Here is a 101,530-nt window from a genome sequence, read left to right on the forward strand (position 1 = left end):
AGCAGCAGGGACAGAGGGGGCCGCAGATGTCCGAGCTCCTGCCTGGCAAAAACCCTGCCAGGAATCCCATCCCGAATGCCACCTCTGCCCTGGAAGCCGTTTGGAATTGCTGCTCCTGGCTGAACCCGGGGATTGGTTTGGGCTATCCCAAAGGAATGATGCCCAGGAAGGGAGATGCTCCGGTCCCAGCCCCGCTCCCCGGGCGGCCCCGCTGCTCCAGACGTGAACTGTTAACCACAGCCCGGGAGAATCCGTTTGATTCCTTGGATAATCTTCCAACAAAGCCCCGATTTGGCCGGGAGCGCTCTCACTTGGTAGCAGAGGCTCCTAATTTGTGGAGGCTAAACCACTTTGGGAGGGAGATTGATGGATATTCATCAGCGCCGGGATTATCCCTGCCTTCGTCCCTGCTCCATTGGCAGCTCCGCCTGGGCCCCCGGCAGGTCCCAGCGGTGGGAATGGATCCCTTGGAATTCTGAGGGTGAGCACAGATCCCTTGGAGTTCTGAGGGTGGGCACAGATCCCTTGGAGTTCTCAGGGTGGGCATGGATCCCTTGGAGTTCTGAGGGTGGGCACGGATCCCTTGGAATTCTGAGGGTGGGCATGGATCCCTTGGAGTTCTGAGTGTGGGCACAGATCGCTTGGAATTCTGAGGGTGAGAACGGATCCCTTGGAATTCTGAGAGCGGGAATGGATCCCTTGGAATTCTGAGGGTGGGAACGGAACCCTTGGAATTCTGAGGGCAGGATGCTCTCCAGATACCTTTCCCACTCCCGTCTTTCCCAAAAATGTGGGAGAAGATGGGCAATGTGTGCGGGAGGAGGGGATGAAACCTCCCCAGGAAAAGTAAGGAGCGGGATGGGATTATAAAAATAAAAATAAAAATGAAAACAAAAACAAAAACAAAAATAAAAATAAAATAAATATAAATATAAATATAAATAAAAATAAAAATAAAAATAAAAATAAAAATAAATAAAAATAAATAAAAATAGAAATAGAAATAGAAATAAAAATAAAAATAAATAAATAAAAAAAAATAAAAATAAAAATAAAAATAAATATAAATATAAATATAAATATAAACACTCCCTATTGGGTTGGGCTGCAGCTGCCACCAGTGAAGTTGTGGGACACCAGGGACAGATCAGTCCTAGGCACAGTTAGGATTCAGGAATATTCCCGAATTCCTGGATCAGCCAGAGCCATTCCAGATAGACATTAACGCTCCCTCATTAACTCCCCCTCATTAACTCCCCCTCATTAACTCCTCCTCATTAACTCCCCCTCATTAACTCCTCCTCATTAACGCCCCCTCATTAACGCCCCCTCATTAACGCCCCCTCATTAACGCCCCCTCATTAAGGCGGCTGACGAAGCCCCATTCCCAGCCCGGCGGCACCGCGCAATTCCCGGTCCGTTCCGTGGGCAGCAGCGGCAGATCCGAGGATCCCGAACTCCGACGTCGCGGGATGCAGGCGGTGACGTCACTGCTGGCACCCCCTGGCACCGCCGTCTCCTTGTCCCCGCTCCTCTCCCCGCTCCCGTCCCTCATCCCCATGGAATCTTTTCCCCGGCCGTGCCCGTTGTGCATCCGAGGGCCGTGGGTGCCAGCGGTGGGGAGAACAGGGCTGGGCAGGGACAATCCGTGGGATCCATGGGATCGGAGTGACAGAGATGGCAAAGGTCACCCAGTGCCATCCGTGCCCGGCAGGGACACGTCCCACGGGCGGGGACAATCCGTGGGATCCGTGGGATCCATGGGATCGGAGCCACAGCAATGGCAAAGGTCACCCGGTGCCACCCATGCCCAGCAGGGACACGTCCCAAGGCAGGGACAATCCGCGGGATCCATGGGATCGGAGCCACAGCAATGGCAAAGGTCACCCGGTGCCACCCGTGCCCGGCAGGGACACGTCCCACGGGCAGGGACAATCCATAGGATTCATGGGATCAGAGTGACAGAGATGGCAAAGGTCACCCACTGCCACCCGTGCCCGGCAGGGACACGTCCCACGGGCAGGGACACATCCCACGGGCAGGGACAATCCATGGAATCCATGGGATCCATGGGATCGGAGCCACAGTGATGGCAAAGGTCACCCAGTGCCATCCGTGCCCGGCAGGGACACGTCCCACGGGCGGGGACAATCCATGGAATCCATGGGATTGGAGCCACAGCGATGGCGAAGGTCACCCGGTGTCACCCGTGCCCGGCAGGGACACGTCCCAAGGCAGGGACAATCCATGGGATCCATGGGATCCATGGGATCGGAGCCACAGCGATGGCAAAGGTCACCCACTGCCACCCGTGTCCGGCAGGGACACGTCCCAAGGCAGGGACAATCCGCGGGATCCATGGAATCCATGGGATCGGAGCCACAGCGATGGCAAATGTCACCCAGTGCCATCCGTGCCCAGCAGGGACATGTCCCACGGGCGGGAACAATCCATGGGATCCATGGAATCCATGGGATCGGAGCCACAGCGATGGCAAAGGTCACCCGCTGCCACCCGTGCCTGGCAGGGACACGTCCCAAGGCAGGGACTGTCACCGTGAAACACAAAGAAATCACACGCAGACAAGAGATTTCTGCGGAGGTTCCTCTGATCCAGCTTCCAGCTGAAAGGGCGGAGAGAGGAGACCTCTTTGTTTATTCTTTTACTTTTATACATTTGTGGGTCCAGCAGAAGATTGGCTTTTTGGGGTTTCCACCCCTCAGCCTCAGTGGCCAGACCAGCTGTCAGTTACAATTGTTTTCAGGTTAGAAATGTGCAAACAAAGGACAGAGAATGAAAAACAAAGGATTTGTTTATATTACATCTGTGGGAAAAGGTAGAAAACTGCTCTTAATATTGTACAGTAACTAAAAGATCTGACTCCATTTAAGAAAATCAAAAGGCTAATAAAGAAACTCAGAAAACCCAGGGTAACACAGGGACAATCCATGGAATCCATGGGATCCATGGGATTGGAGCCACAGCGATGGCAAATGTCACCCACTGCCACCCGTGCCCAGGAGGGACACGTCCCATGGGCGGGGACAATCCATGGAATCCGTGGGATCGGAGCCACAGCGATGGCAAAGGTCACCCGGTGCCACCCGTGCCCGGCAGGGACACGTCCCACCGCGTGTCACCCCGGTTTTCCTGAGTTTTTTTTAATCCTTCTACTTGTTCATAAGATGGAGTCAGTTTCTTTAGTTTCTGCACAATATTAGGAGCAGGTTTTGGCTTTTCTCACACATAGGAACATAAACAAACCTTTTGTTTTCCGTTCCCTGTCCTTTGTTTACATATTAGGATATTAGGAAAAAGTTTTTTGTTGAAAGAGCGATAAAGTACTGGCTTGCCCAGGGAGGTGGGGGAGTCACCACCCCTGGATGTGTTTAAAAACAGACTGGATGTGGCACTCGGTGTCATGGTCTGGGTGAGGTGTTAGAGATGGGTTGGACTCGATGATCTTGAAGGTCTCTTCCAACCTAAAAATTCTGTGACTCTGTGACTCTGTGACTCTGTGATTCTGTGATTCTGTGATTCTGTGACTCTGTGATTCTGTGACTCTGTGACTCTGTGATTCTGTGATTCTGTGATTCTGTGATTGATTCTGTGACTCTGTGACTCTGTGATTCTGTGATTCTGTGATTCTGTGACTCTGTGACTCTGTGACTCTGTGACTCTGTGATTCTGTGATTCTGTGATTGATTCTGCGATTCTGTGATTCTGTGACTCTGTGATTCTGTGACTCGGTGACTCGGTGATTCGGTGATTCGGTGATTTGGTGATTCTGTGATTGATTCTGTGACTCTGTGACTCTGTGACTCTGTGACTCTGTGATTCTGTGACTCTGTGACTCTGTGATTCTGTGGTTCTGTGATTCCGTGATTCTGTGACTCTGTGACTCTGTGATTCTGTGGTTCTGTGGTTCTGTGATTCTGTGATTCTGTGATTCTGTGATTCTGTGATTCTGTGATTCTGTGACTCTGTGACTCTGTGATTCTGTGATTCTGTGATTTCTAGCCCGAAAACCATTGTAACTGGCAGCTGGTCTGGCCACTGGGGCGAAAGGTGATAAAACCCCAGAAGCCAACCCACAGCCAGAGCCAGAAATGTATAAACATGTGAGATGACAAGCTGGCTGCTCTCTCTGGAGAGCACTGCACACCTCCCGTCCCCGTGTCATCGCTTTGCAATCTCACCCGTGCTGCTGCCAGGGCGCTTTCGACGCGCAGAGAAATTCAGAATTCTCTTTGTCCCGGCCCCGTGCTGTCCTTTGTACAGCTTTTACAGACCTCGAGGTTTGCACCTTCTGACTTTTTCGTTAATTATCCTGCTGGTTAGTAAAAGGTATGTTACGTGTTTGTCGAATCTATCCACCCTGGGGTTGTTTACGTATTTCCTCTACCGATTCCCAGGGGATCAAATCCCTCCTTGCTTCAGCTGTGCTCGTTTTTCCCCTTGGAATGGATCCTTGTGCCGGAGGAACTCCTCGTTCCTGAAATCGTTTCATGTAGGAGCTCACGGATTGCGTGTGAGCTGCGCTCAGAGAAAGGACAGCCCGGATTTTCCCCCATTCCTACATCCCAATCCCAGCCCAGCCTGGCCTGGGCACTGCCAGGGATCCAGGGGCAGCCACAGCTGCTCTGGGAATTCCATCCCAGGCAGGAATTCCCAATTCCCAATCTCCCACCCATCCCTGCCCTCTGGCAGTGGGAGCCATTCCCCGTGTCCTGTCCCTCCAGGCCCTTTTCCCAAAGTCTCTCTCCATCCCTCCTGCAGGCTCCCCCCGGGTCCTGGGAGGTCACAATTCCGTCCCCTGGAAGGTCACAATTCCATCCCCTGGAAGGTCACAATTCCGTCCCCTGGAAGGTCACAATTCCATCCCCTTGAAGGTCACAATTCCGTCCCCTGGAAGGTCACAATTCCATCCCCTGGAAGGTCACAATTCCATCCCCTGGAAGGTCACAATTCCGTCCCCTGGAAGGTCACAATTCCATCCCCTGGAAGGTCACAATTCCATCCCCTGGGAGGTCACAATTCCGTCCCCTGGAAGGTCACAATTCCGTCCCCTGGAAGGTCACAATTCCATCCCCTGGAAGGTCACAATTCCGTCCCCTGGAAGGTCACAATTCCGTCCCCCTGGATTTTCTCCCCTCCAGGCCGATGATCCCAAGATCCCACGTTTTTGGAGAGCTCCTCTGCCCGTTCCATTCGACCCTGTGACCGTAAATCTTGCAGGAGGGCTGGGATACTGGCCGGGATGTTTTTCCGGGAGCAGATTGTGAGGGATAGCTCTCCCCGCGCCCCCTGCCTCGATAAAGGCTGGGATTCATCACGGTGATGGAAGCGGATCCTCAGGGCCGCTCATCCCTGCGGAGAGCAATCAGGGCCCGGAATTATGATCCCGCAATTAGCTGCAGGGATAACTCCTGATGGAAATGAGGCATCCAGGGAGCCTCAAACTGTGCTTGGCGAGGCTTTTCCTGATGAATCTCCCGAGCTTTTGGGCACCGGCAGAGCTGGGGCTGTGCCGAGCTGCAGGATGTGGGGACTGAGCTGGGCTCTGTAAATCTGAGCTCGGGGGAGCTGGGCTTTGTAAATCCGAGCTCGGGGGAGCTGGGCTTTGTAAATCCGAGCTCGGGGGAGCTGGGCTTTGTAAATCCGAGCTCGGAGGAGCTGGGCTTTGTAAATCCGAGCTCGGAGGAGCTGGGCTTTGTAAATCCGAGCTCGGGGGAGCTGGGCTTTGTAAATCCGAGCTCGGAGGAGCTGGGCTTTGTAAATCTGAGCTCGGGGGAGCTGGGCTTTGTAAATCCGAGCTCGGGGGAGCTGGGCTTTGTAAATCCGAGCTCGGAGGAGCTGGGCTTTGTAAATCCGAGCTCGGAGGAGCTGGGCTTTGTAAATCCGAGCTCGGGGGAGCTGGGCTTTGTAAATCCGAGCTCGGAGGAGCTGGGCTTTGTAAATCTGAGCTCGGGGGAGCTGGGCTTTGTAAATCCGAGCTCGGAGGAGCTGGTTTTTGTAAATCCGAGCTCAGGGGAGCTGGGCTTTGTAAATCTGAGCTCAGGGGAGCTGGGCTTTGTAAATCCGAGCTCGGAGGAGCTGGGCTTTGTAAATCCGAGCTCAGGGGAGCTGGGCTTTGTAAATCCGAGCTCAGGGGAGCTGGGCTTTGTAAATCCGAGCTCGGAGGAGCTGGGCTTTGTAAATCCGAGCTCGGAGGAGCTGGGCTTTGTAAATCCGAGCTCAGGGGAGCTGGGCTTTGTAAATCCGAGCTCAGGGGAGCTGGGCTTTGTAAATCCGAGCTCGGGGGAGCTGGGCTTTGCTTATGCTGCGGCAGAGCAGGGTTAGGTGGGGTGTTGGGAAGGGATTCCTGGCCGGGATGGAATTCCCAGAGCAGCTGTGGATCCCTGGCAGTGTCCCAGGCCAGGCTGGAGCAGCCTGGGGTGGTGGGATTTTTGTAGGGCACCAGTGAGGACCAAAGAGAAATGAACCCAAACATTTCCCATTTGTTCTTTCCCGAGAAACTCTGGGAACACCATCCCTTGATTTTTGTTTTTTTTCCTCTCCCATCCAGGCTTTTCCAAACCCCTCCAACCCCTCAGGAGCAGCAGCCCCTGTGGTGGCCACTAATCCCACCTCATTCCCAGGGAGACATTCCCACGTGGAGAGCAGCTCCCAGGACATCCTCCACTCCCTACAAACCGTTCCCGCAGGGCGCGAAACATCGGGAGCCGGATTTATGGAACGCCCGCGGCCCCGGATGAATCACTCTGCGCATTAATTATGGAAATCCATGCAGATGGAAGGCCAGAACAAGAGAAGTTTCTATTTATCCGGACCAGAAGCACAAAGGGCTCGGCAAATTGCGTTTTAACCGGTGCGGAAAAGGGGTTTTCAGTAATTTCAGCCTCACAATGCGCCTCAGGCCGGGCTGGCAATAAAGAGATAAGAAAAAGGGCTCGGATGGGGGTTTTCCGATGCTTTTTGCTCGTTAGTTCCTTGAATCATCCCAGAATCCCGGATTTTTGGGTGGGGAGGGACCTTAAAGCTCGTCCACATCCACCCCCAACACCTTCTACTGTCCCAGGCTGCTCCAGCCCGGCCTTGGGCACTGCCAGGGATCCACAGCTGCTCTGGGAATTCCATCCCAGCCAGGAATTCCCAATCCCCAATCTCCCACCCATCCCTGCCCTCTGGCAGTGGGAGCCATTCCCTGTGTCCTGTCCCTCCATTCCTTGTCCCCAGCCCCTCTCCAGCTCTCCTGGAGCCCCTCCAGGAGCTCTGAGCTCTGCCTGGATCCTTCCCTGCTCCAGGGGAACATTCCCAGCTCTCTCTCCCAGCCTGGCTCCAGCCCTTGGACCATTGCACCAACTACAGCAATTCCATTTATTTTCTCCCAAAAGCCAAAGGTTTTCCTGCAGCTGGGGACCTGTATCCATCTGTTGGGAGAGGGATAAGATTTCCATCCATCCCCCAGCACGGCCTTTCCCAATTTCCTGCTTTTATTCAGGATTTTGCACTGGAATTTCCTGGCATTGCCTTTGCTGTCTTAAAAAAAACACGACTCAGTGAGTGCCTCTGAACAAACCCCCGCAGCATTTTGGGGCTGAGAGTGGGAACAGGGGCCACCCCTTGGAAAAGCTGAGGGAACGCGGAATTCCCAGCTCCTTTGCAGAGTTGTATGGATGAATAAATTTCCAGGACAATGTGTTTGTTCTCAGAAATTAACCCCCAAAAAATGGGAATTAAAACAGGCCACGGGTTCTGTATCCAAGAGAAAAAAGCAAAAAAACCCCCAACCCAGGTGAGTTTTAGGAATCCCAACAAAACCTAAAGGGATTGTACGTTCCAAATAACAGTGTAAGAGGAATATTTGCCTGGAAAATCCTGTGTTCTGCTCCCACACTTGGTTCTTCCCACAGGGTCCATCAGTGACCAACAACGAGGCACCAAGTTTGACCCCGGTCCATGGATTTATGGCAGAAGTTTTTATGGAATTTAGCTTTTAGGTTTTATGGAAACCTGCAGTAACTGATGGATTTCCCTTTTCCCGTCCTTCTTCTTCTATTCCTTCCCAGAACACCTTCCTTCCGAGATCCATTATAATCTGAGGAGAGAGCAGAAACTCTGTGTGCAGCAATGGAGCTGGGAAGGGGCTGGAGAATTCCTGAGGGAGCTGGCAAAGGGCTGGAAAATCCGGAGAGAGCTGGGAAGGGGCTGGAGAATTCCTGAGGGAGCTGGGAAAGGGCTGGAGAATTCCTGAGGGAGCTGGGAAGGGGCTGGAGAATTCCTGAGGGAGCTGGGAAGGGGCTGGAGAATTCCTGAGGGAGCTGGGAAGGGGCTGGAGAATTCCTGAGGGAGCTGGGAAGGGGCTCAGCCTGGAGAAAAGGAGGATGCAGAGGGATCTTTTCCCTCTCTGCAATTCCCTGACAGGAGGGGACAGCCGGGGGGATTTGGGATCTGCTCCAGGGAACAGGGACAGGAGGAGAGGGAACGGCCTCAGGCTGGGCCAGGGGAGCTCAGGGTGGATTTTGGGAACAATTCCTCCATGGAAAAGGTGCTCAGGTGGAATCCCCACCCCTGCAGGGATTTCCCAGCCCTGTGGAGGTGGCAGTGCTGGGAATGCTTGGACTCAAAGACCTCAGAGGACTTTTCCAGCTGAACCATTCCGTGATGTTACCCTTGGGAATCATTCCTCCCATCACTGTTCCACCCCTCTGTCCCTTCTCCTTCCCGTGGTTTCACTCCCACTCCCTTTCCCCAAAGGCAGCCGAGGCCAAGGCCAGAAGGGGAGGAAGGACGGGATCAAAGGCTCAGGATGGATTTCCAGAGCCTCTCCTGGATCTCCGGAGCGCGGGGGCAGCTGAATAATTCATCCTTGGGATATCATCGCCCGGCTTTTGTAGGTCACCAGCGACAGACGTCGGGCACAAACCAACGGCCTGAAATCGCTCCACGGAGGGAAATTTAATCCAAATCTGGGAATTATTTGGGAAAGCTAAAAATAAACTTTCAAAAATAAAATAAAAATAAAAATCCCCTGGGGATGCTGGGTGTGCTCCGGGGACTCACACACTGGGATAAAGAAATTGGGGATCAGCTCCACAGGGCGACGATTTTTGGGATCCATCCAGGGGGATGAAGCTGCAGGGAATGACGAGGGCCGGAAGGTCAGGTTTCAATCCACACAGGAGGAAAAAAGAAGGAGAAGGGATGAGGCCACCCGAGCACAACTGCGGCAACTCCCAACACTCCCTCCGTGACACGGAATTGGATCCCAGGCCCTGTCCCTGCCCTGTGCTTCCAGCCAGCCGGCGGTGAGAGAAATCGGGAAGCTCACGGGAAAATCTGATCCTGCCCGTGGAAAAGGGGGAAGTCTGGGTCAGGGATGGGTTTGTCCATCAGGCACTGGCCAGGATCTGACCCTCGGGAGGCTTCTCCAGGCCTGAGTCCAGTTCTGGAACCTTCAGGACAAGAGGGACCCTGAGGGGCTGGAGCGTGGCCAGGGAAGGGAAGGGAGCTGGGAAAAGGCTGGAGAATTCCTGAGGGAGCTGGGAAAAGGCTGGAGAATTCCTGAGGGAGCTGGGAAAGGGGCTGGAGAATTCCTGAGGGAGCTGGGAAGGGGCTGGAGAATTCCTGAGGGAGCTGGGAAGGGGCTCAGGCTGGAGAAAAGGAGGATGCAGAGGGATCTTTTCCCTCTCTGGAATTCCCTGACAGGAGGGGACAGCCGGGGGGATTTGGGATCTGCTCCAGGGAACAGGGACAGGAGGAGAGGGAACGGCCTCAGGCTGGGCCAGGGGAGCTCAGGGTGGGCAGCAGCAGGAATTTCCCCATGGAAAGGGAGGTCAGGGCTTGGAAGTGCCCAGGGAGGTTTGCAGTGCCCATCCCTGGAGGTGTCCCAGGAATTCCTGGAGGTGGCACTCAGGGCTCTGGCTGGGGACAAGGTGGGATCATGGGGCACAGCTGGGACTCCATGACCTTGGAATGCTTTTCCAGCCTCAGGGAGATCCTGGGATTCTCTGTTGGAAAGCTCCAGCTCTGCACTTCCAGACCTGCAGATGGAAAGATGCCGTGCAGAGCTGGAATCCCCATCCCAGCCCTGGCACACAGGGGCAAATTCCAGCTCCATCCCAGGTGGAGGAATTCCAGCTCCATCCCAGGTGGAGGAATTCCAGCTCCATCCCAGGTGGAGGAATTCCAGCTCCATCCCAGGTGGAGGAATTCCAGCTCCATCCCAGGTGGAGGAATTCCAGCTCCATCCTCACTCCCACCGGCTCTGCCCCGCTGGGTGGCAACAGCTGAGCTGCAAACCCGATTTTATTGGATTATTCCAACAACCAAACCAGGCTCTGCGGACTCACCTTGACTTTCACACGCATTTATTTGAAATTCCTCAAATCCTGGTGGGGAAGAGACTCGGAAGGAGAGCAGGGATTTGCTTTCCCGGCGTTTTGACTCCAGCAGATGGAGGAGGAAGGGGACAGGTGTGGTTGGAGTGGAAGGAGCACAGAAGCCGCCGAGCTCTCCCGCAGACAGCAGCAAAACTGGAACAAAAGGCATCTTTAGACCAATCAAAATGTGTTTTTATACATTTTTAATAGGGGCTGTCAGTCACAAAAACACCTGCTGCCACTGCAGCTGGGGTTTCCAAGAGAACAGCTCGCTCCCAGGCTTCCCTGGATGAATAATTCCTTAAAATCCTGCATTTCTCAGGGCTCCTCCACAATTTAATCCTGACACACAGCCGGTTTATACTCCTTAAAGCCACGTTTTTCTCCCTGGTGATTTATACGAAGGAAATTAAGTGAGGCAAACGCAATTTCACACACGGCTAGAGGCTTGATTTTCCTGGGAAAAAAAAATGCTGCAGGAAAAGTGGCTTTGTGTCATTTGTGAAGGCAAAACCTCCCCTAATAATTCCTTCTGCAATTGTTTATTCATTAAATCTGCAAGTAAATCCTAAACAATGCTAAAATATGTGAAATTTAAATGTACAATAACACAGCGGCAATTCTAGCCTTCGTCTGTTTGTCCAAACCCTTTCGTATCCTTGGTGCAATTAATTTTGGAATTTACTCCTGGCTGCAGATGTCTGGCATGGAGTTACAACTCCGGGATTTATAAAAGCCACAGGGAAGAGAAACTCCCAAAATCAGGCAGAAGAGCAATCCTGTTTTCACTGAATCCAATAAAAAAATTCTTAAATAACTCAGTCCCTGAAGGGTTATAAAATAAAACAGTGCTGCACGAACCTCAGCGAGCCCGAGGATTGGAATGTAGGAACCCAAAATTGCTGATTTGTATCAGGTGGAAGTTAAACAGAAGAAGTGAGGAAAAAAATTACTGGATTTCATCCCATTTTAATTGTAAATTGGTTTTGTCTGCTTTCCCCTGCATCTCCAATCCAGCATGAAAACAACAGCAAGAAAATCAGGGAATATCCCGGGGGGTTTGGAATTTTGCTGCGTGGAAGGTAAACATTCCAGTTTTGTGTTTAGGCACCTCCCACCATCCCGGGCTGCTCCAGCCTGGCCTTGGGCACTGCCAGGGATCCAGGGGCAGCCACAGCTGCTCTGGGAATTCCGTCCCAGGCAGGAATTCCCAATCTCCCACCCATCCCTGCCCTCTGGCAGTGGGAGCCATTCCCTGTGTCCTGTGCCTCCATCCCTTGTCCAAGGTCAGCTCACGGGCACAGGCAGCGCCAGGGTGGAAACACCACGGGCTGTAATTGCATTCTGCATCCAAATTAAAAAATCCAATTATATCCAATGCCTTTAAACACCGTTAATGAATAGAAAACTTCCTCGGGAGCTCGGCCCGGGGGAGAGGAGCTTGGAGGTGACCCGGGAGTGACCTGGCAGGGCCTGGAGGGGCTCCAGGAGAGCTGGAGAGGGGCTGGGGACAAGGAATGGAGGGACAGGACACAGGGAATGGCTCCCAGTGCCAGAGGGCAGGGATGGGTGGGAGACTGGGAACTGGGAATTCCTGGCTGGGATGGAATTCCCAGAGCAGCTGTGGCTGCCCCTGGATCCCTGGCAGTGCCCAAGGCCAGGCTGGAGCAGCCCGGGATATGGGAGGTGTCCCTGCCCATGGCAGGGGTGGGATTTAAGGAATCACCCAGCCCAAACCAGTCTGGGATTCTATGGAATGGACTCCAGGAGTGGAATAAGGTACACGAGATTTATTAGAAGAAAGGGGGGAAATATTTATAATCATCATCATCATCATCATCATTCCAGAGGATTATTCACTAAGAGTTTGTCTTCCTGAGGGAGAGGCCACACCTGGCTCTGGAGCAGCCGATGTCCACAGCTATTCCCAAATATCCCCTCTCTGGGTGTTTATCCTGACTCCTTCATCCCATTTGATATTCCCTGGAAAAGCAGCCTATGTTTTCCCCTCCTGCTGGGAGCAATCTATTCCCAGGAGCAGGGAATGGCTGTTATCCCACTCCTGATATTCCCTGGAAAAGCAGCCTATGTTTTCCCCTCCTGCTGGGAGCAATCTATTCCCAGGAGCAGGGAATGGCCGTTATCCCACTCCTGATATTCCCTGGAAAAGTCACCTTTGTTTTCCCTCCTGCTGGGGAAGATCCCATACCCAGGAGCAGGGAATGGCCGTTATCCCACTCCTGATATTCCCAGGAGTTGGGAATCAACTGCAGCCCGATTCCCTTTAAGCTTTATCCACACATTTTTTATCTTCAGCCTCCCGAGGCTCCTCGGGGCTCATCCCAGACAGCTCCAAACTGGGAAAAACAGCAATTCCAGCTCATCCAGAGCTGTTTGATCGGGATTTCTCCAGGCGCTGCTCCCCCGCCCCTTCCCTACTTTTAATTCCCGTATCCAAAGGCTCCCAGGTGCCGCTGGAGAGCCGGATTCTGGGAAGCAGCTGTCACCACTCTCCCGGCTTTTGAACATTTCTCTGGAGAGATTTCTTTTTTTTATATTTCCAATTTTAATCCTCTCTCACGACTCCGGGATTTGGTTTTTTTTCCGCCAATAGTCCCGAGCCCGTTTTTATTTCTAGCGCTTGCTGGTAATGAAATCGGGATTATTTGTCCTAAATCCACGAGTTCATCAGCGACGCAGCAGCGGGATCAAGGCAGAAATATTACTGATCTCTGCTCCGGGGCGTGATTTTTATGGAAAACAACAAGCAGATGGAAACAATGAGGTGGGAGCAGCAATTCCTGAGGATCAAATCCCTTGTTAACCACCGAAATCCGGGATAAGGGCACACGAGGTGCAGCAGGGTTTAACTGGGATTCTCCTGGAGGGAAAACCAGGCGGGAAAAGTCTGACATTCATTGTGCAAAGTCCGAACCGTCCCTCCTGGGGGGAGAATTCCTGTAAGCTGGAGGTATCCAAGGGGAACGTGTGTTTTTGGAATTCTCACATCTTTTCCTTTGCATTTTGCCCTGGCTTTGCTCCGGCTGCCTCCCACCCTTCTTCTGGATTTGGGATGTGCTGCTCCTCATGGAGCCCATCCCTCAAACTCTCACCTTCCCGAGCTGTTAAAAAACAGGAATCCCCCAGATCCCGAGTTTTTCCAGGCTCCCAAATTCCCTCAAATGGATCTCCTGGAATGGACACCTCCATGCTCAAGCTGCTCCAGGGACATTCCAGATCCCTCCAGAAGCGACGCCTCATTTCCAGAGGAATTCCCATCACATGAAACATTCCCTAGGGATCATTCACGAATCCTCAGATTCAGACTTTTTTCCCCAAGGAAAAAAAAAAGTTGGATTTAATGTTTTTACTTCTCCCTTCGTTGGGCTGGTGACGATCCAGCTGTGGCCTGATGTTTCCTGGGATGAAAAGTGGGAGCAGAACACGCCCAAAGTAACACATTCCCACGGGGAATACCGCAGCATCCAGAAAACCCAACCCCACGGGAAATTCATAAGGAGAATTCAGATTTAAAAGGGAAATTCAGGTTTATAAGGAAAATTCAGGTTTATAAGGAAAAGTCACTGCTGGAAAATTTGATTTTCACGGGCTGAAGAATGAAAAAGAATTTTATCAGAGGAAGAAACAACGGCAAAAGCCACTTGAGGAATACGGGGGAAAGCTCCCTGCAGCTGTTTTCCAAAGGGTGATGTGCTGAATCCATGGATTCAGACATCCTGACACTCCCTGGAAGGGAAACGGAGCCTCACCCTCCCCACAGAACCACTTCAGAGACCCGAATCACTGCAATTCTTAAATAAATTATGAGCTCTAATGGAAAAAAAAAACCCCAAAACCCCAACAACCCAACAGCTAAATCTGGAGGCGGAGCTGCCGGGAAAAGCCGTCCAAGGAAAAGCACACTTCCCGCTGCATCCCGTGGGATCGAATCCCGTTTTTTGGGATTGGGAATGCCCAGAGCGAGGTTTTGCCGGGCCGCGGCGGAGCAGCAGCTCCAGTTTTTCCCTGGAATGCACATTCCGTGTGCAAGCTCTCTCCCTGCTGGCAGCTCCAGGAATTCTCTCGGAATTCTCCGCGTTTCCCAAAGAAATCCATCCCTCGGAGCCTAGGAAACACCCGAGAGCGATTTTATATTGAGCTGATAGGAAATAAAGGAGTTTTTCTAAGAGAAAAATGAAGAGATCACCGGTTTAATCTATTCCAGCTACCAGATAAAATTCCGTGGAAAAGGAATTCCAGGGCTCACTGTCTGGAATATCTTGTATTCCAGAATTCCACATTTCAGAATTTGCGTTGCAGAATCTCTATTTCCAAATTTTTTATTTCAGACTTTGTATTTCAAGGTTTTTTTAATTTTTTTTTAATTTTTTTTTTTTTTTAATTTTTATTTCAGGGTTTTTATTTCGGAATTTGTATTTCAGATTTTTAAAAATATTTATTTATTTATTTATTTATTTATTTCAGGGGTTTTATTTCGGAATTTGTATTTCAGATTTATTTATTTATTTATTCATTTATTTACTTCAGGGGTTTTATTTCGGAATTTGTATTTCAGAATTATTTATTTATTTATTTATTTACTTCAGGGGTTTTATTTCGGAATTTGTATTCCTGAATTTTTATTTCAGGGTTTGCATTTCCAGATTTTTTTTTGTTTCCAAATTCTCTAATTTGGAATTCGCTGTCCAGAATTTATATTTCAAAATCCTCTATTTCAGAATTTTCAGCTCAGGCAGGGTTTGTGTTCCAGAATTTTTATTTCAAAATTCTCTATTCCAGAATTTGTATTTAATTTTTTTTTAAAATTTCGTTTTGGAATTCTGTATTTCCTACAAATCCTGTTTAAAAATCCAGATTAAACCCCAGGAATTTCCTCCAGGTTCAGGAAGAGGAGTGACGGATTGGATGCTCTATCAAAATTTCTGTAAAACCACAAAAACAGTTTAAAAAAAAAAATCAGAAAAGTTTAAATAAATTCACTTGATTTATCCCAATTTCAGGCAGCTGTGCTTAAAAATAAAGAAATAAAAGTGCTCAAAGTACTAAAGTTCCACCTCAGGCTGACAAAAGCAACTGTGCCCCACCGGAGCTCTGCTCACTGCACACTGGGAGAGATGGAAACGAGATTTCAAATTTAAATAAAAATCAACTTAAATTTTAATTTCGCTGCTTGGTCGTGGCAGAAAATTTCGATGAGTCGAGGGATTTTTGTGTGGATTTAGGGAATTCTTTAGGCTCAGCCAGAAGGGTCAGGGCTGGGGTTTATTCCAAGTGTCCAAGGCCAGGCTGGAAAACCCTGGGCTAGTGGGAGGTGTCCATGGATTGCAGGAGTTTTTGTCCCTTTTATCCCAACCATTCCGTATTTCCACGAGCCGAGCCAAAGCAGCTCCTGCCTCACTGCAGCCAAGGGATTTATTAAATATCTGTGCCCCCAAAGGGCAAAAGGGAGCGTTTGATAACGACGGAGGCGCGTGGAAATCCACAACTGCTATGGAAAAATAAAATCCACATCCCTGAAGATCCCCTCTCCTCAAGGACAACAACGGGACACGGGGCGTGCAATGTCAGGAACAGGAAAATATTCCCAGTTGTGCAATTCCAGGGACAGGGAGAGAAGCACGGCGTAAATAAACACGCCGAGGGAGCAGAGATCATTCCCTGGATCTCCCAAGCCCTTCCCCTTTGGAGTTCTCACTTAAATTCAGTTTATCCCACAAAATTCCCAGCCCTCTCCCACTGTGTGGGATGGGCTCCATCCCGGCTAAGCTTGGTGTGAGGTGGTACAAAACCAAATTATAAATTATTGGGAATTTTTAAACAACTTTCCCAGCCCTTCCCCCGCTTTATTCTGGTGGATTGTTGATATTAAACCAAGACTATCAAATAATATCAAACGCACCTCTCACACTGATTTGATTGACGAGCAGTAATTTTAGGTCACACACAATTTTACTTTGATTTAATCGATTAACTCCTTCCTCCATACTAAAATCTTGGCAGGAGAGCTTTGCGCGAGGAAAACACCGGGGTTCTAACCTTTCCTGGAAAACCAAGAGCTGCATTTTAGACAATTCCAGCTGAAGTTACATTGAGTTTTAACACTGTTTCTGGGTTCAGTTCACCTTTCCTGGCCTTTATTCCAAGGCCCTGGAGGGACAGGACACAGGGGATGGCCGGAGGACAGGGATGGGTGGGATTTTGGGAAGGAATTCCCGGCTGGAATAGAATTCCCGGAGAAGCTGTGGCTGCCCCCGGATCCCTGGAAGCGCCAAGGCCTCAAGGCTGCCACAGCTTCCGGAGCGCTTGGACGACGCCCTCAGGCACAGGGAGGGAGTGTCGGGGTGTGCAGGTGCAGGAGTGGGACGGGCTGATCCCTGTGGGTGCCCTCCCAGCGGGATATTCCCGGTCCCACGGGGATATTCCCGTATCCCACAGGGATATTCCCGTATCCCACAGGGATCTCCCCTCCCGCCATGGCGGCCGCTCCCCCTCAGCGGCACCAACCACGGCGCTCGGGCCGGGGGGGGAGCGGGCGCCTCCCCGGCCGCGCTCGGCCCGTACCACCCGCAGCCCCACGGGGAGGGGGGGCGCACGAACCCGGCGCGCACCACCCGCGCCACGGCTGAGGGGAGATCCGCCGCCACCTCCCGGCCGGCTCGAACGCCGAGGTGAAATGGTGGAGCGGGAAGTCCCCCCGCTCCTTCCGGCGCCGTTGGCACGGCCCGGCCCGTCGCGCACCGCCCCCGGTCCCACGTGAGCGGTTTCCCGGCGTGCCCCGCGCTCGGCCGCCGCAGCCGCCGCTTCGCTCCGCGCCCCGCGCTCCCGGGACCCGCCCGAGCGCTCCCCCGCGCGGCGGGGCCGGGCCGCCCGCCGCCGCCATGTCCGGCGGGGACTCCACGGCCGCGGCCGCCGCCGCCTCCCCGCAGCCGCTGCCGTTCTCGCTGCCGAAGCCGCCGCCCCTCATGCAGCTGACGCCGGGCGACGCCGTGCGGCCGGTGGGCTCGGGCGCCGACCAATCGCCGAAGAGCGCGCGGCTGGCGGCGCGCCCCGATTGGCCGGCGGGGAAGCCCGTCAGCCTGCTGGCGCCGCTGCTCCCGCCCCGCGGGGAGCCCGAGCCGCTGCTGCCCTTCGGGCCCGCGGCCCCGCGGCCGCCGCTGCGCGGGCGCCTCCTGGGCCGCTGCGGGAGCTCCCTGCTCAGCCCCGCCATGCGGCCCGGCGGCGTCGACCGCGGCTCTCTCATGGTGAGTGCGGGCACGGAGTCGCGGCGTGCGCGGCTGGCCCCGCCTCCCTGCTCCGGGGTCGTCCGGGGGTCGGGTGGGATGGGCGCGGGGTTGTGTGCGGGCGGTTCCGGGTATCCCCGCTGAGGGAAACGCCGAAGCCTCTCTGGGCACCTGTGGCCCGCGCCAGGAAGAAGTTCTTGCTTACGTACTGCTGGAACTTCCTGGGCATCAGTCTCTGCCCGTTCCTCTGGTGCCACTGCTGGGCCCTGCTCTGACCCTCCCTGAACACAGGGACACCCAGGGCTGAGGGCCCCTCTCCTCAGCCTTTCCCGGGCACGGAGATGCTCCAGGCCCTTCCTCAGCTCCAGGAGCTCCTGTCCCTGCTGTGCTGAGGATCCAGGGCTGGACACAGCACCCAGAGGTGCCTCCAGGGCTGGGCACAGGGACAGGATCACCTCTGCCCTGCTGGGGATGCTGATGCCCCCCAGGGCACACTGGATCACAGGCCTGGCTGTATCCGGAGCTGGGAAGGGGCTGGAGCACCGGGAGTGGCTGAGGGAGCTGGGAAAGGGGAAAAGGAGGCTCGGGGGGCATCTTCTCACTCTCCACAACTAGTGACAGCACCAGAGTGGCAGGTCCCTCTGAGAAGTAAAGAAAGCACTCCAAAAAGGGGCAGAGGAGACTTTTAGGAAACACTGTTCCACCTGGAATTACCTGGGACTTGGGAAACGGGAGCTGTCGCTGGATGTGCTGTGAGAGGATGTGATCAAGATAAGTCAAGTGTTCTGTCCAGAAAATTCAAACCTTTAGTTGCTTGTGGTTCGTTGTGTGAACCCCAGCCCCAGGGAGGCTTCTGGGATAAGAAAAATCATTGGAAAACTGGCTTTGGACTGCAAAGTGGTAGAGTTAAGGGAAATTTAGGGAGAAATCCTTCCCTGTGAGGCCTGGGGATGGAATTCCAGGCTGCCTCATCCCTGGAAGTGTCCAAGGTCAGGTTGGAGCACCCTGGATAGTGGAAGGTGTCCCAGAGGGTGGAACTGGAGGAACTTGAAGGTCCCTCCTAGCCAAGCAGTTCTGGGATTCTGTGATCAATAATTTGATTTTTTTTTTTTTTAATTCCTCCTGCTAAATGTGTTTTCCAAAGGGAAACTCTGCCCAGGCTTTGCCGTAATACTCCAAAAGTGTTGCATCTCTCTGGAACAGAAAGTTCTTCAAGTGTTTGAATAATTAAAAGAACCAAACCAGGAGAGGGATCTCCCTCCTTGCCTTTGGTGAGCGCGTTCGGGGGCTGATTTTCCCCGTCTGTCGGTGTTTTCCAGATGGGACACCCGGGAATGCCCCACTACCCCCCCATGGGGATGCACCCCATGGGGCAGAGACCTCCCAACATGCCCCCGGTTCCCCACGGGATGATGCCTCAGATGATGCCCCCCATGGGAGGACCCCCGATGGGGCAGGTAAGGCAATTCCAGCCCCCTTTCATTCCCTGCTTTCCCCTGGATGATCCCAGGGGATGCCTGGGGTGGGGAGATCTCCCTGGTCAGTGATTTCAGGGGGTTTTGTCCTGTCGGGGTTAAAGCTTTTCTCGTGGGGAGCAGGGAATACCTCTGTAACTTTAATTAGAGATTGTTATGAGAACAGGTGATTAATGCACGTTTAACTTCAATTATAAATCCAGAATTTGGGGTCTGTTAAAGTTTTTTTGGAAGTTTCCTGTAGATTTTGAAGGAGTCAGTTTGTCTTGGGAGTTGACGCTTCTTTAATTCTTGGCCACTTCCTACGTCCACACATCAGAGCAGGAGCAGAAATGAAGAAATGTGGAATTTTTGCAGAATTCCTAGGGATTGGTTTATAACCCCCGTATCCCGTTGTTGCTGATTCCATGGGATTGGAAAAAAACCCTGGCAGGTGACAGAGCCACGAGCACGGCCCTGCTTTTTTGGCAGCTTTTCTTCTCAGTTATCACATTCCCTGTGTGGTCTGTGATTAAACCCTGAACTCTTAAAGAAATAATTCTCCTTGTGGATAGAATAAATATCCCAGGAATGCTGAATATCCTCGGGATGCTCCTTGTGATGGTGGGTTATGGAAGAGAGGCAGGGAAGGATTAAACTTCTGGGAATGGCCCATGGTGACAGACAGCTCCTCTTCCTTTGCAATTCCTTGGACACAGCATCCGAATTTTCCTTAAACTGGTGTCTAAAGGCTTGGTAGGAGCTTTTCCAGTGGGGATTTGCAGCTTCTGGGGTGGAAATCAAGCAAGTTTTTCAAAAATGGGGAGGATTTGACTCATTAGCACCGTGTGCGTTCATTAGCAAGCGAAGGAGAAATTCTGGTTTATTTCTCTGCTTTTTTGTAACTCCTTTTCCACAATTCCCACTCTTAGCCAGGGAATATGTCAATATTTCATGTTTTAGGGAGCAGCTCAGGACTTTTTGGTAGATGGAGAGCAAAAGGCTTGAAGGTAAATGTCTGGGAGTTCACCTTTCCTTTGCTCATGTATTCCCTGTAGCCTTGGAATCCTGCGGGAATCATTCCCAACCTTTGCTTTTCCTGCTTTCACTCAGCATTTCAGTGGTGGAATCAGAGCCCACCTCATTTGATGTTGTTCCTTTGGAGTTTAACTGGGTTTTATTGTTATTTCCTGCCCAGCTTTGGAATCTGGACGTGTCATTCCTGCTAGGAATATCCCGGTTCAGTGGGAACGTGACAAAGGGAATCACAGTCCCACAAATCGGTTTTATTTTTCGTTACCTAAGAGGGATGTTTGGGTTGTTTGGTTGGGGTTTTTTTTAATTAAAAAGAAGGATCTGATAACGGAGTTGAAATGAAAATACTGTATTTTGTGTTTGGAATGTGATAAAATCTCTGGGAAATAACTCTTGAATTCCAGATGCCTGGAATGATGCAGTCGGTGATGCCGGGGATGATGATGTCCCACATGTCCCAGGCTGCCATGCAGCCCACGGTTCCTGTGAGTTTCATTTCTTGTTTTTTTAGTTTTTAAAAGCTATTTTTAGCGGTTGCTGCTGTTCACTCTTTGCTTTCTTTAATTAGAAAAGAAGAATTGAAATTTTAAACGGATTTTTCACTGCGATGGAATTTTATGTGGCTCTTGAATGATCATAAAAATAAGATTTTTTCTGATTTTCGTCAGTCTTTAAACTCCTTTTAGTTTTCCTTTCATTCCTTATCCTTCACTTCCTGGAGCTCGGCAGGAATCACTTGGATTGTTAAATTATCTGACCAAGAGATTCTTCCCTTTTAAATTGCAATTGTTTAAAGAGTTCTAATTCAATATCAAAGAGATTTGAATCCATTAGAAAGAGATTTTTTTAATTCAGAGTTCCTGAAATTCAGTTGAGTATAAGAATTGCTGGAATGCCTCAAGGAATGAGGAATTCTTGGGGTGGAAATGGAGAGGGGAAAGTTAAAATACAGGTGAGATCTCTGAGGGGAAAAAAATTAAATTAAATCTTGTTCTTAAGAAATAAATTTAGTCCAGGCCTAAGAGATTCACTTAAAACCAGTTCCAGCCATTTCAGGTTAGAAATATTTTTTTGTTTTTTGTTTCCATGCAGATTTAAATCCCTGAATTCCTCTGGAATTTCCCGTAGTGCTGAGCACAAACTTTTGCTGTGCCGATTAGAAGCAATGGAATTCCTAAAAATCAGTGTTTTGGTCAGATTAATGCTCTTAAAATACACTAAAAAATCCTAAAATTTACTGTTTGGGTCAAATTAATGCTCTTAAATTTCCTGCAAGAAATTCCTGAAAATTCCCCTGCTTTTTTCCTGGCGGATAACATCAAATCAAATTGATCCAGTGTGATTTATTTTCACTTTTTAACCAGTTTTTCTGTTTTCCTGAGGAGGATTTGAAGTTTGTAGCTGAGAACTGAAAATAAACCTTAAAGCACAGCTCAGTCCACAAGGAAAAATAAATGGGAAAAACTTGGAATTTTGTTGGGTTTTTTTCCCTTAATTTCAGAGGGAAGAGCTCAGAAATGCAACTTTAATATACCCACAGCCTTGTGCCACATAATTATCCCACCTAACGACGTCGTAATTACTTATTTAAGGAGCAGGAATAATGAAGAGGGAAGCGGGAATCCTTATTTAAGGAATTAGGGCCTTTTGTGGCAGAGAGGCCTTGTTTGGATAATGAATATTGGAATTTTTTTAGGATTTAATTCCTCAGTAATTAGTTATTTAAATTTAATTATTCAAATGTTTAATCGTTTTAATTTAATTGTTTTCACAGCCAGGGGTGAACAGCATGGATGCACAAGTAGGTGAGTAAACAACTCGATATAATTTCAAAATATTTGACCAAAATCAGCTGGAGCATTAAAAAATTCCACTTTTCCCCAAAAATGGAATGCAGCATTTCAGTCCTGGAATCTCCACTGACACCCAGAACTTTTTTTTTTTTTTCCTTGCACACGTTGAGGAATTTTCAGAAAAATGAAGCAACCAAACCTTTTATTAATTTTTAATTATCTATTTTGCAGGTGTGACCCCTCCTGGAACTCAGGTATGTGGAAAGCACAATTCCACAAGGTTGGAATTCCAATGTGCTTGTGGGGCAAACTTGGCTTTAGGGATTTAAAAGAAAAAAAAAATTAATTCTGGTTTTTTTCCCTCTCCTCTTTTCCCCTACTATTTTCCAAGTTTTTGGTTGGTTTTGTCCCAACTTAATTACTAAATATAGATGATAACCTCATTTTTTCCATGGGATTTCCACCCTGTGCCGTCGCACTGTAGGAAATGCAGTTTTCCTTGGCCGTATCCAGTCACTGATCAGGGGATTCACGGGGAAACTGGCCGTGGAAAGCAGCAGGAAGTGCTTCAGAATCCTCCTGAAGCCAGTTTTCCTCAGGTTTTGGGAACAGGGAGTGGAATTTTGACTTGGAGCTGTCGTAGTCTGACCCCTTCACTTGCACCTTCTGGTGGGAATTAGACCCTTTGGAACGTGGAATTGGACAGCTCCACTCCCAAATGGGGAGATTTTTGGGGAAAAAAAAAAAAAAACGGCTTAAGGTGTGATTTTTGACTTTTCCGCTTGGAAAACCCGGGCTATTGGTGCGAATCCCCCAGTTAACGGGGGTTTCCCGTGGGATTTTCCGTCTCCTCCGCAGACGACGCACCCCGTGGTCTCCGCGGTGCAGCAAAGCTCCACCAGCACCAGCTCTGCCAGCGAGGACCACTCCAAGCAGGTTTGCATCCCGCTGCCTTTGGGGACTTGGATCCCGGGGGTTTTTTTATCTTTTTTTTTCGTTAATTTGGCTCGGGATTCCCCCAGAAATCCACGTGGACGGAGCACAAATCCCCGGATGGGAGAACTTACTACTACAACACCGAGACCAAGCAGTCCACGTGGGAGAAGCCAGATGACCTCAAAACCCCCGCTGAGGTAACCAGACCCCAGATCCGTTCTGGGATCTTGTGGGAGCGCCGGGAGCGAACTCTTCCGATAAGAAACGTTCCTGAAACGTTTGGATCGTTCTCCTTATGTTGGGAGAAGCCGAGGGCGCAAAGCGGCCAAAATTCCTTCATTTTCCTCGTTTTTAGATAGGATTTCTTAACGCAAAATGTCTTTTTCTTAATTATTTAGAGAAGTAGTAGAGGAAATAATTTAGAGAAATGTTTAGAGAAGAAAAAAATGATTAAAAATTGTTTGTTTGGTCAAATTAGTGCTCTTAAAATACACAGCAAATTCCGGAGAATTCCCCTGGTTTATTCCTGTTGGATAGTATCAAATCAAATTGATCCAGTGTGATTTATTTTCAATTTTTTTAACCATTTTTTCTGATTTCCTGCGGAATATTTGAAGTTTGTAGCTGAGAACTGAAAATAAACCTTAGGCACAGCTCGGTCCACAAGGAAAATAAACGGGAAAACTTGGAATTTCGTTGTTTTTTTTTTTTTTTTCCTTAATTTCAAGAGGGAAGAGCTCAGAAATGCAACTTTAATACGCCCTAAATAATTTCATGCCACTTATCCCACCTAGTGATGTTCCGAATTGCTTATTTAAGGAGCAGGAATAATGAAGAGGGAAGCAGGAATCCTTATTTAAGGAATTACTGAAGGAGATTTTTTCCTTGGGAAATCTTTGTTTTCTCTCCATCAGCAATTGTTATCCAAGTGTCCCTGGAAGGAATATAAATCAGATTCTGGGAAGCCTTATTATTACAATTCCCAAACAAAGGAATCCCGCTGGGCAAAACCCAAAGAGCTGGAGGACCTGGAAGGTAAAAGCCTGCTGGACTTGTAATTTTATCAATATATTTTAATTAATTGCATTATTTATTTCCATAGCGACAAAATCAGCTGGGGGAAAAGAGTGTAAAAACAAAAGAGAGCAGGCAGCAGAACTATAAAATTCTGTTTAATAAGCCTGACTTTCTTTCTGAGTGCTTGAGCTATTTTTTTTTTTACGAATTTCAAAGCAAAAAGTAGTTTTTATATTCCCCAGTCTTCCCGTAGTGGCATTTCTAAACTTTATTTTAATCTCGATGGATTTCAGTCTTTGAAGGGCACAAACATTAAAATTTTCGATAGTTAAAAAAAATACTGAAAACTTTGCTTTTATTAAATCAAGAACTATTAGAACTCCCTGTGTATATGAGCTATTTTAAAGGTATATTTTAATTGTGTTTCTCCTTTTTCCCCTCTAGCAATGATTAAAGCTGAAGAAAACAGGTACATTTTTAATATTATGCTAATTTGTTCCTGAGGGCCTTTAAGCCTTTCCTGAGGTTCTTCAAACCCTTTTTTTTTTCTCTGAGGGCCTTCAACACCCTTTTTTCCTGAGGGTCTTAGAACCTTTCCTCGGATCCTTCAAACCCTTGGTTTTTTCCTGAGGTTCTTCAAACCCTTGGTTTTTTCCTGAGGTTCTTCAAACCCTGTTTTTTTTTTCCCCTGAGGTTCTTCAAACCCTGGGTTTTTTTCCCTGAGGTTCTTCAAACCCATTTTTTTTTCCCTGAGGTTCTTCAAACCCATTTTTTTTTTCCCTGAGGTTCTTCAAACCCATTTCTTTTCCCTGAGGTTCTTCAAACCTTTTTTTTTTCCTGAGGGCCTTCAAACCCTTTTTTTCCTGAGGTTCTTCAACCTGTTTTTCCCCTGAGGGCCTTCAGCTCTTTTTTTCCTGAGGGCCTACAAACCCTTTTTTTTTCCTGAGGGTTTTAGAACCTTTCCTAGGATCCTTCAAACCCTTCGTTCCTGAGGGCCTTTCAGCCTTTCCTGAGGTTTTTCAAACCCTTTTTTCCCTGAGGTTCTTCAAATCCTTTTTTTTCCTGAGGTTCTTCAAACCTTTTTTTTTTCACCCTGAGGGCCTTCAAACCTTTTTTTTTTTTTCTCCTGAGGGTCTTTGAACCTTTCCTAGGATCTTTCAAACCCTTTGTTCCTGAGGGCCTTTCAACTTCCCCTGAGGTTCTTCAAACTCTTTTTTTTTTTACCGTGAGGTTCTTCAAACCCTTGGTTTTACTGAAGTTCTTCAAACTCTTTTTTTTTCCTGAGGGCCTTCAAACCATTTTTGTTTCCTGAGTGTTTTAGAACCTTTCCTAGGATCCTGAGGGCCTTTCAACCTTACCTGGGAGCCTTCCAAACCCTTTCTTTTCCCTGAGGGCCTACAAACCCTTTTTTTTCCCTGAGGTTCTTAAAACCCTTTTTTTTTTCCTGAGGGTCTTTGAACCTTTCCTAGGATCCTTCAAACCCTTTGTTCCTGAGGGCCTTTCAGCCTTTCCTGAGGTTCTTCAAACTCTTTTTCCTGAGGTTCTTCAAACCCTTTTTTTTTACCATGAGGTTCTTCAAACCCTTTTTTTTTCCCTGAGGTTCTTCAAACCCTTGTATTTTTCCTGAGGGCCTTCAACCCCTTTTTGTTTCCTGAGTGTTTTAGAACCTTTCCTAGGATCCTGAGGGCCTTTCAACCTTTCCTGGGAGCCTTCCAAACCCTTTCTCCTGACACCTTTCAAACCCTTTTTCCTGAGGATCCTCAAACCTCTCCTAGGATCCTTCAATCCCTTTTTCCCCCGAGGGCCTTTCCAGCCTTTCCTGGGGCTCTTCCAGCCCCTTCTTTCCTGAGGAACTTCCAGCCTTTCCTAGGCTCCTCCATTTTCCCCGAGGGCCCGTAAACCTTTCCCGAGTCCTTAACTCCCCCCAAACCCCTCTCTCCTCGTTCTCCTCCCGTCTTTTCCGTCCCCCTTTGCCCTCTATCCCCGAGATCCGTGCCTCCGGGCGGCCGCTGCCGTGTCACCGCTGCCGTGTCACCGCTGCCGTTTTCCCGTCCCCAGCTCCAAGCCGGAGGACGCCGCCGCCGCCGCCTCGGCTCCGGCGGCCGCCGCCGATGCCGCCGGCGGAGCGGGCGCGGCCCCGGCCTCCGAGGGCGCCGCGGGAGGAGCCGCCGGAGCCGCTCCCGAGGGCGAGCCCGCCCCGGCCGCCGCCGCGGGGGACGCGGATACCGCTGGAGCGGCCGCCGCCGAGGAGCAGGGCCCGGCCGGGGCCGGCCCCGGAGCGCAGGACGGCGGCGCCGAGGCCGCGGCAGCGGCCGCCACGGAGGAGGGGGCCAAGCAGGAGGCACAGGGAGAGTGAGTGCTCGTGGGGATGAGGGGGAAATCGTTCCCTGGGATGGAATTCCCCGAGAAGCTGGAAGGTGTCGCAGGGCAGGGCAGGGAGTAGCCTGGGATAGAGTGGGAGGTGTCCCTGCCCATGGGTGGATTGGGGTGATCCTGAATGGCCGTTCCCAGCCACCCCATTCCGTGATTCCCATCCCAAACGCCAAGATCTTCCCACCCACCCCATTCCGTGATCCCATCCCAAACGCCGAGATCGTCCCACAAACCACCCCATTCCATGATTCCCATTGCATGATTCCCATCCCAGATGCCAGGATCTTCCCACCCACCCCATTCCATGATTCCCATCCCAAATGCCAGGATCTTCCCACAAACCACCCCATTCCGTGATTCCCATCCCAAACGCCAGGATCTTCCCACAAACCACCCCATTCCGTGATTCCCATCCCAAACGCCAGGATCTTCCCACAAACCACCCCATTCCGTGATTCCCATCCCAAACGCCAGGATCTTCCCACAAACCACCCCATTCCGTGATTCCCATCCCAAACGCCAGGATCTTCCCACAAACCACCCCATTCCATGATTCCCATTCCGTGATTCCCATCCCAAATGCCGAGATCTTCCCACAAACCACCCCATTCCGTGATTCCCATCCCAGACGCCAAGATCTTCCCACCCACCCCATTCCGTGATTCCCATCCCAAACGCCGAGATCTTCCCACAAACCACCCCATTCTGTGATTCCCATCCCAAACGCCAGGATCTTCCCACAAACCACCCCATTCCGTGATTCCCATCCCAAACGCCAGGATCTTCCCACAAACCACCCCATTCCGTGATTCCCATCCCAAACGCTGAGATCTTCCCACAAACCACCCCATTCCGTGATTCCCATCCCAAACGCCAGGATCTTCCCACAAACCTGCTTAAGGCACGTTCTCGAAGGAGATGAGCAATTCAGCACAGCACAGGAGGGAGTGGCTGTAAGACGGCAGGAAGCAGGCCTGGATCAGGGATTGGGAGGGAGTTGTTCCCTGGGAGGGTGCTGAGGCTCTGGCACAGCTTTCCCGGAGCAGCTGTGGCTGTCCCCGCATCCCTGGCCGTGTCCCAGGCCGGGCTGCAGCACCCTGGGGTGGGTGGAACTGGGTGGGTTTAGTGTCCCTCCTGCCCATCCAAACCATTCCGTGATAATTTATGGAGCCTCGTGGCTTTGCTGCACTTTCCCATTTCTCAGTGACAGGAACATCCCAGGAATTTTCCAGTATCCGTAAGGATTTCCCGGGGTGCCATTAAACAGTTCCCTGTTTACGCTCCTTTTCCAAGGATCTGTGCCGTTGGTTATCGCTGGAAAGAAAGTAAAAATACTAAAAACGGATTTTTATCTCTTCCAGCTGTAATTCCTTTTTTTTTTTTTTTTTAAATAATGAAAAATCTATTGTGTGGAAAATTGTAATTTAGGATTTTTATCATTAAAGAAATGCTGTGGGGGATTTTAGGCAGCAGGACGTAATCAAGGAGAAGAGGCCCATTTTTAGGCACTTCACTTTATATTTTTATATAAAATACTAATATTCCTGCTGAATTTCAACATTACATTTTTAGGATTAATTTCCAGATAACTCCAGCAAGCAGCCAATTGCAGGAGGGAAATATTCTCCCTAAATAATTCACTTTTTTTGATCTTTCTTTTTCATCGGTCGTGGTGCCTGTAAGGAAAAGCCTCGTATGAATTATTAGAATTATTTTTTTTTACTTTGCGTTGCTATTTAAAAAAACCTCATTTTGTGGTGGCTTTTGACTCTTCAGTGCCTCTAACTTAGAAAAAAATGCTGAAATAATAAAATCCTTTTCTCTTTAGCGCCGCTGCAAAGAAGGAGGACGAGGAAGCGCAGCCAGTTAAGAAAACCTACACCTGGAACACAAAGGAAGAGGCCAAACAAGCATTTAAAGAGCTGTTAAAAGAAAAGGTACTTGGGCCAATTATTAATGTTTTATTGAGCAATTGGCGATGTTTTATTGAAGTGCAAAACCTGGTTCTGTTTGCCAGGTTTTACTTGATTTTTTGGGGGGGAAGAATTCCTCACTCTTGAGGGAATGAAGGAAAAGAACATTGCAGTGAAGTGTTGTTTGAGCTTAAAAATGGAATTTATTTTTTTTTCTTTTCCCCATGGCTGTTTTTAAGGGATTATTTATTCCTTGCTGGATGTTGATCCCGGGTCTGATTAATGCACAATTTCCTGTTTCCACAGCGGGTTCCATCCAATGCTTCCTGGGAGCAGGCCATGAAAATGATCATTAACGACCCCAGATACAGGTACTGACTTCTCCTTTCATTCCAAACAAACTTTCTTTTGGTTTTTTTTTTTTAGGGAATTTACTTCCAAAAAATCTAAAATATCTGTCAGCAACAAATACTCCTGCACTTAGTGCCATTGGCAGGGAATTTTCTGCTTTTCCTCCATTAGGAAGTGCTTCCAACAGCTTAATTTTCATTGGGAACAAGTGTGGAAGTCGGTATTCCATGCTGTTTTGGGGACTAAAATATTCAGATTAATTTTATCTCAAATCTGGATTATTCAAACCTGTTGCCTTTTGCTTTCTGGTTTTGATTTTATTTATTTTTCTTATTTTCTTTTTTCGTTTTCTGATTTTCCTTCCTTTTTTGTGATTTTTTTTTTTTTCTGATTCTTTCTTCTGATTCTTCTAATTCTTTCCTGATTTTCTTTTTTTTCAGATTTTCTTTTTCTAATTTTCCTTTTTTGGGGGTTTTTGTTTTTTTTTCCCCCTGGTTTTCTGATTTTCTTTTCTTTGTTTTTTTTCTGGGTTTTTTTTTCCTTTCTTTGTTCGTTTTTAATTATTATTTCCTCTTCTTTTCCTTTTCTCCTTTTTTTTCTGATTTTCCTTTTATTTTTTCCCGATTTTCTTTTTTTTTTTTTTTTCTGATTTTCCTTTTCTGAATTTTCTGATTGTCTTCTGTTCCTGATTCTTTTTGTGCTCTCTTCCTGAATGTTTTTAATTTGTAAAAACCACTTTTTTTCCCTTTTCTTTTCCCGGGAAGTGCTTTGGCCAAACTGAGTGAGAAGAAGCAGGCCTTTAACGCTTACAAAGTTCAGACGGAGAAGGAGGAGAAGGAGGAAGCCAGATCCAAGTACAAGGAAGCCAAGGAATCCTTCCAACGTTTCCTGGAAAACCACGAGAAGATGACCTCCACCACCAGATACAAGTAAGAGACTTGGGAATCTGCGATAAAATTCCTGCTGGGATGCACTGCTTGGAGCGGCATCAGCTTCCATTTTTAGCTTTTTTTTTTTCCCCCTTCCTTTATAAAAATTAAAAAGTTGTCACCGAAAAAAAAAAAAAGCTTCCAATAGGGAAAATCAAGGAGAATTCCTATCAAAGCGTTCCTGCTCAAACAGAGATCTCCCTGATGTTGTGGGGAACTGATGGATGATTTATCACCAGTGAATAAATCAGTATTTGTGTGGTTTTTGATTTGCTTTGCCCAGGAAAGCTGAACAAATGTTTGGGGAGATGGAAGTGTGGAATGCCATATCCGAGCGGGACCGGCTGGAGATCTACGAGGATGTTTTGTTTTTCCTGTCCAAGAAGGAGAAGGTAAATTCCCTTCAGAGCTCTCCAACATCTCCTCACTTGTTCCTAAAACACCTTCAGCCTCTGCCCGAGGCTTTATGGCAGACGAGCAGCAGCTTTTAGGGAAGGGGTTGGGGTTCGTTGGGATTCATTCCTGATGATTTTACCACGTGTGTTGCATTTTCGGGTTATTTTAATCAATCACCTGATGGATTTTATCCTAAATCGGTGAATAATAATAACGAGATGGGAAAATTGTGTTGTTTTGTGTCCAAGGCCGGGGTGGATGGGGCTTGGAGCGACCTGATCCCTGTCCAGGGCAGGAGGTTGGAATGGCATGAGCTTCACGGCCCCTTCCAACCCAAACCGCCCCAGAATCCCATGATTTTCTCTAAATTAAAGATCACTTTCCTGTTTTCTTGGAGAACACGCTGGATATCCTCCATTTCTATCCAAACCACCTCGGATCGAGGCCAAAATAAAAACGACTTTTCCCCTCAGGAACAAGCCAAGCAACTGCGGAAGAGGAACTGGGAGGCTCTGAAGAACATCCTGGATAACATGGCCAACGTCACCTACTGCACCACCTGGTCAGAGGCCCAGCAGTACCTCATGGACAACCCCACCTTCGCCGAGGATGAGGAGCTCCAGAGTACGTCCGTGGGCTCTGCAATTCCTCGGGAAGGAGGATTCTTCCTGGGTTGGAAGGAACAACCTGATGGATTTTTTTTTCCCCCTCTTTCTCCCTGTTTTTTGTTTTTTTTTGTTGTTGTTTTTGCTAGACATGGATAAGGAGGATGCCCTGATCTGTTTTGAGGAGCACATCAGGGCCTTGGAAAAAGAGGAGGAGGAAGAGAAGCAGAAAAGTTTGCTGAGGGAAAGGAGGAGGCAGCGTAAAAACAGGGAATCTTTCCAGGTCGGTGGAATCTGGGGATCTGTCCTAAAAATGGAATGTCATGGGATATTCCATGTGGGCTTTTCTTTTATTCCTGAGGGTTGATTACGGGGAGGGGGGGTGGCATTTTCTCTGCTGTGTTATGCCAGAAAGCTGGAAAAGTTGGGAAAAATCACAGGGAATAGGCCTGGATGGGAAGGAGACGCAGCTGGAACGTTGTAGATGGTGGAGAAAAGCAGGAGGAGCCACATAAAAAGTGATTTTTCCATCCTGCTGGAACAAAAACGGAATTCCAGTTACCAAGCCAATCCATCCCAGCTGGTAGCGAGGAGAAGCTTGAGGAATGACTCCAAATCCCGTTTTCCTCGTTTTTTCCCAGCTGTTTCTGGATGAGCTGCACGAGCACGGGCAGTTACATTCCATGTCCTCCTGGATGGAGTTGTACCCGGCCATCAGCTCCGACATCAGATTCACCAGCATGCTGGGCCAGCCGGGTAAGGAGGCGAAATCCCGGGATTTGGGGCAGGCCCAGAGCAGTTATTCCTGGTTTTAAACACCTACAAGTGCAGCTCTGGGGTTAAACCTGACCCTTGGCTTAACTGAACCCTCCCTCAGGATCGACAGCGCTGGACCTGTTCAAGTTTTACGTGGAGGATCTCAAAGCTCGTTACCACGACGAGAAGAAGATAATTAAAGACATCCTAAAGGTGAGGATTGCCTGGCTCCTCCTCGAATTCCACGTTTCCAGGGAGCTGGGGTTTCCTTGGGCCTGAAGGAATTCCTGGCTTCCCTCGTGCCAAAGGAGCTGTTTTTTTTCCCAGGATAAAGGATTTGTGGTGGAAGTGAACACTTCCTTTGAGGATTTCGTCACTGTCATCAGCTCCACGAAAAGGGCCACCACGCTGGATGCAGGGAATATCAAGCTGGCTTTCAACAGTGTAAGTGTTAATTGATAAATACGCTAATTAAATGGAACAGCTGGATAATCAGGATGGGAAATCCCTTCTCCAAACAGGAATTGGGGTTTATTTTCTAACTAATTCCATAATACTTGAGGAATGTTCTGTTATTTAGAGTAACTTCACTGATTTCAGTTGCCAAACTAAAAATAATCCTTAATCCAAGCACAGTCAGCGTTCCCAAACGTGAGGGATTGAGGGACAGGAATTCAGTGATGCTGTACGTAAGATTGCTCCTGCTCTGTGTGCTTCTGTAATTCTGCATCATTGGATTTCCAGCAACAGCAATTCCGTGCTTGGAAAAGAAAAAACCAATTAAAGTTTGATAAAATAATTCAACAGAACAACTTCCATTTCTTCATTAAGTATGGGAAAAATAATTGTCCTTGTCATTTCCAAGTGCCTCAGGCCCGGCTCTGAGGGTGAAGTGTCCGTGAATCCCAATAAAGCGAATTCTTTTCCCCCCATTCCCGATCCCCCGTTCCTTCCGCCCCGCAGCTGCTGGAGAAGGCGGAAGCGCGGGAGCGGGAGCGGGAGAAGGAGGAAGCGCGGAAGATGAAGAGGAAGGAATCGGCCTTCAAGAGCATGTTGAAACAAGCCACCCCTCCCATCGAGCTGGACGCTGTCTGGGAGGATGTAAGGATGAGAATTCCCTGGGGAAAAAATGCCCAAATTCCCAGACAGGCCCCCGCGAATCCCTAAAAAAACCCCCCGCGTTCGCCGAGCCCTGCCTGGGTCTGCTGCTGGGACTTGAAAACCCCGACAAATCCCTTGAAAATCCCGTGGATGCTTCGGGAAAATTCGGAGTTGGATGGGAAAAGTTTCATCCTGATTGTTTAGAAATGAAAAAAAAAAATCCTAAAGGAAATGGGGGAAAAAAACCCAAAAATGCCCTTCCTAAAAAATCCCCCCACTCCCAGAGTTAATTTATTTAAAAGTATATAATTATTTAAAATAAGTTATATAAAAATATAAAAAATATAATTATTTTAAAGGAAAAACTTTGTCCTGGATGAAATACCCTGGAAAAGCTTTCCTTTCCAAGGGTAATCTGTGTAAATGTTTGGGGTTTTTAAGCTTTAATGGTGTGCAGGGAAAACAGGGATTCTCCATGTTTCCATGAGTTAGAGCTTCCCTGAAATTTGGGGTTTGCTTGCAAATCTGGGATTAAATGAATTTAGCCTTGTGCCAGTTCAGGGGCTTTTTCAACTGGTGAAAATTAATATGTTTTATTGTTTTTTCTTTAATTATTATATTTATTTTTTAGTTTTTCCTATTATTTTTGTTATCTTTATTATCTCTTTTTTTTTTTTTTTTTTACTTTTCATTTATATTATTTTTTCACATTTCTGGGGATTTTTTCCTTATTTTTATTTCTTCGTGGTTTTAGTTGTCTTATTTTTCTTATTTCTTATTTTTATTTTTTCTTATTTCTCATTTTTCTTATTTAATTATGCCTTATTGTTTTTTATTATTCCTTTTTATTTTTATTCTTTGTTACTATTTTTATTTTTTTAATTATTATTCCTTACTGGTTTCATTCTTTCTTACTGCCATTCTCATTACTATATAATCCTTTTATTATCTTCTTCTATTTATTCCATCCCAACATTTTAATAAGTTTTTAATTTAATTACTCTGAGTATCATTAACAGAATTAATTTGCCTGCCAGATCAGAGACAGATTTGTGAAGGAACCAGCATTTGAAGACATCACCCTGGAATCTGAAAGGAAAAGGATATTTAAGGATTTCCTTCACGTGCTTGAGGTAATTGTTCCTTTATTTGTGAAACTGTTGCACAACACACAAGAAAATTCCTTCTCAGTTGGGTGGGATAGAAGGGGAAGGGTTTAATGGAATTTTTTCCCCTAAACTGATAACAGGACCTGAATTTCTCTCCCACTTGGGGGTTTTGTTCCGTTTCCTGCAGTTTGGAAGGATTTGAACTGAAATTTTGACTTTTCATTCTGTAATTTCCAGTTAGGCACAGCAGGGGGTGGGTTTAGGCCAGGCTTAACTTGGCTCCAGGGAGCAGATCCTGTGAATCCAGGTGTTTTCCTTGCTCCTGACTGCCTTTATTGCAGCTCCAGCAGTGCCCAGGTATTTCGACATTAGATGCTGATTGTGGAGGTTCCAACCTTTCCCAGCTTCTGTGGATGAGGACAAACATCCCATCAGTATTTTGGGATGTCCTGCAGGCAGTGATGAGGTGGTTCTCCCATTTAATGCTGATTTTGTGGGATTTTGAACCTTTCCAGCTTTTGTAAATAAGGGCAAACATCCCATCAGTATTTTGGGATGTCCTTTATGCAGTGAAGAGGTGGTTCTCCCATTTAATGCTGATTTTGTGGGTTTTGAACCTTTCCCAGCTTTAGTGGATGAGGACAAACATCCCATCAGTTTTTTGGGATGTCCTGCAGGCAGTGATGAGGTTTTACTGCCCCATCCCTGGCATTGTCCAAGGCCAGCTTGGAGCACCCTGCTCCAGGGAAGTTGTCCTTACCCCTGCTGGAACAAGCTGGGATTTTAGGGCTTTCCCAAGGCCAATCCCTGCTGGAATTCCGAGCTCTCCCCTCCTTGCCTCGCCCACAGCACGAGTGTCAGCACCACCACTCCAAGACCAAGAAACATTCGAAGAAATCCAAAAAACATCACCGGAAGCGCTCCCGTTCCCGCTCCGTGAGTATTCCCGAAACCCCTCCCTCTGCAATTCCCGACTGAGTCCTGCTGGGATTCCCGCGATTCACTGGAATTCTCCCCTGGGCTGTGTGTGAAGGGCTCGGAGTCCGAGGATGACGACAGCCACTCCAAGAAGAAGCGGCAGCGCTCGGAATCGCGCTCGGTGTCGGAGCGTTCTTCCAGCGCCGAATCCGGTACGGGACGGGATGGGGTTGGCTTTAAACCAGCTGTGCTTTTATCCTTGGGGATTTATCCATTGATTCCCGATTTTTGTTTCTCCCTGTGGCTGCAGAGAGGAGTTACAAGAAGTCCAAAAAACACAAGAAGAAGAGCAAGAAGAGGAGGCACAAGTCTGTGAGTGAAGCTCGGTGTTAGGTTGGGTGGTGGACAGCCCGGCTCCTGCTGTCAGGAATCCCAGCTGGATTTCCCTGGGGAAACGCTGGGATCAAGCTGGAGGAGGGTGCTGCCCAAATAACAGCTTTGTGTCGTGTATTCCCAATATTAAACCACTCCAAGCTGCTAAATTCAGCTCCGTGGGAGTAACCTGGGATTTGCTGTTACCCTGGCAAATCCCGGGGTTGTCCGTCGCTGTGGGGAGCTGGGGAGGATCCCAGCCCCATTCCCTGTGCCTGCCTGGCCGTCAGGGTTGTGTTGGAAGCTCGCAGTTGTGAAAAGCAGCAAGAGGACCTAAAAAGCAGAAAGAGCTTCACACGGGTTTCCCAGGAAAACGGTGGCTGCTCCATCCCTGGAAGTGCCCAAGGCCAGGGTGGACAGCCTGGGATGGTGGAATGGGATGAGGTTTAATGTCTGAAATCATTCCATGATTCTACAGTTCTCTAAGTGGAAGTTGGACTTTAAAGCATTCAACATTAACATTGACTATTTCGTATTTTTTCCTGCAGGATTCACCAGAATCCGATGTGGAACGAGAGAAGGACAAGAAAGAGAGAGAGAGGGACAGTGAGAAGGAAAGAGCCAGACAGAGATCCGAGTCCAAGCATAAATCTCCCACTAAGAAACGGCCTGGGAAAGATTCCGTAAGCTCTGCTTCCTTTTCCCCCGCTGCTGTGGGCTCTGGCAGCAGAGATCTGCTGCCTGCAGCTCCATAGGGAAAGCTCAGAGGTCGGGTTTGATCACCCTGGGTGATCCCAGATTGGGATTTGGGGGTTCCCAGCCGTGGCTCTGTGTCCCCGCTGAGGCTCCCGGCGCGGAGCCTGCCCGCTCCGTGCCCTCCTGACCGCCGTCCCATCTCTGCGCAGGGAAACTGGGACACCTCCGGCAGCGAGCTCAGCGAGGGCGAGCTGGAGAAGCAGAGGAGGACTCTGTTGGAGCAGCTGGACGAAGATCAGTGAGAAGATCCTCGATACCAAAAATGTTTACAGGTGGCAAAATAAAACCGAGCCTCGTGCGGGCGAGGCCCTGGGGCCGGTGGCCGGTGGCCCGTGGCCACAACAACCGTGGCTTTTAGTTTTTTACCACTTCGATCCAGTCAAAAGTAGAAAAATCCATGGAATCCTGAGGGCAAAGCTGTGCCTGGCCTGGAGCTGCGGGGCGGGATGGGATCCCCCGGAGGGGACAGAGGTGGCAGCAGTGTCCCCGAGCGCTTTCCCGCTGTCCTTCCCAAGGCAGGGAACAACCCTGGGCTGCCTGGGCAGAGCCCAGCTCAGCTTCAGGAAAAAAAAAAAAACCAACTTCCTAATTTAATTCCTTGTGTTTTCATTCATGGATGGATTTGCTTGGGTGGGATTTTTTTTTTTTTTTGGGGAAGGCAGCGGGAGTAAGGAATCCGTGTCCTGAGATTCTGCAAACCCCTGGAATTCGGGGTTGTTTGGCACTGGAGCTTTTGTCCAAGACTGATTCATGTTCAAAGTCCCCACTCCCATCAATCCCAAATCCCTGGGAATGCGGCGGCTGGGAATTGCGCTGTGCCAGCAGAGGGAGCGTTTGGGACGCATCCACCTCGGCATTCCCCAAATCCCCAAATCCCGGCCCAGCCCTGGCTGTTACTCCAGCGTTCTCTCTCCGCCTTTCCTCTCCCCCATTCCGGAAATCTAGGAATAAAAATCCGCTGTTAAACGCAGTTCCATGTGTTGCCTTAAGAACCTGCTGCAGAGCGTCCCTGCACAGCCCGGAGGAGGGAGGAGGACGCAGCTCCGGCCCCGTTTTCCAGCACAGTCAGGAAGGTGCCCCCAGCCCTGCTCGGTGAGAAAATTGGGAAGCCGCTGTCCTTGGAATATTTTTGTACATTTTTATCGATGATTAAACCATGTCTTTTAGCATGTACTGGTATTTATTTCTCCTTAAATACTCTGTACAGCTCTGAGCCACGGCGTCACCCACAAAACCTGCTTGAGGACTGGGCAGATTTCCTTTTCAGGAATTTTTTTCCCTGGAATTTTGACCTCTTTTACCAGTGCATAAACACCCAAAGGATCCATTTATCCACGGAATTCTACGGCTGGGATGGTTACCAGGCTCAGAATCCCTAAAAACACCCCCAGATTGAAACGAGTTCTTTGAAATACAAAATGCAGGAGGCTGTAACCATTTTTGCTCCTGGGATGTTTTGGGATTTTTCTGGGATGGTTTGGGCTGGGAAAGCGCATCCCAGTCCTGCTGTTTCCCCCTGAAGGATTTGGTCAAACGGGGCTTGCGGGAATTCCTGGTTATCCATGGCGTGTTGGGTGTGGAAGTGCCGGTTGGAAGCGGCGGCAGGGAGGGTATTCCAGGTTTTTCCCTGCAGCAAGAGGCTCTCCCAAGGAAGGATGGGATAATTGCTGCTCCAGGACTGAACAATCAGCCTGGATTTATATCCCCAAATGGGAACGCTCCAAGTGGGAAGAGCCCAGCAGAGTTTGGGGAACAGGAGGGCAGCAGGTCCTGGAGTGGAGTTCCTTCTCCCATGGAGCTGCGAGAAGGATTTAGAGCCTGACAAGCTCTGAGGGTTTCTGCTTTTATTCCCTTGCTTCCACACAAATTCAGGGAAAAAGTTGTTCCTAAGAGAATGTCACTCTGCAAAGGTTTGCCTTTGTTTTTCCATTAAAAATAAAAAACTGGGAATGTCAATTATTGCAATGGTGGGGTTTTCTTAACATCTTAATTCAAGTTGCTGGAAGAAACTCAGCTTAAGCTGAGCCTGCTTTTAAACCAAGCAAGGCAGGATTGAGTTTTCCAGGGACTTGAGTTCAGGCTTATTTTTCCAGCTTTTTTGGGGGTTCTTTTGGTGTTTTCCTCCTCTTCCCTATTTCCCAGCCCCATTTTTTTTCCTGTGGCACCTCCAGCACAGCCAACAGCTCAATCTCTGCATTCCCACCTGGAAACTGGAAGGAGTTTTAGCCAAATAATTCTTTAATTAATTATTGGATTATTTTGGATGATTTTTTCACCGTGTCCATCAATGCTGAAACCTGGTTTATCCTTGCCCCACCCCTCAGAATAATATTATTAAACCCTTTTAAAAATTAAATTTTGGTATTCAATTTGTTTAGGCCATAAATATTTGGATTGTTTTGAGAGCGTTTCTGGCAAATATTAATCCCCATTTATTTCTCTCCTGGAGCTGCTCCAGGTGTCTCCCAGGAACATCCACATCCCAAATTTCTTCCCTCAGCCTCTTCCAGAGTAACAAAGAATAAACTGATGCTGCAAATTCTTTTCAGTCTTCATCCACACAAGCTGCAGGCGTTCGCCTATCAGATGCCAGCGTTTTTTTGGGGAACAAAACAGGTAAAAGTGACCCAAAAAACCCCTCTGGATTTCAGTGTAGTAGTGTAAATAGTTTATTGGGTTTTATGGCAGGAACAGACCGGGAAAGGAACGTGAACTGCTTTAGAAAACACTTCTAATCTTGCTAAGAAGCAGATCTATGGCTAGAAAAATATTAAAGAGAACATGCCAGCTTGGCTTTCATTTTGGGCTTTTATTACAAAAAATAACCTTTGAGCTGAAGAAAAGGAGATTTAGTGCGTTCACCCCAACAAGTGCTGAAACCTGCAATCCAAATTACCCGGTTTCCTTTGATCCAAACACTCGTTCCAGCAGCGGCATGTTCTCTTTAGCAGGTCAAGTACACAGTGCTGTAAATGCAAAACTTGGCAGTTTTTCAAGGAAAAATTCCTGGAAATTGGTCCAAGTGGGTAACTCTGGAGTCCCAAACTGTCCTTTTAGTTAAATATAAAAACAAAAACTATAAGTTAAAATAACATTCAGATTGTATCGCACAGGCTCGATGCATTTATTTCATTTTAAACAATATTTACAATATTACCCAGAGGCTAAAGTTGGGGGGGGGGGGGAAGTGTAAAAACCATAAAAAACTGCACCAATTTTGTAGCAAAATATCTGTACATTTAAAAACAGATTATCATATAACTACACGTTATCCAAGGGGGGGAAAAAAACAAAACAAAACAAAAAACAGGGACCTTCACCAGTGGTTAACGGGAGCACGATGGGAAAGGGCAAAGAAATTCAGTGGTTAAATACTATACAAGAAATTTTACAATTAACAGCTGGATGAGCCCAGGCGGGGAAGCTGGAAGCAAAACGGGATTTGGGAAGGACAAATTTCTCCTCAGTCCAGCTCTTCCCAGCTCCGGGGCACAGGGAGGGGCACCGTGGTCCTAAAGCAGCCTCCTGTCCCTTTTCAGGCTCGGAAAAATGCCATGGACAGCCTCAAACCTACCGGGAATTTTAGGCTGGGCTTTCCCTTCCCGAGGAGCCTCGGCAGGGAATCCGGGCGGGAACGTCTCGGAGCCGGAGCAGGGTTGGAATCCCCCTGCCTGAACTGGACTGCGGTGATCCTCAGAGCCTAACACTGATTACTGGGCGTTAATTGCTTAGTGCTAATTAATAAATAGGCCGTTATCCCACGCTGCCTTCCTCGGCCCCCCAGCCAGAGCCCGGGAACATCCCAAAGCTCCGTGCTGGGGGGAATCTCCCGTTCCGTTCCTGTCCCTGGCACTGCGGCCCCACATTCCGTGTGGAGGCTGCGTGGGCTGGGAAAAAGGGCTGGGTTCTTCCTTGGGATTATTTTAATTCCATGTACAGAAAGCCCTGAAGTGTCTTTGTAGTTTTAATTAAAAAAGAGCCGTTAAGTGCAGCTGAAGGCCGGGCCCACCCCTCGGCCCAGCAGTGGGAGCCAAGCACATCCCAGTATTCCCAGTATTCCCAGTTTCCAGCCAGCCAGGCCCACAGGAACCCTTTACTCTCGCCGCCCCAATCCCCCCTCCCCGAACCAACCCCCTATTTTACATTTTGGTTACAAATCCCGCCGAGCCCTCGGCGCCCGGAGAAAAACCCAACCAAACCCCGCGTCCCGTCGCTCGCCGTCCGTCGGAGCGGGGAACTTCCATTGCAGGCACTTGGCGCGGAGAGCCCGGCGCGGGGCCGGCCGGGAGCCCTCCGGAGGTCGGCGTTTCCCGGGAAGAGGCGTCGGCGTCGGCGCGTGGAGCCCGCGGCCGGCTCACATGGCCAGCTCGGCGCCGTTGGAGCGCAGCCCGTGCTCGTCGAAGCGGCGGCGCACGCTCCTCCTCAGCGCGTCGGCCCGGCGGTACGGCTGGTTCCGGAGATCTGCGGGAGCGGGGAGCCGGCCGTCAGCAGCGCCCGCCACGGACACGCGGACGCGGCACGGCAGGACAGACAGGGAGGGGAAAAAAAGCCCGCCGGAAGCCAACCAAAGCAGCTCGAGGAGGGCGGCGGAGGGGATCGGCCCCGGGAAGGAAGGACGGACGCGCCCCAGCTACGCGCCCCGGCGAGCGTTAATACTGGTGGGATCGGGGACGGGAATGGAACGGCGCCGTGGGAACGTTCCCCTCGTGCCACCTCCACCCCGGTCGGTGCTCTGAGGCGTTCCCACGCTCCCGGAAACGCCGGAGCCGCAGGATGTTCCTCGTGGCGTGTGAGCCGTGGGTTCAGCCACGCCGGGATGGATTTAGGATCCCTGTATCCCATTTAAAGCGTGGATTTGTGGAATGGTTCGGGTTGGCAAGGACCTCCAAGAGCTCAAAGAGGGGCCCTGGGAAAAGCAGCTGGTGCTGGGTTGGGATTCTCCAGCTGCTTTCCATGGCTGGAGTGATGCTTCCTCAGCCAGAGGAGGGAACACTGAGCATGGGATGGGATGGATGGATGGATGGATGGAAGAGGGAGAAAGCTGATGGATGTGAGGGTGGAAGCCCATTGGAGGTGTCACGTGTGCTGTCACCTGTGCACCTCCAACAGAACGAGCACTGAAGACAATTCCAGTTCAAATATCGGCGTCTTGGCCAACAAATTTGTGTTGGACTGGGCAAATCCCTCAGATTCCCTGGATAACTTGTGCTGGGAGTTACACAGAACTCCCACACTTCTCAGCTCTTCCCCTCTCCGCACCTGGAGCTGGGGATTGTCCACCTCATGCAGAACCCAACCGTGGGGCTGCCACACCTGGGGACAAAACTGTTTTGGGCTGAACTTGGAAGAGCAGTGGCCAAAGCAGAGCGTGACGGTGGTGGCCACCACCCAACACCTGGGATCACTGTGGGCTCAACTGGAATTCAAATGGCCAAAATGGAGCGTGAAGGTGGCCACCACCCAACACCTGGGATCACTGTGGGCTCAACTGGAATTCAAATGGCCAAAATGGCCAAAGTAGAGCATGATGGTGGCCACCACCCAACAACACCTGGGATCACTGTGGGCTCAACTGGAATTCAAATGGCCAAAATGGAGCGTGATGGTGGTCACCACCCAACAACACCTGGGATCATTGTGGGCTCAACTGGAATTCAAATGGCCAAAATGGCCAAAGTAGAGCATGAAGGTGGCCACCACCCAACACCTGGGATCACTGTGGGCTCAACTGGAATTCAAATGGCCAAAATGGAGCGTGGCAGTGGCCACCACCCAACAACACCTGGCATCATTGTGGGCTCAACTGGAATTCAAATGGCCAAAATGGAGTGTGATGGTGGTCACCGACCCAATAACACCTGGGATCACTGTGGGCTCAACTGGAATTCAAATGGCCAAAGTAGAGCATGATGGTGGCCACCACCCAACAACACCTGGGATTGTTTGGGGCTCAACTGGAATTCAAATGGCCAAAATGGAGCATGATGGTGGCCACCACCCAACACCTGGGATCGTTTTGGGCTCAACTGGAATTCAAATGGCCAAAATGGAGCGTGACGGTGGTCACCGACCAAAAGCGCTTGGGGACAGGACTGTTTTGGGCTTGGCTTGAGGAGAAGCGGCCAAAACAGTGTGATGATGGTCACCAGCCAACATCCTGTGGATCCCTGCACCTCCAGAGGTGAAAATCAAGGATCTGGGTCTCAACTGGGCCTCGAGGGCCTCACCAGTATTAGCTCAGCCGCATCTACCACCAGCTGCCTGGCACAGAGAGAGAGGAGGAAGCCAAGTAAAAAGTGATGCTTGCCAGCTCTGGGAATCCTCCACCACGGCTGTGCTAGAAGAAATCCTTACCCTCGAGTGAACATTGGGAAATTTAGTGATATTATTCTTCTTTAGGGCTAAACAGACAAAAAAACAAAAACAACAAACAAACAGAAAAACAAAACAAAAAAAAACAGAACACACAAAAAAAAATGATGGTTAAGTAAAAAAATGGGATGGCGAATGAAGAGCAAAGTCAAGTCAGTGTTCAAACCTCCCGGGCAGAGACCACGGAGCAAGAGGGGTTAGATGGGGCAGGAGCTCCCTACCCCAGCTCCAAGCTGCTTTGAAGGTTGGCTCCAGCAAGCGAAGACGGAGAGAACGCGGGAGAGCAGAGAACCGTGGAGCGGGTTAGTCGGTGGAATTATTGGCAGCGCGGATGGAATCCCACGGAGCGCTGCCGGCTCCTTAAGCCGAGTTCTTCCTTAAGGAGCACGACAGCGTCCGGGGCCGTGCTGGGTGAGGGACGCCGCGGTGGGAACCGCTCAGTTCCGTGCCAGCTTTGCCTCGGCACCGTTCCGGTGGTCCTGCCCTGTGTTCCCGCGATTCCCAGCCCTGCTCCCCCCGCTCCGTGCGCTCGGCACGGATTCCAGGCTCAGTGAGAACTCCTGGTCCCACGAACTAAAGCTGGCACGGAACTGACGTGGAACAAAGGAGTTAAACGCGGACGTGACGGAACAAGGAGAGATTTTACCCCGCCGTTCCACCCCATGCAGCTGAACGTGCAGGTGCTGGTTAGGAATCCTAAACCGCCCCGTGGGGGTTATTCCCGAGCCAGAAGCCAGCCCCGAGGCCATTCCCAAGGTGCATGCAGGCCGGAATTCCGCTCTGAGGTGCCACATGCACGGCACCCCGAGGAGACAGACGAGCCAAGTGAGCCGTCACTGCTTGGGCTCCTGAGTGCTTGCACTGCAGGAGACTCATCCCAGTGACCCCCACCTGGCTGTTCTGTGGGACACAAGGGACGGGACGGGACGGGATGAAGAGGACGTGCGACAGAGGGGACACCACTACATCAGGAGGACGCTGGACACCACTACACACTCAACAGTCACAGATTTCCTGGCTGAGATCCGCACAAACGTAAGTGGCAAAAAAGTCTACAGCGACCTTCCTGGTTTCTAAGAGCGTCAGGTGTGAAAGAGGGAGAGTTTAGTAATGGAATTCCTCAGGGACAACAGGGTCGCAGAAGAAGCGAGAGCCGCGCTTGGCGCTTCGGGCGGTGAAGGGCACCGTCTTCAGCACTGCATGGGAACAACAACAGCCACACACAAACCAGCGTCAGCACCGCCCCGGGACGCGGGGACGCGCTCCGGCCTGCTCCTCACCGCCCTTTGCACAAGGTGCTCCCCAGGCTGCGGGGGATTTTCATCCACTCGTGCAATCCCAGCCTGCGGTGGGTTGGAAGGGACCTTAAACTCATCCCAGCCCTGCTGTGGTGGGACACCTTCCACTGTGCCAGGCTGCTCCAAGCCCCCGTGTCCGACTTGGGCACTGCCAGGGATCCAGGGGCAGCCACAGCTTCTCTGGGCACCCACCCTGCCAGCCAGGAATTCCTTCCCAATCCCTGATCCTTCCTTCAGCTTAAAGCCATTCCCCCATGGGAATCCCCTCTGATAAAACTATTCCCTTGAAGAACTTGCTTTGAGGCGTGCTACAGGTTTGTGGGAAGACCTTGGGGTTTAGGATGGTCGGGGTGGGAAGGGACCTTAAATCCCACCCAGTGCCACCCCTGCCATGGGACACCTCCCATATCCCAGGCTGCTCCAAGCCCTGTCCAGCCTGGCCTGGAGTGCTCCCGGGGATGGGGAGGTGCAGGATTCACTGGGAGATCCCCAGGGATGGGGAGGTGCAGGATTCACTGGGAGATCCCCAGGGATGGGGAGGTGCAGGATTTAATGGGAGATCCCCAGGGATGAGGAGGTGCAGGATTCACTGGGAGATCCCCAGGGATGGGGAGGTGCAGGATTCACTGGGAGATCCCCAGGGATGAGGAGGTGCAGGATTCACTGGGAGATCCCCAGGGATGGGGAGGTGCAGGATTCACTGGGAGATCCCAGGGATGAGGAAGTGCAGGATTCACTGGGAGATCCCCAGGGATGGGGAGGTGCAGGATTTAATGGGAGATCCCCAGGGATGGGGAGGTGCAGGATTCACTGGGAGATCCCCAGGGATGGGGAGGTGCAGGATTCACTGGGAGATCCCCAGGGATGAGGAGGTGCAGGATTTAATGGGAGATCCCCAGGGATGGGGAGGTGCAGGATTCACTGGGAGATCCCCAGGGATGAGGAGGTGCAGGATTCACTGGGAGATCCCCAGGGATGAGGAGGTGACCTGGGTCCTACCTGACCTCCCCAGCCTGACCTTTCCTCGTCTGTGGATTGAGGTCCCAAAATGGGCAATTCCAGGCAGGAGAGCACAGGAAATGTTTAACTGGAGCCGGGCACCCGCTCCCCTGGATGGTTTTTTCCATAGGGGTGGGCGTCTGCCACACAACCCGTTCCTCCCACAGAGCAGGAGAAGCACTTTTCCAATTAAACAAAAGTCCCAGGAGTCCGGAGGAGCTGTGGGAGCGGTGCCAGGTTGGATATTATTGCCACCCTGCCCTATAAATGAGGAATGTTATCTCAGGGCCATTAACCGAGGTGAAAAGGAGCTGGGAAAGCTTCACAGGCTTCACCCAGGTGGGAAAAAATTCCCTGGCTCTCCTTAGTGAGGGGTCAAACAGCTCTCCTGCCCTTCTGCAGGAAAAACTCCTGTGGAAAACCTCCAGGAGCAGTCGGCAAAGACTTTTTTTGTGTGGTTCTGTGCAAGGAAATGGAGTTTGTGAAACTCCCGAGGTGTGGAATCATTTTCCTTCCACACCACAGGTGAAAACACGTGTGGAAAACTCCCAGCTCTGCAATCCCAGAAGCTGGAAGCGTTAAAAAGGATTTAACTCCTGGGAAGGAAGCAGTTCAGGTGGCTCTTTTAATCAGCATTGGCAGCCAAATCCTGGCAGTGCCAGGCTGCTCCAGGGGCTGCGTCCCTTCCCTCTGGGATCAGCAGGAAAACCTGGAGCAGGCACTGGGCACTGACAGGAGGATTTCTGGGATCAATCCTAATGAAAACAGAGGCTCTTCATCCTGACACTGATCCCATTTGTGGGCAGAAGAAAGGGACTGGGGCAGATCCTCACGGCACAGCCGGAGCAGCTGCTGGGATCAGGCACTCCCTGCCTGCTCCAAAACCCTGGGAATGTCCCCACCAGGGGCACGAGAAGGAGCAGAACCTCCTGGACTTGCTCCACACAAGCAATGCCCTCAGGATGGGACAAAGCCCTGGAGCAGACCAGATCTGATCCCCTCCATTGCTCCAGCGGCTGAATTCCCAGCTAACTGGCAGATCCCCTGTTCCAGAGGCTGGAATTCCCAGCTAAATGGCAGATCCCCTGTTCCAGAGGCTGGAATTCCCAGCTAACTGGCAGATCCCCTGTTCCAGAGGCTGGAATTCCCAGCTAAGTGGCAGATCCCCTGTTCCAGAGGCTGGAATTCCCAGCTAAGTGGCAGATCCCCTATTCCAGAGGCTGAATTCCCAGCTAAGTGGCAGATCCCCTATTCCAGAGGCTGAATTCCCAGCTAAGTGGCAAAACTCCCTATTCCAGAGGCAGAATTCCCAGCTAACTGGCAGATCCCCTGTTGTTCCAGAGGCTGAATTCCCAGCTTGGGGCAGATCCCCCATTCCAGAGGCTGGAATTCCCAGCTAACTGGCAGATCCCCTATTCCAGAGGCTGAATTCCCAGCGTGGGGTAGATTCTTCCATTGCTCCAGAGGCTGAATTCCCAGCTAGTGGCAGATCCCCTGTTCCAGAGGCGGAATTCCCAGCTAACTGGCAGATCCCCCGTTCCAGGGGCTGAATCCCCCGTTGTTCCAGAGGCTGAATTCCCAGCTAGTGGCAGATCTCCCTATTCCAGAGGTTAAATTCCCAGCTAAGTGGCAGATCCCCTGTTTCAGAGGCGGAATTCCCAGCTAAGTGGCAGATCCCCCGTTGTTCCAGAGGCGGAATTCCCAGCGGGACAGGAGTACCTGTGATGATGTCCTCGATGGCGCCGTCCTTGCCCTCGTAGACGTGCCGGTTGTCCTTCACCTGCCGGCGCCGCAGCTCCGCGATCAGCTCCTGCTGCTGCCGCTTGCTCTTGTGGGAAGGGGACTGGGAACAGCAGGGGACGGTCAGCATGGAGCTCCGGCCCTCCTGGGCCTCCTCCTGAACCTCACACCCCCGGGCACCCCCGCAATCCCCACAGCAGCTGCCGTTCCCAGCCCGGCTGTTCCCACTCCATGGAGAAGTCAGGGAAGGATCGAGTTCAGCTCGTGGAAATACGCAGGACAAGTTTTCCACTTATTTCGTTTTCCTTAATTCTGCAGATTTCCAAAGCAGCAGAGCACACATTGGAACTTTTCCAGCCTATCCCAGGGCCCTCCATAAAATCTTCCAGACCCTTTCCAGGCAGCCACAATTCCTCACTGGGAGCTGAGGTTTCTGAAAATCAGGAACGTGATCCCACTGGAAGCTATTATGTGTCCCGTACCTTTTGGTCCTGCTGCTCCATCAACGCTTCTTGCTCCATGAGTTTTTCCATCAAGGCCTGCTCCTGCTTTTTCCTCAGCTCGTTTTCTTCCTCTGCTTGCTGTTTGTGAAAAAATGCAGGGGTTAGAGACTCCAGGGGAGCCAGGGAGGAATGGGAACTGTGCCAACATGGGGCCTTCTGAGGAAGGGAGAGGAGGAGGAGGAGGAAAAAGGAAGAAAGGAGAAGGAGAAGGAGAAGGAAGAGAAGGAGAAGGAAGAGAAGGAGAAGGAAGAGAAGGAGAAGGAGAAGGAGAAGGAGAAGGAGAAGGAGAAGGAGAAGGAGAAGGAGAAGGAGAAGGAGAAGGAGAAGGAGAAGGAGAAGGAGAAGGAGAAGGAGAAGGAGAAGGAAGAGAAGGAGAAGGAAAAAGGAGGAGAAATGAGAAGAAAGGAGGAGAAATGAGGAGAAAGGAGGAAAAGAAGAGAAGGAGGAGGAGGAAAATAAAAGGACAAGAAAGAGGAGTATAGGAAGAGAAGTGGAAGGAAGACAAGGAGGATGAGGAGGAGAAAGAGGAGGAGGAGAAGAAGAAAGAAAGAAGAGGAAGAGGAGGACAAGGACAAGGACAAGGACAAAGAAGCTCTGGTTTACCTTGTAGGCCTTCACAAAGCGGACAAACACCGGGAAGAAGACCGAGGGCGGGGTTGTCTTTGGATTCTCCCCGAAATACTTCACAGCATCATCAAAGGCATCCTGCAACAGGCCCAGCTTCAGCGCCCTGCAGCCCCTCCCAGGGACCCTCCCACGCCCAGCATCCCATGGAAATGCAGCCCACCCCTGGGTCCCACGCCCCTCCCGCAGATCCCGCGGTCCCAGCCGCACCTGGGCTATTTTGGCGTCGTCCTGGAGCTTCTTGAGCTTGCCCTCGTTGCTCTGGATGAAGTCCTTGAGCATGGTGTTGTGGTCGTGCATGGTGTACTCGCGCTTGGTCAGCTCCAGGCCCCGCTGCAGCTCCTTCACGTCCAGCAGGACGTTCTCCAGGGACACTGGGGGACGGCACGGGGACGCTGAGCGTGCCAGCGGTGCCGGGAGGAACGTGCCACCCCGGCAGGGCTGGGCAGGGCAGGGGGCTGTACCTGCTGCTGCCTTCTCCACGTAGTGCAGCTCGTTGTAGAACAGGGCCACGTGCTGGTACTTCTCCTTCACCACGTTGGAGATGTAGTGCAGCAGCGTCTGCTTGCGGTCCGTCGACTTGGTCTCCAGCAGCTGCGGGGAGCGGGAGCAGAGCTGTGGGGAGCTGGGAGCAGGCTCCAGGAAAAGGGGCTCCGGGGTGTTCTCCACGCTGGGAAGCACCAAGGGAGGCCCCCAGCTGCCACCTGGGCCACCAGGACCCCCCTGGAGGGCCACAGGGTTGGGATGGAGAGGATGGAAAACTGGGAAAGGAGCTGGGAGTGATGGACACGAGCCCAGGGGTGCCCAGGTGGGCGAGAGGCCCCTGGGCTGTGCCAGCCCCGCTGTGACACAGCCCGGGGCAGGGCCCGTCCCTGTGCTGGCACTGCCGGGGCACCGCCAGCGCCGGGGACAGCTCTGCGACAAGGGGACACGGAGGGGCTGGAGCGTGGCCAGGGAGGGGAAGGGAGCTGGGAAAGGGCTGGAGAATTCCTGAGGGAGCTGGGAAAGGGCTGGAGAATTCCTGAGGGAGCTGGGAAAGGGCTGGAGAATTCCTGAGGGAGCTGGGAAAGGGCTGGAGAATTCCTGAGGGAGCTGGGAAGGGGCTGGAGAATTCCTGAGGGAGCTGGGAAGGGGCTGGAGAATTCCTGAGGGAGCTGGGAAGGGGCTGGAGAATTCCTGAGGGAGCTGGGAAGGGGCTCAGCCTGGAGAAAAGGAGGATGCAGAGGGATCTTTTCCCTCTCTGCAATTCCCTGACAGGAGGGGACAGCCGGGGGGATTTGGGATCTGCTCCCGGGAACAGGGACAGGAGGAGAGGGAACGGCCTCAGGCTGGGCCAGGGGAGCTCAGGGTGGATTTTGGGAACAATTTCTCCATGGAAAAGGTGCTCAGGTGAATCCCCACCCCTGCAGGGATTTCCCAGCCCTGTGGATGTGGCACTTGGGGACAGGGGTCAGTGCTGGCCTGGGCAGTGCTGGAGATGGTTTTGGACTCCAGGATCTTGGAAGGTTTTTCCAACCTCAGGAACTCCACAGCTCCAGTTCCCAGCTGGAGCCCACGACACATCCCTGCCTTTCTTACCAGGTCTAAGCTCTGCAGCTTAAATCCATACACAGCCCCTCGTTTGCTGCTGTTCATGTAATTCCCAAGAGCCAGGATGATCTGCCAGGACGAAAGAGAGCAGAGCACGAATTCTCAGGACTCATTCCTGGAGGTTTAGACACCCCTGGAAGGAGAGCTGAGATCAGACCTACCTCCAGGATTTTCTTAAGCTTTTGGGATGACTTTATGGAGACAGAGGCAGCGATTATGGCGTGGAGTTGCTGTGGGGAAACACAGGGAGAGCTTTGGTCAGTGCACATCCAGCCAGGAGGAAAACGAACATCCTGGGAAAAAAACCATTCCTGGTTTTCATCCGCACCGTGGGACAGGCCATGGATGTCCCTGTGCCATGGAGCCAGGCTGGGAGAGAGAGCTGGGAATGTTCCCCTGGAGAAGGGAAGGATCCAGACAGAGCTCAGAGCTCCTGGAGGGGCTCCGGGAGAGCTGGAGAGGGGCTGGGGACAAGGGATGGAGGGACAGGACACAGGGAATGGCTCCCACTGCCAGAGGGCAGGGATGGGTGGGAGATTGGGAACTGGGAATTCCTGGCTGGGATGGAATTCCCAGAGCAGCTGTGGCTGCCCCTGGATCCCTGGCAGTGCCCAAGGCCAGGCTGGAGCAGCCTGGGGTGGTGGAAACTGTCCCTGCTCATGGCAGGGGTTGGAATGAGCTCTTCCTTATTCTCCCTTCCCACCCAACTCTGTCTGGGATTCTGGCAATGTTCCCCTGCCCTGACACTCCAGGATTTCCACATTTTCCTGCCACATTCACCCCCTCCGATGTAAATGGGATTTACATTCCAACCCCTGCAGCTCTCCCTTTGTTTCAGGCTGGATGGAACAAGGGCCCAGCACCAGGAGTAACTTCCCAACAACATTCCTTTGAGGATGCTGGGGCTCCCCAGGGAATGGTGACATTCCCAAGGCTGCCAGAGCTCCAGGAGCGTTTGGACACTGCTCCAGGGATGCCCAGGAATGTTATCTCAGGGCCATTAACCGAGGTGAAAAGGAGCTGGGAAAGCTTCAGAGGCTTCACCCAGGTGGGAAAAAATTCCCTGGCTCTCCTTAGTGAGGGGTCAAACAGCTCTCCTGCCCTTCTGCAGGAAAAACTCCTGTGGAAAACCTCCAGGAGCAGCCGGCAAAGACTTTTTTTTGTGGTTCTGTGCAAAGAAAATGGAGTTTGTGAAGCTCCTGAGGTGTGAAATAATTCTCCTTCCACACCACAGGTGAAAACACGTGTGGAAAACTCCCAGCTCTGCAATCCCAGAAGCTGGAAGCGTTAAAAAGGATTTAATTCCTGGGAAGGAAGCAGTTCAGGTGGCTCTTTTAATCAGCATTGGCAGCCAAATCCTGGCGGTGCCAGGCTGCTCCAGGGGCCGTGTCCTGGTGCAGGGTCGGGGGTTGGATCCCTGATCCCGCGGCTCCCTCCAGCCCTGGCTGCTCCTGCCCCACGCACCGGGGTCAGCATCTGGATGCTCTCGGCGAAGTTCCCGATGAAGGCCATGATGGTCATTTTCTGCATCAGCCTCTCGATCTTGCTGAACTGCATCATGAACCTGTCCTCGTCCGAGAGGTTCTCCAGGGGCTTCCTCTCCCTCTCGTAGAGCCTCAGCACCTTCACCTCGTTCTCCGTGGGCAGGAAGCGCATCAGGCACTCCACGAAATCCACCGGCAGCGTCTTCAGGTCAAACCTGCGGGAGAACCCCGGGAAAAGGGCGTGGGACAGAGCTCAGCAGGGCATGGATGTCCCTGTGCCACGGAGCCAGGCTGGGAGAGCTGGGAATGTTCCCCTGGAGAAGGGAAGGATCCAGGCAGAGCTCAGAGCTCCTGGAGGGGCTCCAGGAGAGCTGGAGAGGGGCTGGGGACAAGGAATGGAGGGACAGGACACAGGGAATGGCTCCCACTGCCAGAGGGCAGGGCTGGGTGGGAGATTGGGAACTGGGAATTCCTGGCTGGGATGGAATTCCCAGAGCAGCTGTGGGTCCCTGGCAGTGTCCCAGGCCGGGCTGGAGCAGCCTGGGATGGTGGGAGGTGTCCCTGGATGAACTGGATGGGCTCCAGGGCCCTTCCCAGCCCAAAGCAGTCTGGGATTCAGCTCCACGTGGAGAAGAGCAAAGAAGGAGCTGTGAAGCTCCTCCTGCCCCGCCCAGCGGATGGGAACAGCATCCAGGGACAAGGGAATGACACTGCTTCCATCTCCAAACACGTGGCCGTTCCCTCACTCCTCCGGGATCACTGTTCCAGGGAAAAGAGCAAATGTTTGTATTTAACTGGCCCTAAAGCCCAGCTGCTGGATCTGCCAGGAGCCGGGGCAGGTTTGGGCACCCTCAGCCAGGGGCCAGGCTCCTGCCTCCGCGTTTTGGAGCTGTTCCCTGAGGGAGCAGTGGGAGATGTTTGCCACGGCCAGGAGGAGTCTGGGTGGATTTGGGATCAGCCCCACAGAGCAGCTGCAGCTGGCCCAGGAGCAGGGAAGGATCCAGTCAGTCCCCGAGGCCACTCCACAGACCTAATTAATAACGGAAGTGCTAATTTGTCCAGCCTCAACCGCCACTCAGCAACACAAAGCGGAGACGTTTCTGAGCTCCAGCCATTCTGATTTCTGGGAATTCACCACCATTCCATCCTTTCCTTGGAACTTTTTACAGCTGCCAACTCCAAACCATCTCCATCCATTCCCAACTCCAAACCATCTCCATCCATTCCCAACTCCAAACCATTTCCATCATTTCCCAACTCCAAACCATCTCCATCCATTCCCAACTCCAAACCATTTCCATCCATTCCCAACTCCAAACCATTTCCATCCATTCCCAACTCCAAACCATCTCCATCCATTCCCAACTCCAAACCATTTCCATCCATTCCCAACTCCAAACCATTTCCATCCATTCCCAACTCCAAACCATTTCCATCCATTCCCAACTCCAAACCATTTCCATCCATTCCCAACTCCAAACCATTTCCATCAGCTGCCAACTCCAAACCATTTCCATCCATTCCCAACTCCAAACCATTTCCATCCATTCCCAACTCCAAACCATTTCCATCCATTCCCAGCTCCAAACCATTTCCATCCATTCCCAGCTCCAAACCATTTCCATCCATTCCCAACTCCAAACCATTTCCATCCATTCCCAACTCCAAACCATTTCCATCAGCTGCCAACTCCAAACCATTTCCATCCATTCCCAACTCCAAACCATTTCCATCAGCTGCCAACTCCAAACCATTTCCATCCATTCCCAACTCCAAACCATCTCCATCCATTCCCAACTCCAAACCATTTCCATCAGCTGCCAACTCCAAACCATTTCCATCCATTCCCAACTCCAAACCATCTCCATCCATTCCCAACTCCAAACCATTTCCATCCATTCCCAACTCTAAACCATTTCCATCAGCTGCCAACTCCAAACCATTTCCATCCATTCCCAGCTCCAAACCATTTCCACCCATTCCCAGCTCCAAACCATCTCCATCCATTCCCAACTCCAGACCATTTCCCGGCTCTCCCATAAACCTCGGGCGGGATTCCTCTGCACTCACACGTGGATGGCTTTGCAGATCTCATCCGCCGTTTTCCCAGCTTTCCGCAGGGTGATGGCCAAATTCTTGGCTCTGTTGGCATCCAGCAGCGTGACTTTGTTGGATCCTTTCTGAGGGATCTTCTGCTTGCTGGAAGTCAGATCCATGGCCGGGCCCTGGGCTTTCGTTTTGAAGATTTCCTCAAATTCATCCACGTTTAGATCCTGGAAAGGAAAGGAAAGGAAAGGATTTATCCTGCGGGGAACACCAAATCCTAATCCAGAACTGCAGGAAAAGAGTTGTGGTGGCTGAGACTGGATCATGGGATCATGGAATGGTTTGGGTTGGAATCCTAAAGCTCATCCCAATGACACCTTCCACCAGCCCAGGTTTTCCCAACCCTGTCCAGCCTGGCTTTGGAATCCAGAGGGTTCTGTCAGAGGCTGAGGGCTGGAAGGAACACATTCCCGAGCTAGGATGAGGAAATGTGGCCAGATCCCAGAAATCCAGCCCCAAACACCTCTGCACGTGTCCAGAAATTCCGGAAAACATTCGTGAGCACTGGGGCTTTATCCAACCACGGATAAAACATCCATGGGAGCATCCAGGACCTGGAATGAGCCCTTTCCCAAGGTCACTGCTGGGCCCCATCCCTGTGGGGATCTTCCCACTCCCCGCAGTCCCCTGACAGGAGGGAACAGGGAACAGGGACAGCAGGACAGGACGCGGAACCAGGCTGCTCCAGCACAGGTTTGGTTGGATATCGGGAATATTTCCTCCAGGCAGGCGTGGTCAGGCGCTGGAAGGGGCTGGACCCCCCATTCCTGGAGGGGTTTAACCCCCATGGATGTGGCACTTGGGGACGTGGGGCTGGGCTGGGCTGGGCTTTTCCAAGCCAAGCGCTCCAGGATCCCTCCCATGTTTTCCCGGAGCAGGGGTACCTCGAGGATGCGCTCGTCGTCGATCTCGTTGAAGACGGTGCCGTTGATCTGGTTGGGCTTCAGCGCCACCCAGTTGAACACGGGCATGCGGAACTTGGTCTTGATGGGCTTCTTGATCTTCACAGCTGGGAACGGGACACGGAGAATCCCTGAGGAGGGCGGCGGCTCCTCCCCGGCGGGATCTCAGCCCTGGGGAAGAGCTGGGCCAGCCTCAAACCACCCCGCTGGAATCCCGGGAAGGCGTCGCTGCCTCCGGAGGCTGCTGCAGAGGGGAGCCCCAGCCCCGAGCAGGACAGCACCGACCCCCAGGGCTCTGCAAACCTCCCACAGGGAAATCTGGGATTGGTCTGAACTCCCAGGCTCTGTCCACATTCCACGGGGAAGGGGGGGAGTGTCACAAAGAGGTGACAAGGAGCGGGGAAAAAGCCCCGTTCCCGAGGTTTTGGGATTTGGGGAAACTGCCGTGGGGCACCTTCTCAGCAGGTCTGAGTTTCCAGGCCAAAGGGGCTGAGCTGCAGCAAAGCTGGGCTTTAACAGGGGTTAAAAACCGGGTTTTAATTCCCGTGCTGAGCAAATCCAGCAAATCCGAGTCATTTGGGAACTTTGGAATAATTTAGGAATTTAAACAGAGGAGCTGTGAAAATGAAACCTGGAAATGAGGCCTGATTTAGCAAGGGAACAACCCTATTCCTATTCCTATTCCTATTCCTATTCCTATTCCTATTCCTATTCCTATTCCTACTCCTATTCCTATTCCTATTCCTATTCCTATTCCTATTCCTATTCCTATTCCTATTCCTATTCCTATTCCCATTCCCATTCCCATTCCCATTCCCATCCCATTCCCATCCCTAATCCTATTCCACTCAATCTGGAAGCCACATGAACAACTTCCACAATCCAGTTCCAATTTCTTTTCCCTTACACGAGAACACAGATTTGTTCCTTGCTACGAAATCAATTAATTAAAGTCCAGCAATCAACCTTTTGCTCCGGAATGACTTCCCAAAAAAAACCTGGGGGGACATGGAACAGAAACCCCAGTCCTGCAGTGCTGGACACCGAGGGGATAACAGGGAATACACAGAATTTTCCAGTGGGTTCTTCGGGCATTGTATTTATCCACCTTGTGCTCATCTACACCAAACAGGGTTTTGCTCTCCGCCTCACTGAGGGGGGTTGCTAAAAATAATTCCTAAAATAAAAGGAGGAATAGCTTTGAACACCGGTGGAAAAAGGAATTTCCTGCTGGTGCCCACATCGGAATGGATAATTAACTGCTCCTGGGTTATTCCAGGACAGGGAAGGCAGGAATGCCTCGTGGGGAAGATGATGGAGCCCAGAATCCCTTCTGATTTCCCTTCCTCCTCCTCCTCCTCCTCCCTTCCCGAGCTCTGGGTGCCCAAACCCCGAGGGCTGGCTCCGACCTCCCCCTGCCCATCCCCTGGATGCCCCCAGGACACAGGGAATGCCGGGATAAGGAATACTTAGCAGGAAGGAACCTACAGAAGAGCTTGATGGGCCCATCTTAGCAGGAAGCAGAAGGAACAGAGAAAAAAGCGTTAGGAAAGGTCAGAAAAGCAGCATTTGTTATTTCCCAGCTCCCCACAGCCCTCCTGCCCCGGGAATGCCCCTTCCTCTGGAGCCACTGCATCCACAAAAGGCACTTCCAGTCCCATTCCCTCGGAATTCCCACTGAAAAACAGGATCTGCAGCCCCCTGGCACCCCCACGGCCACACCCTGAGGGACCAGCCCTCCCTCTGGGGCTTTGCTTTCCTACAAACCACCCTGGGACCCTCTGGAAGCAGGATGCTTTCTGCCTCCCAAGGAACCTTCAAAGGCTGGAATATTTCATTAGATCTTTTTTGGCTCTAACGAAGCTCTTAACGAGAGTCTCTTGCTTCGGGCTCGTAACGAGCTCCGGAGGTTTCTGGGACACCCCTGAGCCCTCGCTCACTCCCTGAGACACCCGGCAGGAGGCAGAGAACAAAACGTGGGTGAGGACGGGCAGCAGATTGTTCTTCCTTCCAGGATATTCCCATGTTTTGCCCTTCCTTCCCGAATTTCCACAAAAAAAAAAAAAACAAACCAAATTTTGCACGGGTATTTCTCCTCAGAAGAAATCAACCCCGTATTCTGTCAAAGTCCCGAACGGCCCTGTTTACAAAACGCTTTTGTGTGAGTTTTGCTCCCCTGGAGAATCCAGCCCTGGCAGAGCAAACCCCAACTCCAGAGCCTCAGGCCCTGGGCTGGCAGGGACACGCAGGATCATCCACTTCCCCCATCCCAGGCTGCGCCAGGGTGACCCTGGACAGCTTCCCTGGGCAACCTGGGAGAGCCCGGAGCGCCCCTTCCTCGCACCGATCCAACCGTGGCGAGGGACAACGGGGTTTGGGGGCAACGGGGATTAGGGGCAATGGGGATTAGGGACAACGGGGATTAGGGGCAACGGGGTTTAGGGACAACGGGGATTAGGGGCAACAGGGTTTAGGGACAACGGGGTTTAGGAACAACGGGATTTAGGAGCAACGGGTTAGGAACAACAGAACTTAGGAACAGCAGAATTTAGGAACAACGGGATTTAGGGACAACGGGGTTTAGAAGCAACGGGGTTTAGGAACAACGGGGTTTAGGAGCAACGGGGTTTAGGAACAACAGGATTTAGAAGCAACGGGGTTTAGGAACAACGGGGTTTAGGAGCAACGGGGTTTAGGAACAACAGGATTTAGGAGCAACGGGGTTTAGGAACAACAGGGTTTAGGAGCAATGGGGTTTAGGAACAACAGGGTTTAGGAACAACGGGGTTTAGGAGCAACGGGGTTTAGGAACAACGAGGTTTAGGAACAACGTGATTTAGGGACAACAGAATTTAGGAACAGCAGAATTTAGGAACAACAGGATTTAGGAACAACAGAATTTAGGAACAGCAGAATTTAGGAACAATGGGATTTAGGAACAACGGGATTTAGGAACAACGTGATTTAAGAGCAATGGGAATTAGGAGCAATGGAATTTAGGAACGACAGGATTTAGGAACAATGGGATTCAGGAACAACGGGGTTTAGGAGCAATGGGATCTTGGAGCAATGGGGTTTGTTCCCCAGCTCTGGGACGCCCTGCCCTGCCCTGCCCTGAGGGAGCTGTACCTGCGAGGCCGGAGTTGAAGACCACGGTGGGCGAGGCGGTGCCGGGCAGGGGGGGAGCCGAGGGCGGGGGCGGAGGGGGCAGCGGAGCCGCCGGAGCCGCGTCCGGAGCCGGGCCCGGCAGAGGAGGAGGAGGAGGAGGAGGAGGAGGAGGAGGTGGTGGAGGTGGCACAGGCACCGCCACGGGGCCGTTGGGCACTGTGGGATGGAAGGAAAATGGAGTTGGCACGGGGTGAAGGGGCACAGAGAAAGAGTCACAACATGGCCCCACGTCCCCTCCCCGCCCTGAGGAACCAGAGGCCTTCAGCACCTGGAACGCCTCAGGAAAGATGGGAATTGTTCCCCTGGAGGAGGCAGCCAAGTGGGGGCACACTCTGCTTCCAGGGACAGGAGAGGGAACAGCCTCAGCCTGGGCATCAGCAGGAATTTCCCCATGGAAAGGGTGGCTGGGCACTGGAACTGCCCAGGGAGGGTTGGAATGCCCATCCCAGCTGGGATCAGGCACAGGATTGCCCAGTGAGGGTTGGAATGCCCATCCCAGCTGGGATCAGGCACTGGATTGTCCATGGAGGGTTGGAATGCCCATCCCAGCTGGGATCAGGCACTGGATTGTCCACGGAGGGTTGGAATGCCCATCCGTGTGCCCATCCAGCTGGGATCAGGCACTGGATTGTCCACGGAGGGTTGGAATGCCCATCCCAGTGCCCACCCAGCTGGGATCAGGCACTGGATTGTCCATGGAGGTTTGGAATGCCCATCCCTGTGCCAATCCCAGCTGGGATCAGGCACTGGATTGTCCATGGAGGTTTGGAATGCCCATCCCAGTGCCCACCCAGCTGGGATCTCCCTCCCGCTCCTCACCTGGCTCGGGTGAGCCGGGCAGGGCGGGCAGGGGCGGCGGAGCCGGGGGCAGTGGCACCGAGGAGGCGGCTCCAGGAGTGGCACAGGGCCCTGGCACCGCCTCCGCTCCCGCCGGAGCCGCCCCGGAGCCCAGCGCCACCGGGAGGATGGAGATGTCCCCATCCCCTTTCTTCTGGATCTTGATGGTTCCCTGCTTCTCCAGCTCGTGGATCTTCTTCTCCAGCGTGGACTGGCGCTGGATGGCTTCCTCCTTCTCCTTCACCATCTTCCTCAGGGTGTGCACCTGGCTGTTTGCGTCCTTGTAGATCTCCTGGAACGACACGGGAACAGGGAATGTGCAGTCAGAACTGCAAGGGCAGGATCGGAACAGCCTGATCCAGAGAGGGGAGTGCACTGCACCATGCCCAGGGCAGCTCCCACTGAGAAATTCCGGGTTCTCCCACCCTCCGGGACCTCCACAGGTCCGGAACTCCCACTTGGAATGCTCCAGACTTCGGGAATGAGATGAGTCCATCTCACTCAGTGATCCCTGGCACATCCAGAGGGAATTCTGTCCATCCCCTGAGTGCACACACAAATAATTCCATCTGAAATCCGCCCCAGGCTCAGTACTGGGGAGCCAGGAGAATTCCCCTGCCCCAGATCCCTGCATCCTGAATCCATCCAGGCCCTCCCCACCCCGCTCACCCGGATCACGTCCAGTTCTTTGTTCCTTTGCATAAGTTGCTTTTCCAGTTCCACAATCTTGGCCATGGCTTCGTTCTCTGTATCCTGGAGTTTTTCAGATAACTACCCAGCAAAAGGGAAATGGATTAAACATAAATAACAGGAAAACTGGGGGGTTAGCCACCAAAATAAGAGATCACTCCTGGGATAAATTATTGGTATTCCAGGAAACCCTTGAAGCTTTTCCTTGGAAAGAGAACAGACTCCTGCCTGAGATGGGAGACATCAAGTTGGAATGGGCTTGGAGCACCCTGGGATAGTGGAAGGTGTCCGTGCCCGTGGAACTGGCTGGGTTTTATTGCCCCTTCCAGCCCAAACCGTTCCCTGACTCCTACAACACCTCGGAGGGGCAAACACTGCACACAGAGGTAAGAACACCATTTTCTCCAAGTGATGGGAATACAGGGATGGTGAGAGAAGGAAAAGCCTTTTCTCAGTTTTAAAGTAGGAAAATCCCCCTTTTTTTTTTTTTTAATTTTTTCCTGAAATCCATGCCAAGCCTTCCAGCCTAAAGGAACTGACACAAGGTTAGGGATGGCAAGCCCCGAGCATCCACACAAGAGGATCTTCCAGCCCCTTCCCTCCTGAGCCGCTGTTCAAAGCACAGCCAGGATGTTTTCTCCCCTACTTTGGGCCTGCTCTGCTGAGGAGTTGGAATTTTCCATATAAATCAGCTCTCCCTGTGCCAGGTGAACCCTCCTGGAAGCACAACCGGTGTCTGATTTTTTCCCCGGTTCAGAGTTTCTCCCACCAATCCCGAGGCTTTTCCCAAGGGAACCTGCCCCCAGACCCCCGGAGCCCCGGTGGCACCGTGGGCCACTCACGTGGGAGAGGTTTTCTTCCAGCTCCTCCACCCTCTCCAGGGCGGCGTTCTTGGTCTCCGCGTCCTCCAGCAGAGCCCCCACGTCGAAGACGTTGTCCAGGTAGGCCTGGATCTGCACCTGCAGCTTGTCACTCTCCGTGTGCTTCAGCTTCTGCAGAGCCCAGGGACACGGGGGGACAGGGACACAGGGGACATAGGGATACAGGGACACAGGGATACAGGGGACACAGGGACACGGGGACACAGGGATACAGGGATACAGGGACACGGGGACACAGGGACACAGGGACACAGGGATACAGGGATACAGGGACACAGGGATACAGGGATACAGGGATACAGGGATACAGGGATACAGGGATACAGGGACACAGGGATACAGGGATACAGGGATACAGGGACACAGAGATACAGGGATACAGGGACACAGGGACACAGGGACACAGGGATACAGGGACACAGGGATACAGGGACACAGGGATACAGGGACACGGGGACACAGGGACACAGGGATACAGGGATACAGGGATACAGGGATACAGGGACACAGGGATACAGGGATACAGGGATACAGGGACACGGGGACACAGGGACACAGGGATACAGGGATACAGGGATACAGGGACACAGGGACACAGGGATACAGGGACACAGGGATACAGGGATACAGGGACACAGGGATACAGGGACACAGGGATACAGGGACACAGGGACACAGGGACACAGGGACACAGGGATACAGGGATACAGGGACACAGGGGTACAGGGACACAGGGACACAGGGATACAGGGACCACAGAGATACAGGGATACAGGGATACAGGGACACGGGGACACAGGGACACAGGGATACAGGGAACACAGAGATACAGGGACACAGGGACACAGGGATACAGGGACACAGGGACACAGGGGACACAGGGATACACAGGGGACAGGGATACAGGGGATGCAGGGGATACAGGGACACAGGGATACAGGGACACATGGATACAGGGACACAGGGACACAGAGACACAGGGGACACACAGGGGACACAGGTGACACAAGTGACACCGGGCACTGGGGGAGCTCAGGGCGCCTCCCCCACCCAGGGAAACCCCCTGGACACCAAACATCCCCAGTTCCGTTCTGCAGGCTCTTATCCTCTGTCACTCCAGGGGACACCACAGCTTCCCTGCCCATGGAAGGGCTTGGAGGGAGAGCTTTAGGGCCCCTTCCAGCCCAAACCGTTCCATGATCTCCTCTGTGTTTGCTGGGAAAGGCTCTGCCTGGTTGGACTCCCCAGAGCCACCCCCAGACCCCCGTGGGCGGCGCAGCCGTGTCCAAACATCCCACAGACCCCAAATCCCTCTTCTGGGGGACACGGAGCAGGGACAAGTCACTCCCATGCCCACAGCAGCAGCGTTTCCACGGATGTGCTCCCAAGGAAAGGGAGAGAAACGCTGCCTGGAGAAGCTGTGGCTGCCCCAGCACCTGAAATGTCCCAGGCCAGGTTGGACAGGGCTCGGAGCAGCCTGGGATGGTGGAAATGTCCCTGCCATGGCAGGGGGGGATTGAGGAACTCCCGAAGGTCCCTTCAACCCAAACGATTCCGGGATCCCACGGGAAACCAGAAAGGGGAAACAAAGAAGCAGCTTCCCTCTGACAGGCACCAGGGGACTCCCGGCTGTCAGAGAATCCCCAAGGAGACTCCTCCAGCCCGGAGAAGGAGGGAGCCCCGTGGGGACGTGGCAGGGCGAGGACGGACGGCTGTGGTTCATCCTCCCTTTGTTATCAGGCTCCGGATTTAGCTCCGGGCTGTAATTCCAGCTGGCTGCAGCCCTTCCCTGCCCCGCTCCAGCCGCGGCACAGCCCAGGAGCCGTGGGGTGAGGGCTCCGGGGAGGGGCTGGGGGGATCCCCACACTCACATCCAGGTACTCGTCCAGGCCCAGCTTGGTGAACTCGTACTGGAGGTGCACTCGGAAGTTCATGTCCTCCACGGAGTGCACCACGATGTTGATGAACTGCATGCAGGCCACCTGCAAGGACAGCCCCGGGTGAGCCCAGCCCTGCCCAGAGCAGCTGGGACGGCAGCAGCCCCGGAACAGGAGCCCCAGGAGCGGGATGCGAGCACGCTCCCGGGGCTGGGAGCGCATCTCAGGAAAACTCAGCCCGTTTCCGGAAAACACCGCTCACCATGAAGTCGATGTTGTTGTCTTCGTTCCTGAAATGCTCCATGAGCTTCTCGAAGCGCTGCTTCTCCCCACACACCTGCAAGCAAGCACCGCAGCTGCCCTCAGCCCCACACTGAGGCTCCAGGGCCCTTCCTCTGCCCGTCCAGACCCTCTCCAGCCGCGTTCCCTCCTGCCAAAACATCCCTCGTCCTAAATAATTCCACGTGTGAGGCTGAGGAGCCTCGGGTGCCCAGTCTTGCACGTTTGTGATTACAGAAGGAATCTTTTTATAATTGCAAAAGGACTCTTTTTATCTCTTTCCTGCTTAAAAGCTGGATCTTATCCACGGGTGGAATTGCACCAAGGCCGTGCCACAGCTCAGAGCTGGCTCTTCTCTGTAATCAGGGAGAAACCCAAATGACAGGGAGGGGGAAAAAAGAGCAAATTATCCCTGGCTAAAGGAGGAGTGAAGATAAATCCTTGCAACCATCAGCAGCCTTCCCAAAAGTTGCCTGGATTTGCTGAATCCCAGTTTATTTTCCTGGCTTTTCTTCTTGCCTTGGAGCAAAACACGTCAGATTCTTCAAAGCTAAGGGATCACCTTCAGAAAAAGCTCCTCAGCTCTGGGTTTCCTTCCAAAGCACCCGAATCCTGGGTTTATTTGCAAATTCCAAATGATTTCCCACGCAGAGGTGCCATGAGTACATCCCAAAGCCGATTATTCTGGGATGTCTTTGTATAAAACAGCACGGCAGCTGTTGGGAAGTGTTCCCTGCACACAGCCAGGGTTATTCCTGGCTCTCTGTCCCACTCACATCCCAGTCTGGATCCCAGGGGAGCTCCCAGCACCTGGAGCATCCCAAAGCTGTCCCACAGCTCCCTCTGCTCCTCCTGCAACATGGATGAAACCACGGAGCTGCTTCTCCCAAAGGCACGGGAAGCAGGGAAGGGCTGGGAATGCTGCTGAGGGAGCTCCTGGCTGGGATATCCCATCCCAGCTGCCTTTGCCTGCCACGGGAGCAGCTGGGGAGAAGAACTGTTGGAATTACAGCTCCTTGGGATCACAGCACCGACAGGAAAACGACGGAGCGGACGCTGCGCTCCGGGGGAAACCTGCAGCTGGTGGAGAACCCTTCCTGGAGGGAACTGAGCCGGGTGAGGAGGCTCCAGGGAAGCGAGGACAGCCGGGTTTCGCTAAAGCAGCTCCACGAACCTCCTTGAAGTTGTCGAAGGCAGACAGGATGATCTCGTGGCCCCCTCGCACGAGGCAGACGGCCGCCAGGAGCTCCAGCACCAGGGCCTTCGTCCTGCGGGGAAAACAGAGGGACGCGCTCAGGGCCAGCACCTGCTCCAGCTGCTCCCTGCCCGAGGGGAGAGCTGGTGGCCGGAGCCTGGCCCCGTGTGCTTGCAGCCCCGGGGATGAACGCCCCTGCGAGGTGCACGGCGCCGCGCCGGGGGGTTCGCCTCTCCCGGGACCATGCAGCTCCAAAGCTCCTCAAACCATGCGGGGACTGAAATCCCGAGCTGGAAACTCAAGCCAGAAGGCGCTGGCAGGACTCTGGCAAAGGCAGCGCTCGCAGGGAATTCCCTGCAGGCAGCTGGAGGAGCAGCTTGGCACCCCCAGCTTCCCCTGGAGCAGGGTTTTTATAAGGGGAGAGCTGAGAAATTCCCATCTGCGGTTTCCCTGGCACAACTCTGGATTATCCTCCGTGGTGATTTGCGTTCCTAGCCCCTTCCCCACACACACACACAGCTCACTGCAGGAACACAGGCTGCTGGAGCTCATCCTTCTCCTCAAAAACCAGGGCTCTGAGCCGAAACAGAGAGAAAACGAGATCACCCAGGGAAAGGACATGCAGCAAACTCGGTGTAACCCTCGTGGAAGTAATCCATTTCCTTCCAGGGTTCCTGGAAAACCAAAGGCTTTCTGGGCAGCTGAGCTCTGAGCAGAGGCAAACCATGCACACACACAGGAAAAAAATTAGTCCCATGCTCAAGCAGCGACTCCAAGCAGATGTTACGGAACAAGAAATACCTTGTGGGCTCTCAAAGGGTCAAGGGTATCTTTGGAAACCAGAAAAAATGGTCCCTTCCCTAGGAAATTTTAAATGGAATGTTCAATTCTGCCTCCTCCAGGGTTTGGTCTGTTTTTTTGCTTTTGTTTTCCTCCTGCCACGAGAAGAACTTGCAGGGTTTTTCAGGCTCAAGGAGCTGTCGCGGGGATTTGCTGCAATATTCCCGTGGAGGGGATGGAGATCCCTGGGACTGGAGTCCCCAGTGCTGCCCACACCTCTGGGATGAGCAGAATTCCCTGGAGCTGCTGCTCCCCCTTGGCACATCCCGGCCAACCCTGAGCTCCCAAACCTCAGGGCTCTCCAGCAGCTCCCCTGGGCTAAACCAAACCCAGTCTGGGGTCTGAGCAGGGCTCAGCCCTCAGGTCACTCTGGTTTTAAAGCGTTTTTTTTTAATCCACCAAAACCGAAATAACCCACTTCTTCCTAGAGTGAAAACTTGGCTCCTCCCCTGATTTCCAGGAAAAATGATAAAAAATGATAAATGATAAAAAATGATGATAAAAATTATTTTAAAAAAAATCATAAAAACAACAAACTTCCCATTTATTCTTGGCTCGCTGACTTGGGGCTGAATAGAAGAAAGAAGGAAGAAGCTGCTCTTCCCTGAGGACAGGATTCCTGCTCGGCCCAGGCTGGGAAAACACATCCAGGGCTGGTGAGCAGCTCATCCCCCTGTTCCACCTTTCCCTGGAAACACCTCCGTGTCACAGCTGGATTGTTGGACCTGCCAAGGCTCAGAGCTCCGGGATCTGCTGGGGCTGGGCTCACAGGGATGTGTGGAACAGGAGGGACACCACCCAGGAGTTACAGCACCTGCCTCCTGGCCCAGGACAGGAATGAAACTCTCCCAGAGGAATCCCGAGCCAAGGATCTCGGATAACGGTTCCTGCAGAAGATTTCCCCTCTCCTCAGGAAAATCCCACAACAGGCTGCTCGTTGCCAGTGGGGTTTCCCTGCACTGCAGAAGGGCCCCAGCAGGCAAATTTCAGCTGAATCCCCAAAATTCCGGAACGGTTTGGGTGGGAAGGGGCTGAAAGATGATCCAGTGCCACCCCTGCCGTGGTCAGGGGCACCTCCCACTCTCCCAGGCTGCTCCAGCCTGGCCTTGGACGCTCCCAGAGATCCAGGGACAGCCGCAGCTTCTCTGGGAATCTGTGCCAGGGCCTCCCCACCCTCCCAGCCGGGAATTCCTTCCCAACATCGCACCTAAAGCCACCCTCCTTCAGCCTGAAGCCGTAATTAACGCTGGAGAAGCAGCGGCTCCCGAGGGCAGAATCCATCCGCACCGCTCCAGGCTCCAGCTGAGCCAGAGCAAAGCCCGGCTCTTCCCACCAATCCCCCTCTGGATACTTCCCAAGCCCTCTTTACTCACCTGCTCGCTAAAGCCTGCCAGCAGCAGGAGCCTACCTGGGGTTCTTGTTGTTCAAACTCAGCGCAATCTCGTTAACGGCGTGAGGGTGCGACATCACCATGTTGAATCCGTACTGGGAGGAGAAGGGAACAACCCTGCCTCAGCCCGGCAACGAAATCACACCGAAATCCCACCAGAATCCCACCAGAATCCTACCAGAATCCAACCAGAATCCAACCAGAATCCCACCAAAATCCTACCGAAATCCTGCCAAAATCCCACCAGAATCCCACCAAAATCCCACCAGCATCCCACTGAAATCCTACCGAAATCCCACCAAAATCCTACTGAAATCCCACCAGAATCCCACCAAAATCCCACCAGCATCCCACTGAAATCCCACCAGAATCCCAACAAAATCCCACCAGAATCCAACCAGAATCCCACCAAAATCCCACCAGCATCCCACCAAAATTCCACCAGAATCCCACCAGAATCCCAACAGAATCCCACCAAAATCCCACCGAAATCCCACCAGCATCCCACCAAAATCCCACCAGAATCCCACCAGAATCCCACCGAAATCCCACCAAAATTCCACCAGCATCCCACCAAATCCCACCAGAATCCCAACAAAATCCCACCAAAATCCCACCTTCCTGACCAGATCCCGTGGCAGCTTCTCCCCCCGCAAAAAAAAAAAAAAACCAAAAATATTTCATTCTCCCACCGCCCGTCACGACCTCCAAGCGTATTCCACGATTTTACGATTCCCTGCCGTGAGCGGCGTTGGAAGCGCTGGATTTGGCCACGGAGCAACCCACAGGCTCCAAGAGCTGCTCCTGCACCGCTCCCAGCCCTTGTGCCCCTTCCTTCCTCCCCCAATCCCTGTTTGAGCGTGCCCCATCCATTGTCCAAGTTGGAATCTGCACATGGAGCTCCCACAGACCCCTCCCGACTCCTCCTCCTGGCGTTATCCACGGCTTTTCCTGGTTCTAGCAGATTCCCCAAATTCCCGGCGCTGCCAGGGCGTGCTGCATGATCCCAGCACCCCACCGGAGAGAGAAAAAGCTCGGGAAAATAGGATGAGCTCAGTCTAGGGGGTTATTCCCAGTTATCCCAAGGGCTTTGCCGTAAGAGGGAAAACTTGGATTTTCCATCTCCTCTAAAAATCTCCTCTTTTGGAGTGTTACTACCGAGCTCCAGACTAATTATAACCTAATTAGCTGCAGGTCTAACGAACAGGAGCTGACCCAACACGTCCAGGCTCTCACTACCCTTCCCCTAAATCCCTAAATCCCAGGATTCCGTCTCCTTCCTTCCCATTTCGTGAGGATTTCGAGATTTCCATCGGTTTTACCTGAAAAAAAATCCCCCACCCAGCTCCCGCCTCCTCCCTCCCCGACGCCCAGAGGATTCCAGGGAATCACCTGGTAGTTCATTATGGCCCGCAAGCACATGATGCACACGTGCACATCGTCCTTTTTGCTCACTAATCGGGAATTTTTGAGGGTTCTTCGGCTTGGCAAGGTGTTGTACCTGCGGGGAAAAAACCAAAAATCCAAACGTTTCTCATCCAGCACGGGACTGTTTTTAGGGAGTGGAAGGAAAGGGAGGGGAAATGTCCCTCCACCGGGGGAGGATGCAGGAGTTTTCCAGAGGAGAAGCAGAAAATGTTGGTGGGAATAAAGGAGGAAAAGGTCCTGGCAAGGATAAAAATCCGGATGTTTGGCTCCAGCAGCGGCTGCACCTCAGCCCTTCCCGCCAGCACAGGCGACAGGGAATATTCCCAAGAAAACTGGGAATACCACACTGGTTTACTGTGACTCCCCGGCTCATCCCGGCAAATTCCCTGTTGAAATTCACTCTAAAAGCAGGAACAGGGAACACCACACCAGGTTTTGTGACTCCCTGATTCATCACTGCAAATTCCCTGTTTAAATCCATGATGAAGGCAGGAACAGGGAATACCACACCAGGTTTATTGTGCCTTTCTGGTTCATCCCTGCAAATTCCCTGCTTAAATCCACAAAAAAGGCAAGGACAGGGAATACCACACTTGTTTTTTGTGACTTTTTGGTTCATCCCTGCAAATTCCCTCTGTTTAAATCCATGATAAAGGCAGGAACATGGAATAATACCACAACAGTTTTTGTAACTTCCTGGTTCACCACTGCAAATTCCCTGTTGAAATTCACTCTAAAAGCAGGACCAGGGAATACCACACTGGTTTATTGTGACTGCCTGGTTCATCCCTGCAAATTCCCTGTTGAAATCCACTCTAAAAGCAGGAACAGGGAATATCACACCAGGTTTTGTGACTCCCTGGTTCATCCCTGCAAATTCCCTGCTTAAATCCACAAAAAAGGCAAGGACAGGGAATACCACACTTGTTTTTTGTGACTTTTTGGTTCATCCCTACAAATTCCCTCTGTTTAAATCCATGATAAAGGCAGGAACATGGAATAATACCACAACAGTTTTTGTAACTTCCTGGTTCACCACTGCAAATTCCCTGTTGAAATCCACTCTAAAAGCAGGAACAGGGAACACCACACTGGTTTATTGCGACTCCCCGGCTCATCCCTGCAAATTCCCCCTTTCTAAACGCACAAACCAAGAGGAACAAGGTCCCACACCAGGGCTGGCTGCTCCCTGTGCCCACAACTCCCAGCTTTCCACAATCCCTGCCCCGGGCTTCTCCTTCCCAGCCGTGGCAAGATGAAAGGAATCCCCAAATTCAAAGCAGGATTCCGTCAAAGGAGATTTTTTTCGGATTTTTTTTTTTTTTTTTTTTTTTTTCCTCCACCCATAAATATGAATGAATCCATCAGCTCGGGGCACTGCAGCATTTCGGGAAACGTGACCCAGTTTGGGATGAGCGCTTGGAGCTGAATTTTGGGAGCGGCACAGGAGGAGGCTGTGCTGGATATTTGGGATCAGCTCTGCGCCCACAGCGAGCTCAGGGATGGCTCCTGGCCCAGATTTCCCTCCCCCATTCCCACCAGGAGCTGAGAGACCTCAAACTGGGAACCTGGACAGCGCCCACCACCCCAGACCTGCCAGCTACACACATCCATCCCACCAAAATAGGAAAAACACGGCAAAAAAATAAAGAAAAAAAGAAAAAAAGAAAATGTTTTAAAGTGTTTTTAGTCCCACACTGGTGGTTCCGGCACTGGTTTAGCTCAGATTTAAATTATCCAGGGCTGCAGAAGGATTTTCCATACGTTCTAAATCAGATTAATGAGATTTTTATCACGCCGCTGTTGGAAGAAAAATAATTTCCTCAGCGGCTGGTGAAGCCCTGAATTTCAGAACTGAAGCATCCACCGGTTCTGTTAGCTCTAAGAAATGGGGAGAGGTCTCCTTAAACAATGAAAATGACCACAAATACAGATTTGGGTATTTCCAGGTGCTTGGAGAAACAGAACTGGGCAGCAAGGATACTCCAGGACTGGGTCTGACCTGCCTGGAATTTCACCTTGGATCCAACACTTGGATGGAATCTCCCCAAGCTGAGAGGATCCCTCCTAAACCTCTCCATAGCTCTGCAGGCCAAACTGGGAGAGCTGGGAATGTTCCCCTGGAGAAGGGAAGGATCCAGGCAGAGCTCAGAGCTCCTGGAGGGGCTCCAGGAGAGCTGGAGAGGGGCTGGGGACAAGGAATGGAGGGACAGGACACAGGGAATGGCTCCCACTGCCAGAGGGCAGGGATGGGTGGGAGACTGGGAATTGGGAATTCCCAGAGAAGCTGTGGCTGTCCCTGGATCCCTGGCAGTGTCCCAGGCCAGGCTGGAATACCCTGGGATGGTGGAAGGAAGGTTGGAATTGGATCCCAAACCCTTCCGGAATCCCAGGACCCAGTCCAGTGGTGCAGACCTTGAGCGGCCCAGCTCAATTCCAATCTCAGCTGATTCCTCCCATCACTTTCACCTTTCCTAGCAGTTAATAAATATCCTGCTCTCCCCTGGCTCCCAGCAGGGCAGCCCAGGGTGGGTCTCACAGAGAGGAGAAGCTGAAATCCCTCAGGGCTGGGGAGGTTTGGGTTCCATCCCCAGCGATTTTGGGGATGCTGGTGGTGGGCTGGAAACTCCGGGGTTGGCACCAGCTGACAGCAAAAAAATTCCTTCAGAAAGGGAAGGTTTTGGTCGATCCCAGCAGTTTGGGGTTTCTGCGATCTCCTGGGGCTGCTCACAGAGATGTTCTGGTAAATTAGGAGGCATCTGCCAAAACTATGAATTCCCCTGAGCCGGGCAAGTGTCAGCGGCAAAGCCCAGCTCCAGGAGTGCAGCGCCCAAAACCCTGCCGGATTTAAATCACTGAACACACTCAAAGCCCGCGGACGGACCTGCCTGGATCCTTCTCTGCTCACAGACTCGACAGATTCTGGAGGAAGAACTGAAGCTCCTCAGCTCGACCCACATGAAAACTCCGGTGTTTTTTTTCCCCCAGAAGAAAGGGAATTTCTAATGGGCTGGGACACTGCAAAGCCTGCATTAATATTTATCTGACGGCAGAGCCCGGCTCTCAGCAAAGCTCCCTCTCCCAAAAAAGCAGCAACGAAACCCCCAAAGGTTCTTCCCCCTTTTTCATCCTCCTGCCCTCATTTTGGTGTCGGTTTCCCAAATCCCTGAGGAAAAAAAAAACAACCCAAAACCCCTCTCAGTTGCCAGGGAAACGCAGGGAGCAGGGAACTGGCGGCTTCAGCAGGGCTAACAGGAGCTGGGATTGCTCCTGGATGGTCCTGGAGCACGGACAGAGCTCTGCCCATCCCAGGCCAGCTCCTGAATTTTCAATTATCCTGCCCAGGTTTGCTCAGCCTTCTCCTTTTTTCTTTTTTTTCCCTCCTCCAAGAGGGAGGAGCAAATCTTTCAGCCCAGCTCGGATGGGGGAGTGGGATGAGTTCAAACCCTTCCAACACAAACCGCTCTGGGATTCTGGGGTTCCTTCCCCCCACTGCGCAATTTCCACCACTCCAGGAATTTCCACGCGTCCCGAAAATCTCATTTACCACCCGGAACTGGGGCAGAACCCCCGGGTTTTGTCCAAAAAAAAACCCCACCCTGCACCCCGTCCTCAGCTGAGCACCTGCCTGGTTCTGAGGAGAAGATTCTCCTTCAGGTCACAAATATTTAATAAGGATAAAATTACAATTCAAACATTTTAATTCTAAAAAAAAAAAAAAAATCCCTCTCTTCTTAAAAATCTCTCACCTACCTCTAGCTTTCAGGGTTATTTTTTTAACCCACATAATCCCCAGCTATTGAAAGAATACAATTTTAAAAACGGACCTTTGAGAAAAAGCCGTGTTTTTTAAAAAATAAGCGTTTTTTTTAAAAACACCAGATTAGAAGAATATTAAAAATACAGATTTTAAAACGCGGGTTTAAGAGGGGGAAAAAAAAAAAACAACCAAAAAACCTCCAAAACCCAATCCAAAAATGCTGCCCCGGTTCTGGGACGGCTCTGGAGGCAGGAGGAAAATCCTGCCTGGAAAACTCCGTCAGGTCCCGTTCCCGCGGCGGTTCCGGGAATGAGCTGGGTCTTTATTTACAGCGGAAAGGGGAAACCAGAGGCACGAGGACTGGAAGCTCTAAGCTGAGGCACCAGACACGACACTTGCACCACCACAAGCAGAACTCAGCTCCCGCTTCCACGCTGGCCGTTCCCTTCTCCCGGCGAAAATCCCGCTCTACGGAAGCCGACTAACGCTGGGGGATTCCCAGGTGATAACCACACGTGCTGGAGCCTCCAGCCCTTCTCCTGGGGCTCTCCTGGGGCTCTCCTGGGGCTCTCCAGGAGCTCTCCAGATCCGTGTGGCCACCACGCGCTCCGTGGCACGGGCTCCGCGGGGACGCCTCGCGGCGGCACTTACGGGATTTTCCGGGCCGGAGCCCCGTGGGCAGAGCTCCAAGGGGCTCGGGGAAGTCCAGGGAAACAGCTGCTCCACAGGCAGTCGGCTGCCAAGCAGCTGTGGCAGCGTTTGAGCTCGGGGTGGTCGGGCAGAGGAAGGGGTCTGAGGGGGTGCGAGAGGAGATGAGAGCGCGGGGACGTGGGGGGAGAGCGTTCCAGCGGGAAAAGGGGATGGAGGTGTGGGAAGGGAGTACAGGGAGGTGTGAGGAGGGGGAAGGGGAGGAAGGAAATGAAGAGAAACAATGGGAGAGACACGTCAGGTACTCCTGGTTTAGGCATTCCTGGTCCCGAGCACTCCTCCCCGGGACACGGCGGAACGGGCAGCACCTGACAGCTCGGGCTCCGCCGCTTCTGGGAGAACAAGTGAGGAGAAAAGAGCACCAAAACCACTAAAAAAACACCCAAAATCGACTGGCCAAGCGATCCTGCTGGATTTCTTTGCCAGAGCTCTCCTCCTCTGCACTCCCGAGGGCTGGGAATTCGATCTCCCAGGTACAAGGTTTGGAGGAACCCAGCGTCGACCCCAGGGCCGAGGTCACGGCCTGGCAAACCAGAACCACCTCCGTGCAAGTGAGGCCTCACTGCCTCCATTCCTGGATTCTGCTGTGCTCAAAGGATCACAGAGCAAAATTCCGTAAAAACCAAAAAAAAAAAACCCCAAAGGATGCAGAGCTCTGAGCTGCATCCCGAGTTACAGCACCGGGAGCTGAGGGTGGTGCCTGGAGCGGGACACCCAAGGGATGGGAGAGAGGTCAGCCGACCCTGGGAAAGTGATCCTGCCTTTTCCATAAATAAAACTTTAAAAAAAAGGGAATATTGGGAAAGAGAGACTCGGTAGTGGAGCGTGGAATGGTGAGGGGTGGGGAGGGAAGTGGCCTTTCCAAGGAATCCAAGATCCCCCTCACGGCAGCACGGAAGGAATGTGCTGCTGGAAGAGTCACGGGATGGGAGCCCGGGCCTGGCCATGGAAATGCTGAGCTACATTCTGGAGAAGAGGAATGGATTCCAGAGCACAAGGAAATGCATCCTGAGCTCATCCTGCCCCTGGAAGTGATTCCTGAGCACAGGAATTCAATCAAGAAACACATCCTGAGCTCATCCTGCCCCTGGAAGTGATTCCAGAGCACAAGGAAACACATCCTGGGCACAAGGAAACGCATCCTGAGCTCATCCTGTCCCTGGAAGTGATTCCTGAGCACAAGGAAACGCATCCTGAGCTCATCCTGCCCCTGGAAGTGATTCCAGAGCACAAGGAAACGCATCCTGAGCCCATCCGGCCCCTGGAAGTGATTCCTGAGCACAGGAATTCAATCAAGAAACACATCCTGAGCTCATCCTGTCCTTGTAAGTGATTCCTGAGCACATGAAAACGGATCCTGAGCCCATCCTGCCCTGGGAAGTGATTCCTGAGCACAAGGAAATACATCCTGAGCACAAAGAAACGCATCCTGAGCCCATCCTGCCCTGGGAAGTGATTCCTGAGCACAAGGAAATACATCCTGAGCACAAGGAAACACATCCTGAGCCCATCCTGACCCTGGAAGTGATTCCTGAGCACGTGAATTCAATCACGGAAACGCATCCTGAGCCCATCCTGCCCTTGGAAGCGATTCCTGAGCACATGGAAACACATCCTGAACTCATCCTGCCCTGGGAAGCGATTCCTGAGCACATGGAAACACATCCTGAACTCATCCTGCCCTGGGAAGCGATTCCTGAGCACATGAATTCAATCATGGAAACACATCCTGAGCCCATCCTGCCCTTGGAAGTGATTCCTGAGCACATGGAAACACATCCTGAACTCATCCTGCCCTGGGAAGCGATTCCTGAGCACATGGAAACACATCCTGAACTCATCCTGCCCTGGGAAGCGATTCCTGAGCACATGGAAACACATCCTGAGCCCATCCTGCCCCTGGAAGCGATTCCTGAGCACATGAATTCAATCATGGAAACACATCCTGAGCCCATCCTGCCCCGGGAAGCGATTCCTGCCCAGCTGCCGCCCCTGAGCGGTTCCTTCCCGCTCGGACCACGAGCTCCTTGCCGTGGCACCCCCGTGCTGGGACCCAGGGCGGGCGAGGGCGATCCCAGCGGGAGGAGCAGTCCCCAGGCTCCCGTACCGCAGGGTGGAGTGTCTGCCGGAGCGGGAGATGCTGTTCCCAACGGGAGAGGGCAGATTGCTGCCCCGGTGCAGGTCCTCGATGGATCGGCTCCAGGGCTTGGACTTGTCCATGGAGCTCTCCACGCTGTTCTCCAGGCTCTCAAAGTCAAACCTGCGAGGGAACGGAAATTCCAAGGCCGGGTTAGGAGGAAGGGACGCGCGCCGAGCTCTCCTTCCCGCCACGGGTTTTGGTGGAGTCACAGAATTGTTGGACAAAGCCAAACAGGACAAAAGCGAAGGGAAAAAACTCTCCAAGACCATCAAATCCAACTGATCCCTTTGGGGGGATCAGTCAGATCATCAAATCCAACTGATCCCTCTGCGGGATCAGTCAGCTCATCAAATCCGACTGATCCCTCTGCGGGGATCAGTCAGATCATCAAATCCAACTGATCCCTCTGCGGGGATCAGTCAGATCATCAAATCCGACTGATCCCTTTGGGAGGATCAGTCAGATCATCAAATCCAACTGATCCCTCTCGGGGTATCAGTCAGATCATCAAATCCAACTGATCCCTCGGGGAGGATCAGTCAGATCATCAAATCCAACTGATACCTCTGGGAGGATCAGTCAGATCATCAAATCCAACAGATCCCTCTCGGGGTATCAGTCAGATCATCAAATCCAACTGATCCCTCTGGGGGGATCAGTCAGATCATCAAATCCAACTGATCCCTCTCGGGGTATCAGTCAGATCATCAAATCCAACAGATCCCTCTGGGGGGATCAGTCAGATCATCAAATCCAACTGATCCCTCTGGGGGATCATTCAGATCATCAAATCCAACTGATCCCTCTGGGGGATCATTCAGATCATCAAATCCAACAGATCCCTTTGAGGGGTCAGTCAGACCATCAAATCCAACTGATCACAGGAGTGGTTTGATCCGTTCCCGTGATCTCAACGGGTGGAATGATGATGGAAAAGGAGAGTTGTGGTGCTGGAGGAACGTGGAAAAGTCCTGACGAGCTTCCCATGGGGAAGGAAATTCCAGAACCACAGGTTCATTCAGGCTGGGAGAGCCCTCCAAGACCACGGATTCCACCCATTCCCAGCCTTGCCATGGCCTTTGAATCCCTCTGGGACACATCCAAACGGGATCAAACAGCTTCCCCAACATAAAATAAATCCAACACTGCCGGCTCCCTGAGGAATATCCCTGCCTGGAAGGAAGAAGTGGGAATTCTGGGAGCCCTCCCCAGCGAACCTCCAGAAATCAGCTGTGCAAGCACCACTTTGGTTTCCTCCACCCCAGTTCGGCCCCACAAACCTCCCAGCACACTCAAGGATCACCACAACCATCCCAGATTCCCCGATTTCTGACTCCTTGCCCGTTGCTCTGCTGCTCCAAGCGGGAATTGCTTGTTCCCCTTCCAGCTCCTGAGGTTATTACTCATGTTCCCCGTCCGAGAGGGGAAAAACCCAGCGAGCTCCTTGCGTACATTTGTATAAATTTAGGAAGAAAGGCTTTGTACAAACATTTCTCTTTGCTGCGCACGGTTTTTTCCAGTGGGTAACATTTGAAACCATAGGATTTTCCCTCATAAATTTCCCTGCAACCCCACCACAAATCTCTTTTCTGGGCAGAGACGGACGTAAATCTGATGGCAGCCTTGCTAAAAATAAATTATCAGCTCTCCCCAGCTTGAGTTTCTACTCTAAAATTATCTTTACCCTAAGGCTTGTTCTTTATTTTATATAAAAATATTTTTAATATAAAAAAATCTGCTGCGATATCCTGAACGAATGTGGATTAATTCCCCACGCCTGGAATTATCCACAGCCGGCTTGGAAGGGATTTGGAGCACCCTGGGATAGTCCATGGCAGGGATGGGCTTCAAGGTCCCTCCCACCCCAAACCAGTCTGGGCTGATTCCACGACAATAAAACAAAGTCTCAGCTGAGGATCTCCACTGAAAGCTGATTTTCCACACCGGTTTTTCAGAGCCCAAGTCAGGATTTATGACCCAAACAGCTCGACCTGATCCCAGCGGCCCAGATGTCAGAAAAAACCTCGTTTCCAGTCTTCCCAAGTTCCAAAGTGCCCCTGGAATTGCTCCTGAGTTGTGCCAGGACGCCAGCCCTGCCTGCCAGGGGCAGTGCCGGGAGGGTGGGAACCCCTCTGCACACAGCAGGAACACAAAGCCCTGGGCTCGGACACCAGGCGCAAACCTGTTTCCAAGGAATCCTGCCTCTTCCCACACGCTGTGGGATGGGGTTTCCACCCCTAAGATGCTCAGAGACCAAAGATAAAAACTATGAATAGAGATGAATAATCCCAAGATTTAAATTTAGGCTTTTTGGGTTTTGGGGGGGTTTTTTGGGTTTTTTTTTGTGTGTGTGATGTGATGAAATGATTCCAGGCTCACATCAAGATTTCCTCTGCTCTCAGGCCCCTGAGAATCATGGAATTACTGAGGCTGGAAAAGACCAGAACCACCAAACACTTCCGTGCCCACCAAAGCGCTTTTTGAACAATTACAGGGATTGTGACTCCACCACTGCCCTGTTCAGTGCTCTAACCCCTTTGGAATGAAGGAATATTCCCAAATTTCCATGGATTTCCCGGCAGGAAATCCCAGGAATGTCTCACTTACGTGACTGCATACTGGGCAAAGGACAGGTATTCCACCAGCACATCCAGGCCTTTGTTCTCTTCATTCAGGAACTCCCTGACCCATCTGCGGGAGAAATTCAGACATCAGAGCCTTTCTGGGGCTTTGGAATTCCCTGGAATGCTCAGAAGAGCTGGAGACAGAGCCGCTGCAGCACTTTGAGTCTCACTCACTCAGGGAAAAAAGGGTTTTTTCAAAATGGTTCAGAGGAATTTAAAGAGTCCGTTAGACGCCTTTCCAAATGTCCCGATATTCCTTGATATTCCTTTCTCGCAGCACTGTGAAGGTCGGCTCCTAACACCGGGACTCGGCTCAGTTTTTATCTCATCCTGATCTCCAGCAGGCTGTAAAAGCAGGAACAGAACCTCTGATGGATACCCGGGGCCTGCATTTATCAGTAATTTTGCCTCTTTTTTTCAAAAGGTGTTCACCTGTTAACAGCGAATTCCGGCCCCTGGGTTTTGCAAGATAATCCAGGGAAGTCTGTTACGTTCCAAAGCTTTGAAAATGCCAAGAAAAAAAATTTGGAAATCCATCCATTTAGGGGCAAAGCTGGGGGAAAAGGAACGGCCCCAGCTCTTCTCAGAACCCCAACTGCAAATCCCCTGGGAGTGGCTGGGTGCCGCTGGAATGAGGGAATCCAGGGAGGGAAGTGGAGCTCCGGGCTCCTGCAGTGGGAATTCGTCACCTCTGACACGCTCTGATCACCGGGATGGACATCTCCGGACGCTTCCCTGCCAAAATAACCAGCCTGCTGTTTTACAAAAGGTGTTTTGGGAAAAAAATCCCTCCAGCCAGGGGCACCAAGGAAGTGAGCACCGGCGCTGTCCCCTCCTTAACCGAGGTTCCTCCTGCTCATCCTAAATCCAAGAGCGTCCAGGGATGCCTCCAGCCTCTGGTGGGAATCCCTTGTGTTGGAAAAGGAGGGAAATCCTGGCAGGGGTGTGGGAGGAGTTCCTGGGATGGTGCAGCTCCAAGGAAGGTTCCCATCACCACACTGGGACCGCAATTCCTCCCGCAGCTTAAAATACCCCCAGTTCCCTCCAAATGGCAGCAGAATCCCGAAAAATCGACGGAATTGAGCTGGACACAGCGTGTGACGATGGAGAAAAACACTGGAAAAGCTCCCTGGCTGATGCTGGACCAGCTTCTGGTCCTGCCGGAAGGTGAAATTGTTGGGAATGCGGACGGGAAAGGGAATTCCGATAAAAACCCTCTGGCAATTCTAGCGCAGCACTGGGGATGGATTTGGTGCTCTGTGGATAAACCCTGGTGACGTTGTTGCCGGCCAGGCTCCAGGAACTGAGCTGCGGGGCGGCGGGGACGGGGGATCCGCAAATCCCTGACCGCAGCTTTACTTTTAGCGCGGACACCGCCTCGCTCCCCGCGCTCCGGCCGAGCAGGAGCCGACTCCGGCCTTTCCTCGGGCCTCAGGAAAACGCGGAGGGATCCATCAGGAAAGGATTAAAGCTGAGTTATCCTGCTGGGATGCCCAGCTCCCCTTAGCTAAGCCCATCGGGCTTTAATTATCAATCGCTTATTGCCGTGCAAAGGGGGTGCTCGCTCAAAGACAGGCACCTTCGGAAAACTTTTTTAAAAAGTTAAACAGTAAAGAATAAATAAGCAAATAAATAAAATTTAAAATTAAATAGAAATAATAAATTATAAAAATAATAAATAATAAAAATATCGAGATATTAAAATAAGTAATAAAATAGTCATAAAGTAATAAAAACAATATAATAACTATTATAATTATAATAAATATAATAAATATAATAAATATAATAAATATAATAAATATAATTAAATAATAAATACAATGGAATAATAAATAAATATTTTTAAAATATAATAAAAACTATAACATTTAAACGGAACCAGAGGCATCAAAAGTTCTCACCCAATGTGGTTTGTCCTCAAGGAAATTTCCAGTTCTCGGAGCACCTGCGTCGACTCCTGGACTCGTCTCCTGAATTTCTGCAATGGAATGAGCAGCAAAAAACCCAATTAGGGCTCTATTAAAAAAAGATCAACATCTCACCCAGCACAGAGGGAATGAAGAAAACAAGGAGGTGACTGAGAACTCCTCTAAATCCCCAGGAATGCAGCAACAACAGCCCAGCAGTCAGCGAAAACACGTGTGGAGAAACCCCTTCTGTTCCCAGGAACATCCTGGAGCTTCCAAGGATTAGGGAAATTAAAAGCCTGGAGATAAATAAACATCTCTTTATAAACCAAGCTTTGCTTTAAGGCCGAACTTTCCCTCGCAGAGCCCCTCTGCTTTAGAAAGCGAGGTGACAGAGAGCCAGGGGGGCACCTCAATCCCATCTGGAGCAGGACTGGAGCATCCTCTTCTCCCTGCCCATGGAAAAGCGCTACAACAGCCGGAGAAATCCCTCTGGAGCAGCTCTTTCGGCACATTCTCCGTTCTGAGCAAGGCCAACGAGAGCCGGGTGGGCGAAGAAGGGCAAGGGCAGGCTCAGGTGGGATATTGGGATGGAATTCCTGGATGTCACGGGCTGGAGGCCAGGTGGAGCAAAACCGGCGACACCGCCCCAATCCCAGCGAGAATCCCGGCGGGATGAGCTCTGCCGTCCCCGTGGAAATCTTTCCGTGTCGGCCGGGGCTGAGGAAAGGCTGCGGGTGATCCGGAATAAGCCAGGAACTCCGGGCGGTTATTTTTAGGCCCTTCTGGGTTTGTCGTTTGTCACGGGACCCTCGGATAAGAAAGGCTCCAATGTGAGCCCACGGAGCGAAGCCAAACACGGAACAACCTCCAAAACCCTCCGGAGGGAAAAACACAAAGACCCCGTTCACCGGGCTGGCAAAAAATCCACGCAGGGAAATGTCAGGGTTCCCTAGGGAATGGTTCCCTGCTCCTGCTCGGAGGCTCCAACAAGAGCAGCGCTGTCCCAGCGCTCCCCGTGCCCGAGGACACGAGCTGGGAGCACAGGGAGCCCGGCACCTTCCTCGTGTTTTCCACAGGGAACCCGCCTCGGGTGGGAACGGTGGGAAGGAGGCTGAGCCAGGCCAGGGCAGGACCTGCTGGGATCTGCTGCGTTTTTGGGTGGGGTTTAGAGGCTCTTGCTGCCCTCAGCATGGATGGAGCTGATCCCTGTGGATGGAGCTGATCCCTGTGGATGGCCATGGATGGAGCTGTCACCATGGATGGGAGTTGATTCCCATTGATGGATCTGATCCCCATGGATGGGAATCATCACCATGGATGGAGCTGATCCCCATGGATGGGAATTGTCACCATGGATGGAACTGATCACCATGGATGGAGCTGATCCCCATGGATGGGAGTTGTCACCATGGATGGGAATTGTCACCATGGATGGAGCTGATCCTCATGGATGGAGCTGATCCCCATGGATGGAGCTGATCCCCATGGATAGGAATTGTCACCATGGATGGGAATTGTCACAATGGATGGAACTGATCACCATGGATGGAGCTGACCACCATGGATGGAGCTGATCCTCATGGATGGAGTTGTTCCCCATGGATGGGAATTGTCATCACGGATGGAGCTGATCCTCATGCATGGAGTTGTTCCCCATGGATGGGAATTGTCACCATGGATGGGAACTGTCACCACGGATGGAGCTGATCCTCATGGATGGAGTTGATCCCCATGGATAGGAATTGTCACCATGGATGGGAATTGCCACCATGGATGGAGCTGATCCCCATGCATGGAGCTGATCCCCATGGATGGGAATTGTCACCACGGATGGGAATTGTCACCATGGATGGAGCTGATCCTCATGGATGGAGCTGATCCCCATGCATGGAGCTGACCCCCATGAAGAGTGGACTCAGCCGCCCTGAGCCTCTGCCAGGCAAATTCCCAGAGAAAAGGACTCCAAACCTGGACAGGGATGAGCCAAGGGCCATCAGACCAGGGTCCAGCCAAAGCCAGGCCTGGAGCCCAGCTCAGAGACAACGTGTCAGGTTATTTAACACGACGTTACTAAAACAAGCTGTGCTCCGGGTCAGATGGTCCTTGCCTTCCCAACATCTGCTCTGCTTCCCAAGCTGGAAATCTGCAGCAAATTCCCGATTTCTCTTGGCCTCTCCTTGCAAGTTTTCAGGGCGTTTGCACAAAGGCAGGAAGGAACCTGGGCCCCGGGAGCGTCCTGGCTGAGGAATGAGGGACAGGCAGGAGGAAACAGGATGCTCCTCACCTTCCTGGTCACTGCTGGGTCCAGATACCCCTTCAGCTTCTGGATGTACGTGTGTGGAGGATTCTTCACTTGGAATCTTTCCTGGAAAAGAGACAGGAATAAACATCAGCCGTTTGTATTTACTGTATTTACTGCAGAAAACTCGTGCGCCACGTTCATATTAAACAATGTATGTTTATAATACATTCCATTCCTAAGGGGATAATCTATGCATGCAAATAAAATAGATTTAAATGGATATCGATATTTATATCAACAGTACAAAAAGACACCTTAACCGTTCGGAGGGAATTCTGAATTTTAGTGCACATCCATCTGAAGTTCCAGGGTTTCTGCTCAGCAGGAGCGTGGAGAGGAAGGAGGAGGGTCGGGAGAGCAGATGCATGCACCAACACAAAATCCTTTTTAATCCTTGGGAAAAAACTTCCGCTGTCCCAAGGTGCTCCAATCCCCGTCCAACCTGGCCTTGGGCACTTCCAGGGATCCATTCCTCAAGTGGGAAGCCATTCCTCAAGGTCCCAGCACCTCGTGCAGGGATCACTCCATCTCCAATCCCCCCTCAGCCCCAGATCACAGATTCTGGTGACAGCTCTGTCTTCTGAGAGCTCCCCGATTTTCCCTTGCTTTCCCAGTGTCCAGCTGGAAGTTTATCCCTCTGAAGCTGCAGCGAAACACGAGCTGTTCCATGGGCAGTGTGCTGTGTGCAAACCTCCTCACGGCATTCCCAAAAATTCTGATCCTGTTTGGATCTTGGAAGAACTTCAAGTTCTTCTGCCCCTTTCCCTGGAGGAAAGATCTCATCCCAACCTCCTGAAATTCCCCATTTTGTTCGTGTTGTCTGAAACCTCCCCGCATTAGGTCAGGATGAGATTCTGACTGCATTATCCCAAAGTTATTCCAGAATGAACAGGACGCTGCTGCCCAGTAACCAGAACTGTCTGAGCACAAGTTCTTCCTGTTATTATCTTGCTGCTTGCTGGAAAAGAAGCAATCCATCATGGCCAGCAGGAGAAAAACGAAGGAAAACCTCTTCCCTGAGCTCCACCAGCCCTGGTGGGAGCTCTGGAAGTCACAGAGCACGCATGGCTTTCCTCTTTTACAGCTGGATTCTTTTCCCGTGCACCTCCACACGGCTCTGCAATTGGCATTTCCTATTTTATCCAAAAAACAGCTCAGAAAACGCAAAGTTCTTCACTGAGGGTTCTCCCCTGGACAAATCGACAGGGTCTGTCCTGCTCCAGCACCACCCTGGATTCTTCTTGGCTCTGTCTCAGGGGTTCTTGGAGCCAGGCTCACCTCAGTGCCCGCCGTGGGGCACTCAGAGATTTCCTGCAATCCCGGAGCGGTTTGGGTTGGAAGAGCCCCTTGGGTTGGAATTCCCGCAATCCCAACCCCTGCCAGCAGCACCCCACCCCAGCAATGCTCCACGTCCCCTCTCCATTTACTGCCCCCTTTTTGGGAGCTCCCTGCTGCTGACAGAGCTGTGCGCAGTCCAGTCCTCTTCTTGCTCCTGTGGAATCATTTCTCTTCCCAAGTAATCCACCCTCGTCTGCTGAAGTGACAGGAGCTTTTCCCAAACCGCCAGTTTTAACTGGAATCTTCAAAATGAAATGTTTAAAGACACTCGAGGAGCACATTTCACAGTCTGGGATGCAGCTACTGGATGCTTTTGTTTGTTTCCTGCAAACCTGGCTGTAATTATGCATTTATGTAATAATCTCTGCAGCAGCTTCGTTTAAGAAGATGCTGCACATTCCTGTGGAGTGGAATTATTTGGGTTACAGGACTTTCAACGCCTTATCCACGAACAGCGAACACCAGCAATGCTCTTACCTGAGGAGTGACCGAAAACCACTCGTGGTAAACATCTCCTGGGCATTTTTACAGCCCCTTCGAGTGTTTCTTTTCTGCTGGTTTGGAAAGCTACGAGGGATCAGCCTCTAAAACTGCCCCTTCCTGGCCACGACTGCTGTCTGGTTCATCCAGCTCCGAGTGTTTTATATTAGAGGCTGATTAAGAAGCTGCAAGGGCCAGGGCTGGGGCTGTGCAGTGAGGCCTCCAAGTCACCCTGGATGTGTGGTCACAGCCACCCTCTTCCCAAAAACCTGACTGGGAACGGAGCTGCGTGCAGGCCGATCTTCCTGGGATGCACTGGGATCCTCTCACGGTCCTCCTTGGGAGCATCCCGACACCCACACTTCCCCAGGCACTGCTGTGCCTCAGAAACCATAATTGAAGAGTTAAAAAATCCCCTGCTTTTTTTCCTGTCAGCTCCTCCCCTCCACTTCTGGCAATTCCCACCCACTCCCTGGCCAGCTCTGCTTCCAAACTCGGGATTTAACAGCATCTCAATGATGAGGTCGGGGAGTTTTACCACACACACAAAAAAAAAAAAAAAAAAAAAAAAGCAAAAACCTAAAATCCGGACTGGAGCGGCCAAACTTTGCTCAGCAAATACTCTGGGGTGACATCACGGCTGGGACGTGGTGGCTTCCCTGGATTGAGCCATTCAGACACAACAAAGTTCCTAAATCCTGGTGAAACCCTTTTTTATCTCCACTACGTGACCGCCGTGAGCCCCGGCATTACCCGCAGGCTGAAAGGACGCGGGCAGGGAGCAGCAATGACTCCACAGCGCCTTTGTCAGACACCTACAAAGCAAACGAGCTTAATTCCCAAGGACAAAGGGCCTTTCTGACTTGGACAATCCGTGCTGTAAGCCAGGATGGAACGGCACAGGGACACAAGGACGGCGGCAGCGGAGAGCGACGAGAGGAGCTGGGCACAGCGCTTCCCTGCGGGGGGATGAACGGGGAGAATTCACCGGGATTAAACCCTGAGAGGGATTTGGGACAGGGGATGGAGGCACAGGACACAGGGAATGGCTTCCCACTGCCAGAGGGCAGGGATGGGTGGGAGATTGGGAACTGGGAATTCCTGCCTGGGATGGAATTCCCAGAGCAGCTGTGGCTGCCCCTGGATCCCTGGCAGTGCCCAAGGCCAGGCTGGAATACTCTGGGATAGTGGGAGGTGTCCGTGCCCATGGCAGGGGTGGGACTGAATGGCTCTGAAGTCCTTCCCAACCCAGCCCACTCCGTGATTCCATAATTCAGGGAAAAGCTTGGCTGCAGGAGCACACCTCCTCTCCTGTGCCTCTCTCTCCCAGAATCAGCACTCTCTTTTCCGACGGATACAGAAAAAAAGGGAGGCTGGCGGGGGCTTTACTCCAGCAGCCAAGAGGAACTGCTGGACTTCTGCACTTCCTCCTCCACGTGATCCTACAGGGAACCTGACACATCTCCTGATCACCCAACTCTGGAAAACGTATTCATTCTGGAACCAGGAAATTGCGGCTTTTCCGACAGCCCCTGGCTCCCCAGACCATCCAGGGCATTTTTCTACGTTAGCACATATGTGGTTCTCGTTATCATCGTCATCCTCCCTAAGCCGTTCCATCCTCGGGATTCACAGGGATCCCGCTCGGGATCAGAATCCCACGGGCTGCGCAGAAACCCCAGGGAATGGGATCAGCGGGGAGGGAGATGGGTGAGGAGATGGGGAGCGGTGTCCCGAACACATCTCGAACGCGGCGCAGAATTGCCCGTCTCCCACAGATCCAGAGGGTGGCTCGGTCCCAGCAGGACCACGTGTCGCTTTGGGAAGCGTCCTTATGGAATGAGGGGACAGCAGCTGCTCATCCCGGCACTAATGAGGAGGCAGAATGATCCAGTCCCTGGGGATTAACGTCCCGCCAAAGCAGGTCACCCTCAGCTCCCTGCCGGACCCAGCTGCTGCCCGCTCCGACCCCAGGGGTGCCGAGCCCTTCCCGATCCCAAATCGCCGAGCCTGGGGCTCCCCATGCCTTTATCTCCAAGCTCTCCATCCCTCCCTGCCTGATCCCCCCCTGAGCCTCCTCTCCCAGGGTGACCCGGTCAGATGAATGAAGCCACGAGTGTCCCAAAGTCCAACTTGAGTAAATTCAGTAAATCACAGGATTTTCTGCCCTCTGTTTACCCCAGCAGGGCAGATTCCCTGGAACACACGATGTTTTTTAAGCGAAGGCTCTCAAACCAGAGCTGTAAATGGCTTCTGCAGCCCATAAAAAGTGATGGAAAATCCTTGTTTGGACACTGGCAAAAACCCCTGGATCTCTGCTGTGAAAGGGTCAACGGCACCATAAGGGCTCCCGGTCCCCTCAGCACATTCCTGAGCAGAAATCTGTGCTCCACCGAGGAATTTGCGACAAAACGTGGCACAGCACCCCCACAGCACGCTGCTACTCACCCAGGCCCTTCTCCATCAGCCATCCATGGATCCCCTGGGCAGGGAAATCCCCGGGAAGCAAAGCTGAGGGGTGGCCCAGGACCCCAGGAGCTCCACGCTGGCCACCAGCCCCCAAAACAGCCAGCACCTGCCTTCTGCTGGAGGTCCTTCAGGAAAGGAGGAGTTCTACAAACACCTCAGCAGGAGGTTTGGGGTGCCAAGCTCACCACCTTGCTGCGGATCCCTTCACCCCCTGTCCCCACACCTCAAGGCCGTGGTGACGCCCCTGCCACCATTTGCCATTAGAGGGCAATGAAGAACTTTGCAGGATGTCCCCAAGCCCTTCCCTCCACATCCACCTCCCTCTGCAGCACCTCCTGCCACCCAGCTGGACTGAGGCCTCCAGGACACCCAGAAAAGCCTTTGAGGATCCCATTCCCTGGATTTCCAGGCTGGGAAATGGCACCCGTGTCCCTGCCTGGACCATTCCCAAGGACAACCCCTCAGAGGGCCACCTTGACCCTTCCCAGAGTGGATAACAGGTTTCCTGGCTTCCCTCTTCTCCTCCTTGTACCTCACCCAGAGAGGTCGGAGCAAGCCCTGGGGACAATGCTGGGATGATTTGGAAGGTTCATAAACAAAGGAAGAGAAAATTCCGCACGGGAGGAGTCCTTCACAACCAGCCCAGCAGCCCTTACGATGATTCAAACAATGCACACAATCCTATTCACAGCAGATTAACATTAATTATTATTATTGTTATTGTTATTATTATTATTATCATCATCATGAAGCCGGTTCCCCACTTTTGTGAATCTCATTTTTGCAAAAGCCAGAGTTCCTTTTTGGGGATTAGCTCCTGATATTCTCCATCTACTCCACAGGTAAATATTCAGGATCTGCTGCACAGATTGTTTAGAAAATACCACTTCTGGGCACTTTTTCCTTTCAGATCTAAGTCGAAAGCCGGCACAGGAGAGAAAGGCTTCATCTCCTCATTGATTTAGAAGCAAAACCAGGTGAAAACGGCGTAGTGGGTGACACCAAGGGAAAACAGGAGTTAAAACCTGCATTTAGAAGGAAATCACCCTGCACAAGCCCTGCTCCTGGAGGTGCCCTCACCCCCACTACTCCAGGGACAGATATCAGTATTTCACACCCCATACGCTGCGTTTTGGTGCTTTGGGTGCCACCTGCTCCCGCTGCTCTGGTGGAGGGGTGGCAGGGGACATCAGGGAGCTGTGACAGACGCAGCCTGTCCTCCCCGGATGGACGGACACGGGAAAGGTGGCTCCTGCTCACCTCCTCCTGCTCCTGGCGCCGCTGGCTCCACAGCGCTGGTTACGTCAGCCCTGCGCTGCTTCCCTGCCTTTCCAAAGCATGGGAAGGGCCTCATCCCAGAAAAGGGACTCATCCCAGCCCCGGGGTGGACTCGGAGTTGTGCAAGGCGCTGTTAAGAGCAGCGATTACTCCAGACTGCGAATTTCCTTCCCATCTGCCGGTCCCTCCTACCCGAGCCCCGAGCTGGGCAGTGAATCAGCAGCAGCTGCGAAGGGTGGATCAGCTCCGAGGTGGGGATTCGCACATCCAGCCTGGGACCAGACGGCTCCTGCCTGCGCCGCTGCCAGCTCACACCTCTGCACAACACCCGTGACACAAACCACCTCAAATCCCACCCAGTGCCACCCCTGCCGCGGCACGGACACAACCCCAGGCTGCTCCGAGCCCTGTCCAACCGTGGACACCGCCGGGGATGAGGAATCCGCAATCCCGCTCGCAGCAGCTCCTGCAGTTTCCCAACGTCTCAGTAAACCGAATCTTTAAATAGCTCAAGCTTTACATCCTCTGCACGGGAAACTCATGGGAATAAAAGCAGCTCGTTATTAAGCTCTGCTTTAAGGTACCTGTGCAATGAATTTAAACCGCCGGAGGGCAGGATTAGAGGGGATATTAGGAAAGGAATTGTTCCCTGGGAGGGTGTTGAGGCCCTGGCACAGGGTGCCCAGAGCAGCTGTGGCTGCCCCTGGCTCCCTGGCAGTGTCCTAGGCCAGACTGGACACCGGGGTTTGGAGCAGTCTGGGATAGTGGAAGGCGTCCCTGGGGTTGGAACTGGATGGGCTGTAAGGTCCCTCCCCACCCAAACCAGTCTGGGATTCCATGGTTGTTTCAGACACCCCACCACTGTAACAGCAGGACAGGAAATGTCCCATAAATGAATTTATCCCAGTGTCCCTGACCTGCTGCCAAACTCTCACCCTGGTTCTGCCGAGTTAACATCCCAAGGGAACATCCCGGTGCTGGATCGATCATTCTCATCAGCCACTACTGCTGAACTTCACGGCACATCCCAATTTTGCTGCTGGCTCCCGGATTCAAGCCCCACCTTTGGCACATTTCCTTTTCCCCCTCAAAACGCCGCTTTCTTGTCTGTCCATCGCATCCTGTTCGCTGCTGCACAGCTCAGGGGGAGATGAGATGCCTCAGCAGCTGGCACTGCCTGATCCCAGGCTGTTCCCAGCCTCTGGAAGTGAACAGGGGGTCACAGTCCCTGGAGGTGACAGCTCCAGCCGTCAGCACGGAGCGCCGTGGGGCAGCCAAACACCGCCGGGATCGGGATTATTCGTGCAGGACACGCAGGGCAACGCCCCGAGCCCAGGCTGAGCCCGCGCAGGGCAAAACCAGCAGCGCTCAGCAGCTGGGGGATCCAGGGTGGAAACTGAGGGGAAAGGGACGTCCCTCGGTGAGGTGGGAATCTGCACGTCCAGGCTGGCATCAAACAGCTTCTGCCTGGCCTCTGCGGTGGATTATGTCACCTAAAAGTGTTCTGCTTCATCCGGTGAGAGCTGGTTTTTGGGAGATGTTTTATCCTCCTTACTCCAGGGGGAAGGAGGAGGATGCCTCTTGATAATGGCCCAGCTGTTAAACCCAGGTGGGGCAGTGTTTGTTGTCTCTGTCACCACCCTCCAGGGGACATCTCCTGATAATGGGCCATCAGTGCCCACCAGTGCCAGGACACATTCCATCACCCACTGGGAGATGCTCCACACGGTGGGGAGGAGCCAGCTGTTCCCAGCTGGATAAAAACTGGGAATGAAGGACACGAGGGATCTGGGTTTTCCACTGGATTCCCGGAGGAAGACCGGACCCATCTTGTCACCACTGGACTTTCCACAGGACCATCTCTACTCCACAGAACCACATCTGTTACTCCAGGAGGAATTATTTGGACTGCTTCCAGCACCCTGACCACCAAAGTGCCAGCTCGTATCCCTCACTCTGTCAGGGCTTTTCCAGGATCTTTATTTGCTTCCTTGTTCGTTTTTTTGTACTACCACATTGGTGTTTTCCTTTTTTTTAATATTCCTAATAAAGAACCATTACTCCTATTCCCATATCTTTGCCTGAAAGCCCCTAATTGCAGAATTATAATAATTTGGAGAGAAGAGGGTTTGCACTCAAGACAACCTGCTGCCGGCACAGAGCTCACAGCCCTCTGGGACACGGAGAAACGTCCGTGACACAAATCCCGGAATGGCAGAACCCCAGCACGGATTGGGGTGGCTGCAGTCACCCCCTGTGTTGGTTTGGTGCAGACACTAAAAGAATAATTGCTGGCTAGTTTCGAGATTGATAGCTAGATTGGTTAATTAACTACACTTCTGAGTTATAGCTTAAAAATTAGGAGAATATTGGGAATTTTTTTCTTCCCCAAAAAGAGGAAGTTTCATTTTGATTCTTATTTCTTTTCTTCTAGCTGTGTTACTAAATCTATCTTTATACCCTTTAAATTCACGCCTGCTTTACTTTTCTCCCAATCCTACCTCAACAGCAAAGTTCCAGTAGACACTCAAACCAGCACACCAAATTTAACACAAGTCTGGTAGACGTGAAACCTTCCCGTAAATCAGTGTTCCTACAGACTTAAACCCATCGGGGCCTCCAGGAGCGGCGACCAACGAGGGAGCAAGAGGAAGGAGCGCGCGAAACTCCTGGGAGCCGGCGCCCTGCAAGGTCCCGCTCAGCCCAGGGATGGAGCAGCTGGAAGGAGACATCTCCCACAGGCTCTCCTGAGCCTCCTCACCTGGTCACAGATGAGCTCCCACTTCTTCTCGTTGTCGTACTGCCGCAGGAGCCGGGCTTTGTCGGGAGGCAGGTTCATGGCATTCTGTGGAGAGACGGGAACATCGTCAGGGATCGACCGCAGCCAAACCCAGCGGGAGCAGCCCCAGGCGGCGCGGCTGCGGCCGCTGAGCGGTTCCCTGTGGATTCCCGGGGTGCCCAGGAATGTTCCCTCTCCACCTTGGTTTTGGCCCCAAAAGCGCCGGGGAATCACCCCAGGGCGGGGCCGGGCCACGCTGGGACACGCGAGGTGAGCGGCTGAGGGCCAGCCCTGAGCTCCCGTGTCGGGGTTTTTAGGGGAAAATTGTTCCCTCTGAGGGAGGTGAGGCCCTGGCACAGCTTCCCAGAGAAGCTGTGGCTGCCCCTGGATCCCTGGAGTTGTCCCAGGCCGGGCTGGACAGGGCTTGGAGCACCCTGGGGCAGTGGAACGGGTCCCTGCCCATGGGATGAGCTTTGAGGCCCCTTCAATCCAATTTGGATTCTGTGACCATCCAGCTCCATCCAGCAGAGAGGACAGGATTCCCTGAGCTGTCACAGCCACTCCGTGCCCCAGCCAGGTCCCACTCCCTTCCCCTGAGGGAACACCTCCCACTGTCGGCTGGGGCTGCAGCACAGTCCTCTCCCAACAGGACCATGAAATGCCACCTCATCTTACTCCAACGGCTGGAAAAGTCACCACCTTATCTGGATGACAGGGATCCTGGAGGCAGGGCTGCTGCTGCCCAAGCCCCAGAGATAACAATCCCAGACTGTGAGTGACAGGAGGCAGAAGGAACGGGAGAGGCAGCAATTATTTGATCCCTATCACTCCTGGCTCCTTTGATGTGAGCTCTCCTTCCAGGACAGCTCTCTGGGAAGGGCGGCTTTCCCAAGAGCCCTGTCCCGGAATGAGCAGTGTGACTGTCGTGCTGGGGCTCCTGGAGGAGCCAGGAACTCTGGAGGGAACCCAGGGACACCCAGAGAGAACCCAGGAACACTGGATGGAACCCAGAAACAGCCAGAGAGAACCCAGGGACACCCAGAGAGAACCCAGGGACACCCAGAGAGAACCCAGGGACACTGGACGGAACCCAGGGACATCCAGAGAGAACCCAGGGACACCCAGAGAGAACCCAGGGACACTGGACGGAACCCAGGGACATCCAGAGAGAACCCAGGGACACCCAGAGAGAACCCAGGGACACTGGATGGAACCCAGGAACACTCAGATGGAACCCAGGGACACCCAGAGAGAACCCAGGGACACCCAGAGAGAACCCAGGAACACTCAGATGGAACCCAGGAACATCCAGAGAGAACTCAGGAACACTGAATGGAACCCAGGAACACTGGATGGAACCCAGGGACACCCAGAGAGAACCCAGGGACACCCAGAGAAAACCCAGGGACACCAGATAGAACCCAGGAACATCCAGAGAGAACCCTGGGACACTGAATGGCACCCAGGAACACTGGATGGAACCCAGGGACACCCAGAGAGAACCCAGGGACACCGTATGGAACCCAGGAACAGCCAGAGAGAATCCAGGAACACTGGATAGAATACAGGAACACCCAGATGGAACCCAGGAACACGGGATGGAACCCAGGAACACTGGATGGAACACAGGGACACCCAGATGGAACCCAGGGACACCCAGAGAGAACCCAAGGACACCCAGAGAGAACCCAGGAACACTGTATGGAACCCAGGAACAGCCACAGAGAATCCAGAAACACTGGATGGAACCCAGGGACACCCAGAGAGAACCCAGGGACACCCAGAGAGAACCCAGGGACACCGGATGGAACCCAGGAACAGCCAGAGAGAATCCAGGAACACTGGATAGAATACAGGAACACCCAGATGGAACCCAGGAACACGGGATGGAACACAGGGACACTGGATGGAACACAGGGACACCGGATAGAACCCAGGAACACTGGATGGAACCCTGGGACACCCAGATGGAACCCAGGAACATGGGATGGAACCCAGGGACACCCAGATGGAACCCAGGAACACGGGATGGAACCCAGGGACACTGGATGGAACACAGGGACCCTGGATGGAACCCAGGAACACGCGGAGAGCTCTGCACACACCGCGTCTGGAAAGGTTCCCCATCATCCCGGCCGAGCACAGCAAGGCCAAGTGGTGGGTGCAGAATCCGCTGAGCACCTCTTGGGCTCCAGCTGGAATTCCCAGACTGGCCCCAGTTAACCCAGTTAAGCCCTGGGGACCACAGGCCTCTGGCAGTCCACTCCTGGTGAGGAAGAGCCGGCCAGTCCCGGTGGCACCGGACACCGCAATAAATCAGGAATCAAAAAATCAGAGTTTCAGACTGAAATCCCACTCCAGGAGCACCTTCCCAAGCTGTGTGACACAGATTCATTCCAGCAGGACGTCCTGGACATCCCTGGAACCATCCCAGATCCATCCTCTGCCCAGACTTCCTGCGTTTCCTGGCACAAACCCCGTCCCAGGGAAGGGAAGAGGAGGGAAGCTCACAGGCAGCGCCTGTTGGGATCCGCCAACCAGGACACCCCACTGGCACCTGGAAAATCAGAATTTAAGGAAGTTCCCGGCAGGATCTCTGGTGCCAAGGGCGATTCTGTGTCCGTGGGCACCAGGACAGGCCTTGGGAATGAGGGGCAGCCGAGGATTTGCTCCTCCTGGGGATCCCCTCCACACCTCCTGCTCCCACGGCGGCTCCTCCCAGAGCTGGTTCTCCATCAGATACCGAGGAATCTTTCTCCTGCTCATCCCTGCTGTCATGTTGACAGTATTTACAGGCTCTGATCATATCTGTGCTTGCTTCTCCTCTCAGTCTCTCACCTTATCAGCCCTGCTTATCATTTCATGCACTCCTTGGTATTTTTCCTGAGGGTTCTTCCAGCGCCATTCCTCACTGCTGAGCCGTATTTCACAGCTCCCAGCTGGAGGAAAGGCTCCGGTGTTTACCTGCAATGCAGCCCTTGTCAAGCTCTGATCTCCTTGGAGCTAATCAGCTTACGCACCCCCGGCTGGCAGCGGGACAAGAAACCTGCCTGGAAACCTTGGCAGGACTGGGCTCAGCAGGGGTGAGAGCCTGGAACAGGGAAAACAAGGGCCAGGCAGCAGGCTGCCGCGATCTCACCCCCAAACGAAGCCGTCTGATCTCAGCCTGCCACGGGAAGCGCGCTGCTTTGCTCCGCACAGCTCGCTCCAGACATTCCTGCCCTCTCCCGCAGGGAAAATCCTCTCTGGACACCGCGTGTGAGCCCAGGGTGAAGTGCACACACTCACTTCCCAAAAAAGAGATGGAAGCGTGACCTTGGTGCGGGACGGGAGCGGGGGTCGCTCCACAGCCCCTCCAGCCCTCGGCCGGATCTCTGCTGGAGGGAACGGGGAAGGGAAGAACCGCCCTGGATAGCTGCACAGCCAAAGGAGGGGCACGGGGATGAGGAAGGGTCTGGAAGGGAGCATTTGGGGTCACTTGGTTCCTTCAGCTGGAGGAGACTGAGGGGAGACTCATCCCAGCCTGGAGCTTCCTCCCGAGGGACAGCTCCGACCTCTGCTCCCCGCGATCAGGGACCCGAGCCACGGCTGGAGCTGTGCCACGGAATTTCAGGGTGGATCTCAGGGAAAGGCTCTAATCCAGAGGCTGCCGGGCACTGCCCAGGCAATGGTGACATTCCCAAGGCTGCCAGAGCTCCAGGAGCCTTTGCACAGCGCTCCAGGGATGCCCAGGGTGGGATTTTGGGGTGTCTGTGCAGGGACAGGGGCTGGGCTGGATGATCCTGCTCACTCAGGGTATTCCATGATTCCACACCACACCTTCTCTAAAACTCAGGCTAAGGATTTTCTTACTCTCAACAGCCACTCCCTGCTGGAAAACTGGATCCTAAACCACGGTATTTTTACTTCCAAGGGAAGCAATAGATTCTTTTTTTACACCCCTGCATGGCACCACCCCAAGCGGCTCCTGGAATCCAAGTGCACCGCTCCCAAATCCGTAACTCCAGTCACGGCAGCAGCAACCCAGGCAGAGGCTACTGAACTGGCTCCAGGAGTTTTGCTGGAGTCACATTGGTCGTCTGGAGTTCTTATTCCCTGCGGATCCCCAACGTCTCCTGGCCCCTTCCAGCTCCTCCAGATCCACACATCCCAGTGTTCCTTAGCTAATGACAGGTCTATGTGCTGTGGTTTCCCTTCCCACCTTTTCCCAATTAGAGCTCTGAAGGCTTCTGCGGGCAGAACTATTCCCTCCCTAAAACAATCCGAACTCCTCCTCTCTCCTCTCCTGCCTGTGTCCCCTGTGTCACCACCCACTTGTGCAGCTGGACACCCTGTGCCAGCAGAGCAGATGTCCAGGAAGAGCTGCACCTTTAATTGGATCCCCAGCTTCCAGGAGGATCCCATAAAACCCTTTTCTGTGAGTGGGAACTGCAACTGAAACAGCCTCATCTCGTGCCCCACTGCTCTGCATCCATCCTCATTTCCATCCTCATCCCCATCCCTGGCTAGTCCTGCCAGGGATGGCTCCTACCAAACACAATCCAAATTAAAAATATTTCTGCTGATGCCTTAAGTTGCAACTTTAATGTATTTCAGGTTCTGCGCAGCTCTGAGCTCACACTCGGTGTCACTCAGCTCTCTGCACACCCCAGCCACACAAAACAAATCCTGCTCCTGCTGCACACCAAGGACACCTGGGACAAGTGTTCAGCCCAAAAGCACCAACAGCGGTGGCTGGAGGGAGGAACAAGGAGGATGGGACTGCAGAACCTGGAGCTGGAACTGGGCAATGAAACCCCAATGTGCAAATGGAACAAAACTGATCAAAGTGTGAGACCTCCTGACTGGGGCTCCATTTTGTGTCCATTTTGTGTCCATTCTGTGCCCATTTTGTGTCCATTTTGTGTCCATTCTGTGACCATTTTGTGACCATTTTGTGCCCATTTTGTGCCCATTTTGTGACCATTTTGTGTCCATTTTGTGTCCATTTTTTGTCCATTTTGTGACCATTTTGTGCCCATTTTGTGCCCATTTTGGTTCCACCTTGGGTGCAGCCCTGCCCAGGCTCTTGTCCTGCCCAAGGTGGATCCTAAAGGCCTTTCAATAAATCTCTGCTTTATTTTCCAGCTCTCTCCAGGCTCTGTTCCAGCTCAGCCTTCTGCCCAGACCATTTTGCCCCAGCCCAGGTGAGCTCCGCAGCTTCTCCCCGCTCCTTCCTCCCACAGCCTCGGCAAATCAATCCCACCTTCCTCACTCGCAACTTTCCACTACCTCACGGCGCTTCCAGGCCCGGGGAGGGGGGAAAAGCCACGCTCCGGCACTTCATCCTGCCTGGAGAGGCTGTAGGAAACCGGAGCGCGCCGCTTCCGACTGCTCAGCAACACCTCCCAACACAGACCTGGAGGAAGCGCAGCTGGATCCCGCACAGCTGGATCCCGCACAGCTGGATCCCGCACAGCTGGATCCCGCACAGCCTCCTGCTGTCTGCGAGGGCTCCTGTCCAAGCCCGTCCTGGCTCCAGGAACGCGGGACTTCGCTCTTCCCGCCCCAAATTCCAAAGTTATTCACGTCTGCTGCTACGTGCCAAACGATCTAGGTAAGGTTTCCATTCCCTTTGCTCCGGGGTTGGCAGGATAAAGCCGGGCCTTAAATTAATCACAGTAGCAGATGGAAAACTGGGGGGAGTTGGGGGGAGTACAAGCAGACCTCCAAAATATTAAATTGCTGAAGAGTTAAAAATAAAACCAGAGTGCAACAAGGAAATGTATGTATTTTTAACCAAAGCCCAGCTCCATCCAAACTGGCGGAGCCTCCAGTTCCAGGTTTTGGCACTAAAAATCTCATTTGTGGACTGGTCTGTGGGATTTGGGCACCACCACCATGGCTTGGCTTTGTCCTTGGTCTCAGACGTGTCCCTTGGGGTTGTCCTGCTGTCCCCTTCCGTGGAAAAAAAGCTCCCGGCTGGAAAGGGAAGCACCAGCAGATAAAATCCCATGTGCCAGAGCGGGATGAAGCTCCCAGCCGGAAAGGGAAGCACCAGCAGATAAAATCCCACGTGCCAGAACGGGATGAAGCTCCCAGCTGGAAATGGAAGCACCAGCAGATAAAATCCCACGTGCCAGAGCGGGATGAAGCTCCCAGCTGGAAATGGAAGCACCAGCAGATAAAATCCCACGTGCCAGAGCGGGATGAAGCTCCCGGCTGGAAATGGAAGCACCAGCAGATAAAATCCCACGTGCCAGAGCGGGATGAAGCTCCCAGGTGGAAAGGGAAGCATCAGCAGATAAAATCCCACGTGCCAGAGCGGGATGAAACTCCCAGCTGGAAAGGGAAGCACCAGCACGTGCCTCCAGGTGCCACCTGCAGCCCAGGTGACACTGGGTCATCCCAACTGAGCTGTGCTTTTCCCAACTCATTCCTCGTTTTCCGGAGGATTACATGGCCCAATGTTTTGGAAAACCGGTGCAGCAGCCGCTCAGCTGACTCAAAAGCATGAGCGTTGCTAATTAACAGCATTGCTAATTAATAGCATTGCTAATTAATAGCGTCGGGCTGCTGCTCTTATTGATCGTGTCATCTTCGAGTCCGCATCTCCTTTATTAACGAATCCTGACATTAATTGTGCTGGGAAGGAGCACGGAGTCCTCCTGATCCGTTTGTTCCCGTGAACAGCCCTGGATGTGTCAGTAAGGGCTCACAAAGCCCTAAAGTGTGGGATGGGGATGGGAAAAGGCAGGGAAGCAGAGCCTGGCAAGGGAAGGAGAGTCCAACACCAGCACTGGAGGAAGGGACGTTAAAAGCCATCCCAGCAAAGAGTTCAACTTCCCGCTTCCATAAAGGCACTGCTGAGCTCAAAAGGAATAAAGGAATCCCAGGAAAAGCTCAACAGCCAGGACACGCCCTGATGGGGCAGGTGAGGCTGAAGGGAATCCCGGGAATTCCCACTCCCTCTCCATGAGACGCTGCACAGTAGCTCAAATTCCTGAGAATTAATTCCCAGCTGGCTTTCTCCTCCTGTCCTCCCTCTGACTGGGATTATTCCCACCCTCCACTACTCCCAGAGGGCTGGAAAAGCAAACCTGGATCGCTTCCGGCTCCCCAGCAGCACTTCGGGAAAAGATCAGGGCTTTGAAACACTTGAGACAAGTCCTGGTGCTCGTGACTCAGATTTACACACCCACACCAAAGCTCCGCTCTTACCCCAGGCCTCCAGGACTCCCTGTCCTCACCTGGAACTCCCCAGCCCGAGTTTATCCCCCAGCTCCTCCAATTCCCAATTCCTTGGGATCAGCACAGCGTTTTGGGTTTATCTTTGTCTCCACCACCACGAGCTGCAGTCCTGACGGTCCCTGCATTTCGATCAGGGCTGCTTCAAGGCAGAGCCTGAAGCATTTTTAACTTTTATTGATATCCAGTGAGTTTTTGAGTCAAGCAGACCCAAAACTGGTTCCTAAGTCAAGTCCATCCCTCCCACCTCCATAACACCAAGGCAGAGCAGCCCTTTCCCGGATGGAGAGAGCCCGAGAACCAAATCCCAACTCCTGAGCGGATCCAGGTTTCCTTCCTGGCACTCAGCTGCCCCACATCCTCCCAGTGACCGGGATCTAAAAGCAACCAAAAACACGAAAAAGAGAAGGAAAAGCAACATAAATCTGTCCAGAGCCCCGTCCACGTGACACTGTCACCCCGGGCTGTCAGAGCTGAGGCTGGAAACGTTCCCTGAATCCCGAAATTCAGCTGTGGGAAAAGGAACCCATTCAGGAGGAGGAGGAGCAGAGGCAGGGCTGTGTGCTCGTCCCTCGAGGATGGAGCAGGGACACTCCAGCTCCCCAATTCCCGTCCTCTCCTGGGACAGGGGCTGTGTGAGGGTGGAGGTTCAGGAGGAGCAGGAGGAGCAGAGGCAGGGCTGAGCACTCGTCCTTCGAGGATGGGACAGGGGCTGTGTGAGGGTGGAGGTGCAGGAGGTTCAGGAGGTTCAGGAGGATCAGGAGGTTCAGGAGGATCAGGAGGTCCAGGAGGTTCAGGAGGATCAGGAGGTCCAGGAGGTTCAGGAGGTTCAGGAGGTTCAGGAGGTTCAGGAGGTTCAGGAGGAGCAGAGGCAGGGCTGAGCGCTCATCCCTCGAGGATGGAGCAGGGACACTCCAGCTCCCCAATTCCTGTCCTCTCCCGGGACAGGGGCTGTGTGAGGGTGGAGGTGCAGGAGGATCAGGAGGTTCAGGAGGATCAGGAGGTTCAGGAGGATCAGGAGGATCAGGAGGGAGCAGAGGCAGGGCTGAGCGCTCGTCCCTCGAGGATGGAGCAGGGACACTCCAGCTCCCCAATTCCTGTGTGAGGGAGGAGGTGCAGGAGGTTCAGGAGGATCAGGAGGTTCAGGAGGATCAGGAGGATCAGGAGGTTCAGGAGGTTCAGGAGGATCAGGAGGAGCAGAGGCAGGGCTGAGCGCTCGTCCCTCGAGGATGGAGCAGGGACACTCCAGCTCCCCAATTCCCGTGCTCTCCCGGGACAGGGGCTGTGTGAGGGTGGAGGTGCAGGAGGTTCAGGAGGATCAGGAGGTTCAGGAGGTTCAGGAGGTCCAGGAGGAGCAGAGGCAGGGCTGAGCGCTCGTCCCTCGAGGATGGAGCAGGGACACTCCAGCTCCCCAATTCCCGCGCTCTCCCGGGACAGGAGCTGTGTGAGGGTGGCGTGGAGCCGTCAGGAGCCACCAGCGAGGCTCCTGCTGCTCCCCACTCACTGAGCCACCTCTGGCCTGAGGTTTGATAAAGGTCTGCCACGTATGGGGTACGGCACTAACTAACAGATAAAGAAAGAAATAAAATAAAAATAAAATAAAATAAAATAAAATAAAATAAAATAAAATAAAATAAAATAAAACAAAATAAAATAAAATAGTAAAATAAACGTAAAAATAAAGTAAAAGAAAATAAAGTAAAATAAAATAAAAATAATAAAATAAAATAAAATAATATAATATAAATTTATTATAAATATATAGAATAAACGAGTAACAAATATATAAATATATAAATAAATATATAATATATAAATATATGAACAAATATATAAAAATAACTAAATTAATATTAACAAAATAAATACATGAGATATAAAATAAAATAAAATAAAATTAAAATAAAATTAAAAAGTAAAGTAAAATAAAGTAAAAATAAAATTTAAAAGTAAAATAAAATAAAGTAAAATAAAAATAAAATAAAATAAAATAAAGTAAAATAAATTAAAATTAAATTAAAATAAATAAAATAAAATAAAATAAAATAAAATAAAATAAAATAAAATAAAATAAAATAAAAATAAATGTGTGCGGCACTTGGGGACAGGGGGCTGGAAGCGGCCTTGGCAGTGCTTCAGGAATGCTGGATCTGAGGATCCTGGAGGACTTTTCCAGCCTTCGTGATTCCGTAATTCTCCATCCCCACCCACTCCCCCGGGTGAAACACACACTGAGCAGATCACCAACGCCAGGGCGCAGGAGGGTGGTGGCATCCAGGTCTCTTGGCCTGGGGCGAAATTCCCAGAATCCCAGAATCATCCAGGTGGGAAGAGACCTTGAGGATCACCGAGTCCATCACTGGGGTGTCACCAGGACCATCCCTAAACCACGTCCCCAAGTGCCACATCCAGACGCCTCTTGAACCCTCCCAGAGTTGGTGACTCCACCACCTCATTCCAATGAAATCTATGGATTATCCCAACTGCTCTTCCAGGGGGAAAAACCTCCCGTATTTAACCTGAACCTCCCCTAGTGCAACCTGGGGTCATTTCCTGTCGTCCCTTCACTCGGGACACGGCAGAGGAGCCCAAGCCCACCCCACTCCACCCTCCTGTCCAGGAGCTGCAAACATCAAAGAGGTTCCCCCTGTTCTTGCTCTTCTCCAGGCAAAAATCCCACAAGAAATCACAGAATTCCGTAAGAAGCGGAATCCTGGCGCCAAACCCTGCTCCACGGCTGGAGAGGGCTCCTCACCCTGCCCCAGCTGTGACCCTTCCTCCAGGAGCTGCCTACCAAAACAACCTCAGGAGTGTTTTTGTACGGCATTAAAATTTAATTCCAGGGCCTGGCCCGTAAAACAGCCCTTAATATTCTCCTGGAATATTAAAATGCAACTTTTTGCAATTTTCTGTGCTACTTAAACTTCCCAGCCCCGCTCCGGTGTGTTTGTTTAGGAAAGCCAGAGGCAACTGAAGCAAGCTCCAAGTTCCCTGACTTTGTGAGGAATCCAAGCTAGGCTAAAATTAAATGTACTTATTGTTCTAATCCTCCTTCTCCTCTCCCGTTTTGTTTTCTTTTAATTAAACTGGTCTTTGATCTAAAAATACCAATGCTCTGCCTCGCACCAGGCCCTTCTCCTCCCAAAGGATCCGTAGGGAAGAGCAGGAGAAGCTTCCACGGCACGGAGGGACCAGCTGAGGAGAGAGGACACGGCGTGTGGAGCTCGTCCTTGGGAAATGATTGGGAAGAACCCAGGCCAGACTCTGGGATTCTGGATCTGTGATTCCCCACGTGCATCCTGGTGGGCCTGAGGTCATCCAGTGACGGGACAGTTTGGATATCAGGGACAATTCCCTCACGGAAAGGGCGGTCAGGTGTTGGAATGGGCTGCCCAGGGCAGCGCAATCCTTATTTTTGGAGGGATTTAAAGCCATGTGGATGTGGCACTTGGGAACGTGGGGCAGCGGTGGCCGTGGCAGCGCTGGAGAACGGCTGGATTGGAGATCTTGGAGAGCTTTTCCAACCCTCAGGATCGTCAGACGCTCTGATCCTAAACCCCTTCTCCTCACGCAGCAAGTGGGCTCCCGCCGGGAGAGCCACGACGCTTCCGAGGGAACTTCATCCGGGAAACCTCTGGAAGGTTTTGGGCACCACAGAGCTCGCGCGTTCCTCTCAAAAAACCCAGACCCAACTTAACGGCGGGACGTTCTGGGAAAGCTGAAACCTCATTCATTCACCGCTGGGAAAGAATTCCACGGTAGGAACGCTTCAAAGGCCAAGCCAGGCCCGCCAAGCTCCGAGCTCCGAGCTCGTCCCGTGGGTTCAGTCAATCGCTCACCGCCGATATGGAAAACCACAAACCCCAAAACTGGAGCTTTCTCGTGAAACGTCCGAGGAAGTGGCTCCCAAAGAGCCCAAATGCGTATTCCAAAGGCTGTGCTGGGAATTGCACAGACGCTGGGCAGCGCCCACGCCTCCACCCGCGGGGCAGCCCGGAGCGCCGGGAGCCGCAGGGCACCGAAATGCTGGAAAACACACAGGAAAGGGGCTCCAGCAGCTTTTCCAGCTTTTCCACTCCTGTGTTGCCTGACAGCAGCACAGGCAGACCCAAGCATCCCTACAACTGTCCCAAATACGCCGAGGGATTTTGGGATTTTTCCCCAGATGCCATTAGAAAAGCAGCTTTGCTGGGAGCGGGAGGATCCCATCCCCTGGGGCCGGCTGTTCCCTACAAACCCTCTGGAAGTGGAGCGTGCGCCACCCGTGGGACTGCGCTGCTGCCCAGGAGGAAAAGGAAAACCCCGGCTGCCAAAGCGCATCTGGCAGCTGTGCACACCCCACTGCACCACAGCTGGATGGGGTTTTGGGGAGGAATTCCTCCCTGGGAGCGTGGGGAGGCCCCGGCACAGATTCCCAGAGAAGCTCCTGGATCTCTGGAAGCGTCCAAGGCCGGGTTGGAGTGACCTGGGATGGTGGAAGGTGTCCCTGCCCATGGCAGGGGTGGAATTCAATATCCCAACCCAAATCAGTCTGGGATTCTGCGATTTCCATGGTATCCCTGAGGATGAGAAGGGATTTTCAGAGGGTGGGTGGAACAAAACCCCTCCCACGGAGGACCCCTCATTGTCCCTCCTGGTCAGGGACGTCAGCCACGTCAACCTCATTCAGGAAAAGCTGGATAAAATTCTCGTCAAAACACTTAAACTTCACCTCACCGCAATTTTTAAGGCAGTTGATGATCCCAAATCACCCTACACACACTGCTATGATAATGCGTGTTTTCCCATCAGAAATGACGGAATTCCAGAGAGGTTTGGATTGGGAAGGACCCTAAAGCTCATCCCGTCCACCCTGGGACACCTTCTGCTGTCCCAGGCTGCTCTAAGCCCTGTCCAGCCTGGCCTTGGACGCTTCCAGGGATGCCACAGCTTCTCCGGGCACCCCGTGCCCACAAACACTTCACACACATGGATAAAAACCCACGGAATCCATTCCAAGTGAGCTTCTTATGCAACACCAACTGAGATTTCAACTAGAGCCCCCGCACGGCAACATCCTCCCACCATCCCCGCACAAACAGATGGATCAAATCCCCCCCAAAAGGCAGAAAAAACCCACAGGGATGTGTTTGAAAAATAAAATCCAGGAGCAAATCCAACCCACAGGGCCAGGACAGTCCCAGGACAGAGGAAACCCTGATGGATGCTGCTCTAGGAACAAAACCTTCGTCTCAACGGTATTAAGGGTCGGACAAACCAAGGAAAATAAATGAAGTCAGGGATAAAAAGCCTGGCCCGGGGCCTGGTCCCAGGTTTTGTGTCTCCAGTGAATGTCAGCACGAGCCCTCCTTGGAAAACCACGTCCCAGACAAAACCCCTGCTTTGGAGGCAGCCAGGAGCTCACTCAGATGCTCAGAACTGGAGCCTTTGGAGCCTATTTTTTAAACTTTTTTAAATTCTCTCTGAGCTCCCTTCTCTTCCCAACATCCTCCAGCCCATCCAGAGGAGCAGGTAAATCCAATGAACTCCTTAAAAAAAACACCCCAAATTATTTACACGCCTCTTTGCTGCACTCGAGTGCTTGCTGAACAGGGAAAGGAATTTATTTGGAAGTTTACTACACCTGAAAACGTAAACACCAGCAAAGGTTCTCACACCCCGAGCCTCGATCCCAAGGGAATTTTTCACAGCAAGTTACAAACTTGGATTTATACTGGAAATATTTACAGGTCTCACTACTGCGGGCACCGCTCCAGCCCGGCGGAGGAGGCGCGGGGAAGCCAAAATAAACCCAAATCCTGTGATTTTCCAGCCATAATGAGCAATAATTCCTGCAGCAGGGCTGCTGTGTCCTGTGCTCCCGTGTCACTGTCTCCTGACGCTGCCTGGGCTGGCAACAAATCACTGAAAACGTGTCTCACGCACCCGTGGGTGTTGTGTGAGTGACTTTAAGTGACTGAAATCCAGAGTTTTCAGACACCAGCCCGGATTTTTGCCGCTTCACAGATTTTTGAATTATTTTGAATTTTTTTTTGGTTTTTTTCCTGAAGTGTTCGAGGTTCCACGGATTTGCCAAGAATGAGGCATCAGGATTTCAGGGGACGCACGTGGCCCTGAGCAAACACCTCTGTCTGCCCTCCCTTTGTCCCTTTCCCAGAAAAACCGTGTCCTAATTCCGAATTCATCCACATGTCCTGCCTGGTCCCGCTCCCTCCTCCGCGAGATATTTTACACGGATATTTTACAGATGTCACACCCAGGAATGCAGCAGCATTTCTGGAGTGCACTTTCCTGAAGTTTCCCCGGATCTGGGGGAGTTGATCCCAACTTTCCATGGATTTCCATGGATCTCGGGGTGGGTAACCCCACTTTCATTGAGTTTCCCTGGATCTGGGAGGATTTATACTGTATTTCTTTGAGTTTCCTTGGATCTGGGAGGGTTTATACCTTATTCCTTCGAGTTTCCTTGGATCTAGGGGGGGTTCAAACCTTATTTCCTCAACTTACCCTGGATCTAGGGGGGGGTTATCCCCACTTGCCTTGAGTTCCCTGGATCTGGGAGGGTTGATACCTTATTTCTTTGAGTTTCCATGGACCTGGAGGGGTTTACCTCCACTTTCCTTAAGTTTCCCTGGATCTGGGGGGTTTATCCCCACATGCCTCGAGTTTCCTGGATCTGGGGGGAGGGTTTCAAACCTTATTTCCTCGACTTACCCTGGATCTAAGGGAGTTTATCCCCACTTGCCTTGAGTTTCCTGGATCTGGGACGGTTTATCCCTTTTTTTTCCTTGAGTTTTCCTGGATTTGACAGGGTTTATCCCCCTTCCCCTTTATTTTCCTGGATCTGGGATGGGTTTCCTTTATTCTTT

At 52.1% G+C, this 101,530-nt stretch overlaps 2 protein-coding genes across 4 annotated transcripts; one reads left to right on the forward strand and one right to left on the reverse strand.

Moving 5' to 3' along the window:
• The first annotated feature begins 17,530 nt into the window (after nucleotides 1–17,530).
• On the forward strand, nucleotides 17,531–36,613 carry PRPF40A (pre-mRNA processing factor 40 homolog A). The gene is made up of 26 exons (XM_040069978.2): nucleotides 17,531–17,647; nucleotides 18,946–19,083; nucleotides 20,520–20,600; nucleotides 21,890–21,920; nucleotides 22,140–22,162; nucleotides 22,767–22,844; nucleotides 22,931–23,041; nucleotides 23,759–23,879; nucleotides 24,306–24,330; nucleotides 25,920–26,213; nucleotides 28,063–28,171; nucleotides 28,454–28,518; nucleotides 29,263–29,427; nucleotides 29,711–29,819; nucleotides 30,297–30,447; nucleotides 30,578–30,711; nucleotides 31,070–31,184; nucleotides 31,306–31,397; nucleotides 31,512–31,628; nucleotides 32,148–32,285; nucleotides 33,323–33,418; nucleotides 34,244–34,330; nucleotides 34,428–34,524; nucleotides 34,623–34,684; nucleotides 35,233–35,367; nucleotides 35,590–36,613. The coding sequence occupies exons 1-26, from the start codon at nucleotides 17,612–17,614 to the stop codon at nucleotides 35,680–35,682; spliced, it is 2,703 nt and encodes a 900-aa protein (XP_039925912.1). The 5' UTR covers nucleotides 17,531–17,611; the 3' UTR covers nucleotides 35,683–36,613.
• A 1,480-nt stretch (nucleotides 36,614–38,093) lies between these two features.
• FMNL2 (formin like 2) lies at nucleotides 38,094–90,308 on the reverse strand. Of its 3 annotated transcripts, XM_040069398.1 has the most exons (27): nucleotides 90,273–90,308; nucleotides 87,417–87,500; nucleotides 79,073–79,153; nucleotides 76,780–76,856; nucleotides 74,859–74,942; nucleotides 72,219–72,371; nucleotides 65,608–65,716; nucleotides 64,234–64,310; nucleotides 61,965–62,058; nucleotides 60,774–60,848; nucleotides 60,506–60,616; nucleotides 58,596–58,745; nucleotides 57,733–57,834; nucleotides 57,046–57,355; nucleotides 56,188–56,382; nucleotides 54,547–54,567; nucleotides 53,041–53,165; nucleotides 52,121–52,323; nucleotides 50,031–50,265; nucleotides 48,728–48,796; nucleotides 48,555–48,635; nucleotides 47,441–47,570; nucleotides 47,187–47,350; nucleotides 46,956–47,057; nucleotides 46,332–46,430; nucleotides 45,829–45,952; nucleotides 38,094–39,901 (listed from the first exon to the last, which is right to left on the reverse strand). In XM_040069398.1, exons 1-27 carry the CDS (start codon nucleotides 90,291–90,293, stop codon nucleotides 39,795–39,797), a joined length of 3,183 nt encoding a protein of 1,060 aa, XP_039925332.1. In that variant the 5' UTR covers nucleotides 90,294–90,308; the 3' UTR covers nucleotides 38,094–39,794. The 3 variants fall into 3 exon arrangements, with proteins under 3 accessions (XP_039925332.1, XP_039925333.1, XP_039925331.1); XM_040069399.2 differs by lacking the exon at nucleotides 54,547–54,567; XM_040069397.2 differs by lacking the exons at nucleotides 38,094–39,901; nucleotides 54,547–54,567 and adding an exon at nucleotides 39,967–41,841.
• Between the last annotated feature and the right edge of the window lie 11,222 nt (nucleotides 90,309–101,530).

Source organism: Hirundo rustica, chromosome 7, assembly GCF_015227805.2.
Source record: "Hirundo rustica isolate bHirRus1 chromosome 7, bHirRus1.pri.v3, whole genome shotgun sequence".
Lineage (NCBI taxonomy): Eukaryota > Metazoa > Chordata > Aves > Passeriformes > Hirundinidae > Hirundo > Hirundo rustica.

Coding starts and splice junctions, on each gene's coding strand:
- FMNL2 (XM_040069397.2), bottom strand. CDS start 90,293: ATGATAAGCAGGGCTGATAAG. Junction 87,501..90,272: donor TGATAAGCAGGGCTGATAAG/GTGAGAGACTGA, acceptor GTCTCTCCACAG/AATGCCATGAACCTGCCTCC. Junction 79,154..87,416: donor GGGAGCTCATCTGTGACCAG/GTGAGGAGGCTC, acceptor TCTCTTTTCCAG/GAAAGATTCCAAGTGAAGAA.
- PRPF40A (XM_040069978.2), top strand. CDS start 17,612: ATGCGGCCCGGCGGCGTCGACCGCGGCTCTCTCATG. Junction 24,331..25,919: donor ATTAAAGCTGAAGAAAACAG/GTACATTTTTAA, acceptor TCCCGTCCCCAG/CTCCAAGCCGGAGGACGCCG. Junction 26,214..28,062: donor AAGCAGGAGGCACAGGGAGA/GTGAGTGCTCGT, acceptor TTTTCTCTTTAG/CGCCGCTGCAAAGAAGGAGG.